This window comes from Trematomus bernacchii, unplaced genomic scaffold (assembly GCF_902827165.1).
Source record: "Trematomus bernacchii unplaced genomic scaffold, fTreBer1.1, whole genome shotgun sequence".
NCBI lineage: Eukaryota > Metazoa > Chordata > Actinopteri > Perciformes > Nototheniidae > Trematomus > Trematomus bernacchii.
The window spans coordinates 23,787-148,031 of record NW_022987647.1 but is presented as its reverse complement, the minus strand read 5'-3'; the positions used below and the strand labels follow the sequence as shown (position 1 = coordinate 148,031).

Below are 124,245 nucleotides of genomic sequence, written 5' to 3'. Positions count from 1 at the left end.
GCATGCTATTAGAGAGTAACCTCCCAAAGCAGTTATGGACATATGCTGTACAAACAGCAGCACAGATACGTAACAGGTGTTACTGTAAGCGTCTAGAGCAGACACCATACCGTGTTTTTACTGGCAAAACACCCAACTTGTCCAACATGAAAATATTTGGCTCTGAATGCTACGGGTATAAGCAGGATAAGAAGAAGCTAGATTCTAGATGTGCAAAGGGTATTTTTGTAGGATACGACAAATATAGCCCAGCATTCCAAGTATTTTATCCTGAGACAGGGAAAGTCCTGAAACATAGGCTGGTAAAATGTATCACAAAGAGTAGCGCAGATAGTCAGACTCAGACAAATCGTAATATGGATGATGACACTTATGGAGAAATTATTCCCACAACACCAGCAGGGACAAAAATGGTCAACCAGAATCAGAGAGAGCATAATGTGGGTGTACAGTCCGATAGTGAGGAGAATATTGAGGCTAGTCAGATCCAGACAGATGGTACTCAAAGAGAACAGGGAGAGAGTGCACGACGCTATCCCACTAGACAAAGAAACGCTCCAGAATATTTATTGGAGTATCAGTGTAAGGCTGATTGTAATGATGAAGGTGAAAATGTAGATTATTTCTACAGAGTTGCTTGTGACGTACCCAAAACATACATGCAGGCTGTAGGCTCTAAGAAATCAAAAATGTGGGCTGATGCAATGAAAGAGGAGATTAACTCTTTAACAGAGAATGAGACCTTCAGTCTGACCACACTGCCAAAAGGCAAGCAAGCAGTGGGAGGTCGTTGGGTATATGCAGTAAAGGAAAGCCCAGATGGATCTGAGATTTTTAAAGCCAGATATGTAGCTAAAGGCTATAGTCAAGTAGAGGGAATTGATTACAAGGAAACTTTTTCACCGACAGCAAATATGACTTCTGTACGTACATTGATGCAGGTGGCTATACAGGATGATCTTATCCTACACCAAATGGATGTGAAGACAGCTTATCTCCATGCACCAATAGACTGCGAGTTATATATGGAACAGCCCGAAGGTTTTGAGGCAAAATCTAAAACAGGGGAACACTTAGTGTGCAAACTCAACAAGTCATTGTATGGTTTAAAGCAATCCGGGCGGAACTGGAACAAGTTACTGCATGATCATCTTACAGAGAATGGGTTTGTGCAAAATGATGCTGATCATTGTGTCTACAGAAAAGAGTCTGAGAACGAAAGAGTTATTCTGTTGATATGGGTAGATGACCTACTCATAGCAGCCAATAACAACGGCTCACTCAGTGATGTCAAAGAGATGTTGAAGAGGAAGTTTAAAATGAAAGATTTGGGTGAACTTAAACACTTCCTAGGTATTGACTTTACACAGAGTGAGGGGGAGATCAAAATGAGCCAAAAGAGACACATAGCAAAGATGCTAGAGAGGTTTGGCATGTCAGAGTGCAAACCAAGGTCAACTCCATGCGAGCAAAAGTTACATTTTGACACTGAGGGTGAAGTTATCGATTCAACAGGATACAGAGAGATAGTAGGTAGCTTGATATATATTATGACATGTACTAGACCTGATCTGAGCTGGATTGTGAGTAAACTATCACAACACTTAGCAGAACCAAAACAACAACATTGGGCTGCAGCAAAACAACTGTTGAGGTATCTAAAGGGTACTATAGACCAAGAGCTACATTACAAGAAAAGTGAGGAAAGCCTAAAGCTTGAGGGATACAGTGATGCTGATTGGGCAGCCGATCAAAATGATAGGAGAAGCACAACTGGATATTGTTTCAGCTTAACTGAAAATGGTCCAGTTATATCCTGGAAAAGTAGGAAGCAGCCAACAGTGGCGCTATCGACCTGTGAGGCCGAGTACATGGCATTAGCGGCTACTACTCAAGAGAGCATGTACCTTGTACAGCTATTAAAAGGGGTAGACCTTAATAGCCCACATGTACCAGTGAAGATATATGAGGACAACCAGGGAGCAATAGCTCTATCCAAAAACCCTGTATCCAGACAGAGAAGCAAGCATGTAGACATCAAATACCATTTTGTACGATCTGCACATGCTGAGGGGAAGATATCTATTACTATTGTCCTACTATGGTAGCTGATGTCCTAACCAAGCCGTTGACAAAGGCAACATTTGACAAATTCAAAGGGTATTTGTTTGGAGAGTAATGTGAATTGCAGGTGTAAAAATTGAACACTGCTAGAGAAGTTTTTTTTGTTTATTTGGATTCTGTGTACCACTGTAGAGAGTTATTAACATGTCTTTGAGTGGGAGTGTTAAGCATATTTGTATATGAACAAAGTCATGTTTCAGTTCATGTGTATGACATCATCAGAATGTGCCTGAGTGAAAGAAACGTGGTCATGCTAATGAGCATGCGCAGATTCAATAAACGGCCCGTACTCCAGGCCAAACTCTGAGCGATGTGGTCGTGTGTGTTTTCTGTCCGTAGCATACTTACAAACTACTTTGGTTGACTGCAAACGTGGAGACTTCTGCTGAATATAATGTCTCACGCAACAATTACCCTGAACGTATAATTCAACTGAAAAAACAATTCAAAAATAAATAAAATGATACATTTAAATAAATAATATCAAAATAATAAATACCAATAAACAAGATCAACAAATATTTTGGAGCGCACTTCCCCAAGCTACTAAACATATATAAATATGATAAATACAAATAAATGAGACCAAAATTAATTAGATCAAATATGTTGCAGTGCACTGTCACAACCTAGCAAAGCAAAATAATAGTTTTTTTTCGATTATGTTGTTTTCGTAATTGTGGCAGGCCAAAATCGTAATTGCGATTAAAATACGATTAATTGCACAGCCCTACTCCATTCCCTCTCTGCCCCCTTTAGCCTTTAGTTTTTCTCTTTCCGCTTTATAGATGTCACAATGTAACAAGATATGTTCTACATCTTCTTTTACTCCACAGTTCCCACACTTGTCACTGTCACTTTTCCCCATGATATACAGAGTACCATTCAAAGCCGTGTGATTTATTCTGAGTCTAGCGATCGTGATTTCCTCCCTTCTGTTTCTTTCTTTATAAATATGAATTGTAATTGTCTTTTGTACTTTGTAGGAGCGATCTCTGGAAGGCGATAGTCGAGGAACCACCACACGCCTATGAGAGGCCGTCTAGCTCACAACTCATACTTGGTCTTACAAACAATATCAGAATATCTCATGTACACCACCAGACTCTTTCACACACAGTATCATACCGTCTTTAACGTACTGTCATTCCTTCCTTCATTTACTATCATACTATCATACATAAATAACTATTCTCTCTCACACACAAAAACAAATCTCTTAAACGCACCATCATACTCTCGTACACACACCACTATTGTCTTTCACATACAACTATAATCTAATAGAACATTATAATAGTGTATGTGAAAGAGGATAGTAGTATGTGTGTAATCGGTAAACAATGTATGTAAGACAGAATAATAACCTATGTAAGAGGGAATAGTATGTCATGTTAATAACAATAGTTGTCTATGTAAAACAGAATAGCAGTGAATGAAAGGCCGAATAATAGCTTATATAAGAGGTAATAATAGTTCATGTGAATGACTATATAGGTATGTGTATAAACAGAATGATAGGGTGTGTGCATAAGAATAGTTATGTGTGTGAGAGAGTATGATTGAAAAGGAAGTGAGTATGATTGAAAAGGAAGTTGGACTAAATTCTCAGTTCCTGATTGGCTCTACGTTTTTTGTTTGACGGACACCGCCCACCCCCACATAGCGCCATTGTGAGATGAGAAAATGGTGGAAAGGGAGCGACTTAATGAAGCCATAGGCCTCTTAACTAATATTTTAGATAGGCCTTCTCCAAATGTTGTCACATCGCTGTCAGGAATAATGGATCAAAGGCGACAGTCGACGTCGTCCACAGTAGGCAATTCTAGTGTGAGCGTTGACGAGGAATTGCAGCGGGCCTTCAGACGTGGATCAGGTGCATCAGGGAGTGGCGGTGGAGCCTCATTAGGCGCCAACCTGAACCAAGTGCTGCAACCCCGATATCAAACTCAGCAGTATTTTGGGGGATGGACTTCAAAGTCAAGGAAGAGGTACGTTTATTTTTTAAATGTCAACCGTGGTCATTTTAATATGTATGTTGTTGATTGAAGCTGTTTCTTACTGCTTGAAGCTAACGCTTTATTAACCTACTATAGCGGGGCAGTCAAATGTTAGAAACGAGACTAATCACAGGGTTCCCGCGGGGTCTTAAAAAGCCTTACATTTAATAATCAGAATTTAAGCCCTTAAATATGATTTTAAAAATCAAGAAAGGTCTTCAATATGATTTAATAGGTCTTTAAACGGATTTGGAAGGTACTTCTGTGTTGCAGTTCCCCCCCCAAATTATTTATATGGAAATAAATCAACATGGAACCAATAACTTGCTGCAATAACTTTGCATCCCCTGGCCCCTTATTGGAGAACACCCAGCTAGTAACTAGCAACCAAGCGTTAGCTAGCGTCAGTTCAGGGGCCTCATTTATAAAGGGATATACGCTCAAAAAATGGCGTACGCCAGTTTCTACGCAATGTTTGCGATTTATAAAATACTAACTTGATGGGAAAATGTGCGGTCCTCCACGCAAACTGTAACCCATGCGTACGCACTAAGCACAACAACGGGAGAGACGAGAAACTGCGACACCGTTGGCAGAAGGAAGAATGGAGAGAAATATGTGGAAATAAATAAAATGTTACCTCTCATTTATCATATGAAGAATTCATTTTCAAACATTGATTAAAGCCAATCTTAAAATGATTAAACAAACGCCTGTTTGAGACTCCTCAGTGCACACAAAAACATAACTTGGGGAAATAAATAAATACGGATATGTTATTTAAAACCACCTCGAATATGTTGTGTTAATGTTATGAAATGTTTTCTCATAAATGATGCGGTAAGCAGGAGGACAGAATAACGTCTAAACTGACGCCGTTTTGCATTTCTATAGGTTGTAGATACGAGCATGGTTTTATATACTATCACGTTTAATCGTGTTTTATGCCGTTTGCCAAGACTTGATAAGTCGCTCGTAAAACACAGGAGGTATGGAAACTAAGAACACCATATGCGGTAAATTGTACAGCTAATATAACACAACACATTAGTTGTATTTCCTTTAACTGGTGGATTATGGATATATAGTTGCTGATCGACAGCTGGAACACAAACCACCAAATACAACAAAATAATTCAGATCCAGTCGTCATGACTCCACTCCGGAGGGATTCCCCGATCATTTCTTACAGTTTCTCATCAAGGGGGTGTCTCCTGTCCCCGGGACAAACACACTGCCTGAGGAAGGTTATGTGTATTTTTTTTGTCATTAACTTTTTTCGGACCACTTATTTATTTATTTTGGTGACGATCCGACCTCCATGCTGCTACTCTGGTTCAAACTGCATCCACCAAACAATATGATTTATCTCGACCTCCCCAAAATAACCAAAATCTGACACGGTGTGAGATGTCTTTTTTAGCTGTTCGGTCGTCATTTCCTGCGATCTTCTTCATGCAGTCAGTCAAAAATGAATGAATGAATGGGCGTTTCTTTGACTATGTATAGGCAAATATGGGCGTTACGTGAAGCCTGCAAAAGCTGCGCCGCATTTCGAGTCGATTGTGATTTATAAAGGGAAACAGGCGTATGAAGTGCCGGTACGCACTTCCCTCACCGGTACGCAATGTTTTGTGAATCGGAAAATGTCGGAAAATTTCTGTACCTATTTTTTTGCTTTGTACTACGTAAGCAACCTTCTCACGTCAATCCTACGCAAGGCGTTATAAATGAGGCCCCAGAGCCGGAGGTATCTTCACATCTTTTTACGAACATTATGGGGAAGTGTAAGTTTAACCGAATATGGTTGGAGAAAGGGGCATTTAGTGCTTGGTTGAAACTAGTGAAGGGGAACGTGTTAGAAGCCCGCTGCACCTTATGCTAGTGTGTAAAGGCTTTTGGAATTTTTTTTGGTCACTTATATAGTTTAGTAAATAAGTTAAAAAGGATGCCATGATGTCAAAATACATTTTCCTCAGTAATCTTGGGTGTCTAACATAAATGGATATAGCACTGAGTTATAATCAGCCAGTCAAATGTGTTCAGAATTTAAACCACTATTTTTTAGCGAAGCAGATATGTCACACAGACCCTGTCTGCCTCAAAATCCCCTGCAAATGCTATAGGCTCATTGGTCGTAACTGTGCCATTCTAGCTCATCTCAAAGTCTGCAATTGGCTGCGGAATATTTACGTTACTTTTGTTATAATTTTTCAGCATTATGCTGCAATCTTTATGTAAATCCACGTTAGCAGTACAAGATGTACTTAATAAGAGGATTTCTGATATTAACAATTTAATTTCTTTTGATGTCTTCCATATCTTACACCAGTCTAAACTCCTGAAAGAAATAATTGGTCTGCCTTCTATATACATGATTTTAAACTATTACTAAACTATTTTTAATGAAAAGTACAGGTTTAGGTTCATTGTGTCACCAACAGAAAATATGTACTGCTCTGGTAAAACGGCAAGATATTTGTGGTGATATATCTGATTTCTTAGATTCATGCCTCTTTTGTAGTATTTGCTGTTGATAACAACTTAATCCGCAGTAAAGGCGCTTCTTCTGCCGTTGCAGTTGAGTCGAGCCAACCCTAAGCTGTTTGACTTGACCCATGCTTTGTGGTTCCTCCCCCGACTGCACTCGGCTACACTCGTCTACTTTCGATGCAAGCAGCAGCTCATCTCAAACTTTCTTTTTTGTTTTGTTTGTAGGTGTCAGAATGTTCTTCTTTGAATGACCTCTTACACACCACAGAACCACTCCAAGATTTTCTTGCAAATGCAGGGTGTCTCAGGCCTTTGAAATCCATAGAAGACAGAGACCTGTTGGTCCAAGACATTACCATGTTCCAGGTGGTCCACAGAGTTGCAGGAGCATTTGAAAGGTTTGTGCAACACTATTGCCTATAAACCAAATTAGTGATATAATTTAGGTGCTAACAAAAAAGCTAAAGCTGACTATATTTTAAACCTTTTTTTCAAACAAAGATACAAGAAGAAAAATGTTTGAACGTGTATATTTTTATTGAAAAGAGATTGTTCCTTATAAAATAGGGCTGTGTAAGAATAAAATAAACACAATCAAATCAGTTCATGTGGTCAGAAACATATTACTCCCTGTAAATGAAGCTCTGAAGTATGTCTTTTTGAACAAATTACATTAATTAATTTTCCCAATTGTTTGGCAAGTCTGAGCATATTAATTAAAGATTGTCACAAACATCAAACTTTGTTTTTGCCCTCTTAGATTTCATACTGATCTCTGATGGACATTTTTTATTTTCGAGCTATTTTTCTGCAATGGTGATGGAATATATCTCTTTAGTTCTTTACTATTAGCTAACACAATTGTTCACACAAATTCTTCTCTTGACCCTCATTTGTATACTGTAGATTTAAGGAGGGGCTAAAGGTCCTTGGCATTCTAGATGCAATTAAAATGCATCCAGAAAGTTTCCGGCCTTTGATGTGCCACGAACCATCGGCTCTCACTGCTGACGTAATGGACCATCTATTCCATATCCTGCTGTCTGAAGTGGGAAGCAACAAAATAAGGACAGAGGAAGTTGTGGTACCCTTTTGGAGGGATTACCTGCAGGATGTGGAAGGTTAATACTGCTGCTAGATGTAGTACTGTCTCCAATGATGTTGATCACTTAGTGTGCAAAGACTTGCTACAACATTACATACTAATGCCACATTGACATTACTCTTTTCATTGTCTGCCTTTTTCCTTAATCTTGCTTTGATTCTATTTCCTTTTTCTTCCTTTCTTTCTGTCTTAAAATATCCTCTTACTTGTCACATGTTTGGTTTCTTTGTCTTTCATTCTTTACTAATAGATTTTTTTCTGTATGGTATTTTGTACTTGCTGGTATGGTTTAAAATTGTAATTATTGTTTTGCTTGCTTTACTGTGTTTTAGATCAAGAGGGACCACCAAAGTTAGGGAAAATCCTTGCCTTTGCAACAAGTGCAAGTGTCATCCCTCCAGTTGGCTTCTCTCCTCAGCCATCAATTGATTTCCTGCATGGGCATCCCTCCAGCCCCAAACAGCGTCTGCCCATGGCGAACACTTGCATAAACTGCCTGAAGTTGCCGCTGCTTGAGACTTATGATGATTTTAAAGAGTGCATGGACTTTGCACTAGGTAACACACAGGGTTTTGGAAGAGAGTAATGGGAACATTATGTTCGTTCCATCTACCTCGTTCATGAGGTTTCAGCCAGGTTCTTGAAGCAATGTGAACAACAATTTTTGTTTTTAATTTTAGCGAAGTGCAAAAAAACATTATTCTTTAAAAGTCACTTTTATTATTTATCAACCATTGTACATTGCTTTATTAGTGCTGACTGAGTAACTGGGCACATCATTAAGGTATTATGGCCCAGTGGTGCAACAAATCACATAAATATATAACTTACTTTCAGTCTGTTTAAAAAAAAAACAGTGCTTGTTTTGTTACTTTAAGTGTGAACCATTTCCAGTGTTTACTGTTCACTAAGAACATTCACCAGAACTAAAAAAAATGATATGCCGTGATTACCATCATCACTCAAAGGGTCAAATAGTTCTTCAATTCTGTTCATCATGGTTTGATTAACATTAAAGTCATTTACCGGAACCACAATGTTGTTGTCTGTCACTAATGGTAAGGGGATGTGTTCATTGACTCCAACTGTCTCATTTCCTTCAAAAATGTCATCAATTGCCAAGTTTCCAGCTCCAGCACTGTTTAGAACTCCTCTCTGCCACAGTTGGAGAGGAGTTTGTCCACCCATTGTAGATAATCCATGGTGGTTCCACTGATTTTGGAATTCAGCAGCTGACCTTTGAACTCTTGGCAGGTAGATGTAGTGAAGACAAAACAAATGGAGGTCATTCGTAGAATCCAATATGCCCTCATTTTCCATGAAGGTAAAAAGGTTACTAAAGTGGAACGAGACAACTCTGTTAAGCTCTGCCCACAGCCGTTCTATCCTCTGGTTATGGACACTGCGTCCCGTAATGACACTGCCTCTGTTTAATCCCCTTCTCTCTAGCATATACCTGGCAACCCCTGTGTTTTCCATGCCATGGTCACAGCGTACTCTTGAGGGAAGGCCAAAGTTGTGTACACCAGTACAAAACAGTCCCAGAACACTTGATGCCCTGTTGTTATTGAGGCATTGCAAATAAATGATGGTGCGACTAAAGCCGTCAACACATCCATGAAACACCATCCGCCATCTCACCAGTTTATGGTTTCCGTCTATATGCCTGTAGGGAGAAAAAACTTCAATATTTACAAAAATAAAATTGCAACCATGATGAATATTGTTAATACAGAACCAGAATGTCCATCACATGGTTGCCCTTCTAGAAGTCAGGACTAGTCCTTCCAAATTACAACACCTTTTTTATTTCACAGCATGAACTCAGTTTGTGTTGTTTAAGACAAAAGCACATGATAAAGGACATCCTTTATTGACTATATAAGTATTTATATTTTTAACGTGAAATAAAGTTCCAGTGGAGGAAGACTAGCAAAGAATAAGTGTATTTTAAAGTTTTACTTGCATTTTAGGCCTACTTGCAATAATGTCATGTGTTACTTTCTACCACTAGCAATATCTACTATATTACTTGTGCATTCATGGCACATAACTTAATTTAATGTCATGCAATACTCACCATAATTGATTGGGAGTTTGAACATTGTAAACTCTTCGACGAATTGCACGGCGGCGGCGAAAAGCCCGTCCAACCGGGTCAAGTTGTTGCAGGCAGCGTCTCACACGCCAACGTTGTATTCTGATGTGCCGTGAACGAAGACTCCCTAAAACATACCTTTCCCCTGCATTAGGGGTAGTTTGAAGGATCTCGCGAACAGTGTTTGCCAGAACCTGAAGTAAGAAGATATGATTCTACACTGTATTGAAGTAAACATGTATTGTTTGAACTGTTGTATGTATAATCACTTAGAAAAAGAATGTTATTCTCACTTTTAAATTCACTGGCCCAGAGATTCTGTGTTTCATACACCAACATTGATCCTTATCACCACTAAGAGCCAGATGCTGTTTCTAAGTCGTTAAAGACATCGTAAAATAGGAAAAGATCCCCTGGGAAGGAATGTAGCAGTAAGATAAGGTAAAGATAAACATTGACTTTTGACCTAGTGTGGTTTGGGGTCTCACTCTGTTCGAAACTCTGATTGACCTCGGCCAGAAGCGAATCCAGCCAATCAGGACACTTGGGGGAGGTTAGCAGTCTAAACAGCTCCTCCCCAGGCGTTCTCTGGTTCGCTTGGGAGAAAAGTGGGAAGGAAGAATCGACAAATCTCCGCCCCAAAAGTAGATAGAAATACTGTTGTTTGTGTGTGTAAAAATGCTTTTTGGGTTTGGTGAGTTGGTTGACTCCGTTAATCTGTATCCGCATCGCACCATTGACAGAAGGCACTCTCTTCTCGTTCGATGGGTGGTTTGATCCCGATACATTTTGGCCGCATCGCATCACGAATCTAAAAAGTCCGGGGTACTCGAGTACTCTGTATAACTTGTATATGTGTTTGGTTTCCTACTAGAAGTAAACTCAGATAATTTGTTATAACTTTGATTCCGGTGTTTTCAATTCCTTTCTTAATTTAATAGAGATCCAGCCTCATCCAACGAACGGCGCGTAGCAGAGGTATTCTACTCCAACAAGTGGTGACTCCCGACGTTTGTGAGCTGATCTCTAGAAAGGAACACCGATAGCCGGGGGACAGAATCCAGTCCAGGGGGAGGACACAGAGATACTGGTGACAACTAAGACCAATGGCCATATACAAAAGGTGAGCAGACACCTGTTTTGATTATCAAAAATCTGTGATTGATTATACTAAAACTTTAGAGTTGTCAGCAGCGTTCTCAGTGTTTTTAGTCACGGTGGGAAATACAATACATATTCTAGTTAAATTAGATTATTAGTGCTTAGAGAAGGGTATTCAGTCCTGGATCTAGAGCAAAAATAGTGTTTGAGTGTGGCGGGTAGATCCCAGCCCTTCACTCACTAAATTAAAGACTACTTAGGTGTCAAAATAGGGTTAAATTCCCCGTAGGTCAATATAACATTGATGAATACGGTTACCTTACAGTGCTTCCATAAAGACTGTAAGGCTGTAAAAGAAGGGTTACATTCCCCGCGGGTCATGATCAGATTGATTAATGCGGTTACCTTTCGTGGTGCTTTAAATGTATAAAATGTCTGTAATTGTTATATGGTGGGTGATAGAGGAGGAGAGAGACGCGACCTCCAACTAATTATTTGGAACGACCGTATCTCATCACAAAACTGTTGTGGGGATAATCAGGCTCATTAAACGTGACGATAAAGAGATTTTGTTGACTGAGTTTTTAACTCTTGACCTGAAGTCGCAATCACCGTGAGGAGATTGTAGAAGCCTACTTCTGGAAGTCACGCTATCTGTTGAAATAAACATCGCACAATAAAAATTTGCCTGAATGTGATATGATAAGGTATGAGAAGCTCTGTGTGATTTTTTTAAAGTCAAATCTGTGTAATACTTGAGAGACAGAGAGCAACGAGAAGGTGGTATAATGTCTGAGACCCTACCTCCACCCTAAGGAGATAAGGGCTCACAAATGCCACTTATGAGTATCCCATCTAATACTCCTAAAGGAAAACACATTGTTAGACCTGATATTCAGGGATAAGGAATGTTGGAAATAGTAATGGAAGATATTGAAAAATCTTAAACTGGATCAACCAACCATGTTAGTGAACCCTGCTAATATGGAGCTAATACATGTAGAAAGACTAGCAGCAGCTCTGGCAAAGACAATAGGTCCTAGCATGCAAGCACAGAGCGGTAATATGATAAGGGCTATTAAACTGACCCTTTTTGGAAATGGGATTTTCCGTTACATAACGGAAGACTCGATTCAGGCCTTAAAGAACGCTTTACAAACAAGTCAGGGAGTGTTAAATGTGGAGCTATGTTGCTCAAAAGGAAGCTTACACTTTTGGGAAGGGATCTCCCCCTTTCTCTACTCCTGAGGTGCTGCAGAATCAAAGCAGCATACAGGGTCAAAGACAGGCGTGACCTCTGGAGAGGAAGAAAATCTAAATCTGAACAGACCACAGAGCCCATTAAAAGGTTTTATGGCCTCTACAATGAGAGGAAGATCTGGAGATTGTAAGGAACTCTCCCTAAATATCCACCCCCACACCATTGAGGGGAAGAGTGTTCCTTTCACCAATAAACAAATCATCTCTTAACCAAGTCAGATTTCAAAATAGCCATACCTCAAGTTGTTAAGAAAAGAGGGAGATTCAAAAGGTTATCAATAATTGCCCAGTATATTAAATAAATACAAACAGACACGTATCAATATAAGTCAGATAATGTAGACGAGGTCAATCATGGAAGAAGGCTGACATTTAATGCCTGATATATAAGTAATAGTAATAATAAATATATAGCTGATATTAAATAACTGATGTATAAGGCTCGATATTTCTGAAAATGGGAACACCGTTAACGGCGTTCTATTTCAGTAAAAGGGGGAAAAGGATGGGATATACATCAGACAATATGTATGTGAGATTATTACGTTTTTAGGAGAAATTTATCAATTTAAAATACTAGTTATGGTATTTTTTGTTTTGTTTTATTTGTTGCTTTTAAGAGAAATTGATACAGTTAAAATAATCTAGCTTTGGTTATTTTTTGTTTTGTTAGTTTGTTCCTTTTTTGTTTTATTTTTATTTTTGTTCTATTTTTTATTTTTATCTTGATTTTTGATTTTGATTTTTGATTTTTATTTTTTGAGATGATTTCAAAACCATATTTCCAGCAACTTAAGGGCTTGGTATGAGACTTCTCCACACAGGCTGCTGACGTCAAAAGGGGGACCCGAGAAACACAAGGCCAACACAGCAGATTACGTCTGGTTGGAGGGGACCTCCCATGCCGTTCGCCTAGATGGAAAGGGAGACAACTGGTACCACTGGAGCCAGTGTGCGGTCGGGAAAAACACCTGCGAGGACCCTGGACGACATCAGGACAGAGTTGGCCCTCGTCGCGAGGACCCTGGACGACATCAGAACAGATCTGGCTCTCGTCAAGGCAGTCGACCCAGGAGGCGCCATCAGCAGACCGGAGGAGGAGGATGAGGACATCTCTCCAACAGTCGACCCAGGAGGCGCCATCAGCGGGCCGGAGGAGGAGGATCAGGACATCTCTCCAGCATCGACCCGGAAGCCGCCATCAGCGGGCCGGGGGAGGACAATCAGGCCACATCTCTCTAGCAGGCACCCCAGAAGCCGCCGTCAGCGGGCTGGGGGGACGAAGACATGGCAAACCAAGACGGCACAGGGAACTCCATTTCCCGCTGAAACAGGTTGATATAGCCGGTGTGGAACTTTGTCTGAACAATCCATTTTTTTTTGAGGAACTTTCAACTTTATTTTTATATCCCATAATGTAAGGGATTTGTATTTTTTATTCTACAGAACTATGTGTTACCAAAAGAGGGAAAAGTATGATAATGTCTTTTCTGATTTCTGTGGCTACTTTTATTGCCATTTTGGTGACATGTGGTTGTTGTTGTGTGCCTTGTATCTGCTCATTGTGTGTTAGACTCATCAGTTCCACCATTGAGGGAAGAGTAAAGATGACTCAGCTGACAAGGACTTTGCTTTTTAGACATATTTTATTCTCCCTCCACTGTCATAATAAGTTGTTGTTGTGGACTGTTCCTAAAGGTTTAAAGTGCTCTATATCCCAACTTCTGATGGGTTTATATAAATGTTGGAACAGACACAGTAAGAAGAAAATTGACAGTGGTAATGTTTCAAATGCTATATGTTGATCTCGTGAGGTGAGATCAAAAGAGGGATTGAAGTAAGAAGATATGATTCTACACTGTATTGAAGTAAACATGTATTGTTTGAACTGTTGTATGTATAATCACTTAGAAAAAGAATGTTATTCTCACTTTTAAATTCACTGGCCCAGAGATTCTGTGTTTCATACACCAACATTGATCCTTATCACCACTAAGAGCCAGATGCTGTTTCTAAGTCGTTAAAGACATCGTAAAATAGGAAAAGATCCCCTGGGAAGGAATGTAGCAGTAAGATAAGGTAAAGATAAACATTGACTTTTGACCTAGTGTGGTTTGGGGTCTCACTCTGTTCGAAACTCTGATTGACCTCGGCCAGAAGCGAATCCAGCCAATCAGGACACTTGGGGGAGGTTAGCAGTCTAAACAGCTCCTCCCCAGGCGTTCTCTGGTTCGCTTGGGAGAAAAGTGGGAAGGAAGAATCGACAAATCTCCGCCCCAAAAGTAGATAGAAATACTGTTGTTTGTGTGTGTAAAAATGCTTTTTGGGTTTGGTGAGTTGGTTGACTCCGTTAATCTGTATCCGCATCGCACCATTGACAGAAGGCACTCTCTTCTCGTTCGATGGGTGGTTTGATCCCGATACATTTTGGCCGCATCGCATCACGAATCTAAAAAGTCCGGGGTACTCGAGTACTCTGTATAACTTGTATATGTGTTTGGTTTCCTACTAGAAGTAAACTCAGATAATTTGTTATAACTTTGATTCCGGTGTTTTCAATTCCTTTCTTAATTTAATAGAGATCCAGCCTCATCCAACGAACGGCGCGTAGCAGAGGTATTCTACTCCAACAAACCTCATCAGACATTCCTGCATAGGTCAGTGGTCTAATTTCAAGCCGCTGTCTGTGTCTGTACAGTGTGCTCCTGTTGATTCCTAAGCAGACTGCAGTTCTTTGCCAACTCATTCCAAGTGATAAACAGTGCATAATTTGCTCACGTTGTATATTGTACTGAGGGGGACCAGGATGGCCAGTTCTTGTTGTTGGAGGTACCCTTGAGTTAAGGCTAGTAATTTGTCTTTCATGCAATGATCTTGAGCTTTCATATGTGTTGGTAATTACACAAATACATACATACAGGGCCGCAAGGACGACTGAAGTTTCTTGACTATCAGTCCCTGCAAACTCCTGGCTAATTGATAGAAAAGTAAAAAATGTCCGTTGGTATCCAGCAAGTTCACTGAATAATCTGTCCAAAACCATGCTGTCAGGTCCCATGCTGTCACTTTCCCTCATAATGTTCTGAGCACACTGCACCGTTAGAGTGAAAAAAGTAGTAATGTCTTCCTCATTAACCTCCACGAAAATAAACTGTCCCTGAAGAAGAAGGTACATAAAAAGAAATATAGACCTATAAAACAATCTTAAAAGTTCTTATTGCAGCTCAAATTTAGCGAGCAGAGCTCTGAGCAGCTTCAGGCTTCGTTTTCAAAGCTGTAAACCAGTCAAGGAATGAATATTTAAAATGGCTTCCTGTTGGATCAACCTGACTTCCTTTTAAAGTATACTCTCTCACACCCAGTACAATGTCCTCTCACACACATACACTATCATTCTCTCACACACACACTACTATACCCTCATACATACTACAATCCCTCTCTCACATACACTATCATTCTCTCTCACACACACTACTATACCCTCATACATACTACAATTCCTCTCTCACATACACTATCATTCTCTCACACACACACTACTATACCCTCATGCATACTACAATTCCTCTCTCACATACACTATCATTCTCTCACACACACACTACTATACCCTCATGCATACTACAATTCCTCTCTCACATACACTATCATTCTCTCACACACACACTACTATACCCTCATACATACTACAATCCCTCTCTCACATACACTATCATTCTCTCTCACACACAACGTTTCCTGTCTTGCATACACTACTAGAGTATTATATTGTAGTATGATGTGGTCTGTAAGTGGGAATAATAGTGTTTCTAAGAAAGTACAGTTTGGTATGTAAGTAAGTTTGATTTATGGCCCAGACAAAAGTGTGTGAAAGAGAGTATGATTGTGCGTGTAAAAGTGTTTAGCTATATGTATAAAAGAGTTTAATGGTGTATGTGTGAGATTCTGATATTGTTTGTAAGACCAAGTATGAGTTGTGAGCTAGACGGCCTCTCATACACGCCCCCTTACTGTGTATCCGTCACTGATTGGACGCTGCGGGACGACACGCCCCCTTACTGTGTATCCGTCACTGATTGGATGCTGCAGCGGATCCACTGATCTGATGCATCTTAACATCAGTGCATTTTAAGGAGTGAAGACACATAACACAATCAATTCAAGTGATTATCTCTTAAGTTTTATACTGCCCTTCGAATTATTTATCATCCTTTTAAAAATGAGTGAAAATAAATCTGAATAACAATATTTCTGTAAGAAGTTATACATTACAAATAATTAAGCCTTGTCAGTGTTCAAAAAACACCATAATTGTATCATGGATTATTAAATTATGAATAGGAAATTCTGGATATCAGTGAATGCAGATGGAAACAACCCTATTAATAATGAAAACAAGGGATGATGACCAGAACAATCTCTTGTTCAAACGAGGAAATTACAAATAAGAGACTTGGGATGTATGGAACGCCGTTTAAGCCAAAATTAAATAAATATAAATGTTTCCTTTTAACTGTACCAAAGGTCCGTACTGAACTGGGGAAAAGGGCGTTCAGTTACGCTGCCCCTCAAGCTTGGAACCTGCTTCAAACTGAGCTGAAACTCAGAGAGCTGGTCTCATTAAACACACTCAAACTGACCTTGAAGCAGGCCGCTGTGTCTGTAAATGCTTTGGCTAAACTTGTGTATGACTGTGTTGTGATTGTGTGTAACTGTAAAATTGTCTGTAACTGTGCTGTTACCATTCTTGGGCCAGGACTCTCTTGAAAAAGAGATTTTTAATCTCAATGAGACCTATCCTGGTTAAATAAAGGTCAAAATAAAGGACAAAATAAATACATCAATTATTAAATAAATACATATATAAATAAATATGCCTATGAAATAAATTCTGAAATAAATAAATGAGGCAATAAATATATATAAATATAAATAAATACACATGTATTTATTTCATGGGACTTTTAGTCAGTCAGAGGATGAGAGCCAGTTTGACACTGGCAACGTTAAGGATGTAGGCCTACAGCAGGAGCCTCCAGCTGCAGATTAGAGATGGGCGAGTCCTGATTCATCCGGATCATTAACCCGGATCCTAGAAATGAGCTGGTCGTGACAAGTCTCCCCTCTCCATTAACCCGAGTCCTTTGAGTCCCACACTTGGTGTGACGTACAAATTAAAACTATAAATTGCGTCACTCGCTACTCTCTTTATAACATGTAAAATCACATTACAACGTACCCCAGTCCATCTGCCTACCCTTTAGCAAGTAGGATAGCTGCCAGAAGTGATCGTTTGGCTCAGGGGAGGGGACGCGGATCAGTGAAACTTCCTGCAGACTCGTGGGGACTCAGAGGAGCCGACGGCACCTAACCGTAATAGCATAGCAGATCCAGAGATCCATACTCGTCATGTGCACGAGCAGAGCCCCTTCTCCAGCACCCGGCTCCCGCGGCTATATTATGCACGAGTCAACAGCAGACTCAGAGATTCGCAAATCCTGAGTCACTGTGCAAAACATAGCAGACTTGTGCGGACTCAGAGCCGTAACCGTATAGCAGCAGATCCAGAGATCCAGCAGACTCGTCATCATGCACGATTCAACAGCAGACTCAGATTCGCTAAGTCGCAAAATTACCCTTTTTTTTGTGATCAATATGTTTTATTAAAGCAAAAGACACCACTTTACACACATTTAACACATATAAACTCCAGTATTGCAATGATTACGCAGTCCATGAGAAAATATGGGGGGCATATGATTAGATATAATGATATGTTTAATAATAATAATTGTATAATTAAGACATTTTATATATTCTAACTGTTTTGCAATTTTCTATCATTTGTCATTGTTTGTTTCTTTTTGTGTGCTATGCTCAAAATAAACGTTTTGCCAAGTAAGATCCTTATTGGAAATGCAGCTATTACACGCAGGAGACTGTTGCACAACTTGACAATTTTGTTAGAAGTCTACACTGAAACTTCATTTAGAGCCTGAAACATAATGGACTTAATCAAAATCGCGGGATCCGTGAATCCAGGTCAATGATCGAGAGAGACCAGTAGCCTACGAGTTAGTCAGCGGAACTTCACAGACTCAGATTCGCAAATCCTGACTCACTGTGCAACACACAGCAGACTCATGCGGACTCAGAGCCGTAACCATATAGCAGCAGATCCAGAGATCCAGCAGACTCGTCCTCATGCACGAGTCAACAGCAGACTCAGATTTGCCAAATCGCAAAATAACCCTTTTCTTTGTGATCAACATTTTTTATTAAGGCAAAATACACTGTGTAGCGGAGGTTAATATAACGTCAGTTTAATAAGCTCGTGAAATGCAACACGTTTTCGGTTTCACCGATAGGATTTCTACGGTCTTGGTGATGCTGACTCATATGACTCAAATGACTCGTATGATCCGGATCTCTTCAATGACTGACTCAGAAGACCCTGAGTCCGTAAAAGGATCCGGATTTGCCATCTCTACTGCAGATGTACACACTGGTATGTAAAATCCTGATAGTTCCAGATTTATCTTTAGTAGGCTAAGCACTTATTTGATTGCATTGATAATATCAATGACATTGTGGTTAATTGCCAGACATTGAAACAAAAGTTTAAACTTGTCAATTATATGAGTAGAAGTGCAATAGTCATTATTTAAAGGAAACCTATCATGCTATATTTAAATGATATATTGTAGGGCCATACCTATATAAGGTATATTTATACGTTTCTGTTTTCAAAATACCAAACAGATCATGCATTTTAGACATGCTTCATTTCGCTCTGTGTTGTTTGCTGTCTACGGGTCTGATTTTGTGAGCTGCAGCTGACCACGCCCCCCTGCAGGAGAGGGGAGACGTGCTCTGATCAGCTGCTGGGCTGTCAGAAGAGGGGGAGAAAAAGAGATCTCCGTCCTCCGTGTTTTATTATATAGAGTCGTTATTAATTTGTTTTAAAGCTCAATAAATAACAAAGAAGACCTTTGACCGGCACTTTTCTAATTTTGTCCGGAAGATTTAAACTTTAACGGATATCTTGACCGGCGAAAGAAACTGAAACTGAAACTCTGCCGCACGGTCCCCTCGTTCCTTGGAAGAGGCGGAGAGGTGGGTGTTTGTCATCTGCTGGTGGACTAACCGGAGAGAATTACAGTGCTTGCCTCGACGGGGAGGGATTGCATTGAATTAAAGCAGCGGGAGCAAACGCTTGCCTCGGGGAGGGAGAAAGAAAGCCACAGCGGAGAATAAACAGAAGGGTAACCATGGTAACCAAGTCTTCTTCACTGCTTTTGTGGCAGACTACAGCGCCACTTACAGGCCTGGCATATGTACTACAGCGTCTCCAGCGCTTTCGAACGGCAATGGCCGTGGCTGTCTCCTCCTGATTGGTGGAGTTGGCCCAATAGCCGTAGCGCCACCGTCCTGCCGTCAGGACAGTGTTCAAATCTGGATCAGTTTTTATCAGATCTGTTACAGCCCCTTTTTTAGAGATTTGGGTATGGAGGAAAATAGAGAGGGTTGTGTTTTCTGACACTTGGTGAGTTCCCTGGAACACCGGGGACACATATTCATGTATAAAAGATGTACAAAAGTGCATTTTGCATGATAGGTCCCCTTTAATTGTAGTCATCTGGGTTGAGTAACATACCACTTAAGCCCCGGCCACACGAGGATGATAACGGTCGTATCTGCTACAGTTCACTATCAGATAGACGGTTCGGCCACACGAGGCCGACATGGAAATGCAGAAAACGATAACGATAACGATAAAAGGTCCCAAGGTGGGTAGATCTGCAAATGAAACGCTCTGGGGGGGCAAACCGCTCCGTGTTTACGCCTATACGATCATTTCCTGATAACGTTGAAGCACCTCTCCTGCTCAGAGATCAGCTGCTGGGCTGTCAGAAGAGGGGGAGGAAAAGAGAGGCTCCGTTTATTATTCTTATATTATTATATAGAGTCGTTATTCATTTGTTTTAAAGCTCAATAAATAACAAAGAAGACCTCTGACCGGCACTTTTCTAATTTTGTCCGGAAGATTTAAACTTTAACGGACATGTTGACCGGTGAAAAAAAATCGAACTGAAACTCTGCTGCACGGTCCCCTCGTCCCTTGGAAGAGGCGGAGAGGTGGGTGTTTTTCATCTGCTGGTGGACTACCGGAGAGATTTACAGCAGGAGCAAACGCTTGCCTCGGGGAGGGAGAGCCAGAGCGTCCACAGCGGAGAATAAACAGAAGTGCAACCATGGCAACCATGCGCGGGAAGTCTTCTTCGCTGCTTTTGTGGCAGGACTACAGCGCCACTTACAGGCCTGGCATATGTACTACAGCGTCTCCAGCGCTTTTGAGCGGTCTCGTGTGAACGGACACGTTTCTGGTGCCTGTTGCGTGTGGACGGAAGACTTTTTTGATAACGATTGCGGTCCGTTTGCGTTATCGTCCTTGTGTGGCTCCAGCCTTAGCCTACTTAGAAAAACGTATCTTAGAAAAATATTTTTGTATCATTCTGATGACAACTTGTGTTTTTGTAGACTCAGACAGACTGGTGATGAAGGCCTTTCAGCTTCACCTGCACATCAGCATATGTACATTTGCCTTCTCTAAAACGTATCTGCTTTGGCTTGGGATGGGGATGTTTCATGTTTGCTATGTGGCTTATACTGTCATTCAGGGCAAAGCCACATTTTTGAAAAGCTAAAAACGACAAATTTGACATTGATACAACTGTTAAAATTCCTGTATTGCTACAGGTGTATCAAGTCAGCCAGTCTCAGACCAGGGGCCTCATTTATAAACGGTGCGTACGCACAAAAGATGGCGTACGCCAGTTTCTACGCACTGTTTGCGATTTATAAAAAACTAACTTGACGGGAAAATGTGCGGCCCTCCACGCAAACAACAACGGGAGAGACGAGAAACTGCGACACCGTTGGCAGAAGGAAGAATGGAGAGAAATATGTGGAAATAATACCATAAATAGAATGTTACCTCTCATTTAACATATATGAAGAATTCATTTTCACAAATTGATTAAAGCCAATCTTAAAATGATTTAACAAACGCCTGTTTGAGACTCCTCAGTGCACACAAAAACATAACTTGGAGAAATAAATAACTACGGAAATGTTATTGATCACCCCTCGATTATGTTCTCTTGTTAAGAAATGTATTCTCATAAATGATGCGGTAAACAGAAGGACAGAATTACTTTAAACTGACGCCGTTTTGCTTTTCTCTAGGTTGTATAGATACGAGCATGGTTTATACTATCATGTTTAATCATGTTTTATGCCGTTCGCCAATAGCCTACTTGATAAGTCGCTCGTAAAACACAGGAGGTATGGAAACTAATAACACCATATGTGGTAAATTGTACAGCTAATATAACACAACACATTAGTTGTATTTCCTTTAACTGGTGGATTATGGATATATAGTTGCTGATCGACAGCTGGAACACAAACCACAAAATACAACAAAATAATTCAGATCCAGTCGTCATGACTCCACTCCGGAGGGATTCCCCGATTATTTCCAGTTTCTCATCAAGGGGGTGTCTCCTGTCCCCGGTACAAACACACTTCCTGAGGAAGGTTAGGCGATGTGTATTTTTTTTTTCATTAACCTTTTTCGGACCACTTATTTCTTTATTTTTGTGACGATCCAACCTCCATGCTGCTACTCTAGTTCAAACTGCATCCACCAAACAATATGATTTATCTCGACCTCCCCAAAATAACCAAAATCTGACACAGTGTGAGATGTCTTTTTTAGCTGTTCTGTCGTCATTTCCTGCGATCTTCTTCATGCAGTCAGTCAAAATGAATATTAACACGGGGCGTTTCTTTGACTATTTATAGGCAAATATGGGCGTTACGTGAAGCCCGCAAAAGCTGCGCCGCATTTCGAGTTGATTGTGATTTATAAACAGGGATGCAAACTTGTCACCTTTCGGCGAAATTCGCCGTTTTGAATCCAAAATAGGTCGTTTGTGTGATTCATGTAGATCTGCAATAAAAATATTTTTGGGGTATGGGGGGGGGGGGGGGGGGGGGGTCTGGGACCCAGAGTAATCTGCGGCCGCGAGCTGTTATGTGCCATCATGACACGCACGGTGTTCTTTTTGTATATATTATAATGAAGCGCGAGCTGTGTGCTCGAGTCTTCCTGCCTGTCGGCTCTGCTCATGGATGTATAATAAGGCTCTGCTGCTCCGGGATGAGGGTCTAGCTTCAGCAGCTACATTACCTACGGGTGAGTTCGTTAATATTAACTGTGCGGTCCAGAGTCACTGTGGCACAGACTGGACCGCTGGTGAACAGCTGTTAGAACGGGCCGTTCAGGTGTTCAGAGCAGAGCTCCCTGTCGGAGCGGCAGAGCGAGATGTGCACTGAAACGTTTTTCTGTCGCAATATTATCGTTGAGCTAGCTAACTAGCATACATTGTCACTATCTGCTAACGTTAGCTTTAGCCTTTGTTTTCTAATAGTTTTTTTCATAGGCTATAAACGGAGGTGGTATAAGTATTAGGGCTGTCAGTCGATTAAAATATTTAATCGCGATTAATCGCATGATTGTCCATAGTTAATCGCGATTAATCGCAAATTAATCGCACATTTTTTATCTGTTCTAAATGTACCTTAGAAGGATATCTTTCAAGTTTTTAATACTCTTATCAACATATGAGTGGACAAATATGCTTTATATGTTTGTTTATTATCATTTGAATAATGACAAATATTCTCATGAATATTAAACACAACAACCACTGAACATTACAAATATTCGCCTCAATTCAACCTGGAACCTTTCTCATACAATAATACTGTGTGTGTGTGTGTGTGTGTGTGTGTGTGTGTGTGTGTGTGTGTGTGTGTGTGTGTGTGTGTGTGTGTGTGTGTGTGTGTGTGTGTGTGTGTGTGTGTGTGTGTGTGTGTGTGTGTGTGTGTGTGTGTGTGTGAATGTGGAGACACTGTGATGGATCGTTGGAGCTATGTGCAGCTCGAATGGGAGCTGCCTGGACGCTGCAATCATGTTGCGCGTACTATCCGTGCTGAGTGTGCTGACTTTTCGTACAATGTCCCACTGTCTGGCTATCTGCATAAAGTAAAGTGCTCGGCGCAGTTGTCGGCGAAATGTCATTGAAACAGCTCCTTATATCCGTTAGCATCTGCGCTAACAACAACATCAACACGTAAGGTGTGCCTCGCTCGCGCGAATCGCGCCACACATACACACTCCCTCCCGGTCCCCCCGATGGCCAGTCCGGGCCTGCCAGTGAGCGTGGAAGTGTAGTCTGCCACAAGCGGGCGGCAGGAGCGGGGCTGTCAGCATCAGCTTGTAGATGGTATTTTACACTCGATGCGCTCTGAAACTACGGCGGCCGAGGACAAAAAATACACATGCGTTAATCGTGTTAAAATAATTAGTGGCGTTAATTTTTTTTTGCGTTAACGCGTTATTAACGCGTTAACTTGACAGCCCTAATAAGTATATATCTTGTACTTGAGTAAAAGTAGAAGTACTCAGATATTGTACTAGAGTAAAAGTAGAAGTACTCAGATCTTGTACTAGAGTAAAAGTAGAAGTACTCAGATCTTGTACTTGATTAAAAGTAGAAGTACTCAGATCTTGTACTAGAGTAAAAGTAGAAGTACTCAGATCTTGTACTTGAGTAAAAGTATAAGTACTCAAATCTTGTACTTGAGTAAAAGTAGAAGTACCAGAGTGTAGGAATACTCTGTTACAGTAAAAGTACTGCATTCAAAATGTTCCTCAAGTAAAAGTATAAAAGTATTATCATCAAAATATAGTTAAAGTAGCAACAGTAAAAGTAGTCGTTGTGCAGATTGGTCCATTTCAGAATAATATATATGATATGTTTTATAATGATTGATCATTAAAGTGTTCTCAAAGCTGGTAAAGGTGCAGCTAGTTTGAATGACTTTGTATACTGCAGGGTAGCTTGTGAATTTACTCCAGGTGGAACTAAAGTCTGATTTAACACTTGATTATATTTCAGGGAACTCACCAAGTGTCAGAAAACACAACCCTCTCTATTTTCCTCCATACCCAAATCTCTAAAAAAGGGGCTGCAACGGATCTGATAAAAACTGATCCAGATTTGAACACTGTCCTGACGTCAGGACAGTGGCGCTACGGCTATTGGGCCAACTCCAATCAGGAGGAGACAGCCACGGCCATTGCCGTTCGAAAGCGCTGGAGACGCTGTAGTACATATGCCAGGCCTGTAGATGGTGCTGTTCTCACAGAATCTGCCCTTGCAAAAACAGAGCTAAAAAATGTCAAATTGAGCAAAATGAGGCATGGCTAAAATGCATGATCTGTTTGGTATTTTGGAAAAAAAAAAGTATAAATATGCCTTATATAGGTATGGTCCTACACTATATTATTCAAATACAGCATGATAGGTCCACTTTAAATCAAAAACTGCCAATAAGAGTCACATTCTTAAAGGGGACCTATCATGCAAAATGCACTTTTGTACGTCTTTTATACATGAATATGTGTCCCCGGTGTTCCAGGGAACTCACCAAGTGTCAGAAAACACAACCCTCTCTATTTTCCTCCATACCCAAATCTCTAAAAAAGGGGCTGCAACGGATCTGATAAAAACTGATCCAGATTTGAACACTGTCCTGACGTCAGTAAAGTGGCGCTACGGCTATTGGGCCAACTCCACCAATCAGGAGGAGACAGCCACAGCCATTGCCGTTCGAAAGCGCTGGAGACGCTATAGTACATATGCCAGGGTTGTAAGTGGCGCTGTAGTCTGCCACAAAAGCAGCGAAGAAGACTTGGTTACCATGGTTACCCTTCTGTTTATTCTCCGCTGTGGCTTTTTTTTTCCCTCCCCGAGGCAAGCGTTTGCTCCTGCTGCTTTAATTCAATGCAATCCCTCCTCGTCGAGGCAAGCACTGTAATTCTCTCCGGTTAGTCCACCAGCAGATGACAAACACCCACCTCTCCGGCTCTTCCAAGGAACGAGGGGACCGTGCGGCAGAGTTTCAGTTTCAGTTTCTTTCGCCGGTCAAGATGTCCGTTAAAGTTGAAATCTTCCGGACAAAATTAGAAAAGTGCCGGTCAAAGGTCTTCTTTGTTATTTATTGAGCTTTAAAACAAATGAATAACGACTCTATATAATAAAACACGGAGATCTCTTTTTCTCCCCCTCTTCTGACAGCCCAGCAGCTGATCAGAGCACGTCTCCCCTCTCCTGCAGGGGGGCGTGGTCAGCAGAATCAGACCCGTAGACAGCAAACAGCACATAGAGCGAAATGAGGCATGGCTAAAATGCATGATCTGTTTGGTATTTTGAAAACAGAAACGTATAAATATACCTTATATAGGTATGGCCCTACAATATATCATTTAAATATAGCATGATAGGTTTCCTTTAAATATTATCTATTAAGACAAAGTATTTCATTTTTTTAGTTTGAACTTTTTGCATGCATAAACGTATATCTTACATTTTCTTTGTGAGAGAATTACGCACACATCTGTCATCTCAAAACATTCTATTGCAGTACTTTATCTGTTTTATATATGTTGCACTGTTGGAGGAGCCTGTGACCTACATTTTTCATTGACATATCTACACTGTAGCTAATGGGCAGATTACAATAAAGCCTTGAAACTTGAAACTTGAAATTATCAAAACTGCATTGTCTCACTGAAACAGCCCTAAAAATCACAAACTGCCTTTAAAGAAACCCAATTCCTTACAAAATACTTCATATTCTACCAGTTGTAAAGTGTTGCACACTTTACAAGTGTATCTAAAAGTATCTTAGTAACACAATAAAAAGCAAAAAACAGGCAAGCTGACATTTCTTCAGCTGGAGAAAGCTGAAAGTTGCAGTTGCATGGATCCTGAAATTCAAAGAAGGCTTGAAACTGCTGGCTCAAAGGACAAAAGAGCTTATTTCCACTTTAAATTACTCCAACACCGATGCTCAAAACTAAAACAATGTTGAGCAGAAAATAGAAAATGTGAAGGCCACACTGGGTGGAAAAGACCATTACTCTGGAAGATCTTGAAAGACAGTATTTTCCAGAGGAAATAACAGCACTGCAAACAACAAAATGCGGTGTCAAAAGGACAAGCAGCCTCTACAAGCTTGATCCAGTGTTAAAGGATGGAGTGCTAAGAGTCGGAGGACGCCTGAGAAGGACAGCTATGCCAGAAGAAACTAAGTTCCTTGTCATACTGCCAAAAAACTCTCATGTGTCAACTCTCATATTAAGGCACATCGATGAAATAACTGGACATGGAGGAAGAAACCACATCCTCTCTGAAGTTAGGAAGAGGTATTGGATAATCAAAGCCAACTCTGCTGTAAGGAAAATATAAGGAGATTGTGTTTTGTGCAGACGACAAAGAGCAAAAATTGGAGAGCAGAAGATGGCTGACTTGCCACAGGAAAGGCTTGAGCCAGACATGCCTCCATTTACCAATGTTGGTGTGGATCACTTTGGCCCTATTGAAGTCAAAAGAACATTGAACATTAAAGAGTTATGGAGTGCTATTTACGCGCACGACAAGCAGAGCTGTGCATATTGAGGTTGCCAACTCACTTGATACAGACTCATGTATCGATGCTTTGAGACGATTCATATGCAGAAGAGGTCAAGTGAAACATAAAAGATCTGACAATGGGACCAATTTTGTTGGAGCTCAGAGAGAGTTAAAGGAAGCCCTCTCCATTCTGAACCAGCACAGAATTCAGGAAGCTCTGCTGCAAAATGGCATAAAGTGGAGTTTCAACCCCCCAGGAGCATCCCACCATGGAGGAGTATGGGAGCGTCTGATAAAGTCTGTGAGGCAGGTTCTCTATTCTGTTTTGAGGCGGCAGACTTTGGATGAAGAAGGGCTATAAACCCTTTTATGTGAGGTAGAGGCAATTTTGAACAGTCGACCAATCACAACAGTCTCTAATGACCCAAAAGACCTGGAGCCTTTAACCCCAAATCACATCTTGCTCTTAAAAACCAAGCCTATTCTGCCCCCTGGAGTTTTTGACAAGAAGGACCTGTATGTAAGACGCCGATGGAAACAGGTGCAATACACGGCAGACCTATTTTGGAAACGCTGGTGCCGGGAATATTTACCCCTCATGCAAGAAAGACAGAAATGGTGCAAGGAGAAGAGAAGCTTTAAACCTGGAGATGTAGTCATGGTAGTTGACCCTACTGCTCCCCGTAGCTCTTGGATCCTGGGAAGAGTGCTAGAAGCTATGGCAGACACTAAAGGACTGGTTCGAGCTGTCAAAGTTAAAACACAGACCAGTGTGCTGGAGAGGCCAATCACCAAGATCTGTCTGCTGTTAGAATGTGAAGAGTGACGGCAGCAAAGAGTCTTCTTCAGCTGATGGCACGATGATATCATGAAGCAAGGATGAGTAACACCACACAACTCATATGACTGGATTAATGAAATGTATAGAAATCCTGACTGTATAGGCTCCTTTTAAAAATATATATATATTGGATAATTGTTTTTGTGTTATTCCAAAATACAATTAGATGCCGGTTATGTAGGAGCCATTTCCTTAGTTTGTATTAATGTATCATTTTAGAGTACATTGATAGCATGAGATTGTGTGGTGTATATTATTTATTATTTAATTTGAGTGTGTTACTCCTGCAGGTCGGGTTTTGCATGCATAAAAGGAGAGGTGCTGCAGCCTAGTGGTGTGGCTGACTGAAGCACAAAGTCTTTAGACCAGTGGCGGCTGGTGGAAAATATTTTAGGTGGGGCTGTGGAAATGGTGATCAAACAATACTAGAGGGGTCCGGGGGGATGCTCCCCCGGTAATCTTTTTTGAGAAAAGACTCCTTAAATCATGACTTCTGGTGATGTTAGAGGGGGGGGGGAGAAGGACAATTTGAGGCTTAAAAATATGAGAAGACTGATCAATACCTCCATAACTTCAGTGTGGTTAGCTATGAATCTTCCAAAACTTCCAAACACCTTGTCCTGGACATAGTTTCTACAGCATAAACTGTGCAACAGTACAGTAGGCCTACACAAACTGCAGAACACCGGGGCTTTGGGAACACTGATTTAATTCCCATTTAACCTGTTAAGGGGCTTTTTTCCCCCGTTTTTTTTCTCACGAAACTGTGTCTCAGGGCTTCTTAAAATGTAATAAACTATTCATGTGTCCTACTCAGAGGAAACGCAGCTAACTGATGATATGAACCATGTTTACCGAAACAAAACACAAGTCTCACAAGCCCCTCACTAACCCTAACCCACAAGCTCCCTAAAAGCCAGATGTTGTTTTTAAGTCGTTAAAGACATCGTTAAATAGGTGAAGAAAAGTTTAAAGTTTATTACATTTTAAGAAGCCCTGAGACACAGTTTCGTGAGAAAAAAAACGGGGGGAAAAAAGCACCTTAACAGGTTAAATGGGAATTAAATCATTTTAAGTAATTTTGAGTGTTCCCAAAGCCCCGGTGTTCTGCAGTTTGTGTGGGCCTACTGTACTGTCTGTTGCACAGTTTATGCTGTAGAAACTATGTCCAGGACAAGGTGTTTGGAAGTTTTGGAAGATTCATAGCTAACCACACTGAAGTTATGGAGGTATTGATCAGTCTTCTCATATTTTTAAGCCTCAAATTGTCCTCCCCCCCCTCTAACATCACCAGAAGTAATAATTTAGGGGGTCTTTTCTCAAAATGTTTTACCGGGGGAGCATCCCCCCTAGTATTGTTTGATCGCCATTTCCACAGCCCCACCTAAAATATTTTCCACCAGCCGCCACTGAAAGTAAGTATTAAATAATTGTAGTGGAGTAAAAGTACACCTTTTATCTCTTAATTGTAGTGGAGTAGAATTACAAAGTAGCATAAAATAGAAATACTCAAGTAAAGTACAAGCATCTAAAAATGTACTTAAGTAAATGTACCTAGTTACTTCCCACCTCTGAAATCAGATATGACTCCCTCAAGTCATGTCATTTATTAGTATTTGATCCTTCAACTTGGCCTCAGGAAATGCAAGGACTTAACATTTTGGCAACACAACAGTTTGCACCATTCTTTAGAAATATGAGGCCACCTTGCAACTTGACAGAGACACTATTCTGAGAGAATTGATGCGTTTAACCTGAGCCTGTTTTTCAGGTCTCAGGCTCGAAAATGACATTCCCAGAACAAATGACTATAACTTCAGTTCTAAAAGGGGTAAATTAATCATATTTTTTCTCAAAAGCAATGATAAACCTGTGAGTTGGACGTAGAAAAGTCAGAATCAATATAGATTTTTTTTATTTTAAAATAAATTCAGATTGAATTTAGTAAAAAAATGTAAATTATAGTTTCCGTCCAAAAAACCCCCATTACTTATAGTGAAAACCACCCTTGAATGATGGGATAGTAGACTAAAAGCTTTAGGAATCCAAACTATAACATATAATAAGTACTACAGTACCCTGTACACTGAAAAAATTGTTATGTTGAATTTACTTAATTTTATTAAGGTAAGTGGTTGCACGAAACAAAGTTATCTAAATCCAGGTTTTTTTTTTAAGTTCACTGTACTTATTATTTGAGTAATTTCAATTTAATTATACTGATAATTTTCACCTCAACTATTCCGAGTAAAATGTACTCACTAAACCCATATTAAGTTTACTAAAATGGATTATGTAACAGTAACCTTTTTTCTTTTTGTACATTCAGATCAATTCAATAGTTTAATTTCTACATACAAAAATTAAGTTGAATTTAATTAAACATTTTCAGCCATTATTACTATGTCAACTTTCAATATATTAAAATAAAAACAAACAACATATTTGATACATACTCTTACTTCATTATCTTGTACAAAATGACGTAACATGAAGCATGTGTCTTACACGAAACATCTTCTGATTCGAATAAAACAACATGCAACTGTCATGGCCTCCACCGTGTGTGTGTGTGTGTGTGTGTGTGGCGTCCACAATCCAATCACCTCTGCTATAAGACTCCGGCCCTGACTCCTCCACTTCGCCATATCGTAGACTCTGTAACCACAGTCAGTCATTCACGTCTCCTGTGCCTGCAGCTTCAAGCCAGCCTGGTTGGAGAGTGCAGGGAGAAGAGCCTGGAGGAGCGGGACAGGGTCCAACGTTGGAGGTGGTCTGGAGACAGGATAGGAGTCAGGCAGGCTTGAAGCTGCAGGCACAGGAGACGTGAATGACTGACTGTGGTTACAGAGTCTACGATATGGCGAAGTGGAGGAGTCAGGGCCGGAGTCTTATAGCAGAGGTGATTGGATTGTGGACACACACACGCACGGGGAGAGACAGACTAGGCAGAGGTGGAGGCCATGACAGCAACAAAGTGCAGTGGAAACAGACAGAGAATAAATCCTGACGTAACATGAAGCATGTGACTGAGGAGAATATAACCTTCCACACATTAATAAATGTAATATTTTCACATTCTTCTCCAGAACTAGATGTAAATTGCCAATATAAAAAATAAAATGTTTTACGCTTGGCTAAGGTAGAAAAAGTTGCCGTTTCGATAAAAACGAAATGCAACAAAGTGCAGTGGAAACTGAAGTAAGAAGATATGATTCTACACTGTATTGAAGTAAACATGTATTGTTTGAACTGTTTTATGTAATCACAACGGTTTGGGTAATTATATATAGAATAGGAATGTTATTCTCACTTTTAAATTCACTGACTCAGAGATTCTGTGTTTCATACACCAACCTTGCCTGGGTTTCACCCCTAAAAGCAGATGTCGTCATTAAGGTCGTGAAAGACAAACATTACATCCTTCTTATCATTCCTAAGAGCCAGATGCGGTCACTAAGTCGTTAAAAGACATCGTAAAATAAGTGGAGAAGAGTTTAAATGTCTGTGGGAGAATGGTTTAGGTGAAAATATCCCCTAGAAAGGAATGTAGAGTAAGATAAGGTAAAGATAAACATTGACTTTTGACCTGGTGTGGTTGGGGATCTCACTCTGTTCGAAAACTCTGATTGACCTCGGCCAGAAGCGAATCCAGCCAATCAGGGCACTTGGGGGAGGTGGTCAGTTTAAACAGCTCCTCCCCAGGGGCTCTCTAATTCGCTTGGGAGAAAAGTGGGAAGGAAGAATCGACAAATCTCCGCCCCAAGGACAGATAGAAATACTGATGTTTGTGTGTGTAAAAATGCTTTTGGGTTTGGTGAGTGGTTTGATCCCGATATCTGTATCCGCTTCGCATCACAGACCTGAAGTCCAATTTCTTTTTGTTTGATGAGTTGGTTTGATCCCGACACATTTATCCGCTTCGCATCACAGACCTAAAAGCCCGGAGTACCCGGAGTACTCTGTATAACTTGTATATGTGTTTGGTTTCCTACTAGAAGTAAACTCAGATAATTTGTTATAACTTTGATTCCGGTGTTTTCAATTCCTTTCTTAATTTAATAGAGATCCAGCCTCATCCAACGAACGGCGCGTAGCAGAGGTATTCTACTCCAACAAAACAGACAGCGAATAAATCCTGACGTAACATGAAGCATGTGACTTAAACAGCTGAGGAGAATATAACCTTCCACACATTAATACATGTCTTCTAAGTCCATCAACATTTCCACATTCTTCTCCCAACCTTTGAGTATACCTATATGTAAGACTGGTGTTTTTGTAATGCTTTAGTGGCATCGGTTCACAAGAGCGGCTGAAGAAATCCTACAGTCCAGCATGTATCTTGTTCTTTAGTCCAAGGACTTTGGGGGAAAGCCTTTCACCATCCATTTGCAAGAGCACTTTCTGAATGAATTCATAGTAGTACCTTAGCTCTTTGGGGTAAGCCATGTTCAGTGTATAGATGACTCCCAGCATGATGGCACAAGCTTGGGCTACAGATCCAATGTTGTCCAGAATGATTAGTCCTTCAACAAAAATCCCAACGTCGTCATAATGTCCAGGTTCTCCACCATCCTTGTTGATGACGTATATGCCCATGGTAGATTTCTGCAGGTCTCTGGTGACGTCATCTCCTCCGATGTCCTGTATATTTAAAGAAAAAACATGTATTCATTCAATATATGTAATTTGAATGACATACTTTATCTTATACATTTTTTGTAATATTGCTCACATACCTATGTATGTACCCTTAAAACAAAGCTGGTCATACTGTATATATTTCTGAATCAAACTAAATATGTGTGAGGTGTTTTTAAAGATTTACGTACGACCCAATAAGCTTGGTGATGAGTGTCAGAAGTCAGAGAGGATTGACAGGTGGACTAAGACATTGTTGATTATGGTCTTTCCATTGGACAACAAGAAAAAGAATGAATAAAGCCAACCTCATCGTTGTTGGAGCAGAACACCTCTGCTACGCGCCGTTCGTTGGATGAGGCTGGATCTCTATTAAATTAAGAAAGGAATTGAAAACACCGGAATCAAAAGTCATAACAATTATCTGAGTTTACTGGTAGGAAATAGAACAAGTATACAAGTTATACAGACTTCAGGTCTGTGATGCGATGCGGATAAATGTGTCGGGATCAAACCAACTCATCAAACGAGATGAAAGTGACTTCAGGTTTGTGATGCGATGCGGACACAGATATCGGGATCAAACCAACTCACCAAACCAAAAAGCATTTTTACACTCAAAAACATCAGTATTCATATCTATCTTTGGGGCGGAGATTTGTCGACTCTTCCTTCCCATTTTCCTCCCAAGCGAATTAGAGAACCCCTGGGGAGGAGCTGTTTAAACTGCTCACCTCCCCCAAGTGTCCTGATTGGCTGGATTCACTTCTGGTCGAGGTCAATCAGAGTTCCGAACAGAGAGTGAGATCCTAAATTTCACCAGGTCAAAAGTCAACGTTTATCTCCACCTTATCTACACCACATTCCCTTCCCATGCGTTCTTCACCTATTTAACGATGTCTTTAACGACTTAAAAACAGCATCTGGCTTTTAGGGGTGATAAGGAGCGATGTTGGTGTGTGACACACAGAATCTCTAAGTCAGTGAGTTGTGATTACATAAAACAGTTCAAACGATACATGTTCACTAAAATACAATTCAAAATAATACATGTTTACTTCAATACAGTGTAGAATCATATCTTTTTACTTCATCGTATAAAGAAACAAGGTGATGGTTTGAAATGCTTTAGTCTGTTGATGAATATCAACATTCATACATATAAATATGCTCAACCTTCATGCTCCTTATAAGGTAAAAAATAATTATCTAAAATGTATGCCTGGCCACACACACACACACACACACACACACACACACACACACACACACACACACACACACACACACACACACACACACACACACACACACACACACACACACACACATAATTATTTCTCACTTTTGGCAAAGAGTCCACCTCAAGACGGGTAACATTTAAACTAGGGCTGTCAAGTTAACGCGTTAATAACGCGTTAACGCAAAAAAAAAAATAACGCCACTAATTATTTTAACGCGATTAACGCATGTGTATTTTTTGTCCTCGCCGCCCCGTAGTTTCAGAGCGCATCGAGTTTTAAAATACCATCTACAAGCTGATGCTGACAGCCCCGCTCCTGCTGCCCGCTTGTGGCAGACCACACTTCCACGCTCACCGGCAGGCCCGGACTGGCCATCGGGAGGACCGGGAGGGAGTGTGTATGTGTGGCGCGACTTGCGCGAGCGAGGCACACCTTACGTGTTGTTGTTAGCATCTGGTGCTAGCTAGCTGCGCTAATGGATATAAGGAGCTGTTTCAAGGACATTTCGCCGACAACTGCGCCGAGCACTTGACTTTATGCAGGTAGCCAGACAGTGGGACATTGTACGAAAAGTCAGCTCACTCAGCACGGATAGTACGCGCTACATGATTGCAGCGTCCAGGCAGCACACGTTCGAGCATATATGCCTTGAGCGGCACATAGCTCCAACATCACAGTGTCTCTCCACACACACACAACACACACACACACACACACACACACACACACACACACACACACACACACACACACACACACACACTTATTGTATGAGAGAGGTTCCAGGTTGAATTGAGGCGCATATTTGTAATGTTCAGAGGTTGTTGTGTTTAATATTCATGAGAATATTTGTCATTGTTCAAATAATAATAAACAAACATATAAAGCATATTTGTCCACTCATATGTTGATAAGAGTATTAAAAACTTGAAAAATATCCCTCTAAGGTACATTTAGAACAGATAAAAAATGTGCGATTAATTTGCGATTAATCGCGATTAACTATGGACAATCATGCGATTAATCGCGATTAAATATTTTAATCGACTGACAGCCCTAATTTAAACACACCTCGGAGCGCTTAGTTCTCTCTCCGCCGTGTGTGTGTTGAATGCATGTCGCAGCCGCCTGTGTGTAAACTGCCCCGCCCCCTCGCACACAGACGGGGCACGGGGGATTGGAAAGATCGAAAATACATCATAGACGCATTTCGTTTTATAGCATATTATATACGGTGTTGGCGAAACTAAGACTACCCCCTCCCCCCTAGTTCGGGGGGAAAGTACTCCGGTCCGGTGTACTATAAAACCAAGATATGAACGTTAGCCGCGGTAACATTAACCCCTTGCCGCCAGAGAGTAACGTTACCAAAAGCAGTGATAAGAATAAAAAAAAAAAAAACATACTTACAGTCGGCCAGTATACAAGCCGGGGCAGCGGGGAAGTTGAAGCTACAAAAAAAAAAGCCATAGGAACAGGCAGTTAACATTCAACTTGTATTAGCCAACAACTAATAAGAAAGTCTAACAAGACAAAGATTGAATTTAACACGTATTTAACTTGAGAGCAGTATTAAGTTATCTTATAATGTTAATGATGCATGTTACACTTCATTTAGGTTACTTAAACATTACTACACAACTAAGCTAGGTTAACAGTAGGCTAACAGTTAGCTAGCTGCTGCCTATGTTAACGTTTGCTAATGTTAATCTATCAAAACACACAGTCTATAGCATTAATGTTAGCTATTAAGCTACCTATTTAAGTATAATATAATACACCCAATGCTATAAATTAGCTAGCCTACTTACTTAAAACGGAGAGCCGTGGAGAACGTTCACCTCACGACAGCGGAGCTACGCAGGTGTTCCGGATTAACTGGTTCCCCGATCAACTTTGGCACAGATGTGAGGGGCGTGGCCTTCGACTGAAATACACATTTCGATCGCTTCTTCTGTCGTTTACATAAATGTTTTGGTATATTTGGCTCGGTAGGAAGACTTTGATGCACATTCAGTACCAGTGTGTGAGGTTGTGGTTACGATGGCGATATCCGGACGTGAACAGCGAGGACTACAAAAAAAGAAACGAGTTGACTGGGGATGTCTGTTCAAAACATTGCGAGCTCCAATAAATCATTTAAACCAGCTATTGTTGCCAGAGTTATTACTGATTATCGTTCTTAATGTGATACCAAGTCCATCTGAGACCTGTGTACACCTTCAGATAGCCTCCAAGTGAAGCGTACGTTGTTTACTCACAGTTTGAAAGCAGCGTGGAGAACTCCTCAGCTGTGGTAAGCTGTGATCCGCTCCAATAAATCATTAAAACCAGCTATTGTTGCCAGATTTATCACTGAATATCGTTCCTAATGTGATACTAAGTCCATCTGAGACCTGTGTACACCTTCAGACAGCCTCCAAGTGAAGCACACGGTGTTTACTCACAGTTTGAAAGCAGCATGCTGGAGAACACTTCATCTGTGTTAAACTGTGACCCGCTCAGGTAAACGGCGATCCGCCCAGGGAACTGGGACCCGCCCATGTTAAACTGTTATCCACCCAGGTTAAACTGTGTTAAGACTTCTGTGGCTATCTACCAGCGATCAAGTTTAATATGAAAGACTACACACACATTTATCCCTTATAAAAACAGTATTCTGCAGCACTCATCCAGATAAGATGTGACTGTTAACTCGTTTTACAAAGATAGCAGCAGAAATGTCATTGCTGCATGTGCAGGGATACTTAGACTTTAAAATGCTGATGGGTCATTAATGTTGGTCTCGGCAAACAATAGTAGGAGTCCTCTATTCAAACGTAATATTCAGTGTGTAGCGACATGAAAATAACAAAAAAGTTCATGCTGGACTCAAACCCGAATCCCAATAGCAAAAATCACTCGGGCCCTGCGCTTTACTAGTGCACCACCGATCTACTCAAAGTGTTACACCACTAGACTTTAATATATTGCATTATAACCTTGTTAAAAAGTTCCAGAAAGATGCAACCCGACCATCATTTACTATGTGAGCGAATGTATCTACACTTATAATATACATATTATAGTAGGCATTTGCTTAGAAATAGTATAGGCTACTGACTGAGGTCTGTATCAAGCCTCATTAAGACCCACCGAGATCAGATATCCTAGTTTATCAGCCTGCGAGCCCACATTATGTTGTGATAACTTTTAATTGTACATATAAATGTGTTCTAGTGCACACATAAAGTTCCAATATGCAAATCAGGCCATGTGTGTTGTTACATTTGCCATGCAACATTATGCTATAATATAATATTTAGCCTCACAATATAGACATTTTTAAACACAAACTTTTTAAATAGGCCCCCCATTTCCTGTTGCTATGTCTGCTAATGCAGAAGCTGATAGGATGTAAACCTGGATCAAAGCTGTTGCGCTAGAAACACTTTGGATAAAAGCGTCTGGTAAATGCAATGTCATGTAATGTAATTGACGTCAGTGTTTTCAACACAATGATTTTGTTTATGATTCTCCAGAAGGTATCGTGTTGGGTCCGTGGCGCACTCATAACGCGTAGGGCTGGAGTGAAATTTGCTGTTGGGATTCGGGTTTGAGTCCAGCATGAACTTTTTTGTTATTTTCATGTCGCTACACACTGAATATTACGTTTGAATAGAGGACTCCTACTATTGTTTGCCGAGACCAACATTAATGACCCATCAGCATTTTAAAGTCTAAGTATCCCTGCACATGCAGCAATGACATTTCTGCTGCTATCTTTGTAAAACGAGTTAACAGTCACATCTTATCTGGATGAGTGCTGCAGAATACTGTTTTTATAAGGGATAAATATGTGTGTAGTCTTTCATATTAAACATGATCGCTGGTAGATAGCCACAGAAGTCTTAACACAGTTTAACCTGGGTGGATAACAGTTTAACATGGGCGGGTCCCAGTTCCCTGGGCGGATCGCCGTTTACCTGAGCGGGTCACAGTTTAACACAGATGAAGTGTTCTCCAGCACGCTGCTTTCAAACTGTGAGTAAACACCGTGTGCTTCACTTGGAGGCTGTCTGAAGGTGTACACAGGTCTCAGATGGACTTAGTATCACATTAGGAACGATATTCAGTGATAAATCGGGCAACAATAGCTGGTTTTAATGATTTATTGGAGCAGATCACAGCTTACCACAGCTGAGGAGTTCTCCACGCTGCTTTCAAACTGTGAGTAAACAACGTACGCTTCACTTGGAGGCTATCTGAAGGTGTACACAGGTCTCAGATGGACTTGGTATCACATTAAGAACGATAATCAGTAATAACTCTGGCAACAATAGCTGGTTTAAATGATTTATTGGAGCTCGCAATGTTTTGAACAGACATCCCCAGTCAACTCGTTTCTTTTTTTGTAGTCCTCGCTGTTCGCGTCCGGATATCGCCATCGTAACCACAACCTCACACACTGGTACTGAATGTGCATCAAAGTCTTCCTACCGAGCCAAATATACCAAAACATTTATGTAAACGACAGAAGAAGCGATTGAAATGTGTATTTCAGTCGAAGGCCACGCCCCTCACATCTGTGCCCCAGTTGATCGGGGAACCAGTTAATCCGGAACACAGGCAGTCCTGTCCTTCCGATTTCTAATGGAAAATGGAGGGAAAAGTATGGGCATAGATATGTCTCATAATTATTTGTGTGAACATAAAAATTATTTGTGTGTAAATATGTGATTTGGAAATGTAAAACACAATCCACAAATGCATTTAAAAGATTTGCAAACTCACAAATAAATTTGCAAATGTAAAACGGATCTGCAAATACGCTAAATATGTTCACAAATAAAAAAAAGATCTGTGAATATCTCTTTAACATTTACAACTTTCGATCAGGCATTTGTGAATCCATTTTGTATTTGTCGACCAAAAATGCGCTTGTGGATCTCAACTCTCTGCTCGTGGATCTCAAATGTCTGCTTGTGGATCGTCTTTTTACACACACGGAATTTTGAGACAAATTTTCCTCTGGTCTCAGCTAAAATCTACTCGTGTAACTCGGTTATTTTCGGAAACCACGTGATGGCCTGCTGATGACGACATTTCCGCATGATTTCAAAGTAAGAGCATGATGGCTTGTTTAATGCTCTGTTTTTTTATTATAATGAACAGCGAAACGTTAGATGCATTCTTTATCACCATCATCATCATCATGTTATGGTGATACAGTTAGTTTGTGTTAGTTTATTGGTTCAATACAGCATATATCGAGCACTTTCGTAGGCATTGATGTTGAAGTACAGGCTACGCCACTTCGGGTCCCGGGGGAGCAGCTGGCAGCGAAGCAGCCCAGAGGAAACTCTTTCTTCATTGTTTTTTGTGTATTCAGTCAAAGTTACAAAGCACTTCACATTTTATTAATCGGCCTAATTTTACCTTACCAGTGCAGTAATAAAGTAATCTGTAGAAAAGCACCGTATTTAGGTCAGCCTTCATAGTAAGGCTACATTAAATGTTATAATATTCATTGTGTCCTTTCTACTGTATATGCATATATTCCTGTCTATTGCTTTCATTTGTGTTTCATGTTATTATGTTTATACTTGTTTCCACACATTTCACAATTTGGGATGAATGAAGTATCTATCTATTGTTGGAGTAGAACACTTTTCTGGTGGCTAAATAGCCCCCCCCTCTCCGCGCCGTTCGTTGGATGAGGCTGGATCTCTATTAAAATAAGAAAGGAATTGAAAACACCGGAATCAAAGTTATAACAAATTATCTGAGTTTACTTCTAGTAGGAAACCAAACACATATACAAGTTATACAGAGTACTCGAGTACTCCGGGCTTCAGGCCTGTGATGCGGTTTTACAGGTAGACAGACCAGCTTTCAGAAAACGAGAAGTATGGACTCCAGGTTTGTGATGCGGTTTACCGTCTTCTAGCACCAGCTTTCAACAGACCAGAAGCATTTTTACATACAAAACCAACCGTATACATATCCCTATTTTGGGGCGGGGATGTGTTGAATTCTTCCTTCCAACTTTTCTCCCAAGCGAATTAGAGAACCCCTGGGGAGGAGCTGTTTAAACTGACCACCTCCCCCAAGTGCCCTGACTGGCTGGATTCGCTTCTGGCCGGGTTCAATAGTTCTCACCAGGACTTGAAATTCCAAAGTCCCCTAAGGTCAAAAGTCAATTCTTATCTCCGTCCCGATCTCCCCTCCCTACCTTTTCCAGGGGAGTTATCTCATAAACTTTTCTTTTTAAAACAATTAAACCTTTAGTGCCCCCATAAAAAGAGACCCAAATCTACCTTAAAAACAACATCTGGTGTGTTGAGGTGAAAGGGACAGGGTGTGTATATGACCCAGGAGTGTGATTACTTAAAACAGTTCAAACATGTTCACTAAAATACAATTCAAAATAATACATCTTTACTTCAATACAGTTTAGAATCATATCTTCTTACTTCACTACTTACTTCATCTGTCTATCTATCTATCTATCCATCTATGATATCCATCTATCTATCTGTCTATCTATCTATGATATCCATCTATGATATCCATCTATTTATCTGTCTGTCTGTCTGTCTGTCTGTCTGCCTTTATCTATCCATCCATACCAGTATATGTGGTAATTAAATGGTACATAATTTTTTCTAATTACTTTTAAATGAATGAAATGAACTTGTTTTAAACAGTGACAAAATATGTTAAGATTAATTAAAAAAGATAAGAAGGATGCTATAACACATTCAAATCTATTAAAAAAGGCTAGATTAAAACATGTAACATCTAAAAGGGGTCAGAATCAGTTTTTTCAGTGTATCAAGATTGATGCAAAACAAGTGAAATTTGACCTTTTTAGAGAGGTTTAGAAAACAAAACCCACTTCTGGGGTCATTTGGGTGGATTTGCCATATCTCTGGAACCCATCGGTCGATTTTGATGATTGACACCACTTTTGAATCGTCAGAGCCAATAGAATCGAGGGGAAGTTCCTAAAATCCATCTAAACATTACCATTGGTGAATGAGCGCAGCGTTTTTGACATAAATCTTATGATGGATTATCAGTAATCATTTCAAAGTGACACAGACACATTGGATTAAACTTCAGCAGCGTTTTTATCGATTTAATGGCATTGAACACAACTTTTGATCAGAAAACAACAAAGGTAAGACGTATTTGCCGTTTTGGCCCCGTAAAGCTAAGTTGTGTGTTGTCTGGTTTCGCCTTCGCTGCCCGGAGTTTTGGTCGTGGATACTTATACCATTGGAATCTGTGGAATCTCAGCTTTCATATGATATCTTGTTTGTGCAGAACCGATGAAGTATACAATATTTCTACCGTGAGTTCTGTGCTAAGTGCGTTAGCATTATTTCGCTTAGTGCTAATTCAGAGGCTTGGTATTATCCTTGTGTTTCGTTTAGCTAAAAATTGATAATATTGTCTGATAGCTGAATTTCTTCCCGTTAAGTGGGTATGACACATTAATAGTTTGTTAAATGTTAAGAAGCCCTCAGACGCTGTTTCTTGCAAGATTTTGCGTTTTGGGGCTTAACAGGTTAATGAACATTTAATCTATTTGATTTCAAATAGAGCTGATCTTCCTTGATTACATCAAGCAATTTCTTTCTCTTCCTGTTATTCAGGATGCAGAAGTTAAATTATTTTTTGGGGATAAGCCACAATTGTAGGCTCACATGCTAACAGGCTAATATTAAAGATTCCAACTTCCTCCATCTTAGTTTAGGTTTGGTTATATCTAGAAACTCCAAGTAGTGAGCTAAAAGGCATATTGGAATTGTTAACCAATATGTTTCCCTCAAGTGTTTCAAACCAATGTATTTATTTATCTCCCATCTCCATCATTGCAGCCGGAAGTGGAGCAGAGTGAAATGCACCCTACATATTCTCAGGGCTTTAGCTTGAACCATATCCAGTTTGTTTTTCACTATAGGAGCTGCCATACAAGCCATACAACCTTAATCAATAACTGATCTTATCATTGCTCTATACATTATAATCATTTTCAACCTAACCTACCATTTACCTAAAACATTCATTTTCTTCACGCTTTAATTAAATCTGCTTTCCAGTCAACTTAAGATCATTTCAATAATGTTTTGGACTTTCAATCATCTTACCATTTCTGTAGATTCATACTAAGCAATTTCTTGTATTTTCCAAAAAATATGTATTTTGTTTTATATTTTGATATTTTGAAGCCCCAAGCATTTGCCCGCCCAGTCACTCCGAGAGGCATCCAGGTCTATTGATTAAATATGATAATATTTAGACAGTATGACAAACACAAAAATCTGTATTCTGTATTGTTTAATAGAACACAACCATTAAACAGTAACTAACATGTAAAGCACAAGTGAGTCATAATTGTATAATTCTTCGAGTTTAAAGAAATCTCAAATAGTAACAACTCATATAAAATCATGGTTAGGTGAAACACAATTAACAGAATTGATATTGGCATTGACATTTTTCAAACAGACATTAATCTTGTCTGCCATAATGAAACAACTTCATGAAGCCTCGGCTCACTGACTGGAATGCGTCGGCCAATCACTGAAAGACTTCCAAAGGAAAGGTAAAGGAATTTCAAATTCCATCTTTTTATTGCTCACTCTGATGTATGGTGCTGTGCTCTGGGATGTGATTCTCATAAGATCTACACTTTCATTAAACCCTCTATAGAGATGTGACTGCAAAATACTGATAAACTCCTTGGCATCCTTATCTACACGCTCCATACTAAGAGCATTATAAGCCTTTTGAATCTGCATTTTGGCATGTTCCTTATACTGAGCCACATATCTATTTGCCTCCTCGGTATGTTGATTTGAGGAATGTAGAACCTCTGCATAGATGGAATCAACCTGAGAAGCGATATTGAAGTTTTCATTTTTTAGGTATTTGATCAAACTCTCTGCTTTTTCAGCAATCACCTGAAGCAGGTCATCAACTGTTTTGTGGAGCAAATCAAACCCTCTGTGCACAGAATGTCTTAGCTGAACATACACAGATCTAGTAGAATACATCAGGTTATCCATGGTCTCCTTTCCATTGACAACGACATCAGTTCCAGGTAAGGTACATTTGATTTCCCTGATGTATCTAATAATCTTCTCAACTAGGCTGGCAAACCTTAGCAGTGCCTTGTCAGTGGCTCTTGATACAAATGAACAAGCTTGCTGAAGCATCTCCAGGCTTGAGAGCTCTTCTTGAGATCCGGGTAATGTAAACTTTATGTCACTTAAGGACTGTGTGACTTTATCTAACAAGACATGGATATGGTCTTCACCATATTTCAACACTTGTCTAGCCTCAAGAGACAACCTGTCTATAACATCCTGCACACTCAGGGAATTCAAGCTTTCAGAAACCTTCCTGTACATGCCTTCTAATTGATCAGCCAGGTGTTTGATTGAATTATGCAATGTGTTAAAAGATAGAGGCATCTCATGATATGCTCTCTCTATGACGTTAGAAACAGTGTTTTTCAGCTTCATTCCACCTCGGTTTACATCAAAGCCAAAGTGGTAAGTGTGGTACTTGTTAAAGAACTTGAGGACAGCGTCTGTCATAGCAGGGATCCTGTCCTTGGTGCCCTCAATCACATTATGGAAGAAGTCGAAATTCCATGACATCTGTAAGATCATCTTCTTAGAGTTTTTCAGCGTAGCTTTGGCAGAGAAAACATCAATATCCCTTTCAGGAGAGGACTAAAGTTGAGGAAAGAATTTGTGAATAATAATTGTTAAAATGTCACGTTGCACTATAATGCATTATTCCATCGGTAGTTTTACTTGTATTTTGCTGTTGACAAATTACAAATAAAGCAGCTTAAGATGTCTTACCATGTAGCGACTAAAAAGTTTTCCATTCAACTGTGACGGAGACCTCCGCTGAAACTGCCATCCAAGGAAACCAGATGATGGACAAGACATAGAAGCAGTTATGCCATCTTTGCGGGAAGCGAAGCGGAAGCTCGTATCAAAAAATGTTCGGCTTGACACATCAACATTAAGAGTATGACGAGACTCCCTTTAAAACAAAGAAACAGTGGTTGGTGAAGTTATTTTTCTATTCCAGGAGCAATAACTTTTTGAGATTTAAATTTGCAGAAAATCTTCCTTGGAGTAAAAATATCTTACATTGAATCAGCCAGAGGGGTTTGGCGCTTCATCCTGACAAACAGAAATCAGAATACTATAATTTTCGCAGGGGAAATTGGGTTTTGTGACAGCTGTTCCATTTAACAATAAAACTAAAATGTAAGATAAATGAAATAAAATATTTATTAAAAAAAAAAATGTTATAAAAATAAAGGAGTAAGATTGAAAAGATGAAATAAACTACGATATAAAAACATACGAAATGTAGTAAATGTCCAATAAATTATCAAATAACAAATAAAAATATAACACTGTGTGCACAATTATTAGGCAAGTTGTATTTTTGAAGATTCATTTTATTATTGAACAACTACAGTTCTAAATGTTAATGAACCTCAAACCTGAATATATAAGAAAGCACACTTATGTAAATATATTTAGCATGTTCATTGAAATGCCCAACGTTTTACTGTGATATCTTGTTTCAACAGTTACTTTATGACTTTACTTTTTGTATTATTATTTTAATTTGTATTTTTACCTTGTGTGAATATTGTGTTTCACTCTGACCCTGTTGCTGCTATAAACGCCTAGATAAAGTTCCATCTTATCTTATCTTATCTTAAAAGTGAGGTTTTGGCTTACTTAAGAGATGTGCAGAATTATTATGCAACTAAAGGAAAAACGAAAATGTTCCCATCTAACTTGTTTATATTCACCTAAAGTCAGAATAATAAACATACAACTCAAAATGTACAAATAAATATTTCTAACATAAAAAAAAGACCAGATAATAATACTAATACCCTTCTCTTCAATAACAGTCACAAGCTTTCCATTGATGGAGTCTGTCAGTTTCTTGATCTTTTAACCATCAACTTCAGTTGACGATTGTTACGGCTTTATGTATTCCCTGTTTCTTTTTCCCTTTGGTTCCTCTACCCAGGTGTGCTGCATTGCTGTAACGAGGTTCAGACGAGGTGCACCTGGAGAAGGAAGTCCTTAAAAGCTCCAGTGCAGCAGCAGAAGAGAGAGGCCTCTGGTGTTGGGACTGCTGTGTTTCTGCCTCTAATCCTAGGATGTGTAGTTGAACATGTTACATGTTGATTATAGATTTTATGATTTTAAAGGTGTCTTTTGTGTTCTATTTGGGTCAGTGGTTGAATTTTGTTAGCCCCATAGGGCCATTTTAAGGGTGGGGCGTAACAACGATCAACCACAGCCTCCCAGACTCTGTTCAGAGAGCAATGGAGTACTTCAATGCATGCGATTGAGCATTGTCCTTCATAAAATCATGTTCTTCCTGAGAGATACAGACTTTTTCCTGTACCACTGATGGAAGAAAGTGTCTTCTAAAAACTGGCAGTAGAATTGGGAGTTGATTTTGAGTCCATCTTCAACCCGAAAAGGTCCAACTAGCTCTTCTTCAATAATACCAGCCCATACCAGAACCCCACCTCCACGTTGCTGTGGTCTGAGTCGAAGTGGAGCTCTGGGCCCGGTACTGAGCCACGGGCCCATCCATCTGGTCCGTCAAGAGTCACTCTCATCTCATGAGTCCAGAAAACCTTTGGAAAATCTGTCTCCAGATGTTTCTTGGCCCAGTCTTGACGTTTTAACTCATGTGTCTTGTTCAGTGGGGGTTTCAGCCTCCCTCACCTTGGCCATGTCTCTAAACACCTTACCAGGTGTAAGGTGTTTTCTGGGACCTCCAGGTAGTTCACAGTTCTGGAATATGACAGCATTGGAATATAATGGCTTCCTGGCAGCTTCACGTTTGATTCTTCTCTTAATTTGCGTCTTTTTGTCTCATCACGTTTCTTGCGACCCTGTTGACTATTTGCAACAAAACCTTTGACGGTTCTGTGATCACGCCCCAATATCTTAGTCATTTCAAGAGCTGCATCCCTCTGAAAGACTTTTAAAATGTTTGACTTTTCAAAAGTCCGTTTTGGCCCATTTTGCCTGAGGAAAAGAAGCTGCCTAATAATTATACACACCTTCATGTAGGGCAGGGGTCGGCAAGTAAGTTTGGCCTTGGGCCAATTTTTTTCTGAGCCACTAGATGGCGGGCCGGAACATAATCAAAGGGTTATTTAAGTAATTTATTGTTAAAACATGTGACACGTTCGCCGCTGCGGTGCTGTTCTGTGATTCTCCAGATTCTACAGATGGCCAGTCCGCCACTGCTCACAAGCTTATTAAGATCCACAGCTTTAGTGCGTTTTGAATCAATGCTGAGTAGCAGGGACGTGCACAGACATTTGGAGGGGCTATTGCTTTAAACTGGAAAAAGGGACTAATTGTGGGCTTATCATGTTGATTCGGCCACAATATATAAAAAAAAAAAAAACTCTCACTCTCTCCAGAGGGGCAGGTCAGACAAAAATGGCAAACGGGCTGTTGCCCGGGCAACATTAGCCCGTACCTGTGTACGTCCCTGCTGAGTAGGCTACAGCCAAACTTGACAGTCTCTTCTCTGTCATTGTAGACCGAATGCTTCTCGTTTTGCGCCGTCCCGTTCAAATGACAATCACATTTCCATGCTCGGGCCAGGGCCGGGGGAGGGGTTACAAGGCTCGCGTCTTGTGCTGCATTCACTTGCACTCGGACATTAGGGATTTTCGCTCATGTCCGATGAGCTAAAACTTTTCTTTCAAAACAAAGCTGCCAACTGGGGTCGCCCTCCATGATCAAGCGGCTTCTCCGATTTTGTTGTCAATGTTTTGACTGAACTTTGTTACTGTTCACATATAAGTAAACATTACGTTTGAATGATTTAGTGAGCTGGTGTTATTTTTTTCAAACCACAAACCGCATGTTGGCTATTTCAGCACCACGCGCTATCCACCTACTTATTGATCCACTATCAGCGTCAGTGCACGCCGCTGCCAGATTGTGCCTGTGCTGTGTGTCATTCACTCTCAACATGGATAAAAGTACAATAAGCATTCTTCAGGTGTAGGTAGACTCTCTATTCGGACATTATAGCCCATACAGTATGTGCGACTGTCGGTCCGATATTGTTAAAAAATAAATCTCAAAATAATCTTTTATTTTTATTCTCAAAATAATTTTCCGGGCCAAATATTATTGCTGGCGGGCCACCAATGGCCCGCAGGCCGCCTATTGCCGACCCATGATGTAGGGTGTTGATGTCCTTAGGCCACACCCTCCCTCATTACACAAATACATATCACCTAATATGCTTAAATCCAATTCAATTCAAGTTTATAGAGCTTGGAAAATATGCATAAAAATTATGATATGGTCAAAATACTCACTTGCCTAATAATTGTGCACACGTTCGATATATTATATCCACTTAAAAAAGTTAAGTACCAGCATACTGTCACTCCGAAGGAGGAGTTAAACCAACTCAGTCTCACAAAAAAACGTGTAATGGCTACGTTGGTCCACAGGGCAATTCACAAATAACCCTCTCAAGACGTGACATGGATACAATATTTTTTCCTATTCATTTCTAAAGACCAGTGTCCATATCACGTGATCGCAAACTTTCCTAGTGTGAGAAAAAAAAACGTGGCGGACACCCGATCTATTTTTAGGGGAAATTCCTAAATTGTAGGATAGTTTGTGGATGTGTAGGATGTGTTTGATAGATATTACGAAGATTATTTGAGGTCTCGCCAGGAGGACGTGTATATACTACGTATGTAAACTACAGTGGTTGCTCTGCGCGCACCACCTGAAATTGTGAGATTGCTACGTCTTTCCCCCTATTCATTTCTATTGACCAGCGTTCATGTCAAGTTATCGTCAACTCTCACCGGGTGAAAACATTTCCAGACTCGCCGTTTTCATAGTAACTAAGGCGGTTGCTAGGGACGCATATCATTCCCCTCCCTGTCGAATGATTTTACAGTGATATCTGCAGTACACATTTCTTTTGGAAAGCATCACGCTACCCATAAGCCTCAGCTATCTTTGAAGCTGGCTGATTGGATGTCTTACAATGCAGGTTGGGATATGGTGATTATGTGATAAAAAATACGAAAACAGTTATTTAAAAGAAAATAATACTTTATTCCGTGTGTGCTTGCTTTTCTCTTTGGAATGCATCACATAAATGCATTGTAATACACGGTTCGGCTGCAATAAATATTACACATCTGCCGTAGTTCTTTATTTACAGAGCCCCGATTAGAAGACTTTTGGATAAACTGGAAGACGTGGATAGCAAATAAATCCGCAATTAAACACCATCTTCAATTTCTCTTCACACAATACGTCTCCTTGCAGTATCAATAGTAATTCGGCTGACTTTTATATTTGTTCCAATCAGTAGATAGGCTATATTTTACACCTTTTTGCATACCCAAAATGAACTACAAAACATGATGTCGTTGCACAAAAAAACTTGTAGTTTTTAAAGATATTATTGATTTTATTTGCATTAAAGAATGTAAACTCCACTGAGTTGAGAGTATAGTCAGGGGTTTTAGGTGATGGGAGACACATCTATGGAATCAGAATTTCAATAGCTAACCGTTAAATGACTGAACATCATGTTTCTTCCTATTCCCATTTGGTGATTCTACCCTGTTAGGCATATTCACATAGTTTAGGTCAAGTGGTCTTTATAACAATTGGTCCCATGTATGTAGTCCCTTCTGTAACAGAATGACAAGCACTTAAAAATGCACTAAAGCCAATGTTCAAAGCTTAACAGTTGAGAGCGCGACCTGTTTATAATCTTCAAACTGACATGATGTTACTCTCCAGATTGAGACCTCTCCAACAATGTTTTGTGTTTACTCCTAAAACCTAGTTTACATTTTGCCCTTTCCTCTTTTTTTTGTGAGAATGGGTTGGTTAAACAGTCTTCCTGTAGCATTCTGGTTGAATAAGTCTTTCATATACTTTATTTATTTAACAGGTACAATTATCTTGCTCAACTAAAGTCAGTTACAACAGAAAAAACTCTACCCAAGATAATAATTATTTGGTAGCTCTGATATCTCTACTAACGAAAGAGTCTTGGCCAATTACTTTAACCTGTTAAGCCCCAAGGTCTCAGGCTCGAAAATGACATGCCCAGAACAAATGACTATATCTTCACTTCTAAAAGGGGTAAATTAATAATCTTTTTTCTCAAAGCAATGATACACCTGTGAGTTGGATGTAGAAAAGTCAGAATCAATATAGATGTTTTTATTTTTAAGTAAATTCAGATTGAACAAAAAAAAAAACATTACTTCTAGTGAAAACCACCCTTGAATGATGGGATAGTAGCCAAAAAGCTTTAGGAATCCTAATTATAACATATAAGTATCAAGATTGATGCAAAACAAGTTCAATTTGACCTTTTTAGACAGGTTTAGAAAATAAATCCCACCTCTGGGGTCATTTGGGTGTATTTGCCATATCTCTGGAACCCATTGGTCGATTTTGGTGATTGACACAGAGACATTGGATTAACCTTCAGCAGCGTTTATCTGCGTTTTAATGCCCTTGAACACAACTTTTGATCAGAAAACAGCAAAGGTAAGACGTATTTGCCGTTTTGGCCCCGGAAAGTGAAGTTGTGTGTTGTCTTTCCTGGCTTCGCTGCCGTGAGTTTTGGTCGCACAGTGATGAAACGTATACCAATGGAATCTGTGGAATCTCAGCTTTCATAGTTTGTGCAGATAGCATGAAGTATAAAATATCTCTACCGTGAGTTCTGTGCTAAGTGTGTTAGCATTTTTTCGGTTAGTGCTCGGATTCAGAGGCTTGGTGTTACCCTTGTGTTTTGTTTAGCTAGGAATGGTTAATATTGTCTGATAGCTGAGTTTCTTCCCGTTAAGTGGGTATGACACATTAATAGGTTGTTAAATGTTAACAAGCCCTGAGACACAGTTTCGTGAATATTGTTGGGTTTGCCCCCGCCGGTTGCTGTCATTTACACTTGTCATTTTTAATTGTCTTATATCCAGATTAGATGCAGACACATTCAATTACACTTTCATTCATTACTCAGATATATAAGTCTTCTTTGTGTAGATCCCACATCTGATTGCATACATTGAACTCATTTGGTTTTGCAGAGATAACTGCAAATTAAGGGTCATGAGGTGAATTTAAGCAGTTTATTTACAACAATACTATTTTAGCTAGCTAACAACGGTGCGCGAAAAGACAGGAAGAATGACGGTTAGTCTATGTGTAACTTTGGCGGCCATTATCTTGAGACAAAGCGCAGAATTCAATTTTTTTTGGGAAGTTTTGCTTCTATTGCAAAATGTAAAATGCACTAAAGGCAGGGGCGGACTGGCCATCGGGACGTTCGGGACGAATCCCGATGGGCCGGTACTGAAGTGGGCCGATCGGACGATGTGGGCTGGTCGGATAAGTCACTAGCACCCCCCCGCCCCCCTCCCCCCGTTGACAATTTACTTGCGGCACCGAGGTGGGCCGGTCGGATAACTCACTAGCACCCCCCCCCCCCCACAATTAAGTAAACTATTTAAGTAAAACCAGTGTATGCACTTACCTTAGGTTTTTTGACAAAACATGTTGCCAGTCAAAGTTTACGTCACTGTGTATCAAGTTGCACTTTCCATTTAGATCAAATACTCCATTGTCTAATCCAAGAATTGCACTGGCTGAAGGGACATAAGCAAAATGTAATATTATATTTGGCTGTCTATTAAAAAGCAACTTATTGGCTATAGAATTGACCACAACATGGTCTTATCGAGTAAAGTAAAGTACAGTGTGTGTTTGTCTTACCAGAGAGGTCATATTCCAAGAAGATCATAGTAGAAGTACATGTGGAATTCAGCAAAGTTATGAGGTTAGAGTTCTTTTTCTCCAGCTTGGCAGTTGTTGACACATTATATATAGGAGAGGAAACCTTCAGAGTGGCACTGAGGGATCCAAAAGTTGGGATAAACACACTTGAAGGAAGATGAAAGGCAGTTTCAGGGACTTCAATTTTTTGCTCTGGGATAATGATGGTTGGAAGTTCGAGGTTTAATATCTGGTTTGTGATTTCATTTAAGCTGATACTGTGCTCTCCAATGTTAAAGGATGTTGGTAGTGTGAAAGATGACACTGTGATTTCATATTGTGGAATCTTAAATGAAAGGAAAGACATTTTCCCCTGTAGATACTCTGTTTCAATAATGTAACTGGGCACTGACATTATTGGCAAGAGAGGCAACATGATTTGAAAGGCTGTAGTAGTGATAACCTTAGGCATGTTTAGGTTCTTTGGATCAATTGTAAAGGGTTCCACATGCAAGTTGGTAAATGGTACATCAAAGGCTGGAACTGAGATGGCAGGGGGAAGAGTGAGATGATCAGGGACATCTGGCTTTTCAAATCGCATGTCTATCTTCCTGATTGAGAGTGGAATTTCTTTCATCCAAAACGGCACTGCAATGCTAATTTCTGGGATATTAAAAGTCATGCTGTTTTCAAATAGTTTAAATGGTATTTTATACTCCTGGCCATAAATAGTCTTTGTGTACACAATGCTGGAAGAGATGTTAAAAAAGTGTAAGTCATCCAAATGTGTGACCTGGTCATACTTGAGAACATCCCAGATTGTTTTCTGATATACAGGAAGCCTAACTGACTTCAGGAAAGCTTGGTGGCCTTCCACTGATCCGGTCAAGTCCATACGTACTTCGGATTCATCATTGGAAATGAGTAAATCACAAGCATGGATGATGGATGCCAGCTGCTCCTTACCACTCCAAGCGAAAGACTGTTTGTCCGAGCTGATAGCAAGGTTGATGCTCTGAAAGAGTCCAGTATTACCCAAGCTACTTGGCTGACTTGCATCAATGTTTAATGTAGTCTTGAAAGTTGTTAGAGGAACAACATCTAGTTCTCCTATAACAATGTACTTTCCATTAGTGTTGAAAGATGCAATATCAATATTGTTATTGCTGGTGTGATCAACTGTTGCAAACATTCGCCGTAATGAGACCTCAAGGGCTATGTTATTATTTACATCAAACTGGAAGACTTTATTGTATGTGCTTCGTTTTAGTTTCTCCTGTTTGTCAATGTTTGAGTTTAAGACCGTCCTAACCGTTGATCGTAGGTTATTGGCATTAAGGTAAAAACTGGCCACATTTTCTAGCTCTCCATCAAAGTTACAACTGTCCATTAGTGTTATATCTGACTTCCCTTCTGTGGAGGTCTCTAATGACACATAGGAAGAAGGTGCTTCCAGGACCCAGTTTATATCAAGATTTCCTTTTCCTACCGACCTAATCAGAGGAATGTTAAACATATATTTTATTTTTTTCTTAGAAACTAAAGTTGCATTTGTCTTGGTATTTCCGGTGAGTTCCTGACCGAACTGTAGATTTAAGAAGGGTAGATTGATTTTTGCAGTGTTTACTAGAGAAGCTTCCAAGCTCCTTTCGGTGAGATTAACATCACATTTGTGGTTTGCTTCTACATTTTTATGTTCTAGGTACACAGTGGTGACCAGTTGTATTCCTCTATTCTTTGCCAAACTGGTGGTGCCATCAATTTTTCCATTTAAAATGTCAAACACAGATGTTGAAGAAGTGCTGAACCGTGCAGCAATGTCTGAATAGTTGAAAAAGCCAGCATTAGAACTTAAGGTGATTATAGTGGATTTAAAGAAGAAGTCAAAAGTTATGTTACCCATGGCTGGGATCAAAATGTTGTTTTGAATGGCTGGTAGTGTGAAAGTGGGGAGTTGTATTTCACCTAAAGTTTCTGGAACATGGATAACAGGTAAACCCAAAGATGGTAGAACAAGGGTATAGGATGGCACAGTAAAACCTAGTGCTGGAACTTTGAAGCTTGGTGTACTGACCTCCTTGGGGACAAAGTAACTAAAGGCAGGCATCTCAGCACTAATAGCGGAAACATCAATATTCAATATTGGTATTTTGTATCCAGGGACAGTGAAGATTTGAGGAGGCAGACTAGAGGTGTCTATTTTGTGTTTGATATACTGTGACTTTGCTTTGTTGTACGAATCTTTTAAATGTGCAACTACTTTGTCTCTACATTGTTCAAATTGAGCCTGGATGAAGTTGGCGTTGTCTATAATTACATTGTAAATTGGTTCAAGGTGTAATTCAAAGATGTGTGTATCTGGGTTCTTGTAGTAATGCATTTTCAGGTTGATATCAAATGACTGTTGAGGATTGGTGAGCAAGGTTGTAAATCCAGCATTTTCCCACAGAGAGAGCTCTTTGACCTCAGGAATATTAATATTGAGATAGGGTACGGTTATCTCTGGGATAGTTAGAGGAACAGTCAAAAAGTCCAAATTAGCCTCTCCATTAGCGTATGAGTGAAAGAAGATGTCCAGGTCATTGTTTTCTGCTGTAAAGTTGTGATTGTATTTGTACTGGTTAAATCTTGCCAAAGTAAACCAACAAGCATGCTGCTTTTCAGAATTTAGTACAACACTATAATCCTGCTGGAGATCCACTTTACCAGTAAGTTTTAATGGGAATATCATCTTGGAGTTTACTTTATTCTTGACATCAAGCACAATTTCAAATGGATGGACCATGAATTCCAGAGAGTTGGCAATGAATCCAGTCAGGCTTCCAGTTAATTCAGCATTATGAGAGGCTATCACTGCAATTTTTAAGTCCGAAATATTAGCCTCTGCATTTAAAATCATAACACTGTTCTTGACAGATGGTACTTCAGTTTCCCATTTTGCTAAAACAGTGACATGGTTTAAGATCACGGATTCAGCGGTCAGCATTTGCTTCAATTTCATGGCCTTACAGTCTGTTTCTCCTACAAAAGTAAATTTGGCAGTGCTAAAATTGATGTTGAATTCAGCATTGCTATTGTATGTACCTTCATCAAAATAGTCTTGAATGGACCACTTTCCATTACCAGTAGTTTCACCAGTCACAGTTATTCTACCTGAATCCAGGCTGGCTGTTATATTCTGTTTCACTGATGCCTGATTTGAAGTTTCAATTGATGGATTGTCAACGCTGTGGTCGTAGTTTGTGTCTATTACTGCAAAGATACCATTCTTTAATGTAAGTTTCATATTGTTGACCAGGTTTGCAGTATAGATTTGGGTTGTAGCCTTGGCAGTGGTCTTAGCAGAAGCCTCTGCGGAAGAGCCAGTGAGTGTCATGGATACTCCATGATCTATTGAGAAGGCAACATGTGTGGCTTTCACGGTTTCTGTGAAAAGCAACTTCTTCATTCTAGGAGCTTCCAATTGTGCAGTGGCTTCATATGTGTATTCAAGGGGCTCAATGGGTGATTTGGCAAAAGAAGTAAGAGTGGCTGTAAACTGTGGGTTTTTTGGTGTGGATGTTGAGTTCTCAATCTTCCCTGTAGTGTGAAGAGTGTACTGTGGGGAGTTCACTGTAAATTCTCCATGAAGTTTGCCAAAGATTGGGATACAAATGTCACTTCGAACCTCAGGTAATGTGAACACTGGAATTGGGAGCATTGTGATTTTAAAATCATTATAATTTAACTTGGGGATGATGAAGGCTGAAAATGTTATTTCTGAAAGACTTATTTCCGGTAAGGTGAGATCTGGTAATTCAGGTAGGTAGAGAACTTTGAGGTCACCAAAGATTTCCCCAGGGTCATGAAGTTCGATCTCAAATTCCCTGATGTTGTCTATGATATAAATTATGTTTGCTTTGATCTCATCAAAGTCAATGGTGAAGGCAGGAATTGTGTAGGTGTTGAGGACGGTGAACTCAGGGACTGAAATTTGAGCTGGGATGCTGATCTCTTGCAGTTTGTTCAGGTTGATTGTAAATGCTGGAATGATAAGGTCAGTGAGAGGTATAGTAAAAGTGGAAACTTTAATCTCAGCTGTTCTCAGTGCAACAAGAACTCCATCTACAGTTTGTTTGATTTGGGTGATGATCTCCTTATCATTGGCAAGTTTTCTGATCTCAACTGTCAGTTGGTTAAACTGTGCAGAAATGTAGGCAACCACATTAGTGTAGGATTCACTTGCTCTTTTGAGGTAAATGTACATTTCGTTTCTGATATCCATGTCAAGGATTCTTTGTCGCATATCTTCGAGAATATCTTGCACTTTCATCTTGATGTCATTGTAAAATGTTTTGTCAATCACAGTTTTCAATTTATTCAAGGCATCAGCAAGTTTAGTTTTTTTTAGGTTGTCCAAATATGTGAAGGTGGAACTTTGGATCTCTCTGAAAAATTCCCTTACTGCCTCAAGTTTTTGCACAACCTCATATGTTTTAATCTGTTTGTTGATATTATTTGTTAGTTCAGCAATCCTCTTGTTGGACTCGTCAACAAATGCACTGTAGTCAAATTCCTTCAGTGATTTAATCATTGATGATATATGTTTATGAAGCTCATCAATGCTTTTCCTAAATTCAATTTCTTTGAGCTGTCTTGTCACGCTGAGCAGAAGTTGCATAATGTTATCATAAACCAATTCAAAATGGACAGATTTCAAAGTTGCTACAATCAACCGCACAGTCTCATCAATTTTAAATTCATTGACTAGAATCACTAGCTGATCTAATAATTCTTTACATTTCTCATCAAGACTGTATTTTAAAAGAAGATCCCTAATGTAGAAATACAGCGTATTGATTTTGTTGGGGATTTCATATTCATCAATCCAGTTGACAATAACATCGTTCATAGATTCCATGACTTTTGCTATCTCCGAAGAGGGGATTCTATATGACAGCTGCTCAAAATAATTTGCCAAATCTATTGATAGAAGGTAATCCTTTAAATCTTCAAAAAACATTTTAAAGTCAAAGATTTGAATGGCCTGTTTCATTTCAGAAAGTTTGTCTTTGATTTTCTCCAAGACTCCATATTTAGAATCAAATTCTCGAAGCCACACAGAACTGCTTTCTGTGAGCTTCTGAAAATCAATCTGTCTGATGATGTCCTCGATGGTATCAAGTGCTTTGACAAGTGAATGCTTAATTTCATACTGTTCATCAATGGACCAAAGCTTATTTCCAATTTGTGAAAGTACATCTGTTATCATGTTGATAAGGTGTCTGGCCTTGACATACTCTTTTATTGTAAGGATGAGATCTCTTACTTTAGTGGCAAAGTCCATTACTGTATTTTCAATGAACTCTCTCAAATTGTTCACAGCAACCTCCAAATCATTCATAGTTACAGCAAACTCATTGACCAGATAATCCAATTTAGCTTTTACTTTATTTACTTTGTTCTCTAAGTCAATTTCTTGCATGAAGTGTGTCACTTGCATAGGTACCCTGTCTAGCTTGGCTCTGAAGTCAGTGATTAGCTGAATAACATCTAAATTGTGGATGAACTGTTGAAGTGATTCTAAGGCTTGGACAAGTGTGTTCTTGTACTGCTCCAAAGCAACAGGAAAGCTTTCAATTAATGGGATGTCAATGACGTGACAGTCACCGTTCTTGTCATACTTGATGAAACCAGCCATACTAAATTCTTGTATTTCTGATTTCGTGTCTTTTTTGCCCAAATTCTTGAAAATGTCTGTTAACATTACTCCTGAAAACTCTAATCCAATCTTCTCAGGATTATTAAAAGTACTGATGTCCTGGTTATAAGCATGGTTATTTAGTTCAGATTTTACTTTCCAGGTCAGAGATTGGTCACTTGGTGTCAGGAGGCCATCAAACTGGTTTTCTAAATGAGTGGAAGACTCTCCACTTGGAAGCATATGTGTGGTTGACACCCGGGTGTCATGTGAGTGTGTAAAAGCTAGGGGCTCAGCTCTAATTAACAACTTGCTGTTCAGCTGTCCGGCGTGCTTCCCATATAGATTAATTTCTCCATCACTGTTTACGATCGCATCAAGAGTGAGCCTGAAAGGCTGTGCCATGGTGCGAATAGTACTGTCAAAACGTAGAGGTTCTGACTTTATTTGTGCCTCACAGTTTAACTTGGAGGAAAGTCCAGCAATCTCAAGTTCACAGTTGTGACTTAGTTGGGCATCCGTTAAGTTCCCAGACATGTTGTATTTCATTTTTCCAGCCATATTGTCAATACTCAGCTCATAGGTATGTTTAATGTTGTGTTCTTCTCCATATGCTCCCTTCATATTTCCACTCAGATCCATCTTAATTGGCTCAAGCTTCATGTGGCCAACATTGTTCAAACTGATATCATAAAACCTGAGGTCATTTGACAAATCAAATGACATAACAAATGGCTTAATATTTACCCTGGTGTCTTGCTTGTAGTGCATATCTTCACAGATAAAGTTTTTAGTCTTGGATTGGAGGGCTAGGGTCCACAAAGTTAGGGTCAGTGTGTGGCTATTTTCTGTATTCATCTGCTTGAATGTCCCCATGGTATTGCTAGTAAAGGCCAGAGCCCTTCGGTTCAGAATAATGTCTATGTTGTTTCTTGTGGTTGCGTCATATGCATGGCCCTTGAAGACACCATTCAAAGAAGCTTCAGCAGCTGTGATTTTAACTTCAATGTTCAGCTCTCCCCTGCTCTCCATAGCCAATGTTTTGACCCCGGATGAAAAGGATGCTCCATTGTTGTCAATGGCACCACTGAAAATATTCTCCACTGTGACAGGGCTACACTGAATGATGTTAGTTCCACTTGTGGTCAGATCATTTCTGCTAACCAAAAGAGAAGCTTTGTGCAATCCACGACCTGTGTCCAATGTGAGAGAACCTTCAGAGTTGACCTCAAGACCATTTGAATCCAGGGATCCTGTTATAAGTGAAAATGCTCTATTTGAGTCACCATCTGCCTGTGACTCAATTCTGAGGATGGCCATTTGACTGGACACTCCAAGCTCAACTTTGTTATTGAGTGATTTACCCATTGCTGAGGCAACTGCATTGCACTTTAGGGTCAGTTGTGCATCTTTATACTTGAGGTCTGCTACATGGTTGAAGACATCCTTTTGGACATTGGTTTTGGACACAATGTTCAACTCAGAGTTTGCGTAAACTCCTTGGATCATGTTGTGAACTTCCATGAATGGCAAGTTGAAGTGAAGGTTGGAATCTCCTCTTCCTTTTCCCTCAAGCGGACTCATGTTATAGCTGTGGGTGTAGGAGGTATTGGTGTAGAATGAACATATTTTGAGCAATCCATCAACTGTGCCATCTCCTGAGACTTTACATGAATCAATAGTTGAAGTTGACTTAGCAGAGTAGTATAGAGATGCTTGCAGGCCAATTGGACTAGAGGCTTCAATCTTGTAGTTGGCTCTTGCATTCAATGTGTTTGTTACCGTTAATGTGTTAAAGACACTGAAGCTTGTGTCAATGAGGCTATGGCTGAAGGAACTATTCAGAAGGTACTTCAAATTATCATCGGCTTTTCCTGACATCATCCCGGTTCCTTGAAACAGACAGACAGAAAGTATTTTATTATCAGAATTCGCAACACACAAGCTTAAAGGTGGGGTAGGTAAGTTTGAGAAACCGGCTCGAGATACACTTTTTGTTATATTCCATGGAATGCTCTTAACATCCCGATAGCAATGAATATCTTAAGTGCTTTGACAAAAAATCCATAAAAAAATGTCATCTGTGGAAGCCGTAATACTGTAAAAAGTATGACCAATCATTTTAGCCGGCCCGGCTGAAATAACTGGATGGCCTACCTGCCTGTCAGCCTTCCATCTGTGCACAAATGTATCTCGTGCCCTCATTGGTCATGTGCGCATTCGTGTGTGTTGGAGGAGGGGCTCTGTAAGGAAGTAGCAGATTTCTTCCGGCTGTGTATTTTCAAATTCTAGCGCGCTCGAGCTGGTTTCTCAAATTACCTACCCCACCTTTAATATGTTATTCTGCATCATACCAGATCAGACCTGAGCCGTTATAAATAATAATACATTATACAAAATTATAAATTATAAAGAATATCATTGTGAATCACAAACAAAAAGTGTTAACAGGCTTTGCTACAACAAATAGGTAGATCGTCTCTGCAGTTACACTTTCTTACACACACATAAATACAGCAGACAGTGTCTCAACCCGACCTATTTGCAAACACTTTGAAATAGCTGAATCAATAAATTGGCATAGTTTAAATAAGTTAAAATAAGTCAAGTTAGTCGTTAGTTTGTTTAGTATTTGGCCGTGTAATAAGCCGGGTAATGTACAGCGAGCCGGTCATTATTGGAGGAAAAAAAACACGGACAGTATCATCACAGAGACTGACGCGAAGCGGAGGGATCTTGATCGGGTGTTTTTTTTTTTACATTTGAGATGTTCCTGCATCACTGTGGTGCTCCCGTACCATGCAAGTTCGATTTTAACACACTTTTTACTGTTGTTTAAAGTGAAGTGCTCCCAAGCTGATTTTAGTCGGACCATGCTTCTCTACGCCTCCGCCATTTTTCGAATGTATTTTTTTTCAAGTGACATAGCCAGCTCCGCAAACAGAGAGTAACAACATAGACCCAACGAATCGACGACTGAATTAGTTGGCAACTAATTTGGTCATCGATTTTAATCGATTATGTCGATTAGTTGTTGCACCCCTAGAGACTATATGACTGGACTATGCTATTTTGTATACCTTGTTTTTTATGAATTGTATTTGTTTGAATATGTTCTATTTTTGCAGAGTTCTCCCCAGTAAAACAGAAAAACAATAACATTTTTGGTTTTACCCAATTACTGACCTTCAAGCTTGTATGAAAGTAGGTTGAAAGGTGATTGGGCCATTGCCTTGTACTGTACAATGTAGTTGGGGACATCCACAGTGTTGTTGCCCCCAGAGATGGAACCTTCCCAGCTGTAGAAGTTGCTGTTGATCTTGGTGGATGCTTCAACCAGACCGACAAGGGGGACAGTCAAATCCAAAAAAGGAGGTATAGTGAATGATGGTAGATTAACGGTTTTGGCAGGAATATTAAGGCCTATTGTTGGTAAATCTATAAGGGGAATAGACACTGTTGTTGGTATGTTCAGCTCTTCTGACGTTTTGCCTCCATGTGGAAGAGGAATTGAGATGGCCATCTTATCCTTGTTGAATTGGTATCGGAACAAGCTGTCACTGTTAAAAAATGCATAATCAATATTATTCCAATGTTGAAAATGTAATAATAAAGTTACCATGCATAGGAAACCACATGACACAACAAATTGTTCAGTTGAATCTGTAAATTATGGTTTATGATCAGTAAAATCTGAAAGCAAGAAGTATTTTTAAACTCTAAAAAAACTTACGAATGCACAAACAGTTTCTCGGGCAAAGCTGGCAGGGTCAGATCTGAGATGCTTCTCTTACTTCGCAGATTTACAAGATAGGGGATGCGTGCTGTCAGTTTGTCCAACCATATATCACCTGCCTTCAGGGTGACATCACATTTCACTTTAACAAAACTTCAAAGTTTGAAAGCTGTTTTGATTCCGATCATGCTCATTTCTTCCTGTTAATGTGCTGTAATCAAGATCAATGACTGCACTAGTATATGGAAACCAGTTTAAGCAGTACAGCCAGTTGGTGTTACTGTTCATACCAGATATTTAATGATTTGTTCTAAAATATTTGTTTGTTCATTTTATGCACATCACTATGGCATAATGGCCCACCAAACAAATAGTCAATGAATCATTAGTCACAAGGCTCCATTTTCACTAAAATATTTCTATATTTCTTGAAGATGGTAGTTTATATAGTGTCAAATGTCCAAGTGATACCTCAATTCCTTTGGTGACTATGTGACGCAGTTTCATATCAGTCTTTGCCACTGTCTGGTCCAGGATATGATCAATGAGTTGTTGCAGCTGCCTGTGATGATCAACTATACTTGGGATCAGTTTATGAATCTCTATATTCATGTCAGATTTCAGTTCCACCTCAAACTTGTCATCATCTGTAAAGAGAAATCCAAATCCACCAACAAATTAAGGATGAAAGAATGTTTTACATCTCCTTTCTGTGCTGAAGTGAGTGATGAAAGTTACCAAATTTTAGGGAAGCTTTTTGTTGGTAGGATGTCTTAGGGAGGTTTATGGCTGTCACTAAGTCCATGAGCACATCCTTATCCTTCTTTAGGGTTGCAGAGACAGAGGCTTCAGTTTTTATAATGGGAATGACCATCTGTAGCTGCAGCATGGCATCATTCATCATATGAAGTCTAAAACAAGGACATACATATTGGATTATTTCTCAGTCATTTTCATTTTCTAGTATGTTTATAAAACAAAAAATCTCTCAAGACACCAGAGAGCACAGCTGAACTTATTATGTATCTTTAGGTTGGTTTCGCAGAACGATGTACCTTGTATGTCCTATAAGAGTCAGCTGTGGGATGTTCCTGTTGGTGACATCAATAGTAATACCTCTCATCTTCTTTCCTCTGGCATCACTCTCAATTACAGCCAGCCTAATGCCTGCTTCCACATCGTAGTCGGGAATGACAACCTCAGTGGTGAGAGTATTCTTGTTGCGGTTATATTTCAGAGACGCAGTAGCCTCGAGTGAATCGAATCCTAGAATCAGCAACAAATGATGTTTTTCAGTGTTTGTCATAGGAACAATATCCAACCCTGTTCCTTTTGCACGACAACAACACTGACAACACATAGCACAGTTTACAGGGGGCCTGCAGCTTAAAGACAGCCCAGCATTTTACAAGAGCTTGCAGCCAAAGACAACTGCAGTTTTTTAAAGACACCAAGGCCACTTCCATATAATGAGGGAACAACAGAACTGTACAATCTTCCTGCTTCCCTGAGGTCACCATGTGGTAATATTTTGCATCCTGTGAGTTATCTAAATAATATAAGCCTAACTAGCATTCAAGATCCAAGGACCATACAAAAAGGAAGGATTTGGAGTTGGTGAGAAAAAGTTAACCCGAGGCAGTTTTTTTTAATGGTCCTAGGACAATAGTTCACTTCTCACCATGGTAGATTACCTTATTGACTTTAGCTGCACACCTAACCAGCTCCAGAGCAAAATATTATATAGAGACAAGATGTTTTATGCTCTGTCATTCAAGGCTAAGAGCAAGACATTTTAAGAATCAGGACCAACGGCTGACAATTCATTGCTGAATGCTTAACCTGTTAAGCCCTGAGCCTGTTTTTCAGGTCTCAGGCTCGAAAATGACATTCCCAGAACAAATGACCATATCTTCCCTTCTAAAAGGGTTACATTAATAATCTTTTTTCTCAAAGTAATGATAAACCTGTGAGTTGGATGTAGAAAAGTCAGAATCAATATAGATGTTTTTTATTTTAAAGAAAATTCAGATTTTACATAGTAAAAAACTGTAAATTATAGTGTCCGTCCAAATATTCTTTTTTACTTATAGTGAAAACCACCCTTGGATGATGGGTTAGTAGACTAAAAGCTTTAGGAATCCAAAGTACAACATATAATAAGTACTCGTTGCTAATTCAGAGGCTCAGTGTTAGCATTGTGGGTTTTCTTTTGAAAAAAAAAAAAAAAAAGATCAGTTAGATGAGTTTCTTCATGGATATAAAACATTCATAGTTTTATTAAATGAACATGCCCTCAGACACTGTTTCCTGCAAGATGTAGCGACAGTGCCCCGGTACCGGGGTCTCTCGGGCTTAACAGGTTAACCTGTTAACCTGTTACGCACCTTCCGCCCGGTACCGGGCGGATAAACGCGTCATTTGCAGGAAACAACGTTTAAGGAATCTTAATATTGAATAAAACTATGAATGTGTTATATCCATGTAACGGGAAGAAACTCAGCTTACTGATCTTTTTAATTTTTTTTTTCAAAAAAAACCCACAATGCTAGCACTCAGCCTCTGAATTAGCCTCGACGAAAAAACGTAACCTACAAAGGCACTTAAACTCACTCACAACTCCCTTATTACTTATCCTAGATGCAAAACCAACCACTCGTTTTTGGTGTCCTGGAGACACTGAATCTACCGGTGCCCACCTCAACACTCAGTGATAAACATTCGCGACGCTATAAACTAAAGCGTACATCACAACATGTGGAGCTAAGTAGCTAAAAACGCCAATATGGCTTACCTTGGTCAAAACTGGTCTTCAATGGCATTCAAACGATACAAAAACGATACTGCAGTTAATCCATAGGTTCATCCTATGTATCTGTGCCTTCTTTGAAATTATTTCTGATAATCCATAAGCAATAAAACGGATCCAAACTCCAGAAGGAGAAAATCTGCAAATCCAGTTTCAATTCTAGACGCGTAGCCCCCACCTTTTCTATTTACAACAAGTGTGTGAGTGGGCCTCCCCCTTCGATTCTATTGGCTCTAACGGTCACAAGGGTGTGTCAACCAACCAAATCGACCAAGGGGGGCCAGAGATAGGTCAAATCCACCCAAATGACCCCAGAAGTGGGGGGTTTTGGCTAAATCTCTCTAAAAAGGTCAAATTTCACTTGTTTTGCATCAATCTTGATACAGGGTACTTATTATATGTTGTACTTTGGATTCCTAAAGCTTTTAGTCTACTAACCCATCATCCAAGGGTAGTTTTCACTATCTGTAAAAAATAATTTTTGGACGGACACTATAATTTACAGTTTTTTACTATGTAAAATCTGAATTTTCTTTAAAATAAAAAACATTTATATTGATTCTGACACTTCTACATCCAAGTCACAGGTTTATCATTACTTTGAGAACAAAGATTATTAATTTAACCCTTTTAGAAGGGAAGATATGGTCATTTGTTCTGGGAATGTCATTTTCGAGCCTGAGACCTGAAAAACAGGCTCAGAGTGGAACAGGTTAAGCACCAAGCCTGTTTTTCATGTTTCAGGCTCGAAAATGACATGCCCAAAACAAATGACTACAACTTAACTTCTAAAAGGGTTATATGAATAATTTCTTTTATCAAAGCAAGGTTACATCTGTGAGTTGGATGTAGAAGTGTCAGAATCAATATAGATGTTTTTTATTTTAAAGAAAATTCAGATTTTACATAGTAAAAAACTGTAAATTATAGTGTCCGTCCAAAAATTCTTTTTTACAGATAGTGAAAACTACCCTTGGATGATGGGTTAGTAGACTAAAAGCTTCAGGAATCCAAAGTACAACATATAATAAGTACCCTGTATCAAGATTGATGCAAAACAAGTGACATTTGACCTTTTTAGAGAGATTTAGCAAAAAGAAACCACTTCTGGGGTCATTTGGGTGGATTTTCAATATCTCTGGCTTCCCTTGCTCGATTTTGATGGTTGACACCTCTTTCTGACCGTTAGAGCCAATAGAATTGAAGGGAGAGTCCCCCACACACATGTTGTGAAGAGAAAAGGTGGGGGCTTCGCGCATGTCATTTTCCATCAGAGTGAACCTATCTCTAGCTTTGACATCTGGAAACGGAAAAGCAGTTTTAATGCTTATGGATTGTCAGAAATCATTTCAAAGGGACACAGACACATTAGATTAACCTATGGATTAACTTCAGCAGCGTTTTTATCGTTTTAATGCCATTGAAGACCACTTTGGAGAGACTACAGAGCAAAGGTAAAAATGTTAGCATTTTTAGCTACCTAGCGTCACCTGTTTTGATGTCCGTGTTTGCTTATAACGTCGCAAATACGTATAATTCAGTGGTAATGTCGGTGTCAATCGAATCTGTGTCACCTCACGATGTGAAACGATGTGTTGAAAAGATAAATAATAAGGTTTTGTGAGTGATTTTCGGTTCAGTAAGGTGTTAGCATTTTTCGCTCGTTGCTAATTCAGAGGCTCAGTGTTAAAAAAAAAAAAATGATGAGTTTCTTCATGGATATAAAACATTCATAGTTTTATTAAATGAACATGCCCTCAGACACTGTTTCCTGCAAGATGTAGCGACAGTGCCCCGGTACCGGGGTCTCTCGGGCTTAACAGGTTAACCTGTTAAGCACCAAGCCTGTTTTTCATGTTTCAGGCTCGAAAATGACATGCCCAAAACAAATGACTACAACTTAACTTCTAAAAGGGTTATATGAATAATTTCTTTTATCAAAGCAAGGTTACATCTGTGAGTTGGATGTAGAAGTGTCAGAATCAATATAGATGTTTTTTATTTTAAAGAAAATTCAGATTTTACATAGTAATAAACTGTAAATTATAGTCTCCGTCCAAAAATTCTTTTTTACAGATAGTGAAAACTACCCTTGGATGATGGGTTAGTAGACTAAAAGCTTCAGGAATCCAAAGTACAACATATAATAAGTACCCTGTATCAAGATTGATGCAAAACAAGTGACATTTGACCTTTTTAGAGAGGTTTAGCCAAAACCACCCCACCTCTGAGGTGATTTGGGTGAAAATGGTTTTTTTTCCATATCGGGGGGTTACGTATTGTAACCCTAGTTATATAAACACAGGCGGAGCCCTCTACTGGACTCTATGGGTACTACTCTCTATCATGCTGTGCGTGCTATCACCTACTGAATTTACGTAAACGTAGCCGGCCAATCGGGGCGAGCCTACCTGAATGCGCGCGCAGGCCCACAGTATATAAGGCGGCTACACCCGCCGCCCCACTATCCTATACACTCTTCAGCGAGCGGACTAGGAAAGACAGGGCCCCCAGGTAGAGGGCTCCGCCTGTGTTTATATAACTAGGGTTACAATACGTAACCCCCCGTTATATCTCACACAGCCCCGATGTATAAACGCCCTGTCGTCCAACAACATCGACCCACCACACCGTCCCTGACCGGCTTTTGGCTAACATCCACTGCATCCCCACTTCCTCCCATCTGGTTGTAACTGTGGAGAAGTCGGGGCCGCAACTTGGATAAGGCACCCTCACACACGCTTACCTCGTGTAGAGTGTGCATGGAAAAAATGTGATGTGCAGGGCCCTTAGAGACAACACAATCTGTGAAACCCACAGCCACAGGTTCTCTGCTGCGGTCAACAAGGCTATTGAGCGGACTCCGCCCTGCCTGTTGATGTACGCCACTGTGGTGCGGTTGTCGCTCCTTACAAGCACATGTTTGCCCTGTATTAAGGGTTTGCAGTGCTGTAGGACCAACATCACTGCTTGCAGCTCCAGGAGGTTGCTGTGCCGCGCCTCTGCCAGAGGCCAGCAACCACCCACAGCTCTCTCTAGACACGCCCCCCCCCCATCCTGTCACTTTCTTTTCCTTTGAAGCGTCTGTGAAGACTGTGATATAGGAGGTTACCTGCCCCAGTGGAGCTCCCCTCCGCAGATTCTCTGGGGACCCCCAGAATCGGAGGTTGCTCTATACTGAGGGGGGGGATGGCCACCAGACGTCGTTTGTGTCTTAAGATCTAAACGAAGGCCGGTAAACCACCTCTGCATGCGACGTGCATGCAGCAGTCCGAGTGGCACTACGGAGTGAGCAGCCGTCATGAGACCCAAAGTCTGCATGATGATCAAAGCTGCCACCGTCGCCCCCTGACGCAGCCTGCAGACTGCCCGCAGCAGGGATGCCTGTCTGCTTTCTGTCAGGGTGACACGTAGTCTGCCTGCATCGAGCATCACCCCCAGATATTCTACCTGCTGGTGAGGTATGGGGGAGCTCTTCTTCCAATTGACCGCAACTTCTTTTTCATCCCAACTTGGTTAGGTGTAGGATCAATTGGGCTGTGTGCAGTATTGCCCATTCCCTGGACCTGGCCATAACTATGAGGTCGTCCCTCATGCCATGGTCCCGCAGCGGTTGCAGCGTCGTGGCTGAACGTGCGTGGGGATAGGGAGTAGCCGAACGGCAGTCTGTTGTACTCGTAGGCTACCCCCTGGAAGGCAAAACGCAAATACTTTCTGTGCTCTTGGAGCAATTTCGCCATGAAAGTAAGCGTTCTTCAGGTCGATGGCTGTTCTTCTGCGGAGGTCCCTGAACGCACCGCGGCCACTCTCATGGGGGCCGCGCCTCATAATGGGTATCCAATTAACATCGTATGAAAACGGCCTTGCCGATCTCAACGAGACATTATGGGAAAATGTGGAATTGTGGAGAGATATGACTCTTACTCTGGGATAAATGCAATCGTTTTTACTAAATGCATTTTTCACACACACATCACTCTAGAACTAGGGTTACTATATACGTAACCCACCGTTCTTGCAACAGGGCCTCTTTTTGACTTTCTGTTGAAAGGAAACCTATCTCCTCCCAGGATGATAGATTTGCCTCTCTATTGCCCCTGAATGGAGGAGGGACGCGGCAAAGCTGGAGTGAGTAACCCAGTCTCAGTGTCCTGCCCCTCTACTCTGTCAGTACACAGCTGGGCTTCCATTCCCCTGTGGAGCCACAGCTAAGAAGCTGTAGTATTCTCTGGTGGCCTACTCCGCTGCCAAACCTTCCATAAAAGGGAGTTTTGGCATGGGGGCTGACACAGAAAAAAAGGGCCGATTTTCTACTGAGGTTCTTGAACGCACCGCGGCAGCTCCCGTGGGGCCGCGACTCTGTCAAATGCCATCTCTTTGAAACGGACATTATGGTGAAAAGTGGAAATGTGGAGAGAGATGACTCTTACTCTGGGATAAATGCAATCGTTTTCACTGAATGCATTTCTCACACACACATCACTCTCTTGAACCCGCACAGTGCTTTGACAGCACTATGGTTTATTCCACTCACGTGCACGCGCCCACCTGCTGGCTCCTATACTGGAGTTTACAGAGGGGGCGGGGAGTGTGGGACAGTGTTCTTTCCTCTGGGGATGAGCAAGAAGCAGCCTACTCCTCACCCACGTGACCAAGGAGATCGATCCAAAGAGCCCTTCCGTAAACACGGGGGCTCCCAGGAGATCAACACGGTCCTTTTTGGAAAGTGCCATGCGACGTGATCCCTCACCGGGACATCACACGGCAGACAACGGCAGCGGCCACGATCAAGCTACAAATAATCGCTCTGATCTGGTGAGGTGGGGGCATCTCCAGCAATGAGCGAGATGCCCAACACACCCGTGTTTATCTGCAGTCGCCCTGTCACGCGGTAGCGTGGCAGAGCTCTTTTCAGCTCCCTGCCCAGCCTGCTGCCCGCTGGGAGCAGCTGCGCTCCACCGCCATGGTCATCACCTAGGGCGGTGGACCTCCATGGACCGAACCCGGAAGTGCCCGACAACGGCAAACGGAGCCATCCGCCCCGCTGGAATGGCGAACGTGAATGGCACCGCCTCGGCCATATCCTGGTCCCCCAAACACTCTAACAGAGGTGGTGGAGATCGGTGCCCGCGATCAAACCAAGGCAGGTGGGGCATGGCCGACATTCCAGTAACGGTGAGTCCATTTTTCGTTTCTTCTAATCTTCGTACGTTTAACTCTTCGGTTGTCAGCTCGTCTGAAGAGAAAAAGGATAGTGGGGCGGCGGGTGTAGCCGCCTTATATACTGTGGGCCTGCGCGCGCATTCAGGTAGGCTCGCCCCGATTGGCCGGCTACGTTTACGTAAATTCAGTAGGTGAAAGCACGCACAGCATGATAGAGAGTAGTCCCCATAGAGTCCAGTAGAGGGCGGAGCCTGTGTGAGATATAACTCTGGCCCCCCTTGGTCGATTTTGATGGTTGACACCTCTTTCTGACCGTTAGAGCCAATAGAATCGAAGGGGGAGGCCCCCACACACACACGTTGTGAAGAGAAAAGGTGGGGGCTGCGCGCATGTAATTTTGCAGCAGAGTGGACCTATCTCTTGCTCTGACATTTGGAAACGAAAAAGCAGTTTTATTGCTTATGGATTATCAGAAATAATTTCAAAGAGAACACAGACACATTGGATTAACCTATGGATTAACTGCAGCATCGTTTTTTTATCGTTTTAATGCCATTGAAGACCAGTTTTGACCAAGGTAAGCCATGTTAGCGTTTCTAGCTACCTAGCTCCACATGTTATGATGTACGCTTTCGTTTATAGCGTCGCAAATGTTTATCACTGAGTGTTGAGGTGGGCACCCTCAGATTCTGTGTCTCCAGCTGATGCAAAACGAGTGGTTGGCTGTGCATCTAGGTGAAGTAATAAGGGAGTTATGAGTGAGTTTAGGTGCAGAGATAGGTTACATTTTTTTGCTCGTGGCTAATTCAGAGGCTGAGTGTTAGCATTGTGGGTTTTTTTTGGGAAAAAAAATTAAAAAGATCAGTTAGCTGAGTTTCTTCCCGTTACATGGATATAAAACATTCATAGTTTATTAAATATTATGATTCCTTAGACGTTGTTTCCTGCAAATGACGCGTTTATCCGCCCGGTACCGGGGGGGCGGTGCGTAACAGGTTAAGTCCTGAGAAAGTCAAATAAGACGGTGTGTAAAACTACACTGCCCAGCCAAAGAAAAGTAACCACTTTGATTTAACTAGGCCAGTAGGTAAGGACTTTCCACTGGATAATAACTGCAGCGATGTATATGTTTTAGTATATACACGTTTTTTAACCCTAATTTATGCAATTAGTCACTTCTTTAATGTTTGTTCTTTCTAATGTAAAGTCAAGGTTGTAACTGCAGTAAAGTTGTGGGGCGCTGAACTGTTCTTTTGATTATTTTGAATTTTGATATATGATCGTAATTACTTGTCTTTCAAATTTGAAGGAGGGTGAGCAAGCATCTTGAGGAACATTCATCATTAACTCCTCCAAAAAATAGTTTATTTAATAATAACACTTAATATGTGAATCATAAAAGTGATTGACAGCTGATAGGAATAATATGATTGTTAATATTATCATATTCATTCAGACAAACATCGATGAGACAGTTAATTAATGTACTTATTGCAGCAGTCTGCATATATTTGGTACCCCTGCTGGTCTAAGTCTGAGTGAAACAAACTCATTCAGTTAAAATTCATTAAATTATGTCTGCCACCTTATATATTTATATTTAAGGATTTACTGTTGTGCCACAATAATGTCACCTAATGTTATTGAGTTAAAATATCAATATTGTGGCTTTCCAAGTTAACATTGACTGCGATTAAATCAGTATATACTTTTGCCAGGGGATGCCACCCCTCAAAATCTCCTGCCACCCTCTTGCCGACCCATGAATATTTTTCTAGATCCGCCCCTGTATAGGAGTGTGGGCAGCTACTAAACAGCGCCCTGGAAACAGTGTGGGTGTTTGATGCCTTGGCTCGAGGGCACCTACTTTGTGCCTATCACGCAAACTGGCGCCTCTCAAAATAATAGTCTATTTTCTTTACTTGGTCGGTTCTGTGACTTGAACCTGCTTCCCTTCGGCTCCCAAGACAAGACAATCTGTCAGCGTTGGGATTTTTTTTTTTTATTGAAAACTGAATGGTACAGTGACCTTAAAATCATCGATGATGACTTATATAAGAAGGTTGCAATAGATAAGGACCTACTCTTATGGCACACATTAATTAATTATCAGGCTTTTAGCGCATTTTAAAACTTTTAGGATTTAATAATATAAATAAGGGCTATTCAAGTGTTCATACTGGAAAGTTGATTTACCTAAAAAAAACATAAAATTACGGACGTCTCTTTCCCAATGTAATTCAATGAGAATTTGCTTCAGGGCCTGGTGACCTTCCTGATTGGCTTGCTCTAAACATAGATAATTCAAAGAAGAAGTAGAGTGTCAGCTATGATTTTGCTAACAAGAAGACCCGTCAGTGTCATTTACTGGGGAATGAACTCCAATATCATCAGTTCCATAAGATCCATTAGAGTTTGAAGTTAGACATTCTTCATATTTTTTCAATAACGGCAAGATCAATCATATTATCCAAAGCATAACTTGTAAAGATTTTTCAGCTTTCTAAAGTTTTAATTATTTAGCTTTTTGGCGTATATGCTTTCTGATTTTTTGTGTGTTATTGTTTATGCAAATAAACATGACTTGTGAAGTCTTGTTCAGTTGTCTGTTAATATGCAGTATAGTAAGCACTCTTTTAATGTAGTGGTTAGAAAACTAAGATGGTGTTTTCTTTTGTTTTGTCTTATAACGTGGGAATGATAAATACTTAAATAAACATGAAGAATGTTTTCTTAACCTGTTAAGCCCCGAGCCTGTTTTCCAGGTCTCAGGCTCGAAAATGACATTCCCAGAACAAATGACCATAACTTCCCTTCTAAAAGGGGTAAATTAATAATCTTTTTTCTCAAAGCAATGATAAACCTGTGAGTTGGATGTAGAAGAGTCAGAATCAATATATTTTAATTTAATTTTAAAGTAAATTCAGATTGAACATAGTAAAAAAATGTAAATTATAGTGTCCGTCCAAAAAAAAAGACATTACTTATACTGAAAACCACCCTTGAATGATGGGATCGGAGACTAAAAGCTTTAGGAATCCAAACTATAACATTTAATAAGTACCCTGTATCAAGATTGATGCAAAACAAGTGACATTTGACCTTTTTAGAGAGGTTTAGCAACAAACAAAAAACACCTTTAGGGTGATTTGGGTGAATTTTCCATATCTCTGGAACCCATCGGTAGATTTTGATGATTGACACCTCTTGTTAACCATTAGAGCCAGGGAAGTTCCTAAAATCCATCTAAACATTACCCATTGGTGAATGAGTGATGCGTAGCCAGAATGCCCAAAACCGGAAGGAACTTGTGGAAAGAACAACCTTAGGCGCGTTCACACCGCAGTACTTTTCCACTTTAGTTCCGATATAGTTCCGAAATGTTGCGTTTACACCAAAAGAATCTGGAACTAAAATTAGTTCATGAGAACCTTTTTACCCCCTTTTCCGTCCCTGCTAGAGAGCAGGGACTTTCGTGGGAAAAAAAGGTTCCTATGTCTGATTGGCTGGGCGGAATGCAAACCACGCCCCGTAAAACTCCCAAAAGGTTTTGTGAAGCCGCCATTTTATTATCCTCGCATTAGCATTATTAGCATTAGCATTAGCCCAGTGCACAAACGCAGAGAGACTAACTTATGGCAACACAAAAGAAAACATGGGAGCGATGGAGATGAGGAGGTGTCGGCGTTCTGGCGATTTACTCTGAAGGCTTCAGTAGAAGCTGCTGGGAGTCCCAGCAGCTTCTACTGAAGCCAGTCCCCAACTCCGGGGACTTCCGGCCGGGGACTTCGGGTGGCCGTATACGCTGTGAAGTTGTTTGCGGCCTGCCAGTAAACCCAAAGCAGAAGAAGAAGAAGTGACGTCAGCGGCTTCATTTGCCTAATCCTCCCCCAGGGACTTATTCCGGTGTGAATGCGATCTGTACTTAGTTCATGAGAACTAAAGAGTTCTCATGAACTAAGTTCTGATGAACCTTTGTGGGAAAGGACTGCGGTGTGAAAGTGCCTCTTGTTAGAGCAGCGAATGGTGAATATGGAAGAGAGGCTGGGGGACACGGAAGACAGGACGGCGTGGCTGGAGCGTTTGGTCGCCTTCCTGCTTCACCAAGAGGCAAAGTTAGCTGCCAAGTGAGACGACTTGGAATCAAGGTCGAGACGCAACAATGTGCGGATACGTGGCATAACGGAGGGCTCTGAGAAAAATGACACGATAGGGTTTGTTTCTGGCTTTATCCGCTCATCACTACAAATTCCGGCCGAGGTGGATATCCGCATCGAAATAATTGTTCGCTTTCTAGATAATCGGGTGAAAGAGCAGGTTATACAGCAGGCATGGAAAAAAAAGACTACATATGAGGGACAGACCATCTACTTCAATCAAGACTACACGAATGAGGTTCAAAAAAAGAGAAAGCAGGTGCGGGACGTAATAAAAAAGTTAAAGGAGAAGAACGTGAAGGCAAAGTCCCCATATCCTGCACAGCTGAAAGTGTTTCTGGCGTGAGGGACTAAGACATTCACTACATTAATGGAGGCTGCGCCCATGCTGAGGGACATGGGGATCCGTGTGGAGGAGGATGAGAGAGATGGACAACAGAGTCTGAGGGCGCAGAGCAGTTGGACAACGATGACGGGACAGAAGGAGAAGAAGAAGGAGCCTCACGCCACAGTAATAGACCTACAGTTCCTCACTGAGTGAACTCACGGTCAGGATCACTATGGTAAGATCGAGAGACAGGACTAGAAATTCAGGAGGGGATTTTAATACCGTCCAGAATGGCAAATTAGACAGGTTGCCACCAGAACAGGGACCAACTCCCTCAGGATTATCAAAGACCCCCATCACCCCAGCCACAAACTGTTCTTTCTGTTGCCGTCTGGCAGACGTTACCGCAGCATCCTGGCAAGGACAAGAAGATTCGGAGACAGTTTCTTCCCGCGGGCAGTGAGACTGTTAAAAAATTGAACTGTTGAAACAACATCAAACATTCATCTGCTACTCAGTAGTATGTATCTAATACCTAATATATATATATCATTCCAATAACTTGTATATAGACTCGTACTGCACTATTCCACATCATAACTTTATTTCATTTTTATAACTATTATTATTTTTGTATTGCTCATGCTCTTATTGTTATTATGTTATGTTATTATGTTGCATTGTTGGAGAAGCCTGTGACATAAGATTTTCAACTGCATAATTACTCTGTAGCTATGTCAGATTGACAATAAAGAACCTTGAACCCTTGAACCTTAACTCCCAACAAATCTAAGGTGTTAAACAATGTGGTTTAAGAGCTGGGTCTCATAGATCCATGGAGAAACAACAATCCTAGAGGGAAATACTTTACTTTCTATTCTAACCCACATGGTAGTTATTCAAGGATAGACTTTTTTTATGTGTCACAACAACATAAACATAACAACAAGTCTTGAATTATGACATAGAGACTATAACCATAAGTGACCATGCTCCTATTACACTGACTATAGACATGGGAAGAGACTCTTCTTTCAAATATTGGAGGCTTAATGTGTCAATTCTATCTGACCAGAATGTAGTGAAGGAGATAAAACAAAATCTAGGGGAATACTTTCAAATTAACGATAATGGAGAGGTAACGCCGTCAACTTTATGGGAAGGTGGAAAAGCAGTTATTAGAGGGAAAATAATTGAAATAACATCTAGGCTGAGAAAGGCTCGCCTGGAACAGCAAAGAAGACTGGAGAGTAACATTTGAGAATTGGAAGAAGAGCATAAAAGAACATCCAACAATAGCACCTTACTTGAACTAAAAAGAATCAGATGTAAATTGAATGAACTTTTGACATACAAAGCAGAAGGAGCACTACATTTTACAAATCAGAGATATTATAAGATGGGCAACAGAGCAAGTCGCCTTCTTGCAATTCCAACTTAGAAAAGCCCAGACAAATAGGATAGTTTCAAAAGTAAGACACCCTAATTCTAAACAAATGTTGGCAAATCCATTAGAGATAGCAGGAGCGTTTGCAGACTATTATGAAAAGCTATATGATGACTCAGACTCTAGGCTTATAGAATCCAAAACAAAGCAATTTCTTAAAGGTCCCATCATATGCTTTTCTGGTTATTTCCCGTCCCCTTGTGTGTTATGTAGCTTTTTCTGCATGTAAACGGTCTGCAAAGTCACAAACCCTCAAAGTACACCCTGTAGCGAGTAAAACTCTAGCACAGAAAATACGTGTCTATGCTGCCCAAGAACGCCTCGTTGTAGATTTTTCTTTTTCCATTTTTCTTCCGGGGCCTATTGACGTCACTAAGTCCAAATTGACCAATTGGCACACAGCTATAGAACAATAGGCACACCCTCTATAGAACAATAGGTACACCCTCTGCCAGGGTGGACTCCCGAGCAGCTCAGGAGTCCGCCCCGCGAGGCTCCCAGAGCGGACAGTGTGAGGTGGATTTCCCGCTGTGTTTCCCTGGATGCTGGATATAGACTAAGTGCCACATTGGCGGGACATTACGAAGCTCACGAGTCCGCCCCGCGAGGCCCCCGGAGCGGACAGTGTGAGGTGGATTTCCCGCTGTGTTTCCCTGGATGCTGGGCATGGCACGCAGACCCCACGCAGCAACCAGGAAAAAACAGTAATCCAACTCACACTGTCCGCTCCTCGAGCCCCACAGGGCGCATCAGCGAGCCCCGCAACGTCCCGCCAACACGGCACCCAGACCCCACGCAGCATTCTCATCTGTTTGTCATTACTGGTGTCATTTTCTGGTTGCTAACAAACTCCATTGTAAAACATAAACACTGATGTTCAGCTGTAACGGTGGTTGACTAATCAGAACAGAGTGTGCGAGCTGACCAATCAGAGCACAGTGTGCTCATAGGGAGGGGGGGGGGGCAGGAGCTCCAACAAGGCGTGTAGGACAGAGAGTGAATACACATACTATACAGACCTGCTGTATGAGAAAACCAATGTGATTTTGGAACATTGAACAATATAAATCTATTCTAGTAGACCTCAACAACAATTACATTTGCCATAATTATCAAAGGATGAGGCATCTAAAATGATACAACTAATTTCAGTGCAGGAAATATCTGAAACTATAAAAACCCTCAAAAATAACAAATCCCCCAGTACAGACAGGTTTCCAGGTGAATTTGATAAATGTCTAAATGAAGAGATTACATCAATATTATTTAAAGTTTTTAATTATGCTCTGGTGATCCACCGAAAACCTGGTTTGAAGCCATCATATCTGTCCTACATAAGGAGGGCAAAGAACCAACTTCATGTGAGGAATATAGGCCTGTTGGTACCACTTTACAATAAGACTACCCTTATAAAGGATTCATAAAGGGTTTATTATTAGGTTATTACTTAGGTTGTAAACACTTTATTAATCATTAAGAACCATTTACAAACCAGTTCTAACATAGTTTTCATACATCAACACAGGCTCACTATTTGGCAAGATGACTAAGCCTTATATTGGCTTCCTAGCTTACTTCGTCTTCTTCATCAGCCAGCATCCTTGGTATCTGTTGTTCACTGAGTTGATTCCCCCCCTTCCATCTTGATGTTTCTTGGCATCTCTTTATGACCATTTATTTAAGAGTTACTAACATTTATAACTGACAAAAGGGAGCCTTGTAAAGTGTAAAACACATTCCCAATGAGTTACAACCATTTATAATTTTTATTGTAAAGTGTTAAACAAATAATTTATTAATGAGTTACTACCATTTATAATTAGCTTAAGTTATATTAAGCCTTAAAGTTATGCATAAATTAGGGCGTGGTCACATTGATTGACAGGTCTGTCCAGTGACTGCTGCTGTTAGCTTTCTGCTCTGCTAGCAGCTCCGGGATGCTACAGGGGCTCTGCCTGCTCAACTCATCCGGGGAACATAACTTGAACTCTGCCGTGTTTGTTGTGCTGTTGCCTTGTGGACTATTCTTCATGCTTACATCGCACTATTGTGTCTCGCTCCGCGTTTAAAACAGACGGTGCATGAATGCAGTTTTACGGTGAGTGAAATTCGAGTACTTTATTTATGTGTTGCTTATGTTTTTAGTCAGCTAACGTTAATGAATGTTAAGGCTTGGGTTAGCATATAGTAAGCGAGTGTAGCTACATCTGTGCTAACGATGCTAATCGTAGCCTCCAAGTTAAAACGTAATAGAGAAGTGTTAAGCGTGTGTTAAGCATTAAGTGGGATAATACTGTAGGCTTCTGTTTGAGGTTGGTAAAATAAGGTCATCCTTGTAAGTTAGAGAGATATTTTATTAGGTAGGTAACATTGATAAGCTTCATTTAAATTTGCTATGATCGATTATGTAGACAAGCTAACGTCAAAGTAGTGTTGAAGAGCGGCGTAGTGCAGGGGTACTCAAACTTTTTTATTAAAGGTCCAGTTGTGAACTTTATACAAGGTCACTGGTCCGGATCAATGCCAGTAAAGTCCCCCCCCCCCCCCCCCCCCCCCCCCCCCGAGCGGAGAAACGTAACTGAAATTAAGAAGCAGTTTCTTGGCGCTCTATGCATGGGGCCCCCTTGAGGGGGTTTCCCGACATGTCATTGCAGTAAATTAAAGGGTGTTTCATGTTGTCGTTGCTGTGGACCTTCTTAATCTACCTTCTTTGGGGGCCCCCTTCTGGTCCAAGCACTTGCCTGCCTTGCCTGCCTTGCCTGTCGGTAAACGGCGCCCCTGTATACACACACACCAGGGGCGTCGCCTGGACCTGAAAACATTCGGGGCTTAGCCCACAGTGGCGGCGGCACTACAGTGGCATTTTTCACTGCAACACTCACGCACACACACAGTACACCCGCGACTGTTACAATGAAGGCTCGATAATCAGCTCACGGCATATAGGCAGGGGTAAAGTGGTATCTTTTATGAGTGGGGGGCTCACCTCCTCTAGGGGGGCCCGGGGGGATGCTCCCCCGGGAAGATTTATTTTTAAATATTGAAGTTATATGCATCAATCTGGTGCACTTTGAGAGCAAAATGAAGAGATCTATGGATACCTCTCTCAACACCCATATGAAGCAGAACTGTATACAGATGTACTTTTTTCTTTATGGATATTTTACTAATCACTCCCCCTTTTAAACTCTATTGTTTTACTGCCATATAGTATTTCATAACTGTTTTTCCTTTATTCTCTTTTTTTTTTATAACTATAATGATCATATGAAGGTGTGCCGCGGAAATAATCTTTTGAATAATTTGTGACCAAACCGTTTGAGACCCACTGAGATAACTTAGACTAAAGTTATGTATCTAAACACTCAGAGAGTCCTTTAGCTCACCTGAGTCTCAGTCTGACAGGAGAGGACTCTCCTCCAGCTTCTTGTGGAACAAACAGCTCCTTATGTCCGTTAGTGCAGCTAGCTAACCAGATGCTAACAACACGGTCCATGCTGGCACCGGTCCCTCCCTCCCCCTCTCTCTCTCTCTCTATTACACTAAATGCGCTATTGCCACACACACACACAGAGCCGAGCTTGAATGACACAAGCACGCGTTTATTTCCATGCAACTCTCTGATTGGTCTGGTGTCATGCCTCTGTTGCATTCACTGAACACGGGAAAGCCCCGGATGCCCAGGCCAGGCGACGCCACTGACACACACACACATTCAATACATACATACAGTATGGTGGCTTGAACTAGTGGGAGAAATGGCACTGTTTGTCTGTAGTCAATGCCTTGAACCTCGGCAAAAAAGGCATTAGAAGCATTAGAAAGTCAAGGTAAACTTGCGGTTAACTTGCGGTCTGCTATGCGTGTCACGCTCGCGCACACAAGTAAATATATATGCACATTCATTCTCACAACGCGTCAGACACAAGACGCGCATACATGATGATGTACATTAATTTATCAGAATCAGAATTATTATTTTTTTTATTATTTTTTGATTTTTTATGATGGGACACAGGGTTCGGTCCGGATTGATTTGTAGTTCGGTCCGGATCCGGACCTTGGTCCGGAGTTTGAGAAGCCCTGGCGTAGTGTATGTGAAATTAACCTCACAATAAGATGTGTGTATATTACAAATATTAATGTCATATTTCAAGATGATTACTTAGATATTACAATATGGTTGGTTGAGCTGGAGTTCATTATTGAGCTACACGTTAACGTCACAGTCATATCTGAAGAACGAACCCAAACCTTGTTCTTTTTATTAATTGTATTACCAAATTGGTATCAAATAAATAGTAAGCATTGGTAATACCAAATAAAATGATAAAGTAAACTATTTTATTTGAGTATTCCTATGTTCGGCAGTTAGAGATTCTCTTGTACAAGAGAATTACAAAATAAATCAATATGGACCATTACTGTATAATTATCCTTAACTTATGTTATACAATGCACCTAATAAACAAGTATGGCATTTTGAAACATGATGTGCAACAATTTTAACTGTAACTTGTGTGCATTTTGTTGTTAACTAAGATGATGTTATGATTTATTTTTTGTTAGCATGCACGTGGACGCTTTGGACATACCTGGAGAAGGAAGAAATGGGTCTTCGGAATGATGGGAGTTAAAGACAAAAGCGGAGACTAGTGTTGAAACTAGTGGAGAAAGGATCAAGATGCCACCTTGTCCCTCTGATTAGACGGCATGTTAAGTCAGGAAGTAGCATTATTAGTGATGAGTGGAGGGCATACAGGAGAGTGCTGAGTAACATGGGGTACAACCACTACACCATAAACCACAGCAGGTGGTTTGTGAACCCTCAGACGGCAGTCATATCCAACACATAGAAAGAGCTTGGTCGACCGTCAAAGGACATGTCCGTAGACTGAGAGGAAACCGTACAGAGAGTTTGTTGGAGGAACACCTCAAGGTTCTTGAATGGTCATCTTGGCTTGGCTCTGCTCACCCTGATGGACTGCTTGGACGCTTGTTCAAGAATATACACAAAGCCTTTCCAGTCTGAGTACCATTATGTCTTACCAAGTCTTTAATTTATGTCTGAGAAAAGCTTTTATGTTTAAATATGTGTATCAGTCATAAACAGTCATTACTTTGAGTCCTAATTTTCTTCATGTGTGAATAAAATGTTTTCCTTGGCTCTGTTGCATCTTACTTTGCATTTCATGTGAAAAATGTGTATTAGGTAAGCGTGAATGTTATAACTCATTCATAAATGGACATGTGTATTAAACTTAAAAACAACGCACCCTTTCAGTAGTTATAAATGTTAGTGACTCATCAATAAATGGTGATGTGTTTCACACTTTACAATAAGGCTCCCTTTTACCAATTATAAATGGCAGTAACTCATTAATAAATGGTCATAAGAGATGCCAAGAAACATCAAGATGGAAGGGGGGAGAATCAACTCAGTAAGCAACAGATACCAAGGATGCTGGCTGATGAAGAAGACGAGGTAAGCTAGGTAGCCAATATAAGGCTTAGCAGTACAGATAAATGTGGGCTCATTATTTGGCAAGCAACCGGTCACAGTTGCCCTGTTTATCTCATGTCTTATACAATCTTATTAATGATTTATTAAGTGTTCACAACCTAGTTAATAAATAAATTACAAACAATTCGTAAACCCTTTATAAGGGTAGTCTTATTGTAAAGTGGTACCGCTGTATTACTGGTGTCGTTTCCTGGTTGCTGCGTGGGGTCTGCGAGACAGCGAGACATCGCGAAACTCAGCCTGAGCACCATGGACGCGGGAAATGGGGGTGCTGCAGCCATCTGCGAGGCTCCACTAGCACCCGCACCCCCAAACGCGGCGCACCTACAGTGTAACGGAGCTTACACACAGCGGTGTGCGTTGAAGCTTCAACGCTTCTGCCCATTCACTTTGAATGGGGTGACGTCACGCTTTGCCGAACTGCATTGTGGATTCAAAAGTAGAGCAATGTTCTACTTTTGAAGCTTCGACGGAAGCGTCAGCCAATCGAACCGCTGCTTGTGTGTCCTGAGCGGGAGATTCAGGTGATTGGTTGTTGGTCTAGCTTCAGACATGCCCGCCGGCAAGCTTCAACGCACGCCGCCGTGTGTAAGCTCCGTAAGCGCGCCACAGTTTCGCCGCTGCGAGGCTGGTCCATTGGGTCGTCGTTACGTCACTTGGTTCCCGGAAGAAAAACATTGAAAAAGAATAATCTCCAACGAGGCGTTCTGGGGCAGCATAGACAGGTCTTTTCTGTGTTAGAGTTTTACTCACGACAGGGTGTACTTTGAGGGTTTGTGACTTTGCAGACTGTTTACATGCAGAAAAAGCTACAACACACAAGGGGATGGGTAATAACCGGAAAAGCATGACATTGGACCTTTAACATATATAAGTGAGCCATCCTCGTCTATTCCAGCTCTGTTGAACGATCTTAATGAATATGGAGAAATGTCAGGTTATTTGACTAATGAAACAAAATCGGTAGATGATCTCTGGTGGACCGTCCAGCAGAGCTGGATGGTAAGGTTAATTTTAAATGGTCCACTAACGGATTTAAATACTTGGGCATTAATATTACTCCTGTCACATCAAAGCTATTTGAGGCAAATTATGTGAAACTAATAAACGAGATAAAAAAAGATGTTGACAGGTGGGGAATTCTACCTCTCAACCTAATAGCTCCCTATTCCTGGCTCCAACTCAACTTCCTCAAACTCAACTGCGATAAATCTGAAATAATCATCATTGGACCTAAAAAGCTCAACACATCTAATTGTGAGTAAACAGTTTTCTATAATGTAATAAATAATAAATGCAAAAAAACTGTAGTTTTTGTCTATGATATAACAATATATACAACTTTAAAAGCTATCCAGCTATAGACAAAAAGAATGTGTGGAAAAGGGGGCAAAATGGCTCTTTTAGTCAAAAAGGTTGCAGACCCCTGCCCCATTCAGAGTTTAACTCGTGTCATTTTTGGTATTTCTATTCATACTATTAATACATGTTTATTCCTATTTTATCTTATTTTGTATTATTTTAATTGTATTCTTATTATCCCATGTGTACTATCTGTGTTTCTGTCTGAAACATTCTGTTGCTGCTACAGTATGACACCTGCATTTCCCCACAGGGATCAATGAAGGTCCATCTTATCTTATATTATCTTATCTTATTTGCTAATCATGCTTCCCCTCTCCATATGAGACTGTGCATTGTCTTTATGTTCCAACCTTGGTATTAAACAATTTAAATATTTGTTTGTTGATAATAATCTTGCATCTTTAAAACAGCTCCCAGAATTGTTCTCTCTTCCCAAAGCATAATTTATTTAGTTACCGGCAAATTTGCAATAGTTTGGTACGCAATAGATATGCCCAGTTTCCTGACACGCCTCTGAACGCTTTTCTCACTCAGGTTCCCCTGATGAAAGGCATTATCTCATATACTTACAGTCAAATCCAAACCCTATCTTCAACCTCTCTAAACTCTGTGAGAGGACCTTTGGGGCAATATTCTTGAACATGTGCATACCTCATTTGTCTGCGCCAAGCATGTCAAATCCAAATGTCACAAAAGAAAGATTAAATAAGAGTCAGAACATGAAATAGGATACGTGCTAGCTAGACAGTTTTACTTAAGTAAGCAATCTTGCCCTTGGACCGAGAGAAGACTTTTCACCCGGAAATAACACAGGGAAATCTGTTCGAATAAAATCGACACTATAAAATAGCTGCATTGGAAGCAGAGCAAAAGCAGGAGAGTGTAGTTATTACATAAGTATAATTTTCTGATTCTGGGGCTTGCCAGCACTGCTCTGGTATAAGACAGAAAGTCTTGCATGAAAGTAAGACATATTGCATGACCATCAAACAGAATAATCTCAACAACCCTTACTTCTACCTTTTCAAAACACTACTTCCTGTATTGTCGCTGAACGTGAATGTTAAGTCTGGGGTGTAAAATTGTGCAATGGAAAAACAATATTTCTTATAGCAGTACCTTCTGCCTTCAGCGTTAGCTTCAGAGAGTCTACCTTATGACGACCCTTTTTACCCTCTCTGAGCGTTTCATCAATGATGGTGGCAGTGTACTCTGAGACTTCCCCTGTCGGCTGGATTTCAACTGCAAACCTGAAAAAATAACACATTTCTTTTGTCACTGTGGAACGATCTTCCCATGCATATCAGACAGGTCTCCACACTGCTCTGCTTTTAAATCGCTTCTTAAAACCCACCTCTTCTCCTTAGCGTATTAACATCTTTTAGAGTGTTGCTTTTATTGCTTTTAAATTGTCTATTGTTTTTACTTGTACTTGTTTTATGGTGTGTGAGCTGTGCTGTGTTATTTGTTGTATGTTTTGTTTTGTTTATTTGACTGTAAAGCACTTTGGTCTGGAGGTTTAAAGTGCTCTATAAATAAAGCTGTATTGTATTGTATTGTCTCTGCTCTTTGGTCAAGTCTTAATTACCTGGAAAAATTAAATCATAGAGAACTGCATTAGGGTTATTAAAATATCCATCAAAAACAATAACTATTCATATATTAGCTGCACAAATAGAAACAAACAAATAAAGAACTCAAATCAAAAAGAGCAATGGGTATTACATCTGATTTCTTACCTGCTTTCTCCATTCAGAGGGTAATATGAGGCCTGGTCGATTGAAGTAGCATTGGAGTAACGCACTATTGTGCAGATATTTAGACCTCTTAAAAGGGGTTGGCAGTCAGTTGAGTCAATCCTGTCCTCCATCAACAATGGCACTTTTTCTGTTTGACCACAGGACACTGACAGCATCTCATTGCTGTATTCCATAAAGATAGAGAAGTGAAGAAACAGGTCAACATGACACTAGGAAACACTGAAAGTGTTTTGTTTTATTTGGCAAAGGTGCCACCAACCTAATGCTGAACAACTGCGTGTTTGACTTAGGAGCAGGGATAGACAATCTCATCTGGTTCCTGCTCAGGGTGACCTTAGCATTGAGGGAACTCTCAGAGTACAATTGACTATGCATCTCTAGCCCCGCCTCTAGATAGTCTGGAATGTGCACACCCATCTGGGTGATGAATTCTAGCCCAACTGAAGGCATGAAGGACAAGTCAGTCTGCAAGAAGAGGTAAACAACAGAAAAGCTTTTAATATAAATTCAAAGGGGACGTACCTTCATTTTACAAATACACTTACCATTGTTTTAGCAGGTGAGTGAGTGAAGCCTCCCTTTGCCCCAGGTGCAATCACACCAGCCATGGAGAACTTCAAAGGGAAACCAGAGGCAGTAGATAAAGAGAAGGCATTCTCCATGAAGATGTAGTGCGCAAAGATTTCATTTTCAGTGCTAGATGTCAACGCAAAAAAGGCCTGTTGGAAAAAAGTGCATGTATGAATTAGCATTTATGTCAAATGTCTTAGCCGATGTTTAAAGTAACATTTTTCCAATACCAATGTTTTGCTGTTTTTATTTTTTTGATAATAATAAATGTATTTGTATTAGCATTTCCATTCATTTAATTGCATTGTATAGTTAATGCATTAGTTGTTGCTTTATAAAGGAATAAAGGATTAAGATGAACAGAGACTGCACGCTCACTTTTCATGTTGACACTCAGAGCAGAGGAGAGATAATTTTTCCCCTGCAGTGACTGATCTAGAACAATTTACATTTGACAAGGGGTGGCAAGAGGTCTTGGTAGGGTGGCATTGGAGGATGGACGATATGGGGATATATGTGTTATATCAACAAACACAAGTGTTCTTAATGCACACGAGGAACAAAGCCAGTCTCAAAACCAAACACAACGAGCAGCTTTTAAAAAGTGTTAAAAGTGTTAACCTGTTAAGCCCTGAGCCTATTTTTCAGGCCTCAGGCTCAAAAATGACATGCCCAGAATGAATGACTATATCGTCACTTCTAAACCACAACATATCATAAGTACCCTGTGTCAAGATAGATTTTAATTTAGTGAAACTTTAATTTTTTAAGAATATTTTGGCACAGGTAGGCCCAGGCAGACTCACCTTTGGGTACATTTGGTTACCATCAGTGCCATTTGACCTTTCTCAGGTACCACACTGTAAAACTCATTTTATTTCATTGAAATATCACTATAGGTATTAATTCCATCCAAATACAATTGTTTTTGACCTTTTTGGAAAGTTCAGCCTGACCTCTTTGCCCTTTTTGGCCACATGCGTAATGCTGCGCCAACTGGCAGTCAGACCTATGCATTGCGCATGCATTACGCAGGGCTGTATCTCTGGAACCCATTGGTCAAATTGGGTGATTGACACCTCTTTGTAACAGTTAGAGCCAATAGGATCGAGGGGCATACATCTATGTAAACATTACCATTGGTCAGTTAGAATGACGCACACACATGCTAACCATTATAAGCCGTATATTGCCATAAATGTAATGATGGATTATCAGTAATCATTTCAAAGTGACACAGAGACATTGGATTAACCTTCAGCAGCGTTTTTATGACATTGAACACAACTTTTGATCGCAAAACAGCAAAGGTAAGACATATTTATTGTTTATTGTTTATTGAAACCGGAAGTTGTTTTCTTGCTCTTTCCTGGCAACTAGTTCAGTGAGTTTTGGTCGTACAGTGATGAGACTTATACATATGCGATCTGTGGAATCACAGCTTTCATATGATATGTCGTTTGTGCAGATAGCATTTTGCCAGTTATGTGCTAAAGTAGCATTAGCCCGCGTTAGCCCATTTCGCTAAGTGCTGATTTAGACGCTTGGTGTTAGACTTGTGTTTTGTTTAGGTAAAAATGGTTAATATCATCTGTTAGCTGAGATTCTTACCGTTAAGTGGGTATGATAGGTTAAATGTTAACCTCTTAAGCACGAGGGCCACCCCGATCGGCGCTCGTGAAAGTTTTTTTTCGAGACTGTGTCTCAGGGCTTCTTAACATTTATGAAACTATTACTGTTCCATACCCAATTAACGAGAAGAAACTCCGCTAACTGACAATATGAACCATCTTTAGCTAAAAGAAACACAAGAGTAATACCAAGCCTCTGAATTAGCCCTGAGCGAAAAAATGCTATCTAATGCTAACGCACTTTTGCACAGAACTCACTGTAGAAATGCCCTTATTACTTATCGTAACTGCACAAACAAGATATCGACTAGCAAGCTGAGATTCCACAGATTCCATACATGTAATGTCATCACTGTATGAGCAGAATTCGCGGAGCTATCAGACAGAAACAGTGGCGGCGCCAGGGTATGGCTGGGGTAGGCTACAGCCATACCAAGAAATGGCTTAGCCCCACCTCAGCCCCACCATGAAAAATGATGTTAAAGTAAGCAAATTAAATTAAATAATAAGCAAAATGCTAAATGTTGAGAACACGGCTTGCGAAATATACGGGTCGTGTCCACAACACACAAACTGATCCTGCTGTAACAACAAGTGCATGTTACTGATGCAATATGGTTGAGACCATTCGGGGTTATGCTAGAAGAGGGAATAGTTTAAGTAGTGGGGGAGTTTTATACACTAAAGGTGTGGAAATTCTCTGGCGTTATAATATCAGCGCTGCCGCGGTCAGATCAAAATGCCTCCGAATGCAATTTGAATAGACCTACAGCCAATCAGCGCAATGAAAAATTGGGTCTGCGTCATGCATTACTGATTGAGATCAATCGGAACCGCCATTCAGTATCCCCATTGGATCTTCAACGTGTACTATTATACGTCACGTTCACAGTGATCCCTTTTTATTTACTACAAGACAAATGTGCCGTTTTATTTCACACAGTTCCATTTTGATTGAGACAGGGAAATAATCTAAACCTCACGCGTGGCGTTTCACTGTCAAGGGGGGAAATATGTAATTACATTGCAAATACTGACTTGAGCCCCACCACTGTATGGGTTAGCCCTACCATAGGTTACCCAACAAAAATACTCTGGCGCAGCCACTGGCCAGAAAAGAGAAAGAAAACAACATCCGGTTTCAAAACCATAACAATAATTACGTCTTACCTTTGTTAACCTGTTTAGCCCGAGAGACCCCGGTACCGGGGCCCTCCTGCAACATCTTGCAGGAAACAGTGTCTGAGGGCATGTTCATTTAATAAACTATGAATTTTTTATATCCATGTAACGGGAAGAAACTCATCTAACTGATCTTTTTTTTTTTTTTTTCAAAATAAAACCCACAATGCTAACGCTGAGCCTCTGAATTAGCAACGAGCAAAAAATGCTAACAGATTACTGCACCGAAAATCACTCACATAACCTTATTATTTATCTTTTCTGCACATCCAACACATCGATTCACATCGTGAGCTGACACAGAATCGATGGGTAGATACGTTATCACTCAATGATACGAACTCGCGACTTTATAAACAAAAACAGACATCAAAACATGTGGCGCTAGGTAGCTAAAAACGCTAACATGGCTTACCTGTGTCGTAGTTTGGTCAAAAGTGGTCTTCAATGGCATTAATACGATAAAAACGCTGCTGAAGTTAATCCATAGGTTAATCCAATGTGTCTGTGTCCCTTTGAAATGATTTCTGATAATCCATAAGCAATAAAACGGCTTTTCCGTTTCCAGATGTCAGAGCTAGAGTATAGGTTCGCTCTGATGCAAAGCTGCATGCGCGAAGCCCCCACTTTTTTTTATTACAATGTGTGTGTGTGGGGGAATCCCCCTTCAATTCTATTGGCTCTAACGGTCAGAAAGAGGTGTCAACCATCAAAATCGACAAAGGGGGGCCAGAGATATGGAAAATCCACCCAAATGACCCCAGAAGTGGTTGTTTTTTGCTAAATCTCTCTAAAAAGGTCAAATGTCACTTGTTTTGCATCAATCTTGATACAGGGTACTTATTATATGTTGTACTTTGGATTCCTAAAGCTTTTAGTCTACTAACCCATCATCCAAGGGTAGTTTTCACTATAAGTAAAAAATAATTTTTGGACGGACACTATAATTTACATTTTTTTACTATGTTCAATCTGAATTTTCTTTAAAATAAAAAACATCTATATTGATTCTGACTTTTCTACATCCAACTCACAGGTTTATCATTACTTTGAGAAAAAAGATTATTAATTTAACCATTATAGAAGGGAAGATATGGTCATTTGTTCTGGGAATGTCATTTTCGAGCCTGAGACCTGAAAAACAGGCTCAGGGGTTAACAGGTTAAAAATGGAAATGGTATATCAACAACATTTTTTTTATGAATAGCTGGAATATTGAATGATAAAGAAAATTAATTATGAAGATATTTTTAAAAACAACCTCACAGGGTCATTTCTTACCCACTCGTGCATCTATGGTCTAGCATAGCCAACTGTGTGCATTTATTAGTAGGCCCATAAGCATAGTGGACATGTGAACAGACTCAAAAACTGTGAAAAGTCTGTACAGCTGCTAAAGCGTCTGACAGGAGATCAGCTGTGATCAGAAACACTCGCTTTACGTGATGCTTCAGAGAAAGGAAGGACGTCTCACCTCTCCACATTTCCTTGTTCCATCTCTCCTTACATGGTATCCAGTTCTATTAAAGTAATCTTACCAATATAGGCTCTAGGAGGAGATAAAAGCCTGTTTCTTTAGCTTCTATACACTTCCTCTCCAGTTATTCCCAAAATATCTATAAACTTGACTAAGCGTGGGCTTTTATTTTGAAATTACTTCCGATAATTCAGCCCTGCCCCGAGTATTGTCAATAATCACCCTGTTTTGTCGATGTAAAAATGCAAATGTTTTTGAGTTTAGTTCTCTTGCAAAATAAATGTTAGAAATCAACACATCTGACCTTGACAGGTAGCTCCCTCATGAAAACATGGTAGTACATGGACAGAGTCTGAGCCATATTTCTCATGTCATTGGTCTTCATGTATCCTATCTCAGCTCCCAGGAGACGAAGATAAGCAATGGTTTCAGGGGCTGGTGAGACATGCACATCATCCATGAGCTTCTGGGCACTGTTTGCGATATATTTCAGAAGATTCTCTGGGACCTGGAGGGATATTATCAGTGTAAGTTTAGTTTCTGGATATGCGTCTACAGCAATAAAGGGTACCAAGAACATTATAGCTGATGAGGCAGGGTTTTGAAAAGGAGATGTAGTGTACACAAAAACAAAATGTATGAGTCCAAAAATGTTTTCACCTGTCTCTTAGTTCTGTCTTTTTCTGGAAAAACTTTCTCCAAAACCTCTCTCAGAATGTTGGCTTTGTCACCTGCCCAGTACATAACTTTGGAAATGGAGTCAGGGAAGAAGCCTTGCTCTCCAAAGAGAGCATCAATCGTTGGTTCAAATCCTGTTCCCTCAACACCAACCTTGAAGGGTTACATTTGGAATGCTTAAACATCTATCAAAGAAACTATCTTTATTTATTTTTTACCACATTTATCAAATGCTAATTAAAACGTACCTCAAATATGTCATAATTGTAGTCAAAAACCTTTAAAGTGGTCTCCAGCATCACCTCCTTAGGTAAGGTGTCTGTGGCATTGAAGATGATGTTGCTCTGAATTGAGCCCAAGGCAGAGTCTATTTTGTAGTGGCTTGACATGCCATCAACTAGTGTGTTTGTGTCTGCCAGGACCAACTCAATGTCCTTCCTGGATCTTTAGTAGGGAGAATCAAGAACGTTGTCGTAAGAAGATGTTTCCCTTTCCCCATCATTTGTGTGCTAAACCACTGTACATGCATAAACAATTTGGTTATCTTTAAACAAGCGTTATTATATTTTTTGTTGTCATTTAGGGGCAGAAAAAAGTACATTCTATGAACTAGCTATGTATAACATGTGATCATGAATCACCGATGTCTAGCAGAAATAAAGCAACAATAAAACAGACTTGTTTTTAGCTGCTAGTTGTTGGAATGTTTTCACCACTGTTAGTCTTTTACTTTGTCTGTCCGTGGTTTAGTGCAAAGTGGGTAGCATACAAAGGTATTATATTTAGATATGATTTCTATTATTTTATCACATAAGTAAATATGTGCCGAGAAGATATAAATAAGCAGCTAATATTGCTGGCCCGTTACTCACTGATACATTTGTGTCTCGCCGGATTTGTGGATGTTTTTCAGATGGGAGACCACAAAGCTCTTGAGCTGCTTATCCCTCACATTCTCCAAATTGTTCAAAATGTTTGTTACCAGGGCATGGTCTGGGCTCTTCATCAGCATGAGGTAGGGCTGCTACACGTTTTTCAACAGGGCTCTGAGCGTCCTCATACACCTCCATGAAAATGTTTCTGACCTGTGGTCAAATTCAAATGACAAGTCCATACTGTACATATGTCGATTTGTTATAATGTCAATTCAATCCCACAACATTAGTGTCGTCATCATCACACTACAACAGCAATGTGTTAAAAGTGTGAAGTGTGAAGGAGTTTACCTCATCATTAATATCCATCAACCTAAAGGCCTGTATAGCTGCCTTTTGGTTTGATAATGGAATGTCTGTTTTCTTAGCACAACGCAAAATGGAGGAAATCAGGCTGGGGTTAGCAGCTTGCATGGCTTGACCCATGACAGCAACAACCTGCAGATTAGAAAAAAAAGAAATTGGACCAGACTGGATCAGACTGCACTCCTAAGATTACCTGACAAGATCTGACTATGTCGTAGTCAATAATAAGCTTTAATGATTAGTACCCTCAGTACAAGGAAGGACATATCTTCGTGGTCAGCTAGAGTGTCTTCATCAAGGATTTCTCCGGAGCAATCATTTAAAAGTGTTTCAAAAAACTTTGATACATCTTTGACCACTGGAGAGACATCTGCTTTGTGAAACCTGTGGGCCAGAGACAAAGACAATATGCTCTGGGTGGATGAAGATGATGAAAGTGTGTCTCACTAATGGTCTAATGGTAAAGGTGGCCAAAATACAACATAAATATATGTTTCATGCCCTGCTTTGATTCCTTACATTTTAAGGTATTATGCATTTTAAATATATAAAAATAAACACAAAGCAATATATTAATAACAAGGAGTGTGTGGGTTTTTAAGTCAGAGAAAAATATGTTTTTTCTTACTTCTTGACTGTGTTGGCGAGAGCATACATGATGGCTCTGCTCTGTTTATACTGAGCCATGCTGAGCATATCCCGGACACGTGTGGCATCAGGATGGGGCTGCAGACTCAGCCCGTAGACCAGGGCATCCACCCCTGGGGACAACCCATCATTTGTCCTGATAGCCTGCAGCATGGCGCTGCTGCACTCTGTGGTTCCACACTGTAACAGGGCCTGCCAGGTAAGCCAGCCTGACATATCCAACATCTCAGTGAGAGCCTGGCTCAGAGTCTCATTCCTCAGGACGCGCAGGCTGGACACAAACTTATGGAAGAGGCTGGCCCTCTTCCTACTCTGGTCTGTCCCTGCCAAAGTGACAAGGTCCTGGAGGGAGCTCAGAACAGTGTCCTTAGTCTGGACTGGAGCTTTATCCTCAGGATCTTCAAAGTGTAGTGGCTTGCTCTGGCTAGGGTTAACCTCTGTTAAAAAACATATTATGCATTCATTTTGTATTTCACACAAAGCAATGTAAACTAAAACTACACGTGTCAGGCGAACTTATTACTAACCAAACACTTTGTTGTTGATCCTTTTAGAGCTTTTAAAGATTACATCCTGGGTCACCACAGAAGATATTCCATTGTCCCTGCAACGCAGATTAGAAAGTGATGCATAACAGTGCAATATATACACACACAATCTGCACTCGCTAGATTACTTACTCATGTGAAAACGGCAGGTAGATGTGTTTTTCTGTACATATGGCGGCCGTGATGTGCTTTCCCTTGTTTTCAAACTTGTAGTTGCAGTCTTGAGTGCTTGTAATAAGTTTGGACAAGGGGCGATGCTTGAAATAAAAATCCATAATGTTTTTTGTGTTAATGTGTATGTATACTTTCAAATCACGATAACATTTTCACCAAAATGTCCAAATACTTGGAACAAGAGAAGAAGGTATTTCAATGATGTAAACAGCATTATATACAATGGGACTTCATATGGATGGATTTTTTTGTCTATTTATTTCACAGATGCAGATGCCAAATACCATACCAGTGTATCCATCTGAATTCAACTGCAGTGTAATAGTTGAGTAAACCTGCCTCAGTGAGCTCATAGAGCGGGAAAGAAAAGAAAATATTCAAAACAACTAACTAATGCTTAATCAAACATATTGAAATACAGAAATTATCGAAAATATTGAATACAAACAAAAGACAAACGACCATATTAAAATCTGGAAAAAACACTAATAATTATATGGAAACAAACCAAAACACACTGTGATCAAGATTGTTTCCACAGCTGGACTTAAAGAAAATAAACCAGACTGTCATATATGATCTAGAGGAGCAGTTTTCATATTTTGTAAGGGTTGCTTTCCACTGATGGGTTAGCAGAGATTACTGTTTGGAGAAATTAACACTTTCATAATTTCATCTGGTTGCCTGACAATTGTTTTGGCCTGCCTTCCCCTCTCCTCCTGATTTTCAACTGGCTTAACACAGTCAGATTGTATTTGTAGAACTCATCTCAATACAATCCCTGACAAAACAATGGTATATCAGACAACATACAGTCTATAGAGGCATGTACTAATATCTCACCAGTTTTTGCAGCAGCGCCAATGGGCTGTTGACTAGTTCCCTGCTGTAGAACTGGTCACACTGGGATAAATCTCTGGACAGTGTCACATCTGTGGCAATATCCTTCCTCGCATGCACAAGGTAGTCTGTTAAGCATTGGCCATGCACTGTGTTCTGACAAAAACAAAGAAAAAACAGCAAGTAAAATATTTTATCTCACAGATTCAATTCAATTCAGGAAGCACCCATCATTACTATTTGGCTGTGATAAAGAGAAGCACATGCTGAAGTGGTAAATGTATTTTTTTCACAATAAACCATGTTCTGCTTGTCGAAGTATATGTTCAACATGGTATAATTACTGTTCTGACAAAGCAAATGTATCCAGGTCTCAAACTACGTGTCATACATGTTGGTTATTTAGCAAGGTGTAAACCCATGTGAATAATTTAGCTAAAGATTAGCATGAAGGAATAAGCTAGACAGAGAAGGGTTATGCAGGGAGAGTGAGCAAGAGATCACATGATTCAGTAGGTCAGCTAAAGTGGTCTAGTGAAGATAAAAATACAATATCTTGATGGAATAAATTATATTCTTTTAAGTCTGGATTGGTTAAATAATTTTAAGGCATGCCACCATCTTTCCTGCCGTAGGCCTGAAGCAATATCTTTAGGAAAGGCTACAGCCTTCAATAAAACTACAGTTTTAGACAGAAAAGAGAATAACCACAATTGATAGCATGAATAATTATCAATGACTAGCCTGTTTAAATCAGTAAAGTTTTTTTACTTATGCTCAAGATTAAACTTGAAAAAGTCAATTTACCCCAAGATGTTCAATTTACCCCTTGAGGCAGATTAATTTACCTGTTAGAGGGGGCAAGTTAAGCCACAAGACAATTTTTTTTCAAACATTATTTTCATGGTCCCTTGTGATAGATGCATTATTTTCATTTTGATTGACAGAAGACATCCTGAAATAAAGGTTGTTGTTAACCCTTAGATGCACAAGTGACTGGACCCTACACTCTTCCATAAGTGGGTCTAAAAGGACCCGTATTAGAATAATATGTGTTTTTATGCCATTTTTGTCATTTGGTTAAGAAAAAATCACAAAAGGGACTGGAATAACTGTGAGGGTCTCCAGAATGCGGAGATCTTTGGGACAATATGTTCAAAACGTTTTTTTTTAAATGTAAAAAAAAAGTCTAAAATTATAAATTGTGAATGGCATGATATCCAAAACATGTTTTTTGAGGAATAGCTGGAATATGAAATGATAACATTTTTTAATTACAAAGATACTTCAAGAAAACCACATCACCGGGTCCAAAAAGACCCACTTATGCATCTAAGGGTTAATTCTTCCTTGAGGACAACATAAGTACAAGTTGTCTCAACTTACCCCACTCTCCCCTACTATAGGCCTGTATGCTGATGCTACAACACAGTTTACCACTACATTAATATAGCATGTCTTCATTTACAGACTCTAATGAAATAGTCAAGCCTTTTCCGGTACAATTTTAGAGAAGTGTGTGTTGGTGAGAAGATACCAACCATGAAGCTTTTTGTTTCATCCTCATGACAGGCACCATGAGTGCTGATACAATTCCTCTCTTAATGTTGAGGATGTTGACTGGCCTCGTCTGTCCTCTGGGTAAAGCTGGACAACGGCGATTTTCCCTCCACAGTGAATTTCAAGGGGTTTCTAGATGAAAAATACACAGAACAATTCAGCCACTTTACTCAGCAATGGCTCACACTATGTTAGAAGGATGTGGTCCAATACAGGCGGTCTGAAACCTCAGACCAGACTTATTGTGCTAGTGCCGATCCATCACTGCAAATGTTTGAGGTCTAACTTACTGTCTGTCCTCTGAACACTTCATCATAACAATTGTCCCATAGTACAGAGCCAGCGAATGGCCATAGAGACTCAGATCAGATGGGGTCTAAACTAACCACAGTTCAACTCCTGCTTATGTGCACATCAAACAAGTTGTTTTAATTATTATTATATTACTGCCTAACCCCTTCTTCCTCAGAGGCATCATTTGTGTTTACACAACTGTAACTAGTGTTGTGCAGGAATGTATCACCAATTTGGTTTTGGAAAAAAACTAAGTATAACAACAGTATATTTGTGTTTCTGCACATATTTTAGTAGACTTGAAAAAAATGTGTACGCAGAATTCTCCCAGAGAACGCCATAAAAGAATCAGTGTGCTTTAGATAAAGCACCACAGTTTGTAGTTGGTTGGACAAAGAGTCTGGGTACTATAAATGAAGTGTGTGCCATTTGGTGCAAAAGTTGGGTTTTTGTTAAGTTTTGATATAGTTTTGGGTGCAGTGCTTCATTTTGTCCTGTTAGAGAAAGCTAAAACTCAAATGACACACAGAGCACAATCATCAAAACTCTAAACACATTTCCAGCTTTGCACCCAATTTGCAATTAATATCATGGCACGTTTTGCAAGACACTGCACACTGCATGCTGTGAATGGATGCTTCCTACATCCAGGACATGGTTAAACTGTACATCACCCCAGCACGTGCACTCCGCTCTGCATCAGCCAAACGGCTCGCTGCACCCGCACTGCGAGGGGGACCCAAGTTCCCATCAGCAAAAACACGTCGGTTTGCTATCCTAGCTCCAAAATGGTGGAATGAGCTCCCCATTGACATCAGGACAGCAGAAAGCTTACACATCTTCCGGCGGCAGACTGAAAACACATCTCTTTCGACTCCACTTCGAGCGATAGAATTACTAACAAAGAATTGCTAACAAGCACTTATATACTAATAAAGGATTGGCTTATCTAAAGCCAGTTGAGTAGCACTTGAAATGTTTTGGCTCTATGAAACCTGATGTACTTATATGATTCTGTTTTCTTCAAGTTTGTATCTTCTTGGTCGAATGCACTTATTGTAAGTCGCTTTGGATAAAAGCGTCAGCTAAATGCAATGTAATGTAATGTAATGAATTAAACTGCGGAGCGGCGTTCACACATACAGCGGCTCACACAGCTGCAGAGAGACCGAGCGGTCCCAGCACCTGAAGGTGGATCAGTTTCCCCTGGGAGCATTTCCCCTTCGACTAGTTTTTGTTTTACTAAAGACGAGAGCTTGAAACAAAATGTTAATAAAACGCTCCTGTTGAATCTTTAGCATTTAACAAACGGTCGCTGTTTGGGGCATTACGTTACAAAATACTACACAAACAGCGCAATGCGGTACTATTAAATCCACGTAAGTTACTATCACACATCACAGTAATGAGGCCGGATAAAATAAACCAGGATACATCCTTTACCGTCAAACTGGGTCTAAACGTTGATAATACTCTCTGATTTTGTATTTATTATATGCTACTTTTTAGCTACATGGCCATAACGTGTAAAGTTATACAATAATTTGTACCAGTGCTTTCACAAGTAGACTCTTGCAGGCCAGAGTAGCTGGAGTGATTCAACAACAAAGAAAGACATATCTGAATTGATCAGGACAAACAGAAAGAGGAAAGGAAAAGAGTACTTACAGTTAAACAGAATTCTAGGGTATCATGAGTATTTTCGGCTGTTTTATACTATGTTTTTGTGTTTTGTTTGTCTGAACACCTGTTTCTCTTGTGCATTAAGAACACACATGGGTTAGGGCATGATTAACAATAAATAGGTTATATATAGTATAAAAATACCACGTACTGTCCGCCCTCCCTCTCCCATACCCTGGCATGACCTCTTTGCCACCCCATGTAAAATGTTTCTAGAGCCCCCACTGTATATAATACATATAATGGCACTGTTCGAGCTGTAAACACTGAATACAGATGTCAAGCTATGTGCTGTATCAGAAACAATGTGTGACGTGTTTTGAAAGTAATATGGTCTGTGTTTACATTAGCAAGCATTGCTAACACTCTGTACTGGAGAGAGTATGTGTAAGAAGCTGGATATAAAAGATCTGTCCTTGTGGTAAACCAGCGAAGAGAGAAGAGTTTGAGCTCCATACTATTTCAGAAATAATGCTTATGTGGTTTGGAACATAATATGGCGTGTTAATCACGGCAGCGTTTAGCTGAGTTTCTGCTGGTAGACAGCCTTCTCTTCACAGAGCTCACTGCTTGCATGCTTACGCTCCAAAGGGGCGTGGCCAGCAGCAGCTCGGTTTGCTTAAAGGGCAAGACCCAGAATCAGCACTTATAGTAACAGGGCTGAAATAGAGGGGTATGAGGCATGCCTACAATTGGTGATCTGTTTGGTATTTTGAGCAAAACACTTCAGAGACATGTTTTTGTATAGATATGGCCCTATAATATATTTTCAGATATAGCATAATAGGTGAGCTTTAAGCCACTAGTGGTTTTTTTTTGTGATTGAAAAGGTTCATGAAGGTAATTGCAGTCCAGGTGGGTTTTGAGTTGACGAGGCCAGTGGGACAGGGGGGAGGCAGGCCTTGACAAGGTGGAGGGGCATGGGTCCAGGATGGAGGTTGAGGTACTCATGCTGGTGACTTGGGCAACTATGAGAGGTTAATTTGGGTGAAAGCTGTAAAAGGGTGGCAGGTTCCAGATAAGGATGGGTGGTGGACGAGACGGAGGTGTTGATTAGGTTGCTGTGTATTATTTTACACAAGGTGAAAGTCTTGTTCTGTGGGTGGATTTCAAGATGGCGCTTCCCTCAGCTCTCTGCCCTTAGCTATCCTGTTTTTGTTTTATGTTTGTCAGAATGTCTCTGCTCTGCTCGTCTATGATCGCCAAGCTCTCCTCCACCTCAGACCCTCACTGGAGTTTATACTGCTGCCCAAACTACATCCGCAACCGTAAATCGACTCCCCCCCCCCCTCTACTTGTCAGATATTCCCACCTACCTGCGCAGGTTGCCCTGCATCCTGCCTCACCGAAAGCGCTTTTAGACGACAGGGAAAGCGTGGTGTTTGCGCTGTGTCCATCAAAAGCATACCTGACGGCTTCTTCTGGGACTTATCCACGTATCAGATGTCATGGCCCTCCTCCCGCTGCACGCCATCTGAGGGTTCGGTGATTTGCCCTGTCTTTCCGGAGCCTGTCGTCTTGCTGGGGCCCGCTGGGCAGCTCTTCTGCCCGACTGACTGCTCCCGGTCCGCGCTGGCGTTCAACACGCACATCTTCGTCAGCTGAGACGCACTACACCTTCGGCCAGCCCGGAGAAAAACTTTGCATGGCTTTGCTAAATGCTAGGTCAATAGCAAACAAGACGTTCCTTGTTTAAACGACATCTTTCACCTCTCGTGATCTGGATTTTGATGTTCCTGACGGAGACCTGGGTCCACGCTGGCGAGTAGTACCGTTTTCTGAACTTCTTCCTCCCGACTGTACTTTATTTAGCTCCCCCCGTGTCATCGGCCATGGTGGGGGCATAGCAACAGTGTTTAGAGCTAGTCTCCAATGCCGATTGCTTCACCCACCTAGCTATGCTAGCTTTTGAGTTGTCAAGCTTTTTTAACTGAACCACCCGGCCTCGCCTATACTCTGCGCAGTCGGTATGTATCGTCCGCCAAAGTGCAATAAGGATTGCATACTGACTTTTTCTGACTTTCTGTCCCGGGATCATGGGTGAAAGTATGGATCGTGTGTTTGACTTTGTACGGAGATTTTAATTTCCATGTGTGCTTGCGAGTCTACACCTCTGGTTAGGGACTTTTAATCTCCTCGACTCTTTCGTTCTATCAGTCCGTGGCTGGTCCAACACACGAAAAAGGACACACCTTAGATTTAGTATTATCGTTTGGATTGTCTATCTCTGTGGATGAAACTGTGCAGCAACGCGTATCTCAGACCATTTACCGTTCTGTTTACAACCTCGATCCCTTCCGCAGGAGTCGAATTACGTGCCCCTACGCATCGTCTGCGTTTAATTAACCCCTTGACTGCCTCACAGTTGTTCAGATGCTTTTAATACTTCTCCTATCTGTAAATTAGAGGTGACTGTACTCTAGTGCGGATGAGCTTATCTCCATGTTTGATTCGACATGCACACTAATACTGGATTCTGTTGCTCCTTTTACGCTTAGACGCACCAAAGTTCTCTCAGAGCCGTGGCTTAATGACTGTACTTGCGCCTTTAGACGCGCTTGCAGGCGTGCAAAGAGAAAATGGGAAAAAAAGATAAACTCCATGTCTCCTTAGAAATCCTTCGTGCTTGCCTTTCCGACTACCAGACGGCAGTCAAAGCAGCCAAAACAGAGCATATTTCTCTGTTAATCTCCAAAAACAGCCATAAACCTCAAGTTCTTTTTAATGTCCTCAATTCGATCATTAATCCTTGTGATGCTTCTCCAATTGTGCCATCGACTACTCTCTGTGATACATTTCTTACATTTTTGATTGAAAAAGTATCTGCTCTGAGGCTAGCCCACACTAGTGCTACCCCAGATCCTGCTCCTTTTCTGTGCCCTGCTGTCCTCGACCACTTTGAGCCTGTATCCCTCTCTTCTCTCTCGGATGTAGTCATGCACTTGCGGCCGACAAACTGCATCTCAGACAGCATTCCCTCTCGCTTTCTTAGAGATGTTTTTGAATCAGTTGGAGCGAGTGTTTTATTGCTTGTAAACACCTCTCTTAGCTCAGGATGTGTCCCAGCTGCCTTCAAACATGCCGTGGTGCAGCCACTACTCAAAAAGAAAAATCTTGATCCCTCCATTCTTGCAAATTTTAGGCCCATCTCCCAGCTACCTTTTTTATCTAAAGCCCTGGAGCGAGTAGTCTACGCCCAGCTGCAGTCGTTCTTAACCACGCAGGGAATCCACGAAAAGTTTCAGTCTGGCTTCAAATCCATGCACAGCACTGAAACAGCCCTTTTAAGAGTTTTTAATGATCTGCTCCTAGCCGCCGACTCAGGTAGCCCAGCTGTTTTGGTGCTGTTAGACCTGACAGCTGCCTTTGACACTGTGGACCATAGCATCCTGCTGTCACGGCTTGAATTGTCCGCAGGCATCACAGGCTCTGCCCTTGCATGGTTCAGGTCTTACCTGACAGACCGTAGCTTCTCAGTGCAGCTAGGTGCTTTCTCCTCTGCCAAAGCCCCTCTTACCTGGGGGGTTCCCCAAGGCTCGATTCTGGGCCCCATCCTTTTTCTACTGTACATACTGCCCCTAGGTTCAATTCTCACAAAACATAATATCCCCTTCCATTGTTACGCTGATGATGTACAGATCTATCTGCCTCTCAATCAAAATGCCAACTCACTACAGCAGCTGATGGACTGCTTAACAGAGATTAAATCCTGGCTGAGCCAAAACTTCCTCACGCTCAATGAGAGCAAGACCGAGGTCATCTTTTTTGGACCCCAACCTCCAGTCTCCCCGGTTGATATTCTGGGCTCCCTCAATAAAAACATCCTCTCCTCTGTCATGAACCTTGTAGTGACCTTCAATAGCGCTTTTAAATTCGATAAGCAGGTCAGCACCGTAGTCAATACCTGCTTTTTTTAAATACGACTGTGTGGCTAAGACCAAGTCGTTTTAGTTTTAAAGACCTAGAAAAGGTTATTAACGCCTTTGTTAACTCGAGACTGGGATTACTGCAATGCTCTGTATGTGGGTATGGACCAGGCTGCAATTAGACGCCTGCAGCTAGTTCAGAACGCAGCTGCACGTCTTCTCACTGGCCATAAAAAGCATGACCACATCACCCCATTCTGCCTCATTGCACGGCTTCCAGTTCGGTTCAGAATAGATTTTAAACTCCTTTTATTTGTTTTCAAAGCCCTAAATGGGCTGGCTCCGGCCTATATAGCCGAACTCCTCCAGCGCTACACCCCAGCCAGAGCCTTAAGGTCGGCTGACCAGCTGCTGTTGATAGTGCCCAAGACTAGGCTTAAAACCCGAGGGCACGAGCATTCGTAGCAGCGGGCCCTAGGCTCTGGAATACTTTGCCCCTCCATGTGAGGTCGGCCCAGACCCTAGGGGTTTTTAAATCGACACTTAAAACTAATTTCTTCTCTCTGGCCTTCTAGCCTTCTCTTATCAAGCTCCACTTTTGTAGAATTCGGCTTCCGGTTTGTGTTCGGGCGGCCGATAGCCTTTCCGTTTTAAGAGTACGCTTATGACCTTCCTTTTTGATAAAGCTTATAGCTGATATAATAATCAAATAAGACTGCATTGACGTAGATACGCTGTGCATCTTCACCTATATTTGGGTCCTTGCTCTTTCACTTAAATCCTAAAAACTTGGATCGTATATTGAAAAATAAGGTTATTACTACTACTCATTCTTCTAAATCTTGTCTCTCTCTACTTCTCATACTCTCTATTCCTGTAATCGATTCTTTCTATCCTCTCTTTATCCAAAACCTTTTCCCTCTCTAACCTCTCCAGGTTTTATTAGAGGGAAACAGGTTTGCAGAGTGGCTTAGGCAGGCCGGGGAGTGTTACGATTCGTAGACACAGCGTACCTCCCTATCTCTCACTAATTTCCAACTAAGGCTCCAGTGGGGACTTTGTTCCCTACGTGTGCCTCTCCACCTCTGTTTCTTACTCTCTTACTTGCTACCCTTTCCCCTTAACTTATCCTAAGGGAGTGCTTGTTCTTCCTTCTGTCTGTCTGTGTCTGTGTATTCTCATGTTCCGATTAACCCAGCCAAAATGTTTCTTCTTTTGTGTCTATATCGACGCCGGGATCCGGAGTCGAGGCTGATCCTCTTGCTGTGGTCCTGTGCCCTGGATCCTCTATCCTGAGTTCTGGATTAAGTCGTGGACTTCGGGTCGTGGCTGGGCCTGTCTCTGCGGTCCTGCCTGGCTCTCGTCATGCTGCTTCCCTGAAGGCTCCCACAGGATTGTTGTTGACATCCTTGTGGATTAATCTTCTTATTATAGACAGATGCATTTCCTAACATTCGGTCTACCTACCTACGCTGTAAAACGTATTATCTCTTCGATTTACACACAGCATCTATTGCACTTCTGTCCGCCCTGGGAGAGGGATCCCTCCTCTGTTGCTCTCCCCGAGGTTTCTCCCATTTTCTCCCTTTAAACTGTGGGTTTTTCTCCGGAAGTTTTTCCTTGTACGATGTGAGGGTCTAAGGACAGAGGGTGTCGTTTTTTCTCATACTGATATTCTGAACAAACTGTGCTGTTGTATTAGCTGTAAAATGTCTTTACTGTAGGGTATTTTTATTAATTGTACAGCACTTTGGCTCGACCAAAAATCGTTTATAAATGTGCTATATAAATAAAACATGATTTTATTTGATTTGATTTTGATCTTGCATTGAAGGAATGAGTAATAAAAACCGTTAAAGTCTTCCAGTCTGGAAGAACTGACTGCATATGTGCTGTAAAGAGGGACTGTCGTAGGGCAGGGCATTTGAAAATATTCAACACAGTGGTTAAAAGTGCCAAAGCTCTGTAACCACATTTTAATGGTAAGCACATGCTATGATTGCTGTGACGTACATGCTTAAAAGGTAAGTCTCACACCAGCTTTAGTAAGACACTTGCAACTGTCCACCTACCTGACACCATTTTAGTGCTAAGCTAAATTATGTCAAGCTAGCCTTGATTTGGGTTTTGAGTAAGAGCAAAGAAACACATGCATTATAACAATCATAAATCATGTAAGTCTTGTTGAGTATGTGATCACCAAAGAAATCCTTACTTGATTAAACCGTCTTTGAGGCATTGTAACACAATCATATTTCATGTATGTTTCATACATGAACATAAATGTTTTCATTATCATCTTCTCCATGTTAAAGTTAGGACTCATTACATGAGATTACAAATGAAAGAATACCTGATAACTATTGTGGAATATAATGTGAGGAATAACTAATGTAATGGAAGTATTTTGTCCTTTTCGTCTGGTACAATAGCAGCACCAACAGAAGTGCCTTTACTGAAGTGCCTTTTGGCAGGGGATTTAATTGTTACCTACTTATAGGCACAATGTGCTTTAAAAAACAGATCCATCCATGTCCCTTCTTGGGCTCCGCATATTCCTGGAAACTCTGTTTTTTACCCACTTTTCCATGGCGGCCTGGAAGGCTGCAAAGCCACGGGCCTGGCTGTAGACCGGCTGGCCCTGGGGGTCCATGGCTGACACCTCACTTAAAGCACAGTCCCTGGTGTGCATTACAAATCTGCATGTCTGCGGAACTTCGATCTCTACCTGAAGATATGTACATGCAGAGACAGGGTCAATGGAAAAACAGGGAGGGATTTCAGATAAGAACATTCTGTTGTAAAATGACCTAACAAACACATAAACAGGAATTTACCTGACAAGAGACTTTTGCGCCGTTCTTCAGGTTGGCAGTGCCCACCATGCCATTTCTGCTCTCTGTGGTGTATTGGTACACATATTTCTTATAGGTCCTGAATCTGGATGCCACTGCAAGTAGAAAATGGTATCACATGGTTTTACTGATCCTTTAGGATATGTGTCCCTTGGGATAAGGGATAAGGCCTTATCCCTGCCTTTAAATATGAGATCAATAGTATTGGTGTATCTGAATGTATTTATTTAAGAAGGGACAATGTACATTAATCAACATGAGCACTTGAGTCCATCATGTCAGTGTGGCAGATTATCCATAGAGGCTAATCTTCATCTGCAGTCCCTGGGCGGTTGACAGCATTCAAAGAAAAACATTCAAGAGCACATCAGGACAGAAATAACACATGAGCCCAATGACAGCATATAAGCACAGGTAAAAGCACATGAGCACGATTGCAGCACATTTAACGCACATATGCCCACTTAAAAGCCCTAATATACAATTCCATTAACACACAACCGACATTAAAGCACATAGTAGTAGTAGTAGTAGTAGTAGTAGTAGTAGTAGAGCACACTCATGAACTGTTAGCGCCGGGGCCTCGCTGCGGGGAAACTGTGGCGCGCATAATTGCGCTGCATTTGCGCATAAACTGAGACCTCTGCGCAAGATGAGGCCCTACGCACTGCGCGTGTTCTGCGTGTAGGGAGGGGCAGCCCTGGTACAGACTGCCAGGTATGTGCTACCTGATAGGAAAAGACTGACTGCCGAAAAGTACTCTTTCTATGAGGTATTTTATAATCCCCACTCGCAGTAGCACTGGTTGATGAATTTTGATTGTGTTTATTGAATTAATTACCAAGCAAAATGTTATACACGAGTAAGATGTTGCAAATTCTATCATGTTTTCCTAGTTAAAAAAAACATATTTAGTAAAGACATTACAATGATGATTTGAAATTATATGAATTGTTATCCAATGTTTTCAGACCCTGCTTAGAAAATGTTTCCACAGATTTTATTTTGGTCCTACTTGTCTGTGTCCAGCTGGTGAGACAGTAGTTTATGTGTGAGACAATCATTGCATTAAAGTATAATTTTGAGGCCTCTGTAGTTAAACTGTACCTGATGTGACGAACATTTGCCATGTTAAATTTGATTCAGATCACAACTTTTTTGAACATGCGTTTTTAATGTAAGTTGTGAATCAAAAACCATACCTAAATATTTAAACTCATTGACTACTGATATACTTTTTCCTACTACTATAACTCAGGGGTCTGGATCTCTATTTGCATTCACATTGAAGAAAACATACAGACGGTTTTGCTGACATTGAGGTGTAAATGTGAGTTTGTTAACCAGTTTTAGATATTGACCATTGAAGCTGATAGTTCTTCTGCAGCCTTATTCTTTTTTTTGGCATGTATATGACTCCAGTGTCGGCATAGAGCTTCCTTATAGCATTAATGAAAAATATTGATTTAGCCTTTTTAAGCTCTTTTACAACAGTAGTAGTAGTAGCGAATCATTAAAAGCACAGGAGCAAGAGTCCATCAGCTTCCTGCCGCTATCTCCAGAAACAGGTCATGAGTTTGTAGGTTAAGCACAGCCACCATCGATCTGTTAGCAGGTCGATGTGTCTGTTCGTAACAACATCCACTCACCCCACCTCCTATCTTAGCCTATCTACCCTATGCACATACACATTTTTCCAGGTACCCACAATGTTAACCCCCGGGACAAAGTACAGAGTGTTGTGGCTCCATCAATATGGGGCTCTATCATCTCCTTAAAATCTACAATATTGACATAATGTCTTCCAATTTGATCAAATTATCAAAGAATAGTCATGTAAACAACCACATTACAATCTCTTCAGAAGAGGGTTTTATGGTTTCATAATGAGAAATGCACATTTAATGTGAATATAACTAATTAGTTTGTTGAAACTTACACAGACAAGTTGAAGTTTGTTCATTGTTGTCATTGCCTTCCTCTGGAAAACAAAACAAAAATAGTGACTGGTTATATAAATAAGTAATGAAGATGGTTTTATTAGAATTATAAATAAATATAGAGTTTATGAAGTGAACAAATGTGTCCATTTTGGACTATTTTCTTTTAACATCACCCATGGTGGCAAGGAAAATAAACTGGGGGAAATAGAAAGGAGGTTATTACATACTTAAACACTAAGCATTCATTCATCTATTTTTTAAATGACAATTAATAACTGCTGACAGCCGGGTAATATATGTACAGTATGAAAGATAAACAGAATAATTCGTTTTCTATTTGAGTAAAATGTTCCTGCTGTTATTCCTGTTGTCCCACTGCCAATGGATAATTATAAATATTTATTAAAAAAACGTATTTGAATATGATACATGGTGACAAACTGAGTTTTCTAACCAAGGACTTATCTTTGTGGTTATTGTAAGGGTAATTATAACATTAAAGGAATATGGATTTAAATGAGTCTAGAATATTTGTATTTGAAAATTAAATTGATGCCAAACTTGTTATTGTTAAAGCATAATGATATTGTGATGATAGTATAATGAGAAAACATGCAAAATGGCAGGACCCTTGAACTATCACACCAATATAGTCCTTTTTCACAGAAGACATTTAATTCCATTTTCAAACTATGGGTCCTAGTATTGTTTATGTTGGATTACTGTATATGTTACTCTGACACTTAAACAGAGCAGAGCCATCGTTAATCTATTAGTAAAGCCTGTGAGAAAAAGGCTTTTAGCCTTCAACTTCAAAATAGTTTGTTTTAAATGAGAAATGTGACTGTAATCGATTACTTTGATTTAAAATGAATTTCTACTTACGAGCCAAAGTGTAGCTGCTAAGAAGCAGTAACAGAAACAGCTTGCCGTAACCCATCATCGGCTAAAAAGGTGCTTTCCTCTGTGTTCTTTAGCCCTTTCAGTCTTCACTAATACATCCACACCTTTACCCAGAACTTTATTAGGACCCTCTTCACTGCCTCTCAATAAGCCACCCCTTCAGACTACCAAAGCCTGGCTGGTCGTTTCAAAGTACAAACTCTGACAAACAGTGAATGTTGTGTATATAACAGTTTCTCGATACTTCAGTTTTTGTGGGTCGGCATCCCGGTTCTATGACCCGCTGGAGTTGGGTGGCTTGGTGAAAGTGTAGATCTCAAAGTTCACCAGATTTGTACATTTAACTTGATATGTGAAAATGAAAATGTTTATTTTGCAATACAAAATGCTGTAAAGTAATATTGCAACATATACTTTTTCTAATATAGTGCAGACCTAATTTGTACATTGGCATGATGGAGGAGAAAGTAGTTCTCTGTTTATTTAAATGCAACAATACAATTGTTCACTTAATAGTAACAATGAATAATTGTAATGAATTATTATAATCCCAATATTTATAAAAATAATTGATGATAGATTAGCATGTTGTAGAATCATACAGGATATTGTATAGTTAGTGAGTACATATTTCATTTCTGTTTCCAATTAGCAAGATTGCAAGGAATTCGCAATTTAAAATGGCACTTTTATAAGTCATGGAAAGGTTTAGATATTTATAAAGTTGTGTATATTGTGATATTGTAACATGTAAATTCCAGTTTAATGTAACTTTTACATCCGCCGCCAGCACAGACCCCCCGCCACCTTATTTTACGAGTTGATATAAATAATTCGATATTTTATGTTTTTTCCTTTGAACATCATCATTTGAGTTGCACACAAGAGGCGACAGTGCTAATGCAAACATTTGGTCCCTGCTCGCCAAGTGTGTATTTACTTCATTGTGACACCACTGGTGCATTTCCATGGCTCGTGCTGAGGAACTTGCTCAGCACTTTTTCTTTCTGAAAAAAGAAAATTATTTGCAGTTTCCACTATGGGCGATACACATGCTGCTTTGTTTTACATGCTAAATTCCAATGTGTAAATGTACACGCGCTTATTGTCACTACAGCTGTGCCAAGAGTAAAAAGTTACTTTTTCAAGCTGGAAAGAGGCCATGAGGCTCCCCGGTGAAAGGAAGTCTCCTCCATCAAAAAAGCAGACTATGAAGTAATAACAGAGCATCTGATGTGTGTATTTCAGAGGTTTACTGTAGCACCAGCTGTCGTTGTAAAACAACACTGCGCTCTGCACGCTGGGAATGCACATCTCAGAGGTCGCTCAATTGTTGGGAGCAGGGCTAGGTCAGTTCAAAATGATAGTTTATCTCAAAGTATTAGTGTTAACAATAGTTGGATATAATGCCCATTGTAGAAACAATAATCATAATAATAATGATAACAATTATTTTGCTTCCTCGTTATTATAAAATCATAGTATTAAACATAATTGAACAATAATGGCAAATAACTTCAACAGCAAAAGCAATAGCAATATAAAGGGGAAACATTTTCAAAAGGGGAAGGTCAAATAAATGATAGAACATATTAAATAAAAACGTGACCATATGGAGGTTTGATTAAAGATGAGATTGTTCCACACTCCTCTCTGTTGTCTTGCCTTTGGCTACTGGCCACAAAGAAAGATAGATACATTAAATAGAATAAAAATTAGGGAAGAAAAGTAATACAAAGTCATAATTATAAATACATAAATTAATACATTTTAATGTATACATAATCAAGCGCAGAGTACCACAAACAACAACAAGTATCAATGACAACAATATGATAATGATAACAACAGCAACATCAACCAGCTTGAGAAGAAAGTCAAGTAATATGGGAGTGAAAGGAAAAAATAAATAAAAAAAATAATATATGAATGACATGAAAGGAACATGAATAATGTGAGATGTGAGCTTTGCATGTCTTTTGTACTCACAACAGACACGCAAAGCACATTATTCATGATCCTTGCATGAAAAAAACTAGATTAGAATACTAGATTGAATTGTGTACATCTGTCCCACACGATCACAATGTGAAAAAAAGCGTGCCGGACCGGCCATCAGCGAACCGAGCCGGTCGTCAACAGCCCGCTGGCGGCCGGCCGTTCTGTGATTCTCCAGAATACACAGATGGCCAGTCCGCCCCTGTGTCCATCTGACATAATATTTGCTTGTCAAAACAAGATGTTCTATTCATGTTAGACTGTGTAAAACAGGGGTCTCCAACCTTTTTTAGGATGAGAGCTACTTTCAAAAAACAAAACAAGTCGTGAGCTACTTTTACTCCTCTTTTTTTTGTTTTTTGCAGTGTATATATTTAGCACATTTTAACATTATTGTATGCTTACTGTAACGGTCTGAGAAGTGTTTATATTTGGATGTTCATTTGTGTGCCCTTGCTTATCAAGTTATGATTTAGTAAATGTGAGTGTAATTAGACAATTGTAAAATGTAGAGTATTATCTGATAGCGAAATGTAGAATGGTTCACATTTGGGATAGTGGTCGGTGAGTCGCATGACCACAGTCAGGTCAGAAGGCATTGCCATGGCAACGCATGCCGTTGGCATAATCTACAGGGTTCAAGAGGCGCACACGGTAAATGTTTGTCTTTTGTGATATGTGTGTTAATATTTAGTGTGTGCTTTGATTTTGCTAATGTGTTAGGGGTTACGATTTAATGTAAACTTCAACTGTTCATTTCTTATAGTTTACACGTTGTCTTCAGAGAATGAGAGTGAGAGGGAGAGAATAAACCGTCAAAAAGACATCAGTATGTTCGTGGCCTTTATTTACCGGTGTAGCTACAGTGTAAACGTACCGCCAACATGGCCGAAAGTAAAGAGCAACGAGAGAACCAAGGGAAGTCCGTGAGGGATCGCTAAAACAGCGCGTCGACGGTTACCAGGGCAGACGTCGGAAAAGAGGCTGGCTGTCACTGACTGAGAGTGGCGCGGCTTCACCAACAGTGTAGAACAAACATCCTTACCACAGACTTGCAACGGGCAGTATCAGTTTCATCTCATCTCTGCGTCAGACAGAAGAGTGCGGCTCTGCAAACGGCCACAGGTTTGACTGTGTTACCTACAGGGTTGTGACATTTTATATGTGTATAAAAAAAGCAGAGACTTGTTTAATATTGGTTTATTGGTTCATAATAATAGCCCATTGTTGTTTATGGCTTATTATTGTTACTAATGGTCAAATGAGGTTTTTCATCTGAGATTTCTATGCATAATATAAAGAGAGTTTTATTAGAGTAAATAGCAACACCATATCAGTATCTGGGTTAGACTTATAATAGTTTTCACATACAGTGGTTTTTCTTTAAAGTGTAAAATGTCAGTGCACGGAGAACAATCACACAGTGGTGAATTAAGGGAACAAAGTGAGTTTCTTCAGTCTGAACTGACTAGGTTAAGTGAGCAACTAAAATCCCAAACTGATGATGCTGAAAAGGAAAGATTGGAGATGCTCATTGGTGATATTCATGCCAGCATTGAAATCCAGAAAGTAACAATGTAACCCACTTCAGTCACTTCCGAGTGTGCCAAACTCAGACAATCGTCAAGAGAGAGAACGTTAACCCCAAAAATGCTGGAGTTGAAGCAAAAGGAAGTATCCTCAACTAGAGAGCAATTTAATATGCAATAAACACATTGGAAAGATCGAGTTAGAGACACACGCACCAAACTAAAGGATGAGTGCTCAGACAATGACTTGAGTGACATGATGGACACTGTTTGAAGAGGCAGGAGACAAGAGTTAAAGATGTGTATGACAAATTACGGTTCATTTCTGCACCTTCCACTAACATTAGAAGGAACATTGATTCCTGCATAGCTGTAACAGCAGACTTAATGGGGCTAATGAAGGTACGCATGAGTGAAGTCGGGCAAGAGGAGTTTGATGGTAAGGCAGAAAATGCAAGACTTCATATGGTGCTTGACCGAGACTATGCACAGTCAATATATAGTAAGTCCTCAGCCTCCAAAACTACGAATCGTAGTCACAGCTCAAGTCTTTCATCAGAATCACAATTAATGACCGTGAAAAGAGCAGACTGTGCTGCAGAGCTTGCTGCTAAAAAGGCTGAAATTGAGATGGAACAAAGGCAAAAACTTAAATGACTGGAGAATCAGAGAGAGATTGAAATAATAGCTGCCAGCTAAAGGCATACTCTGAGGCTGACTCAAGTGAAAGCCATGACAAAGGTTCACCAGTGCACTTTCTCAGGTACCCTCATAAAGAGCTAAAAATAGAACAACATGTGAGAACAGCAAAAAGATACAAACAAACAGTGCTGCTAACAACGAACTATTGCTGACACAAGTCCTACATGACACAATGGTTCTCACCAGGCTTCCTGCACCTGAGCCTACAGTCTTCTCAGAAGACCCACTACATTTCTTGAAGTGGAGCACAGTTTCAAGACCTTGATAGAACGGCGTTGCACAAAATTCAGCAGACAGGTTGTTCTATCTACAAAATACATCAGTGAGAGAGACGCAATCTGTGTTGGAAGGAAGCTTCTACAGAAAGGACGATGAAGCTTATTACCAAGCATGGAAAGCATTGAATGCACGAAAGGGCCACCCCTTTGTAATCCAGCAGGCCTTCAGAGAAAAACTGAAAAACTGGCCCGAAATCGGCTCAAGAGAGTCTATCAAACTAAGACAATTCAGTGATCTTCTGACAGCATGCAGCAATGCTATGCCACACATCAAAGGCCCACAAGTATTAACGACTGTGAAGAGAACCAAAAGATGCCTCCAAAAACTCCCTGACTGGTTGACCTCTCGCTGGAACAGACAAGTCACGAAGCAGCTTCTACAAAACAGAGGAATATCCTACATTCAAAGAGTTTGCCAAGTTTTTAGCCACAGAGGCAGAAATTGCATGCGATCCTATAACATCCTTTCATGCCTTGAAATCTAGTGAAGAGAGAACATCCAGAGATAAAAACGGCACAAATGCTAGTGCATTCATAACAATGTGACACCATCTGCTCAATAAAGTACAGAGACTAATTACAGTGATGTAGAGAGCAGCTCAAACGTTTTCTAACAGAGTAAATACAGCTAACACTTCATTGACATCAAGTCCAGTCACATGCCTGTGCTGTAGAGAAGTCACTCCATCTACAAGTGTCCAATGTTTGCCAATAAGCCTAGGGAAGACAAGAGACAGTTCATACATGACAATAACCTATGCTTTGGCTGTCTTAGGAGAGGACACATTTCAAGGGACTGCACTAATAAAGCTACTTGTGGCATATGCAAGAGACCTCATCCAACACCACTTCATGAAGACCGTTCTGCTGCTGCAGACACATATTCTTCCCATGCTATGCAAGCAGAAGAAAATATGTCTTCCCTCTCTTGCTGCTTGGACAAAAGCAATGGTGGGAGCACATCCATGATCGTGCCCGTTTGGATATCGTCAACCAACACACCTGAAAAAGAGACATTGGTTTATGCCCTATTGGATACTCAGAGTAGGCAGCACATTTGTAGACCAAGAGGTTTGTGAGAATGCAGGGACACATTTTAGAGCCGGTCAAGCTAACCACTATGATGTGCCACTGTGTTCATGTGAAGGGAACTTCCTCCATTGACACCAACCATGGTCATTAGAGCCCTGGAATCAGACTTCAGGGATACGAATGATAGAGAAGTGAGCATATCACAAGATGACATACCAGGTTCCTCAAATACTCAATGAATCAATACATAAAAATACAGAGGGAAACTTGGAAATGCCACTTCCCTTTAAGGGTACGCCCACAACTACCGAAGAACAAGCTACTGGCTCTCAAGCGACTGAACCATCTAAAAGAAAGTTTGAGAAAATCCAAAATTCAAGGAGGACTACATCAAGTTCATAGAAGGCGTCTTTAAAGATGGGAGACGCAGAGAAAGCTGAGAACTAACCCAAAGCAGGAAATGTGTGGCATCAAGGATCACCAAGAAAACCCGAAAAGATCAGGGTTGTCTTTGACTGCTCAGCCAAATATGATGGAACAGCACTAAATGATCACTTACTAACTGGCCCTGATCTCACAAATGGATTGACAGGGGTACTCTGTCAATTTCGCAAACATCCAATCGCAGTCATTTGTGATGTAGAGAAGATGTTCCACAGGTTTCGTTTGAACCCAGAAGACAGAGACTACTTACGATTCCTGGTGACACAACTTCACAGCCAAAAGAGTATCGTATGAAAGTTCATATTTTCGGAGGAGCATCTTCCCCGGGCTGCACAAACTTTGGATTGAAGTATCTTGCAAGCCAAAATGAAAAGCAGTATCCTGCAGCAGCTCACTTCATCAGGAATAATTTCTATGTGGATGATGGTCTCGTCAGTGTGGAATCTGTGGATATGGCCATCAAACTGGTAAGAGAAGCACAACCTATATGTGCAAATGGAAGACTGCACCTCCACAAGTTCATCTCTAACAACAGAGAAGTTTTGGAGTCAATACCTGACAGCGAGTGAGCCCAGTGGAAGTTCAGGATGTGGATCTCAGCCATGGTGAACTCCCAGTCCAGACTGTGTTGGGAGTAAAGTGGAGCGTGAGTAGCGACACATTCTCCTTCAAGGTTACACTAAATCCAGCAGAAAAACCAGCAACACGGCGAGGAATCCTATCAACAGTAGCCTCTGTGTTCGAATCACTAGGCTTTTGCGGCTCCCTTCCTCCTACTGGGGAAGAAAATAACTGCAGGAGATGTGCCGAAGAGGTATAGGATGGTATGACAACTTCCTGACGAACTAAAGCCACAGTGGGACAAGCTGGTTAAAACGACCTACATAATCTGCAAAAACCTCCAGATACCAAGGTGCGTTCATCCCAGAATACTTGGCAAGGTTCAGAGACTGAACTACACCACTTTTCCGATGCTAGTAGCCTATGATATGGTCAATGTTCATATATCCGAGTGGTGAGTGAAGACAAAATGGCATTGCTCTCCTTAGTCATAGATTAGCTAGAGTTGCAGCCCACCAAGGTTGTAACCATACCAAGGCTGGAGTTGATGGCAACAGTGGCTCTCATCAGCAATCAGTAGCATGTTAAAAGAGGAGCTAGAGCTCAAGATTGAATTCAAGAATATTTTTGGACTGATTCACAGGTCGTCTTAGCTTACATTAACAATGAAGCTAGAAAGGTTTCATGTTTTTGTTGCAAACAGAGTCCAAAGAATCAGAGAAAGGTCAGACCCAGCACAGTGGTGCTATGTTGATACGGATCAAAATCCAGCGGATCATGCCTCCAGAGGCCTCAGGTGGCAGAATTAGTCAGCTCAAATTGGCTGACTGGACCAAAGTTCTGTGGGCCAAAGAGACATTGTCACACCAAAATGGAACCACAGAGCTTCTGGTTGGCTGATCCAGAAGTCAAAAACAACCCAATCACTACAAGTAAATGTAGTAAAAGAGGACAATTTCTTGGAGAGATTGAAAGGATTCTCAAAACTGGAGCATAGCAGTTGAGTGCTATTGCTCGTATCCAGCGACTGGCAAAAAGATCCAAAATGGCAAGAACCCATAAGCGTGGAAGACAGAAGAAGAGCCAGTCTTGTGCTAGTGAAGTTAGCACAAAGGGATGCTTTCAGCAACAAAATACAACTACTGAGTCAGGGTAAACTGCCACGCAGTCATCCATTGTTTCAGCTCGACCCGGTGTTACAAGATGGTATTCTCAGGGTGGGAGGGCGATTAAAGAAGGGCTCCCTACCTCTTGACCTGAAACATCCAGTGATCTTACCAAAACACGGTGTGGTCACACATTTGATCTTAGATTACTACCATGAGAAAACACAACACCAAGGAAGAGGACAGACCCTCAACAAACTGAGAGCAAATGGATATTGGATTGTTGGTGGTAGCAAAGTTGTGGCAAACCACATTAAGCAATGTGTTGTGTGCAGAAAACCTCGCAGGCCAACAGAAACGCAAAAGATGGCGGATCTACCTGCTTACCGTGTTGACCCCTCTCCCCCTTCTCATACTGTGGAATGGATTGTTTTGTGGGCCATTTCACACAAAGCAAGGTCGTAAAGACAAAAGAGATATGGACTCATATTCACCTGTTTCTCAATCAAGATCAGTCCACGTAGAAAATTATTGAGGATCTAACAACTGATGCTTTCATAACGCCTTGAGATGTTTCGTGGCATCCCGTGGAGCTGTAAGACAAATCAAATCCGATCAAGGGACACATTTTGTTGGTTGGCAAAAAATGAACTGACAAAGGCGTGCAAGAAGTAGACAAGGACAGAATTAACTACCTTCTTGGCTGAAAAAACACTGTGACTTTTCTATGAATGATGCCAGAGGCCAGTCACATGGGAGGGCGTTGGGTGCGGCAGACTAGATCAGGACAGTTAAGAGCATCCTGAATTGGGTTCTCTCTAAAAGTGCGGAAGACGAGATGACGCTTCCTTGAGACATTTTTCTATGAAGCCATGTCAATCGTAAACAGTCGCCCCACTCACCCATGACCACATTACAGATCCAAAAGGTTTTAGAGCCACTTACCCCAAACCATATACTCACCATGAAAACCTCTGTTCCGCTGCCTCCACCAGGAAAGTTTGTGGCAGAAGATTGTATGCCAGAAAAAGGTGGCGAGAGTACAATATCTAGCAGAGCAATTCTGGAGTAGATGGAAAGAAGGAGTATCTACACAAACATCACCCCTCAGACAGTGCTGGCATTCTCCAAGACGAAATGTCAAAATAGGGGAGGTATTGTCATTGTTAAAGAGGAAGAGCTTCCTCGAAATGCAGTGGAGACTTGGCAGAGTGCTAGAGTGTTGTAAAGATGAAGATGGACCTAGTGCGAAAAGTCACAGTTCAAATAGGAAACAGGAACGTTGGAAAGAAGGTAGGAAAAAGACTCAGTTATACCATCCTTTTCTTCGAACGTCCTATTCATAAATTAGTTGTACTTGTAGAAAACAACTAAGAGGTGTTCTAATGAAACCTTAGACATTTTTGAACACTTCCCAAGTGTGGGGAATTAAGGTACTTCACATATATCCACCTTGGTTCTTGAAATGACTAGATTTATTCACATGTAAGGTTTCATAAATCATAGTAATTTGTGTGGGAATGTACTGTCTGAGAAGTGTTTATATTTGGAGGTTCATTTGTGTGCCTTGCTTATCAATTTATGATTTAGTAATGTGAGTGTAATTAGACAATTGTAAATGTAGAGTATTATCTGGATAGCGAAATGTAGAATGGTTCACATTTGGGATGTGGTCGGTGAGCTCGCATGACCACAGTCAGGTCCAACCCTGTCTCCTACAAATTACGTTCCCACAGAACTAAACTGCATCTCAATTACGTTAGCTAGAAACGTTATTTTCTCCCACATTCACCGTTTGTTACGAACGTATCTCAAATACGTTTATTTTCTACATATCTTCTAGAAACATATTTTCTCCCACGTTAGGTTTGTTACGAACGTATCTTAAATACGTTTATTTTCTACATATCTTCTAGAAACATATTTTCTCCCCACGTTACGTTTGTTATGAACGTATCTTAAATACGTTTATTTTTCTACATATCTTTGCCATTTATTGTCTTGCTTATAATAATGATAATAGTCATTTATAACTATCATTTTAGAGCACACATTTGAAATCGATCGATCGGGCTCGATATCCTATGGTTAAATTAAAATCTAGTAGGCGAGGCTGTAATTTCGGCCAGCTGCGAGGCAGAAAATAATAGTTTTAACATGCCAAAAGCTGCTGTTTCGTTTTATTGCACCTCAAACATTAAAAACAAATCCCAGAGTTACGTGTTTCTGTACTTCCATCTAAGAAGAAAGGACAGTAAGAGAAGAGCTCTGTGGCTTCAGGCTTGATCGCCGTTCAAATGACAGCTGGTTCCCCAAAAGTGGGCCAGCGGCTGTAAAGTGACGTAGGAAAGATCCTCAGCTCGCTGATTGGATTGTTTTAGGCCGCAATGCACCGTCGGGATATGGTGTGTTAATGCGATATGATATCCGAAAAAGAATTCTGAGTTTAGGATGGCCGAAGACACTACACTACCCATAATCCCCAGCTATCGTTTGGGACTACAGTCCCGTTGACAAACCCCGTGATTAATCTTCAAGCTCTGGGATTGGATGTTGGAGTGGCAGTGCGCCAAGGTTACGTCGAGCGCCAAACAGCTCTTTGAAATCGAACGAAACCACGGCAGACTTTCCAAAACTGGACTCGAACGCCCCCCCCAGAACTACACATGCTGGCTATTGTGTTTCGCAACATGTTCTATGGCACGTCTCTACTGGGAATTGTAGTTTTAAAAGACGTTTTTGTTTTTCCCAAAATTAGAAGTTGACAGTATTAAACTGTGTACAGCCCTGGAGGTTCAGGGGATAGGAAACAAATTGGTGTGTACAAATGTAAAACATGTAATTAATAAATGGGTGAAAATCGCTTGTGTCCATAATGGGAAGCATTAATATATACCCACATGCCAGCTAATTGTTACTTTGTAATTCTACTCCACTACAATTCGAGGTTAACCTGGTATTTTTACTCCACTACATTTATTTTAGTTACTTTGCAGATTCTGATTAATGATGTGAACATATAACAACTCTTAAAGTACAGACTTTAGTTACACCTGAGTAAAATTCAGGGAAAGGTGATTGTCAAGTGCCAACAATCATGCGTGAGATATTAGGTTGGTGCTTGAGAGACTAAACATTTATCTGGCAGATCTCTATAAAAGTATATTTCAGTTACTCGTTATTCTCTACTAATATAGTTAATTAAAAACTGTATATAATAGCTATTTTGCACATCCCTTTCAAGATTTTCATAAGGTTTATTGACATATCATATACACAACTATGTTGAAGTTATGCAATTGAAAAACTTGGGTCACAGGTTCCTCAACAAGTGCATTACAAGACATCTATCAATATGTGTGTATACCTCCACCATTAAACTGTCAAATTCTGCACATTCTTATCTATCTACATACATAAGAGTATAATTAATGTGTATAATATCATTAAACAAATAAGTGGCTTTCAATAAACTCAGTTAACATTGGCACAGGAAAGCAATATATTAGACGTTAGTACTTTGTCAGGTCTTAATATTTATCTGTAGACTGAATAAAAAGATATGATTCTAAACTGCTATTGAAGTAAATCATGTATTGTTTGAACTGTTTTAAGTAATCACATATATAGAGATTATATTCTCACTTACCAACTCACTGACCAGAGATCCTGTTTCACACACACACAGCTCCTTTTCACCAGAGCGCCCACACATGTTCTTTTCAAGGTTCTTTCGGGTATCAGTAATGTTCTTTCTGGGCTCATTATATCTGTATACAATGTTTAATTGTCTGAGTAGTAACAGTTTATGTGAAAGATGCCATGGGAAAACTAAGGAGTGAATACCGGTGCAGAGATAAGATTGACTTTGACCTTGTGGAAACTTAGAATCTCACATTCTGGTCAGAACTCTGATTCGCTGTATTGAACCCGGCCAGAGGTGGATCCAACCAGTAAGGACCACCTGGGGGAGTGAGCAGCTCACACAGCTCCTCCCCACGGACTCTCTGATTCGCTTCGGAGTAAAATGGAAGGAAGAGTCGACACATCTCCGCCCCAAAATATGGATATGAATACTGTTGTTTTTGTATGTAAAAATACTTCTGGTTTGCTGAGTTGGTTGGTCCCGATATCTGTGTCCGCATCGCATCACAAACCTGAAGTCAATTCTTCTTGTTTGATGAGTTGGTTGGTCCCGACACCTGTATCCGCATCGCATCACAAGCCTTAAGTCCGGAGTACTCTGTAAAACTTGTATACGTGTTTTGTTTCCTACTAGAGTAAACTCAGATAATTGTTATAACTTTTGATTCCGGTGTTTTCAATTCCTTTCTTTATTAAATAGAGATCAGCCTCATCCAACGAACGGCGCGTAGCAGAGGGGGTGGCTATCAGCCACCACAATAGGTGTTCTGCTCCAACAATACCCCCAAAGCTTTTTTCTTATTTGAAAGAAAACCTTAACCTAAAGTATTCTTTAATGTGTTAATAAAGGTTAATTAGTTTGTCTGTTTTGCACATCCTCCTATTAATATCTTTGTACATCCGGCACTAAACTGTTTTATTGTAGAGATCACTTACAGTATCTTCTTGATTTTTTATATTCTATATTTCTATCATTGACCTTCTACTTCCCCCTATGAAAGTATGTACTTTTAATATTTTTTTCATCAAATAACATTATTCAACAAAAATAACATTATTCAACAAAAATAATTAAATAACGTGCTTTAACCACTAGGCGGTGCACACAAGGTACACACAGTATACTAATAATAACTTTGTATTATTAGTGTAGGACACTTATGTATGTATAACATCTGAAGGTGTGTAGTTTTATTCATGTTTTTACATAATTTTACAGGATATTGCTATATTATTTCACATGACAGTTTTACTTCTACACATTAATATCTGATTTGTAAAACATCACAGACAGAAAGGTATATCCGTCATTTGATGGTAAGCTATTAAAATTGTGATTCCATAGATGTGTCTCCCATCACCCAAATCCCCTGACTATTCTCTCAACTCAGTATTTACATTCTTATATTCAAAGAAAATCAGTAATATCTTTAAAAACTACAAGTCCTTTTCTATCAGCTGTGCACCGTTATGGTGTAAATATAACCTATCTACCAATTGGATCAAATATAAAAGTCAGCCGAATTAGTATTGATACTGCAAGGAGACGTGTTTTGTGAAAATAAATGCAAGATATTGTTTAATTGCTGATATATATATGATCCACGTCACGTATTCAGTTTCGGCGGCAGTTCTTCCTGTTTGTCCAGAAGTCTTCTCATCAGGGCTCTATAAATAAAGAACTACGGCAGATGTGCAATATGTAATGCAGCCGAACCGTGTATTACAATGCCGTTATGTGATGACTTTCAAAGAGAAAAGCAAGAACACTCGGGAATAAAGTATTATTATTATTTGTTTTAAATGTTTTCGGATTTCACATCGCATAAACACCATATCCCAACGTACATTGCGGCTAAAACATCCAATCAGCGAGCTGAGGATCTTTCCTACGTCTGTTTCCGGTATTGTTCCTGTAATGAGAGTTCACATTTATGCTACATTGAAGGGTGGAATTGACTACACATCTTCAGAAACATCATTTGCTTCAGATATAACTCATAGCAATATTGTAACCATTAAGAAAAGCCAACTGCATTCAAAAACCCAGTTAACAAACACTATGTACATTTTTTTTCCTTCAGTAATGAAGATGTAATTCCAATGTAGACACACCTGGGGTCGCTGTTCAGTCTGTTACGCTGAGCCATGCATTGTCTGGAACGTAAAAGGGACGAAGAAGACAAAGTGAAGTGACGTACTTCCGGTTCAATGTGAAAACATTCCCAGTTAAACAACAGAAACAAATCGCTAAATAAAAAGATAAAACACTGGCATGTAATTTACGTTAGAATAAATTGAATGGTTTTGAATAATAGATGAGAGTAAAATCTACGTCACTTTACAGCTCCGCCCACTTTTGGGGAAACCAATGCTGTCATTTGAACGGCGATCAAGCCTGAAGCCACAGAGCTCTTCTAGAGGAAGTTTGAGGTGTTTGAGGTGTTTGAGGTGCAATAAACGACACAGCAGCTTTTTGGCATGTTAAAACTATTATTTTCTGCCTCGCAGCTGGCGAAATTACAGCCTCGCCTACTGATTTGAATTGAACCATAGGATATCGAGCCCGATCGTCGATTTCAAATGTGTGCTCTAAAATGATATTTATAAATGACTAATATCATTATTATAAGCAAGACAATAAATGGCAAAGATATGTAGAAAATAAACGTATTTAAGATATGTTCATAACAAACGTAACGTGGGAGAAAATATGTTTCTAGAAGATATGTAGAAAATAAACGTATTTGAGATACGTTCATAACAAACGTAACATGGGAGAAAATATATTTCTAGAAGATATGTAGAAAATAAACGTATTTGAGAGACGTTCATAACAAACGTAACGTGTGAGACAATACGTTTCTAGCTAAACGTAATTGAGAATGCAGTTTAGTTCTGTGGGAACGTAATTTGTAGGAGACAGGGTTGTCAGGTCAGAAGGCATTGCCATGGCAACGCATGCCGTTGGCATAATCTACAGCAGGGGTATTCAACTAAAATTCAACGAGGTCCAGTTAGAGAAAATCTCCCCATGCAAAGGTCCGGAACATCAAAATATCTAACTTGCTTTATGAATTAGTGTGATATATATTGAAGTAGCCTGTAGCTTTATCAACGTCTGCATGTAATCAACAACTGACTGCCAATCAAATAAAGAAAGTACAATTAAAAAACAACAATATTTATTGTCAATTAGCATTGAACTTTACAGATATACAGTAACATACTGTGGATATGTGTAATGTTCCTCTCGGGCTGCATTTAAAAATAAAATAGGAGAAAATAAATAAAATAGCTTTTGAAAATATGTGCATCTTAAAAGTGCTTAATTTTAGATAAATAAAATAAAGTGTAGCAGCAGCTTGAGTTTCCCTTTTTCTTTGTTAACCGTTTCACATCATGACCTAACAGTTTCAGACGATTATAGAACAATATCAGTCTTTACACATCATAACAATTGAACAGTTTTAAAGTTTCTCTTTCTTTCCCTCTTATATTGCAGTCCCTCACTCACTTTTTTTTAATTCAGTGCGAGAATTGAGCTTGTGCTTGTCCTGCCAGGAGTTTAAATCTGGGCTGAAATGGTGTCAGGGCCATTCTCATGCACACATGCACAAATGCAGGTGCTCATTGGTTAGCCTGCCCTGGAACGTTATTTAGTTTTCATTTTGATCCTGGTGGACTGATCATATTGGGCTCTGAGACTGCTTATTTTTTGTGACCTCAGTTCTGACCTGAGAGGGAATGTTTGGTCAAACACTTTGTGTTTTGTAGTGGCGTTTTGGCACTTTTAATGAGCGCCACGGTCTCTGAACAAATGAGACACACTGGTTCTGTGCTCCCAGTGGGCAGGATGAACATGAATGAGTCCGTCCACTCAGGGTTAAAGCTCTGTTCTCACTGTCCACTTTCCTCTTCTTGGAGAGCGCCATGTGTAATTATTTGTCTCTCCCTGTCTGCCGCTAACACGCCTGTTCACTCTCCTCTCCGCTTCTCTCCCTGTATCGCTAATTAATCTCTTCACTCACTTTCCTCTCCGCTTCTATCTGCCGCTCTCTCATCTCTTCGTCTGTGTTTCTCTCCCTGTATCGCTCACTCGTCTCTTTCGCCCCCTGTCGGCAGCGGTTAAAATAGAATCGCCCCGTCAAAATTGAAATCCCCTATTAATGTATTGATTATAGGTCCGGGTCCGTATAGGTCGGCGTCTGGGTCCGGATCCGGACCGCGGTCCGCCTGTTGCCGACCCCTGATCTACAGGGTTCAAGAGGCCCACACAGTAAATGTTTCTCTTTTGTGATATGTGTGTTAATATTTAGTGTGTGCTTTGATTTTTGCTAATGTGTTAGGTGTTACGATTTAATGTCAACTTTCAACTGTTCATTTCTTATAGTTTACACGTTGTCTTCGGAGAATGAGAGCGAGAGGGAGAGAATAAACCGTCAAAAAGACATTAGTATGTTCGTGGCCTTATTTATTGGACCGGTGTAGCTACACTTACCTTTAACCTTTGTGTGCTGTTTGGGTCTGTGGGACCCGTTTTCAGTGTTTACTAAAAGAAAATGTATGCAATTGAATTATTTTAACCTGCTTTATTTTTGGGTGGACCTCACATCCTCTAGGGCAGGGGTTTTCAAAGTGTGGGAAGGTGAGCCTCCCCTCAGAGAACATAACAACAGCCGCGCCCCCCCCTCCCAATTATTATTATTATTATTAATGTTGTTGTTGCTATAATGCACGGGTATTCAATTGCATTTCAAAGAGGTCCAGTAAGAGAAAATGTCATTAAATGCTCTGTTTTCGCTGTCTACCTTTCTCTTTTTTGAGCACGCCATTTGAAATTACTCCGACTGTTTCTCTCTTCTTGTCTCGTCTCTCTGTGTGTGTTTGAATCTATCGTGCTGAGTCCCAGTCTTCTCTGATGTTACACTGCAACCTGCCTGTGAGACAGAGTCCAACCACACACTCTGTCTGTCCAACACATGTCCTGCAATACACATGCTGCAGCTGCCCAGCTACTCACTGTTTGTAAAAGTAAATAAACAGTAGGCTATTTTCATTTCAATAATTTACTTTCTTTACCGTGCTTCATAAACAATACTGACATCTCTGTGCTCCTCCGAGTCTGGGGGTCCGGGGATGTGAGGACAGCGCGAGGACACAGACAGGGAGGCTGCTATACTTCATAAAGGAAATGGCAGACAATATTAACAACACAGGAGCTAAAACGCTTAATAACCTTCATTACGCGTTAAAGAAAGAACATAAGAAAGGTTGACAAAGATGAGGCTGTTAAACGGGCAGCGGAGCCGCTGTGTGTAGAAAGAGAGAGAGAGACGCTGAGCTGCACCATGCAGCGATCAGCTGATACGGAGAGAGAGCTGCGGTCCGCGGGGCTCGGCCTCCGCCTCCTGTCCTCACAACTCTTATTATTCCCGGGACCGGACAATTGTTATTTGTTCTTACTCGGAACCGAGTTTTGCTTCCCAACCCTACCAATGTGCTACACGTCCCGCCCGCCCCGTCTAACAGTAGCCTACAGAAAGCGGCGAGATGCATTTCCTTAGGAATCGACAAGCAGAACCGAAACTAACATTTATGGGCGAAAAACGTCAATGGAAAGATGTATTTGTCCGATATTATAAATAACACGTCCCGGACAATCGGACGTGTGCTTTTTCGCACACTGCGTGTTGCTGCTCGCATAAAGTTAGCTGAAATTAACCAGCTAGATTTCACTGTTTCTCGTAATTTTTTTCTCACGCTGCGCCTCCCTTGAAGCTCTCTGGCGCCCCCAAAGGGAGGCGCACCTCACACTTTGAAAACCGCTGCTCTAGTGTGCGTCAAGTGCAATACATATATATGCAAGTTGCAACACACACACAGTAAAACTCAGCCCCTCATGAGTTGTATAGGCTGGCATGACTAGGCTGTGTTCAATGGGGCTGATGTGTTGTGTAGATTCTGCCAGAAGGAAAATCACGGTCACACTCCTTATGAAGTGGTGAGGTGCCTCTCCACATTGATTTTCTTCCCGACTCCAACGCTGGTCCCGCAAATCAAGCAAGAACGTGATTGGTCGATATTCATTGTGGGGGGTGGGGGAGGAGGGATGTTAGATAGATATAGAGTTGTAGTAAGTAGATAGAGTTCGCTATGATTGAGGTTCAGTTTATGCATAGGTAGATTCTTTTAATTATATTTCCTTTTTTTTGTGTGTATTTTTTACATTTTGGATTGATTTGTTACTTTAATCAAATGTATTGTTTATAGTTTCCAATGAAGGCAATACAAAATCAATCAGTAACAAATGGGTTTATTGAGCTTTAAAAGTACCACCATTTCAAGCGAATAAAGCTAAATAGAGCTAGTGCTCTGTTATCAATTTCAACGCCAGCGTTATAGAATTTTTAAAGTGACAATAGAATCTTTGGATTTACAAACAAAAACAAATAATTTGTCAAACCTGTATAAAATGTCTTCCCTGAGGAAATAAACAGATCATTGCAACAAATAAAAAAACTGCAACTGTTTTTAAATTGTCTTAGAGCAAAACAACACAAAAGGTTACAAACTTTTAACCTGTTAAGCCCTGAGCCTGTTTTTCAGGTCTCGAAAATGACATTCCCAGAACAAATTACCATATCTTCCCTTCTAAAAGGGTTAAATTAATAATCTTTTTCTCAAAGTAATGATAAACCTGTGAGTTGGATGTAGAAAAGTCAGAATCAATATAGATGTTTTTTATTTTAAAGAAAATTCAGATTTTACAAAAAACTGTAAATTAAAAATTAAAAAAATTAAAAATTATTTTTTACTTATTGTGAAAACTACCCTTGGATGATGGTAAGGTAGACTAAAAGCTTTAGGAATCCAAAGTACAACATATAATAAGTACCCTGTATCAAGATTGATGCAAAACACAGGGTTCCTGCAGGTTTCGCCTACTCAAATTTAAGACTTTTTAAGACCTTTTTAAGACCACTTTGAATAGAATTTAAGACCTATTTCACGGCAAGAAAGTATGAAGGAAAATTGCTATGAAAGAAGAAATACGTCCCATAATTACTTACAAAGTAAATGTAAAGGCATAACAGTACAGAACTGTGTGAGCGTGTTAGACAAAAAGTGTATGTGTGTGTCTGTGTGTTAGGGGTGTGCAATTAATCGTATTTAATCGCAATTACGATTTTGGCCTGCCACAATTACGAAATTATTTTGCTTTGCTAGGTTGTGACAGTGCACTGCAACATATTTGATCTAATTAATTTTAGTCTAATTTATTTTTATTTATCATATTTATATATGTTTAATAGCTTGTGGAAGTGCGCTCCAAAATATTTGTTGATCTTGTTTATTGGTATTTATTATTTTGATATTATTTATTTAAATGTATAATTTATTTAATTAATTTTTGTATTGGTTTCGCAGTTGAATTATACGTTCAGGGTAATTAACAGTTAAAAATATACTGTTCAAATTATTATTTTAGTTCAATAAATGGATGTTTTCAAAGTCAATGAATAATCGTATTTAATAATCTTGATATCAATTATTGACCAAAATAATCGTGATTATGATTTTTGCCATAATCGAGCAGCCCGTGTGTGTGTGTGTGTGTGGTGTGTGTGTGTGTGTGTGTGTGTGTGTGTGTGTGTGTGTGTGTGTGTGTGTGTGTGTGTGTGTGTGTGTGTGTGTGTGTGTGTGTGTGTGTGTGTGTGTGTGTGAGAGAGTGACAAGAGCTATATTCAGAGCTCTGCTGCCTTGGCTACAATCTTTCATCGTTGCTGTTGTATGATTGGTGTTTAGCTACGGTATTTAGCGTCTACAGCACCTCCGCTTTTTTTTTAGGGTTGGAGGTCCCCCGGTGTTGTTGCGGGAGCTGCTGCACTAGCTAACGCTGCTGCACTAGCTAACGCTGCATTAGCAAAACAAACGCTAATTTCTTTTGCAAAAGGTGCAGCGGGCTTCAAACACGTTCCCTCCACTGGTTTCAACCAAGCACTAAATTCGATGTTTTCCAACCAAATACGGTTGAACTTACACTTCCCCATATTTATTTTTAAGTAGATTCTAAGATACATGAGTTTCTGACTGCCGCTAGCTGAAGCTTGCTTGCTAGGTTACTAGCTGGGTGTTCTCCAATAAGGGGCCGGGGGGAAACAAAGTTAGTGATTACTGGTTCCATGTTGATTTATTTCAATACAAATTGTTGGGGGGAACTGAAAGGCTCTTACCGTACTGGTTACTTTGCAGCCCGGACATTTCCCCCAAAACACATTTAGACGCGATCGCAACACAGAAGTACCTTTCAAATCCGATCATTTTTAAGACCTTCTAAATCATATTTAAGACCTTTCTTATTTTTTTGGTCATATTTAAGACCTTTTTAAGGCCTTAAATTCAGATTACCAGATTTAAGACTCTTTAAGACCCCGCGGGAACCCTGAAAACAAGTGACATTTGACCTTTTTAGAGAGGTTTAGCCAAAAACACTCCACCTCTGAGGTGATTTGGGTGGAAATTGTTTTTTTTTCATATCTCTGGAACCCATTGGTCGATTT

General features: G+C 40.4%; 2 protein-coding genes and 1 long non-coding RNA gene across 3 annotated transcripts; 1 reads left to right on the top strand and 2 right to left on the bottom strand.

Annotated features, from left to right (window-relative positions):
- Positions 1 to 3,795: 3,795 nt before the first annotated feature.
- LOC117485552 (G2/M phase-specific E3 ubiquitin-protein ligase-like) lies at positions 3,796 to 8,753 on the top strand. Its single transcript, XM_034134132.1, has 4 exons — positions 3,796 to 4,115; positions 6,843 to 7,015; positions 7,524 to 7,738; positions 8,055 to 8,753. Exons 1-4 carry the CDS (start codon positions 4,092 to 4,094, stop codon positions 8,306 to 8,308), a joined length of 666 nt encoding a protein of 221 aa, XP_033990023.1. The 5' UTR covers positions 3,796 to 4,091; the 3' UTR covers positions 8,309 to 8,753.
- Positions 8,754 to 32,174: 23,421 nt separating this feature from the next.
- On the bottom strand, positions 32,175 to 35,297 carry LOC117485553. Its single transcript, XR_004556226.1, has 3 exons — positions 35,277 to 35,297; positions 34,876 to 34,916; positions 32,175 to 32,224 (listed from the first exon to the last, which is right to left on the bottom strand). It is a non-coding gene; the product is annotated as an uncharacterized LOC117485553 (long non-coding RNA).
- Positions 35,298 to 41,778: 6,481 nt separating this feature from the next.
- On the bottom strand, positions 41,779 to 104,440 carry apoba (apolipoprotein Ba). The gene is given in 31 exon segments (XM_034134133.1): positions 41,779 to 43,196; positions 43,332 to 43,518; positions 43,629 to 43,661; positions 50,086 to 50,197; positions 50,325 to 57,896; positions 59,191 to 59,564; positions 59,738 to 59,859; positions 60,212 to 60,387; positions 60,479 to 60,651; positions 60,796 to 61,006; positions 81,653 to 81,783; positions 82,273 to 82,455; positions 82,553 to 82,758; positions 82,839 to 83,012; positions 87,458 to 87,661; positions 87,814 to 87,984; positions 88,080 to 88,275; positions 88,704 to 88,849; positions 88,851 to 88,916; positions 89,058 to 89,204; positions 89,318 to 89,456; positions 89,701 to 90,157; positions 90,248 to 90,324; positions 90,401 to 90,525; positions 91,286 to 91,438; positions 92,820 to 92,906; positions 92,908 to 92,974; positions 101,268 to 101,413; positions 101,523 to 101,635; positions 103,480 to 103,521; positions 104,369 to 104,440. Coding segments are annotated over 31 exon segments (13,233 nt in total). The 5' UTR covers positions 104,427 to 104,440; the 3' UTR covers positions 41,779 to 42,011.
- Positions 104,441 to 124,245: the final 19,805 nt, after the last annotated feature.

Coding starts and splice junctions, on each gene's coding strand:
- LOC117485552 (XM_034134132.1), top strand. CDS start 4,092: ATGGACTTCAAAGTCAAGGAAGAG. Junction 4,116..6,842: donor ACTTCAAAGTCAAGGAAGAG/GTACGTTTATTT, acceptor TTTTGTTTGTAG/GTGTCAGAATGTTCTTCTTT. Junction 7,016..7,523: donor GTTGCAGGAGCATTTGAAAG/GTTTGTGCAACA, acceptor TGTATACTGTAG/ATTTAAGGAGGGGCTAAAGG.